The following is a 142652-nucleotide window of genomic DNA, read 5'->3' as shown; positions in this document are numbered from 1 at the left end:
TGTTTTATGGGGATTAAGCTTCATGTCCTACACCTACAGCCACCGCTGCAGAGTCGAGCTAATTTTCCAGCTGGTAGATGCCTGCTGTGGTGATGTGGTGCCTGTCCAGGTCTCCGAGGCCATTAAGGGGTCTTCTCCAGTGGGGGGGGGGGGGTCCTCAGGTTCCGCAGCGTGGTCGTGGGGCCCCTCCCACTTTTTCCTTGGGGTCTCTAACACTTCAGATGGGCAGCATTTTTGACACTTTTCAGACTTTTGGGTTAATGGACAGAACCTGTGTGGCAAATTATGTGCGATATTTTTGTAGTAAGGAAATACAGTACATTTTTAAAACAATGTAGAAAATTCTTTTAAATACATTTACCATGACACATTTTAACTATTATTCTGTATGACTTCATTCATATTTAACTTATTTTTTATATATCTATATATATTTCAGTGTTTTCCTTTTAGATTTCACGAGATGTTGGCAGTAGTTTGCTGATTTCTGAGAGTGGGAACAAAAATCCTTAAAGTTATAAAAAAGTTTAAGATGACATAAAACGTGGGTGCGTGTGTTAACACATTTGGAGGATAACTTACTGGCTGTCATAGCAATTTAAATTTACCTTTCAATCCAATTCCGTCCAATCATTTATAACCAGAATATAGCCATTTAATTTGATTTCTCAAAGCCACGTTAAAATGGAATCATGTGAAAGTGTTGACTTAAAGTATAGATGAAATGTCGTGTCAGCTATCTGAAGCACAGTTAATAATATTTCTGCATTGCTGTGAGACCACTGGCAGTTTCTGACCTGGGTATTTGTTTGCAATGATTTTTTCTTCATCGGATGAATCATAGCCTCAAATTGTTACAACTGTAAAATGTCGACCCCGTCGTCCTGTTTAATTGAGATTGGTATTAGTTTTAAATCTCCGCTGTCCAATGAAAAACGTGTATCTCCAAAAATCGATTGTTTCAGGTGTGCGCAAAAATGGATTTTCTCAAAAACTAGGCCTGCTTTACGAAATGAACCCAAAACGAGGTAATGAGTCGCTAGTGGTCCCCGAGACCTGTGGATGGTTTATTTGAAATGGACCTACGTGGAATGTTGTTAGCCAGGCAAATATGTCAGCGTCAGCAAGATACACACTGATCTTGCATTGCAGTCACGATTACCAATGATGTTACCTGTCTAATGATCAATGATGAGTTGATATAATTAGAATGCATGAAACTGACCATCACCAATACAATTGTTTACTAGTGCAAACATAAATACTACTTAAATAGATAGCTTTGTAAAACATCTTTTCATTGGTCAATTAGCTGTCAATCACTATCAATGGACGGAGGAAAATGGGCATATTCCATCTATATACTAAGTCACAATTGTACAAAGTATACATACTTGGTTTTCATTGGATGGGGACAATATGGATGTAATAAATGCAGATATTTGGGTTTGGTGCAGCAGACTGAGGAAGAGTGACGTTTTCTTGCTCCAAGGCTGTGGTTGTGTGTCGTATCGCTCGTCATCACCTCCGTTAGATGTCAGTGGAGTTCGTTTACCTATTTTTCCTCATGGATTAGTCGTCTATCCTCATGGGTTTGTGTTGTTACATCATTTTCTCTATTCTTATTTTTTGTCCTGACAGACTGACTGTGTTTCTTGCTGTAAGTGCGGTGTTTTCCTTCAAGTTCCATGGCCGCCTTGGAAAGCAAAGGTCACCACTGTAAAATTTGTGTTCGGTTTCTTTTTTTAATCAACGTTGCATGTAATGCAGCGTAACATCCTTAGAGTACAGCCAACACGCAGCTGTGGGATGCAGCCTTTCAGCTGCAAGTGGCATCAGGAGGTTGGATCGATACGTTAATTTACACTTCACGCTAATGTCTGTCAAAACACAAAGGCATGATTTTCTTATTAAGGGTGGGGGGAGGGGGGCACAATATTTGGAAAATCTTTGATCCTGATACTCAGGAATCGGGGAGTTTCCTTGACGAAGAAGAAACTTTGCACATTAAAATGTCCTGTAACACATTAGTGTGTTTAAGGGCCATCATGTAATTGGCTTAATTGGGAGGGCAGGCGATGCAGCGAATCAGCCTGTGGACGTGATGTCATAAGTGCCCTTGGTGACCACCAATAAGGAGACAGAGCTGGAAGATCACCGTCTCCCGGGTCGGTTTCTGGAAAGTTCCGTCACACGGCAAAAAAGCATCGCTGCCGATCACAGGTTCGCTGAGTAGCGTGTCTGACTTCCCAGAAATCCCCGCGAATGGTACAAGCGGTACTGTGCATCCTGGGTCGCAAAGTCACAAAATTTCTGCTTGGAACAGCGCTTTTGGCCGGCCCCGCTGCTCGGACCAGGGGCCATTTCAACGCATATCCATGGTTTCCTTGACAAAGTGTCCACTTTTATTGCATTTAGTAATTGCTTACAGCCATCCGTTATATTTTAAGTCGCTCGTGTATTCGGGTATCGATCGAGACGCGGTAAGGGCACCGTTAACGTGATGAATGCGTTTCAATAGGCGTAATGTTATTACCCAATGTTCATAAGCGTTGTGCCATGAGTCTGGAGGGGGGGGGGACAGCCCCGCAGAAGTGGTGGATAAACTGTTAATTTTTGACAGCCAGGAATAAGTCGGATCGCGGAGTCCTTCCGGCTTTCACTAAACGGGCTGGGCAGGGTGGTACCAGGCCGCCGCAGATGGCCGGCCTTTGTTATACGCAGCCTCTGTCCCCTCGCATCGCTGCCGGAGGATCCCTCTGCTTCCGCTGGGGGCTTATCTTCAAGCGCCTCCTCTTTTCGCTGACAAGGTGAGAAGGTTCGTCTTCGTGCTGCAGGATGCTGCTTGGTTTTAGTGCCTTTCGTGGCAGCCGTGCTCTTAGGCGAGGTGGGGGGGGGGGCATCCAGCACGCCCTGGCCCCCCTCCCCTGCATCTCTCACCTCAGGCCGATTACATTAGGTTTGTTTTTCTGTTTATTTTCTTTTTTTTTTTTTTTGCTGGGGAGGGACACTGCCCTGCGGGTGTTTTTCGCGAGAGAGATGCCCGGCTGCCCGCGGTGCCCGAGGAGCCCAACCCAAAGGCAGCCCCGCAGTTTCCCCCCATTCTCACTCACTGTTCCTTGCCCCGCCCCCTCCCGTGAGCACGCTCATTAATCAGCGACGCGGCCGGGGTCGTCACCTTGGCAGGCCGGCCCCCTTTTCCCGGTCTTGCCGACATCGTCTCCCCCCCCCACAACGGACATAAATAAACCCAAGTCTCCATATGCAGGGCCCCTGAGGTTAATGCTATATAATTTGCTGTCCCCTCTCCTTGGTCTGGCCCTTTTAAAGGTCGATTCCCTTTCCGTGCCGGATAAGAGGTGACAGTCGCTCACGGGGGGAGCCTGACGCGCGAGGGTGAGTCTGACAGCCCAATCCTGGAGACGGTTGTCATGGTGCCGATCCTGTAGTGGGAATGACCCAATACCGCTCTCTGTGCTTTGGCGAAGGAGGGGGGGCGGTCAGTGCAGTGCTAGCTTGGCCCCCCCCCCCCCCCAGCCGGCTGCTCTTTTTTAAGCCCCTGAGCAGAACAAGTGCCACGTGCAGGAACAGTAGCTGGACGGTCGCCATACTGGGATGGGGCCACATGCCTCCCAGCTGTTCCATGGGGGTGGGGCGTGCGGGGGTGCTGGGCCCCCGTTTATCGATCTCCTAGCGCTCTATGTGCGCTCCTGCCAGCAAAGAACCCCACCCCTGTTACAGCGGCTCTTAAGTAATATCAGCTGAGCAGCGTGCTTGAAATATTGAGGAAGCCGGGGCGGGGGGGGGGGGGGGGGGGTGGTGGATGGGGGGGGTCGCTCTGGATGTGGGTTTGCGGTTGTTAACGAGTCGGTGCGTCACGCCTTGCTAATTTAAACCCCGCTGTTCACTCGAGTCCTGGTGCCTGGGAAATGAATGTCGAGCTATTAGGGCCGGAAGCCCCCCACCCCCATGAAGCCATCAGCCAGCTGGGGGGGGGGGGTGAGTTCTAAACAGCCACCTTGACGTTAAATGTCACCGAGCATCAAGATCCTCTCGCTGGTGACGTCTGTATCACACTCATCACAGTCTGATCTGAAGCGTGTCTCCTGCACATGGAATTTAAAATACATTAAAATCAGACAATAAAGAGGGAAAAAAATAAAATTGTGTATTTTTATTTTATTTTACCCTGCATCCCATTTTTAAATGGCATAAACAAACTTGCCATCCATGGGATTATACCGCCCAGCGCGTGCTCCCGTCAGCGCAGCCGTTTCAGACGAATCCGTCGCTTGGCGGGAATGGATTATAGTACAGTAATCCGGGGGAGTGTGGAGGAGCCACACAATGCCCCCCCCCCAAAGGTCTGTGGATTACTCCGCCTAATTTGGCTGGGGGCGGGGGGACAGTGGCTGAGCTGTGATCTAAGTAGGTCCCGCATCTCATTCTGGAGGCCTTCACAGGCGCCAGGCCTGGGACCCGGCCAGCGATCCACCCCCCAGGGGTCACGTTTCTGCACCTTCCTCTCACTCCATCGTGTCTGTTTTTTTGCTGTTGTTGTTTTTTAATCATCCAAACATTTGCTAGAAGATGCGTACGGTTTGTAAAAAGAGAGACACGAAAGTGTGAGCAAGGTGGACGTTTTCAGGCCACGAGTCCCGCAGAGGGGGGCCCCGCGGCGGGAGAGCGGGGGTCCAGGCAGTGCAGCGCAGCTCTTTGGGGGAATGGGAAGTGAGGGGGACACAGCAGAGCCCCCCCCCCCCCCCAGAGCTGCCTGGTTATTTATGGCTGCTCTCCGTGCCTGACTTTGCTCTGGAGGCAGAGGCTCTGTGCTGTCTTTGTTTTCTAACCAATGACACAGGAGACGGTGGGGGGGGGGGGGGGGGGGAGTTGGGGGCGATGGAAAAACCCCGATGTAATGTGAGACACTTCCGGCCAGGCTTGGGTTCAAAGAGGCAAAAGGATAAGGACCTTTATATCTGTGACCAGGGAGTGACCTCTCTGTCCTGGCAGCGTCAGAGACAGGTGACCGTAGGAGGATATGCCCCCCCCCCAGCACGGAAGGTGTTCCTGCTCTGGCGGAAGGGAAGTGGAGCCGCCATCAGTGCCGGCCTGAAGTCGAGCGCCCTGCCGCTCTCCGCCGCTGAGATTTACCCGCGTCACGAGCTGCTGGCGAGAGGCCGCTCCTCCCCAAGGCTATGCCGGAGACCCCCCCCTCCCGCCAAGGCGTAAACCTAATATTTATAGCTTTAAGCGAGTAGCCAGGAGCGTCTTTCAGGAAGCGGCGCGTTCCCTGTGATATACCCCCCCCCCCCTCCCCCCAGTCTCCGAGCTGCTGCACACTGGCCAATCAGGATCCGGCTGTGACATCACCGACAGTGATGGAGGCTTGGGGACGGCTCCTTGATGGAAACGACAGACTCCTACGGCAGGAGATCCAGAGGGCTTCTCATTTCCCCCCCCCCGCGCCCCCCCCCGGCCCATCTACTAGATGACCTATAGCTGTATTAGAAGCCTTTTAAAAGGCACTGTGAATGGGCCCCCTCTTTCTCAGCACTGTCTTGTGGTGTTTTTAAGGTCTGCTGTTTTCATTCCCAGCACAGTGCCCACCTGCCCCGTTCGCCGAGCCACCCCCCCTCCCCCCCCCAACGCCCTGGGGATTGTTTTGTGTTTTTTTTGCCGTCTCAGGCCACAGGTTCTGTCCTCTGTGTACTATTCCTACATGGAGCGGCCGCAGAGGCACACTGCAGCCACGTACGGTTCTTGTTTTCTGATTAATGGTGTCCACTCCCACCCGCCCCCCCCCCCCCCCCCCCCAGGAGCGCTGGTGGCTTAGCCCGTTTTTTCCTCTCGATAAACAAATTTTTTCTATATTCCTCAGCCATGTCCTGTGTTGAAATCATTTACGTCCTGCACACTTCACTTGCTCTTGTTTAGATGTTTTTTTTAGACAGTTAAAAAAAGTCTTGATTCATTATTATTCAGTGCTTACTGAGGGTACCAGAAAATGTATTTAAATGCAACGGGTCTGATTATTAAACGGCATAAATATTTCCCTGGGGTTCTGGGGCCCAAACGCAAAACATCTTTACAATACACCGTTTCATGCCGTTTTATTCTTTTGCCCAGAGATGATTCCGGGTAGCCTTCATTTCCATATATCGCAAAAAAGATAAATGCATGCAATGATTTGGTTTTTGCTAATGAATATTAATCCCGATTCTGCGCCCCAAGCCCTGTAGGAATGTGTGCGCCAGGGGACAGGGGAAGGTGGGGGTGGGTCACGTCAATCCTGATGCCACATTTTGAATTTGCAAAGTTTGTAGAGTGATATTGTGTTGTTATTGCTACTGTTATCCTATTAAATATTATTATTTGCGTAGCTGCCGCTTTTACCCAAAGAGGCGTACATGAGCTTTTAATCAGTGCGGGTTAAACCACGTATTACGGCTCCGTATTTGCCGAAAGCATTTAGTCTGCGCTCTTTCTCTAGGGCGCAGCCCCCGGTTAATTCGGGGGATTTCTGTACTCCGTTTAAATCTGCTCTGAAAGTGAAAAGGCAAATTCAACAAAACGATCGCCTCAGATAAACCGGGATGGGGAGTGTTGTCGCGGTCCCTGGGATCATGTCGGGGGATTTCTGGTCCCTCTCTATTACGGCGGAGGGATGGCGGCTGCCGGGAAGCGCCGTAAACGGCCCCGCTGTCACACGCCTCTCCGCAAGGATAGGGGAGAGTAAGATGGCCGGAGCAGGCAGGAGGGAGGGAAGGAGGGAGGGAGGGAGCCTCTGGCTGTCGGCACGTTAGCCGGAGCGATGAATCGCAGGTATTTAGGTATCAGTTTCCCCAAAAGGATCCCGTGACGCGTCTTTGACAGATAAACTGTCATGCCTGCTTATTTGGGGGGGGGAGGGTGGGCTGCGGCACGGCAGGTATAGAGGATCTGGGGGATCGCACTTGTGCTCACGGTGTAAAAAATATGCAAGTTGTTTTTCTTTTTTTGTATGTAGCCTAGAAAACTTAATCTCTTGGGTAGGAGCCTTTGCTCCCATAAAAATGGTGTTTAGTAAGCTTAATAACATAAATGTCTTAACGGCGTTCAGTTCAACGTTTGCTTCATTCTTCTGCACATTGGAAATTAATATCACGTCCAAGGTTTATGATAAAGTTAATCCCAATGACAGCCTGACGTCACCATTATTATTATTACTGTCGTTAGTCCTTTGATGTTAATTGCCTGTTTATATGGGTATGGAATATGGATCGTGTACAGTTGAGTGCAACAACTACGAAATATTCCTTACTGTAGTTTTTCTGAAGAACGTATTGCTTGGATCAGGCATATTGAATGATGCGTTGAACCGCTAAATCGCTTGCGTTAGAAATTTCTAATCTAACACTAATCTCAACGGTTTGTTGTGTATCACGTCCCCGAAGATACAAACCCAGGTGTAAATGTTTAATGAAAATAAGAAGCCCAATGCCGCGAAGAGGCGTTTGGGGAGCGGGTATAACGCTCACACTCCCGGCTGCTGTTTCTCTACTCGGTTTGACCCATAAATGTCACGAACTGTCGTAAACTTACAGCTCCCTTTGTCTCTCTGTCAAACTACTAAAGAGATTATTTGACGGTAAGGCGCACCTTGCTGTTGTACGGCCGTGTGTACAAATTTTTTTCTTAAATTTAGATTGATTGATTGATTGTGGATATCCTGCGTAGGTGTCTGATCTGAGCTCGTTTTGCCAGGATGCCGGTTGGGATGTGCGTTTGGTATTTCGGATGATGCCGGCTTAATGCACGTGAGGAATTAATTCATCTTAATGAAGCTGAATTGAAATCTGAATATTAAACACTGAATGTTTTTCCAGGGTCCCTGAATAATTTAAATAACCCAAAGACTGATTTAATGTAATTGTTTAGCTGACACTTTAATCTGAAAAAACTAACAGTTTTTTTTTAACTATGTGATAATTTAACAAAGTATGTTGATGGGGTGTAATACCTCATCCTCAAACCTTTAAAATGATTCTAACCGCTACGCCCCCCTCCTGCCAGTTTAATATTATTTAAATTCAATACTAGATTTGAAAGGTTTGCCACTATATATTTTTTTTTTTTTCTAGTGGATTCTATGTATTAATCATATAGTTCTGATTATCTACAGATAACAGACATCAGAGCTGTGCAGTGAATGTGTTTACTTGTTTTAAGGGCCTATTCAAAGCTGGTTGGAACAAAAGGCTGTTTGTGAAGCAGGTCCACAGGCCTGGGAATGGAGTCTCTAACTGTTCCTCTGCGCTTTTGGTACTTTGGGGTCCGGTGGGGCACACAGAAGCAGCGAGGGGGAGCGTGTAGGATATCGCTGGCCGGAGCCCGGGCTACAGCCTTGCTCGGCCACTTCGTTTGGTCTGCCGAAGGCTCTGCTGTGTTCCAGTTTCACTGCATGCATGCATCAGTGAAAGGAGAGTATTTACGCGAAGTCACTGGAGGAGAAGTGATGTCACGGAGCAGTGAGTGTTTGCTCACCCCGGCCGCCTTTTAAGTGCCCTGTACTGCCCGCTTCCCTAAGTGCTGCCGTGGAGACATGCCGCTGTTTGAACAGCGAGAGCTCGTCCTGCCCCATGACTTAATGGTGGAACCGCGGTGGAAGGTAAGCTGCAGGTCCCTGGGAGGACGCCGGTGCGCCATTCCGGCCCGCAGCGCCGCCGAGTGACAGCAGTGACCTTTGTTTGCGTCTCACTGCACACGCGTGTCCTTCACGTTCCCGTTGATGGATGTTTTTTCGTGGCGTGTTTGGTTTTTTTTTTCCCCTGCGAGGACATTTTATCGTGGAGGCCGGCTCCATACAGGAAAAACAGGTTATATTTTGGAAATTAATGGTTCACCAGTTTCAAGAAGGCTAATTATCCTGTATGTTGTTTTTATATATATATATATATATATATATATTTTTTTTTTTTTAATTCTTTGAAGTAGACAAACATGGTGGTACTTGGCCGGGGGCTGGGTTGGAATATTTAGTTCCTCACGGATTCCTTTCCGAAGGATGCTGAAACGATCTTCCTGGTCCAACCTGCGAAATTGCCAGTGGGGAACGCTGGCACCAACCGCGTACAGCGTCTCGCAAGTATGCCGGGCACGCTTCTGCCACCCGCCAAACCGGCACGGATTCGGCAGGACCCACGTCACCATGTTTTTACTAACGGTCTGCCTCACACGAGGCATATAAAGCAGCCTAACGTTGAAGTTTGGGAGTGAATTGCGTAGTTATACCCTGGGGGAGTTATGCCCAGTTAGAATGCGACGTGGATGGACACGACGGCTGGCGCACGCTGTCTCAGTCGTGAATTTTTTTACTGCTGGAGTCTCTTGCGCCGTCGCTAACGACGACGGCAGCTCGGTCCGAGGCGGATCCCAGGGCATTAAGAAACGCGGCCGGCGTTGCACGGCGGCATGTCAGCGGGGCGCTGGAAATGAATTCAGTCCTGTTTCAGCCGCAGACGCGTCCCCCCATGACAAATCTACCTGTCTCGGGCTAATGATACTGTCTGTCCGTTACCTCTATACCGGTCCAGGGGAAAAGGAGGGCGGGGCTGGTCGCCATGGACGACGGCCAAGGGGCTGTGGCGAAAGTACCTTCCTTATGTTTGCTTGGGGGAAATGGCACATGGTGAAAATAAAAATGCTGCAGTTCCTGTTTTTGTTTTGCAACGAGCTCTGAAGTGGTAATGTAATCTCCGAGTTCATAAACGGCCTTTTTTTTTTTAAATAATAAAATGCTACTCTGACTTAGCGGCAGCCTTCTCCGCTGTTGTTTCTAGAATCGGCTTGATTATCCCTCACGGATGCCCCGTTACCGGCGAGCGGCGTGTCCTTGTGTGACGACTGCACAGTAACGGACGATGCCCATCATCCAAACCGGTGGCCTCTGCCCAAACAAACACGGCTGCCCTGCTTGTGGCCGGCCTGTTTACTCCGGGCTTTGTGGTTTTTTTTTTGTCTCTGAAATATGGGGAGCTGGTGTTGTCCTGCCATCGTCTAATGAAGGCAGGTGGCCTAAAGGTTAATGGAGTCGTAACCGAGAGGGACGTGGCCTGAAGAGGCTCGATTTCCCCCAGTGCACGGCCGTCGCGTTTAAACCGTCAGTGAATTTCTTCCCGTGCTGGAGTTCAAAGTAAAAAGGAAACAGTGAACAGACCAACAATCACAGTTACGAAACAAAGGGATTATTCTTTCATACGAAAAATGTGTCTCACATGATCAGAGAGAATATTCTAGAAATAAACAAATCTGGTTTGGTGCTGGGTTTAGCGTCCTCTTGCGGGATGATCGGTTTGTCCGTGTCACCTAAGTCAGGGATGGGTGTAAGGACAGGCCAGAATCGCTGTGAGTCCGGAGTCCGGCTCAGATCCTGCCTTTTGGGCATTTAGTGCACTGAGAAGCTGGTCTTCTACCCCTGCTTGATGCATTTTTCTCTCTCTCTCTTCTTCACCGTGATGGTGGCCTCGTGAGCGGCAGCTTCTGAAACGCCCTGTGTCAGTTTCCTGTTCCTCCGTTTTTAAATATTTATGTCCTCCTAGGGCTGACAGCAGGACTTCAAAGAGGTCACTCTCTGACCGGGGCTGAATTTTAACAGATTGCCGCAGCCCGTGTGATGCGGGTTAGCGGTAAATGCTAGAGTCCGCAGAAAAAGTGGGGAGCGGGGGAGGGGCGGTGCGTCCGTGCCTGATGAAAGGCTCCTGTCAAGACCCAATTATAAGGCTCCTCTTAATGGCTGACTGATTAGTATTCGTTTTGCATCTGTTTGAGTCGATAAAATGCTGCCTCAAAGGAAGAAATGTTTCCTACAGTGAAATCGGCAAAAAAAAGGAAGGATTGTTTGCAGTACCTGTCAATCTGTAAAGGCTGCAGGATTAATATTCTGGCTCTTTGATCAAAAAAATAATTTAGTACATATGATTTTATAAAATAATCAGGCAAAGTGTAACTGTCCTCACCGCTGACTTGCTGGCCCGCAGGGTGTTGGGGGGCGGTGCCTGTGTTTCAGTGCAGGTGCTGAGCTGCACCAAGGGATGCTGGGAGAGCTACAGTGTAGAGAGATTGTGGCGTGAGGGGTCAGTGCTTCGACACTCCTCTTCAGTGGAGGCACTGAGCCCGCAGTCCCCCCCCAGGGAATCTGGACAGGCCGTGGTGCACAGGTGAGGAATATACACAGGTATCTGCGGCCACGGATATCATGAGCCTATCATGAGACAGTGGTGGAGGGGTGTCACTGATCGCTCCGCACTGGCCGTCAGAGAGCCGGGTGTGGAGGCGGAGAGGAAAACGGATAATCTTACAGTGTTAATGGATGAGTTTATAGCCTCACACTCATCCCACCTCTACAACGGTACAGAGATGGTGCAGAGTGACAGGGAAACGGCCTCGTTCTGACCCGGTCTGTACCACAAATGTGTTCCGACCCCGAGTTCTAGAACGTTCCATATTAAATGGGAGAAGTGGCCTCTCTCCTGCGTATTCTCTGATCGCGGCTTGGGGCTGCTGTTGGCGAGTGACGGTGAGGACTGACTGTAGGGTCAGACCAGTCATCCTGCAGCAACCCCAACTGTTTGAGCTGTGACCCCAGTGTCACCTTTTGATGCGTACGTCAAGTGCCGGTGACCCTGGGGGGGGCGCGTGACAGCCAGGGATACAGCAGAGCGCATGGCAGGAGTGTTTGGTCCACAGAAAAGTCCTTATCTCAACCCCCCCATGATTGTGGAGCGCCATCGCTGCTGGAATGTTAAGGGAGGAGCGGGCTGCATAATTAAGTTTATTCCCAGAGGTTCCTAAGCGCAAGGGAATCGCGATCGGCGTCTTGCGGAGTGGCGGGGCTGGGCGGGGGCCATGCGTCCCTGCCGTCCTTCCCGCGAAGGGCCCCGGGATCAGGTGACAGAAAGAGAGTGTTCCGGTTGCTTGGGGATTATTTGACGATTTGTCATCAGATTGCCCCGCGGGACGCGCTTGAGCTGCAGTTTTACAGCTGGGTGAATGGAAACGGGGGGGCAGTGCACTACGCTCGGCAGCAGGTACAGCGGGGCGGCCAGGTGTACAGCTGAGCCGCGCCTCGCGCTGCCCCCCGCAGCCTTCGGGGAGTACTGCAGCTGGATCTCAGGTTCCGCTGAAGCACAGGGGAACAGGATGGGGGGGGGGACAGCCCTGACTTCAACCCCTTGCCCCCACCCAGATAAGATCGCTTTACCCCTTCTCTGTTTTCCCAGCACGTCGGCTGACCCGGACTCACCTGGTTTCATTTGGCTGCTGGGGGTGGCTGGAGAGGCGGGGCTAATTACCTCACTGGATCTTTGCATGGGGAGTGGCGGCCATGTGACTAGGCGCGCCGTGGGAGTGCTCCCGGGGTCACAGGGAGGTCGCTTGTGGGCTGCCACAAAAAAAGTTTAAGCCCAGTGAGGGGGCCATGTGCTCAGCGGAGGCTGCAGATTTAACCTGAACTGAACCCAAGTCCTCACAATCTGCCATTATTCATGCTGACCTTCTGTCCTAGTCTGTTTAAATAGGTATAGCATTAAAACAAGCTATGTGTGATGCAGTATGTGTAAACTAAAAGTAAGTTCTTGTTTAGACTTACAGCTTGTTCTGCGGACATGGCAGCGTGGTTTGGGGAGACCGCTGGGTTGGATACCAGCCGCGTGAGACGGCTGACATGTCCTTCCCTGTGTGTCGAACGTCAGCTACAGGGCCCGTCTCCATGCCAGTCTGAGCCCAATCAAGAGACAGGGTGAAAGGTCATGGGGTGGGGGGGGGCATCTGAGCACCGTGCCCCCGGAAGCGGCCACGAGGGGGGCCTGTAAGTGGCTCTCTGTGGTTTAGTGTGCAGATGGTCTGGAAAGGGGAGGGGGGGTGAATAGAATTTTCTTCAGGTGCCGTTCGTTTGGTCCAGATGCTCATGCTCCCCTCGACGCTGCAGAGGCTGGGGGGGGGTGGGGAGGCCTCTCCGCTACTCTCACCTGCCAGGGTCCATCACACACGTAGAGACACACACAGAGATCCTGGCTCTCATAAACTGCAGGCCCGACCCTCCTTCCTGATTAAAATGACATCTTCTGTTTTTCAACGTACTCCTCTACCATCTCCTTAATAAAGCTCACACCTCCCATCACTGTCTGCGACGTGGCGCACGTACGCAAACACACACACATACGCGCGTGGCCCACAGCGGGATCGTCGTGGCGGCCCCCCCCCCTGCAGCTTTCCCAGATGGGGAGTGGCCGGCCAGCCCGCGGCGCCTGGCGAAGACGCCGCTCCGGTCCCATCAGCGGTGCCGTGCGGCACGGAGGTGAGGCCAAGGTGAACGCCGCCTCGTGGAATGCCGGCACGCCATCGGCTCCGCGCCTCCATGGCAGATGGGCTCTCTGTCAGGGGGGGAGAGTCGCGTGCCCCCTCCCACCCCCGCCCCCTCCCGTGCTCCGTCAGCTTGTCTCGTGAGCGCTGATCCCCCCCTCCAGAAGGGCTCCCTGCCCCCGTTTCTATTGTTTATGAGGCATTTTGAGAAGCGTGACAGTGGCCTTGTTGGGGAGAGAGAGAGACGTGGCGGGGCAGGTGGAGCTGTAATGCCTAGGGTGGCCTGTGGAGGGCGGCAGAGAGGGGTGCTCTCGGCACTGCGCTCTGACCACTGTCTGCATCCTTCTGGAGGTTTTTTCTTTTATCCTTCAAGTGACTTGTGTCCTGTATTGTCCTGTTTGGACCTCTGTGGTCCTGTCCTCCGCTGTCTTCTGCCATTTCCTCAGCCACACCACGTGGTTGCTGGATCAGTACTCGTCACTCTGCTGCTCATCCAGTTTGCAAGTCGCCCACTTAAATTCCGCCGTCACTTCTGGAGCAAACGTGGGTGCTGTCGCACGTACACACCTTGCACAGGCCTCACTGTTCCAGCGCCACAGCCTGTGTGGGCGACGCATCCTGAGGGGGGGCCGGCATTCTGCCCCCCCGGGGTCCTGTGTGTTTGCGGAATGCTGGAAGAACCCAGGAGATTCCCGTGACTAATTTGCCTCCTTGTGGTGCCCCTCGTGTGAGCTTCTACCCCCCAAACCACACACCCGGGCGCCCTGAAACGTGACCATGATGGTCCCCGTCTGGCCATTAGTGAGTTGTCTTGCTGGCTTTTGTTGTATTTGCTCTGTGAGATAATTGGGATCTTTTTTAACTGCCCCCCTCCCCCCCCAGGTGCTGACCCCTACCCGTTATAGATTACCTTGGCTGGTTAAAATGCTCAGCCGTGGGTAAAGAAGATCCAGCAAATGTTTAACATTGGCTTGGACATGATTAAAAGCTGGCAGCCCACGGCCTCCTTCAGCAGCCGAGCCTGTGGGCCGCAGTCGCTTCCGGGCCGAACTGTCAGGGGGTCTGGGCCTGACGGCCAGGTTTCCAGCATCTGCACCGATGTAGACGACACCCCCCCCCCCCCCCCCCCCCAACTCCATGCTCAAATGGCCACAATGAAGCCAGAACTTGCAACTATTAATTGTAGGCTTAAAGCGATGAAATTCAAGGCGAGATAAAATACTGAAAGGTCAGGCTGCAGGGAGGGGTGGTGGGGGGGTGGACAAACGAGGCAGTGAGAATGAGAGGAAGGTGCCGGTTTAATATGTATGTATTTCAGGTCGCTCCTTGATTTCATTAGCGGCTCTCATTGTTATGCATCCACTGTCCTCCTGCAGCAAACCAAGTCCTCCCAGGGATGCCTGCATTCCGAGGCGCTGTGCCTGGGTTCCCGTCCTCGGGTCTCCACCGCGTGTGAACGTCTGTCCCCGTTCTCTGGGGGAGTTTGGCGACGTTCCTGTGCCCCCTTCCCTGGGCGTGGGAAACGCGGGCAGCGTGCTTCGCTGATATGGGGGGGGGGGGGATTATATTAATAGGTAACTCCGCCGACACTCAGCGCTAAGAATCCGATGCAGACATTTATTATCCTTCCACCAAGTGTGGGGTCACAGTGACCCGAGCCTGGAGCCCATTCCAGGAAGCAGCAGATGGGGGGGGCAGCCTGGATAGGATGCCACTGGTGTTTATTTGGTCTTTGTTACTCTCTGGGTGTGTTGGTAGTTTTACACGCTTCCTCTGTGAATATCGGCATTACATTAGACTGTCACCCCCCACCCCCCCCTCCCCAACTTCTGAAAGACCGACTCTCTGTGGGAAACTGAAGAAAGGGGGAGTTCGAGGAGGAGCTTTCTCCAAATGAGCGAGGGTGAACCCACTATTTGGCAGAAGGCGGTGGTCTGGGGTGCGAGATGGTGCTGTGATATTCTTTTGCTAAATATCGGTCAGAGGTTGGTGGGGTCTCCTTAGTGAAATCTGCCCCCCTTTGTATTCACAGTGAATCAGCTGATCAGACGAAAAGGGGGAATATTGGTTTGGGATGGAATTGCCCTCTAATATAAATACGTATCCATCCATCCATCCATATTCTAGCCGCTTATCCCAGTTAAGGTTGTGAGGGGCCTGGATCCCCTATTCTAAGGCACCATTCAACATAACTGCAGGAGAAATGTGGGTCTCCAGTGGAACTCCATGTGACTTGGAGAGAACATACATACTGCAGACAGACAGCAGGGGTGGGATTCGAACCAGCAATCCTGGAGGCATGAGGCCATACCCCGTGTACTGCAGATTTAATACCGTCTGTATGTCTGTCAGTGAGGTGCCCTCTCTCCCCTGGCTGTGTGTGAGCTTGCTGCCGGTAATCAGGGCTGCTTAAACACGCGCTTGGCAGATACCGTCGCGTGGATGCAAATGGAAAAATGCAGGGACGCGCGGTAGGGGCGGATCCCGAACATGCTACCTGTGGTCCACTGGCTGGCGCTACTGATTCTGCCTGCCTGCCATTACCGCTCTCCAGGGCTTCTCAGCTAGCTCCTCCTCCTACCCCCCACCCCCCCCATCATGTTTTGGCCTCCACCGACTCCCCCCACCGGCCCTGAGAGTCATCCTCTTAGTAGCTCAAAGTCTACAAGCATGCAGGCTCTTCCACACACATAGGAGCTCATGCACAGAGGCTGTGAGCGAAATGCCCACTTGTTCACTCTCTCACTATGCAGTGTTCGCTACACAGAACACGCCCCAGGGGATAAGGGCGGACAGCGGTTCATACATTTCGGAAGTAAAACAAAACTATATAACACAAATCTTTTCAGATGTAACTGCGTCAGGTGTTTCACTCTTTGGTCTTATAATGGTGTAATCCTGATGTCAAGGATGTCAGTTTTTGGTTGTAAGGTGGTATAACCTGGTACCAGTCTGATTTGGTATCAGAGTCTGTTGGTGCATAAATCAAAGGAAAGCCTTGCTTGTGGGACAGGACATATATAGGAGCTCCAGGAGCGGTCAGGGGTGTTTGGGCTACTTCACCCGACTCATTCGTGATTCAGACCTGCGCTTGCTTTGCACCAATGTGCTTTACGGGTTGTTAATAATTATACTTAAATTATTAAGTATAATCCTGCAGCTGGGACAGGCAGGCGTAGAAAATGGATGGATGGATGGATGGATATAAAGTGTTACTAGTTTTAAATAAACTATAAAATCTGTCCTGTATGTAGTTGCCCGGGTTCCCACTTAAGACACAAGTTTCCAGATTCTGTCATTACTGTTTTTAAAGGTCAAAAGCTTATTTTAATCATTTGCTAAAGATCACCCACTGTGTTTACATCAGAGTAGGAAGATGCGCTGTCTCCGTTCCAGACTCCCAAATGCTGTGAAAGGAAATGCTGTGACTGTGTGTGCATGTGTGTGTGTGTGTGCACGCGCGCTACTCAGTGCAGGGCCTTACAGTGAAGGCTTTACGCCGTAGTAACTGGGCATTAGCTAGCCTTGGCATGATATTTTGTTTGTCTTCCTGCTTGCCCTCCGCGTGTGTGTGTGTGTCCTGTCTGTCTGTCTGTTTCTAGCCGGTTTCATCCCACATTTATGTGTGTGTATGTCAGTCTCCATCTGTTTCTGAATCAGTGTCTTTGTGTTTACGCTGAATTTAGACACGTGTGTGTGTGTGTGTGGCTTCGACTGTGACTAACCCTAACCCCATTCCAGTCAAAGCTCCACTTCGTACTGTTTTGGGAAAGGGAGGCTCTGACTGAATATATCCATTGAGATGTATGTTATTTGAAACTGAATAACAGTTTGTATTGGCATGACAGATAATGTTGCAAAATGGTATGTATAAACAAATTTAAAAGGTGAAAATGCACATTTAAGAAGTATTTTGGGGGTGAAGTGAGGAGATGCGCTAACTAGGATGATGTGAGTATTAATTTGGCGACGAGAAGCTCTCCCGAAGATGTCTTGGAGGCAAGGAGAAAATGAGTTATTTTCTCCGCACATTCATCAAAATAAAAATAGTTCGGCGAAGAATCCGGGTGGCTGTGTGAAACGTGAAGGCACCGCGGCTGCGCTCTACGATCCGATCGCCCCCCTAATTAATTTCGGGGGTGTTTCGCGGACTCCCTGCAGCGTGGCACCCCCCGCCGGGCCGGCGCTCCCCTCCCCGGACGGATTGCATATGACGTCTCCGGCACGATCGCCGCTAAGTTGATTGACGGCCTTGTTTCTATTCTGGTGCTTTGCTCGCAGTCACTCAATTCCCCTTCTGTACAAAGGATCAGGGAATCGTTTAGCTTTTCCAGCGCTGGCAAATTGAACGTCTACGTTGCATGTTTCATGTTTGCCCCCCCCCTCAATTTCTCTTTATTTCTGGATATTCTTCTGTAGGGCATAAAGAGGATGAGATGAGCTTGTGCGCTTGGACTCCCTGACTCCCGTGCTGGAGAGAGGGGGATTGTGGGAAATACGAGCCGCCGTGACGTCATGGTGCGCCGATCTGGGGACCCTCGCGCTTCTCGCACCCGAGGCGCTTGGGGTTCATTTATCACCGCCCCGGTTTCATTGCGATGGGTTTGGGGTTTGATTACGGCGTCAGGAGGCTGAAACGAAGCTGGCATATTTACCAATTCTCGTTTTATTTCCATTGGAGAAGGGCACGGACCTTGAGGTGGGGGTGGCAGCTGGTGGGCGCTATATGGGGCGGGAATACGGCTGTGATGGCAGGAGAGCCACCGGGATGGTGTGTAAAAAAGAAATATCACACACTTCTGTTGCATGAATAAGAAGTGAAGAATTCCTCCAAGGTGTGAGCTGGGGCTGACATTCAGGGCGAGGATAGTAAGTGCAGGATTTGCGGGCGCTGCCGGGGGGGCGAGGGCGTCAGGGAACCGGCCGCGGTGTCGGATACCGGGGGGGTCGCCGGTGCCGAATCCCCGCAAAGTGCGCTTTGCATTTACATTCTCGCTCGGCTGTGACTTTGTTCCATCCTTTGCTGTCAGCCCCGCATTCTGTCCTCTGCGGGCTGATGCACCTTAAATGTTTTTTTTTTGGTAGTTCATTTTTCTGGCTCTATTTGAGAGGCGTTTAATGAGTTTTATAACTGTAATCAGCGCAGACGAAGGCTTCTGACTCAACCGCGGGGTACACGGCGAATAATGTGTGACATGACGGCGAGATGGGGGGCTGCGGGGCGGCGGCGAGCGGATGTGTAACGTGACGGCGGAGGGGTTTCGATGTGTCGGGGGGGGGGGGGGGGGGGGGTTAGTGGTGGGCGGTGGTAGGAACCCCCCCCCCCCCCAGCACAAAACCACGCACTCTGTTGTGTTGTTGACAGCACGTGTCAAGTGCAGCTGACTGCTCCATTCTCCTGTGTGTGTGTGGGGGGACTTTTCTGCGAGGTTAATTTCAGTTTAATTATGAAGTGTATAATTCTGGCACTTTAATGGAAAACGGCTGTGTGTGTGTGTGTGTGTGTGTGTGTGTGTGTGCATTAAATATATACTCCTATAATATAATTTTAGCTAAGATGGATCTATGCAGGACATCTGTCTTTGGCAGGTGAGGCCCAGGTGTGTGTGGGGGCCGAATCAGATCGGCAGTGATCCAGTCCCAGTGCGTTAGGCTGTGCTGTCGGGACCGGTCAGGACCGGTCGCTTCTGGGCAATAGTGTTCGTGTTGTTTGTTTCACTATTCTCCATCCATTGTTTTTGTCCAAAGTTATGCAGCTTCAGGTTTGGGTTCAGTTTGCGGGACTGTCAGTGTCAGTCACTCACAGGTCCAAACTGCTTCTCACTGGTTACCTTCTTGGCTCCCTAACTCTGTTATGAGGACTATAGTCTTTCATATATTCCTTCACCGATGTGAGAGAACAGCCCCGATCCAGGTCTTCAGCCACCTCCCTCCTGCGGTCTCCCGCTCAGGCACTGCCGGAGGTTCCGGAGAGGGAGGGGGCTCCCTATGCCTCTCCCTGTTCCCGCGTAAACCCATCTCCCAGCCGGCGGGGATTCGCGACCGCTGCTGGTGTCCGGGCCACGATTGGCTCATTAGCACCCGGAAGTGCAGTGGAGGGCAGCTGGCGGTTACTGCCGTTAACTGCTGTTTTTGCCACACGATCCGCAGTGAGTCAGCTTCTGTGGCGGCTCTACCAAAAATCAGAAGGTCAGCTTGTTCCTTTTTTGTCACGTCCTGTTCTGGTTTCTTTGAGTGCACGTATAGCTTAGGGTGTTAGACCATAGGCCTAAAAAAGCACGTTAAATATCGTATGTGTCTGCGGGTCTGTGTGTGTATACAGTATGTTTGCGTGTGCGGCTGTGTGTGTGTTTTTGTGTCTGTCTGTCTGTCTTTATGTGTCTAGCAGCTGCTGTCCCCTATCCCATGTAATGTTACTGCTATCGTCGTGGTAACGCAGGCTCCGCCTCGCCTCTCGCTGCCCCCCTCCCACGCTTCCCCGCCTGAAAGCCCGTTCTGCTGACGGAACAGCAGCGAGTCTGCCGGAACCCTAAACGGGGAGATTTAAATCCACATTTCCGCTCGGCCTCCGGGGCGGCCCGAGGCTGACCCAGGACCAGGAATTAAGAGGCTCGCTTACAAAAGCAGGAATGTGCCCAGGAGGGCGGTTGGCCGAGGCTGGTCCGGCCCGAACACAGATCGCCCCATTGTGTCACTTTGTGTCACAAACGTCACATTTCCATGTGCTGCTTTAATTAAATTTGACCCCCTGCCTTAAAAACGGAGTCAACGTGTCGTAGCACACGGATCTTTAGAGACGACTCCCTTACGTGTTTCCCTCATTATCACATAACAGTTTGCTGTTAGGGCGTGGATTTAATAGGTAAACACAAACACGTCTAATGATGACTGAGCAGAGTGTTGTGTGGGGGGTGTTATTGTGGACTAAGGACACTGCTGTTAGACAAACCCCGGCTCTGCTGTGATTCAGTGTTTATTTCTCTCCTCTGACTTAATGGGATGATAAGTGATTATGATCTTTTAAACCAGACGACGCTATGCATCTTTAGCTGGCTTCCACTCGCTTGGTCTTGTATCGGTTAAGTCTCGGTGTCGTTTGCGGGGAATCGCTACGACGGTGTGCGAACACACGCCAGCGTGAGAGGATCTTCCGAGGCCTCTCATTCCGGGATGAGCAGCGTCCTTCGCTCGCTTTGCATTCTCCATCTGTCAGCGTCTCAAAGTCAGAGCGGTCGATTCTTCCAGGCCTTCAGGTCTGGGCAGGGAGGGGGGGCTCTGCCGTAGGAGGGCTGCCCGTCCTCGTTGCGAACGCCACATCGCTATCATTTAATTAAATCCCCCTTCCTTTTGAGTATCTGACTTTGGGCAGGGGGAGGGGTCGCTGGCTGTGTTTGACGACATTGACGTTGTTTATTTTTCCTGCTCTCCGTTGTTTTTCAGGGAGGTCCAGGGGGTCTGCAGCGAGTGACGACTGCCAGGAGTGCTCTGTGTAACGGTCTTAGGGGGCACAAGCGAGCCGTATGACATCACATCCTGCAGCAGTGTGAAGAGGCAGCGCATTACGGTATGTTGTGCTGGTTTCAGCCTTGCTGTCTGGGTCTCTGTGAAACCATTTAAGGATCACTTAGTGGTTTTTAACTGTCAAAATGGCTGTTTATGCTCTCTAGCGTAACAGGAATCTGCTTTCAAGTCATCCAGCGTCAGGGTGTTATTTCCGTAAAGCTCTTTCCGTCGTATAAAGTTTATAATTTTTGGTTGTGAATCCCTGAAAAGTAATTACTGTAATTAATTAATATTATTTCTCAGACACTCTCTGCAGGAGCCCCTTGTCTCTGTGCAAATATTCAACTAGTGCGTTTCCTGAAATATGACACAAATGGCAAGATTTTCCTCAGGCTACACCAGCTGTGATCAAGCTCCGTGAATGTGTGTGTATGAGGGTGCCTGCATGTGTGTGTGCGTGTGTGTCTGTACGTGTGCGTGTGAACATGCATGTGTTTGTGTATGTGTGTGTGAATTAGTGTGTGTGTGTGTGAGTGTGTGTGTGTGTGTGTGTGTCTGTACGTGTGCGTGTGGACATGCATGTGTGTGTGTGTGCGTGTGGACATGCATGTGTGTGTGTATGTGTGTGTGAGTTAGTGTGCATGTGTGTGTGTGTCTTTGTGCCTGAACAGTGTGTGTAGCCCTGCTCGCTTAGTGACTGGCAGCTCTGAGGCATTACGCTACACGTCTGTCTGTCCTCCCCACCCCCCACTGAAGCTGCGGAAGGTTTCCTTTCATCTTTATCTGGCCTGGGCTTTGTGGCTTTCGTGCAGCCGGACAGGTCGCTCCTGCGGTGTGTCTGACCATACGGCTCTCTCCGGAGGAGGCTCGGCTCAATGCTTATGCAAACAGGATGGCTTAAATATCAGGGAGGCCGTGGAGCGGCAGCGAGTGGGCGGGCTGATGCCCCCCCCCCCCCATGCCGCACACGACCCCTAGACACGCTAGACTCCACTTAGCCAAGCTCTATAATTACTCACCTTTTCACTTCAGGTTTAACTGTTTACTCAATGTATCGCGTGACTTTCAATTTGTCCATAGACCTAAAACGGAATTTAATTATTCAGTTCTAATGATAAAGTATGTTCCAGCTTGTTTGTGTTTTTTTTGTAAAACATAAATAAACTGGCATTGGACTTAATTTAAATCAATCTGTCATTTACAGCCACCGTAATTGGCCAAGGGCTAAGTGCTATTATTAAGGATTGACTGAAAATAATGAGCATTGACTGCAGACTATTATTCATTCATGAAGCAGATTTTTTTTTTCTTCCAGAAACTCACTTCTGACACAGTGGGTGTAAAGTGAGCGATAAATTGTAAAGAGGTTAAAATGAAAATGGCACAGGGCGTTGGGTCTGATATTCAGTGTGGCTGCCTGTCCTTTCTTCCCTGGGGATTGTCTGGTGAAGTGCATTTGATTTTTGTAGGATTGGGATAAGAATCTGAAGAGTGAAGAGTGTCCCATTACGTGTCTAGGGCACAAGTGTGCAAACAAAACTGGAAGAGTGATTGTGGAAGATTGGGACACTTAAAACTCGGGCTCTTCATGACACTGGGTTAGGCTCTAGCTGGGAATCACATCAGATGCACTTTTACTCTTTTAAAGGTCAGCTCTGGGTTCCAAGAAGGCCACTCAGGGAATTTTAAATTTCATTTTAAGGTTGTTTTCAGTTTTTGTGAAATGAGAGGCGGTCGCTGCGATCGTGCACATAGACGGAACCTTGCCGAAACAGGCCCGTTGTTACGCTGGTTTTTCTGTGAGCTTCCCGTGATCATCTTAGTATATGGCATGATCGCTGATATATTAAGGTCTCACCCCCCATTTCATTATAAGTGAGATTTTTAGTTTCTTTTTTATTAGAGGTTTTTTTGGTTTTTTGATGGGTTGCACCCCTCTGTAAACATCGTGGGTAAAGCAAAGTGATTCCGAAGGCTCGGGGTAACGACGGCAATGGTCTTTGTTGCTGTGGGAACATCATCCCACCCATGATGTCATCTCCTGGATGAGGAGTGGCCTGTCGGGTCCAGTCTGTGATTGCTGTCCTGAGATGTGTGGTCATGTGGGCCAGCAGGGATGAGGAGAGACCGGTATGAGTGCCGTGCTGTGGAGCATCCTCTGGTACCAAGCTGAGCGTGGTTCTTAAGGCTAAAACATCCCCAATTTTCACCGTCGCTGTCTGAGCCACCCCACCTAATGCCTGTGACTGATAATCAGATCCTTCCGCTCTGTTGTGCATTGTACTGTGCTTTAGGAGTCGGCATGTTCTTCCCATGTGGATCTTCTCTTTGTAATCCAGTTTCCTCTCACGGTCCAAAGACATGAAGGCTAATTGGCATTTGATAGACGTGTGTGTGTGTGTGTGTGTGTGTGTGTGTGTGTGCGCTCCTGCCTGTTCCCTGCACGGGACTATCATCCCGTCTAGGGTGTACCCGAGCCATGTGTCCTGGTCTGCTTGGGATTGGCTCCAGGCCCTACCCTGACCAGAGGTTGGAGGATGGATGGATGGATGGAATTGTTACATCTCTCAAAGTTAGAAGAAAAGAGCTCCTTCTAGCATGCAGAAACTCTCAAGTGAGAATATACCCTGTGGACGTGAGAATTAAGGATTTTGTGAGGGACACTCATGATGCCATATATCGCAGACCTTCACAGACGATGCATGTGTGTTGAGAAATGCACGACAACATCACCAAAACCTGTTTGTTTGTTTCCTGTGGTTTGAGTCTCCACTTTCCTGTCGTAAACTGGGCACAGTGATGGCAAAGCAGCTCTGGGGGGGGGGGGGGGGGGGGGGGCAGACAAACAGGCAAGCAAATGAATCGCAAGTAAACACACGGAAAACACGGGGGTGTGATTCTCTAACGAGCTCTGGGCCGCCTCGTTGTCTTGCTGTGTTAGCGCGGATGCCCCGAATCAAGCCTGCATCTTCGGAATTGATCCAGACAAATACTGACGCGTTCTGAGGCTCGCCAGACTCGGCGTGATTGTTTACGTTGCACCCGTTGGTGGAGCAGATGTCCTGAGCTTTTTACGCGTTTAAGTGGCTCTCTGTTTCCTGAGGAATTCTGCTTGAGCATCCGTTGCGAAGATACAGAGATACAGACGGTCCTCTTCTCGACTTATTTGGGCTCCTGGTGATCCTGAATCGTGTGAAACCCCACAACTTTAGGTCTCGGTAAGGACAGAGGTATGGAATTAGAAGACAAGAGGTCTCTCGCTGTGGAGTCACAGGGAGCTGGAGCTTTGGTCCGAAGGATCTCGACTTGAAAGGGGAACTTGGCTCGTTGGCTAGGCGTCCCTGAGAGCCAATAACGAACAGGGCTTGACGGGTCCTCATCACCGTCACATAGACGCATATTAGGTGGCTGGGCCGCTGTGGAAAGGTTTGTGAAGACGCTCTATGCAGAAGATCAACTCTTTGATCAGGCGTGCTTGTTAGTCTCCTCACAGAACTGGAGAGGAGATCTGAAAGGTGCCGGGGGGTGCTTGTGTGACCTGAGGTATCTCGAGCCGCCCACCCCTCCTCTCTTAATCCTGTTTGGACGGACGGCTGCTCCTTTTATCTCGACTTTGTACTTAAAATGAAAACAGAAGTGAGTTTCTGCGGCAGCCTCCTATGGGAGACTCAGGACCTCCTTGTCTGCCCTCCTCCATCTTTCTGATTGAAAATTGATTTCGCCAGGATGAAGAGTTTACAGCTACACCCCCTACCCCCACCCCCCCAACCTGGTCAGCAGGTGCCTTAGTGGTTGATTAGCTGGTCTCATCTTAGTCTTGAGTTTAATCTTTATGTCAGGTCTAAAGGTTTCCTGGTGCAAGCCCCACCGGAAAAGGACACCTGGAAAGTGTCGAGGGCTCACGGCACCTTCTAGAATGCGGTTTATGTGTTTTGCCACGTTGCCGATTTTTATGTATCGAGGGCTTGGAAATTCATTAGTCGTCAAATGCTTGGTGCAGTAGTGCTTGTCTGTTGTCAGTCGCATTAATGATTTGATTGTTTAATTGTATCGGGTGACAAATAATTAATTACACGCGGCTCCGGCGCAAAATATTTGGCTAATTGCAGGTGATTGTGACCCAGAGGGGAGACCCGTTATCCGCTGTCAGTCATTCGTGGTATTTTTTTGTGGGCTAGGTAAAAAAAAAATTTTTCATAAAAAATTCAAATATTCTTGGTTTTAATGAGCAGCCTTTGACATTTTAATTAAGGGAGTGCAGTAGTATGGTGTGTGAAGCTGTTTTTCAAAGATATGTGTGATACACTACAAAGAAATATGGTCCGGGCTTGTGTTTAATTCTTTGGATGTTATTTGTCTTTTATTAGACCTTATTGCAGGGTTCTGTCGCCGATCGGCAGCGGATCTCTGCTCTCGTGAAGGTGAGGCTGCTGTTTATGCTCTTTAGTCAGACATGACATTTGTCACCGTGATCCATAGATGTAAGCACCTTCACACCATCGACATTGAGGCTCCGCGGCTCTCTGCGTGAGATGCCATTTCCTGTCTATGTCTGTAAACATGGCTGTGGGGGGGGTAGGCTATGAGGGAGGAAGGTGACCTTTAGCCTTTCTGACATTATCCAGCCAACCCATCCCACTGCAATGAGGAACAAGTGGGAGTACCTCTGCTCCGCCGTTAAGTTAATTACTCCGTCCTCCGAGTTTAATTGTTTTCATTTAATTGAGAAGGGAAAAGTGCATCAGGATGGTGTCAAAACGCAGCGGTGGCTTCAGATGGGCGGCTAAAGTGAAGGAAATATGAGACATGTGGTAACCCAGGATGTGAAGGAGAGGGAGTGTTTGCTTAAAGGTTGCTTTGAAAATTGGGAAGGCGGAAGGAAGAGAAGCCTTTGTTGTTTGTGACAGGAGTCTGGGCTTTTTTTTCTCTTACCCTGCTGGGATGGTGTTGTTTCACCGACGCGAGCGGAAGGGTGCTGGTCACCAGGCAACCGCAGAGGTGGTGGGGGGGGCGGCAGGTGGCGTGGAGGTCGAGCGCTCAAGTGGCGGGAGCCAGGGCTGCAAGGTGGTATGTCCCCCGCCCCAGAGGGCAGTATCGGTAAATCGGGGTGATTCACTCCGGTGAAAATGCGGATGGGAGCGTGCTCTGTCTGTGGCGGGTGGTGGAGGCTGGCTGGATGGCGCCGGCGTGCCGTTTGTCCATGTGCTTCTTCACGCTGCATCCTGGTTAAAAATAGCCGCCGCCGCCCTGCCGGGCATCACCAGCTGTCGTGGCGTGAAGCAGTGGGGCCGGTGAGAGGCTCTTGCGGCCGCGGTAATCAACACCGGGCCAAGGCTCCTCGCCGTCGCCCCCCCCACCCCCGCCTCCTGTCAGCTGCGGCGCTCGTGCGCCCGCACCCCGGGCCTCGCCGGCCGTGCCCGTCCGTCGCTAACGCCGGCCATCTGCTCCTGGTACCGGCGATGGTCTCCTCAAGGAGGCAGAGGAGGAAACTCGGCAGCGCCGTAAATCTGTAAATCATCCCTGGCGTGTTAATGTAGTGGACAGGTCGCAGGTTCAATGGCGGCACCCAAAAATGGTAGATTTCCCCCCCCCCCCACCTCCCGTGGATGTTAGAATCAGACGTTTGGCTGTTTATCACGAATCTCCCGTGACTCCATCCATTTTGCAGTTTTGGCGGCGGTTAGCCGTCAGACGGCAGTGCTCCGCGGTCTGAGCGCCCCGTGTCAGTCCGCGCGGCTTGGGCTGTGAGGAGCGTGACTCACAGCTTCACGGGGGTGTCTGCGAAGCGTGAATAATGGGGGAGGGGTAAGAAGGACAGCCTGCGGCAGGAGGTGTGCCGGAGATGGGCGGCTTGTCCCTCACTGCTGCCCCTGTCACCCCCGAAGGCTGTCATTCCATCCTTGCCGGGCAGGACCCCGGGGGGGTCGGGAAGCTGTTTTTGTCAAGCCGGACCTGAGACTGGACCTTGTTGGGGGCTGGAGAGGGGGGGTATGTCAGCGACTGTGAGATGCAATTAAAAATAATAGCGGTGAGACGATGGCAGTCAATCCTTTAGCGGATTAAATTTGGGTGACTAACGTTGTGTTTTACTGTGGCTGAATCTGCTCAGGCTGTCATTGGAAAAGAGCTGTTTTTCTCTCCTGGGGGGTGGGGGGTGGAGTTTAACAATGTGGTGATGAACCTGTTTTTGGCTGCCTGGGAGCTGCTGGCGTGAGTGGGCGGGCGGCTACCGCATCCTCCTGCTAGGAATAAAGGATAACAGTGACCCCCCTCACCCCACCGCTCATGTAGCAGTGCCAAAGACCTCAGCCTTTTTTAATGAAGGAGCAGTCATAGCCGATGCCATCCCCGGTCGGGCCAGGGGGGGGCGTGAGCATAACTGTCTCTGCTTCTCCGTGTCGATGTGAACATCTCTGTGCCCCCATCGTGTCTGACAGGAATGGAGTCTGCAGAGCGGCTGGCCCCTCCCTCGTCTGCCTCGCCATCCAGGCGTGCGGCCCCCACTGCCCCCGCAACCTCGGTGGCCCCCTCCTCCAAGAGCCTGGCCCCTGAACCCCCAGCCCTGGGGTCAGCACTCACCAGCTGTGGTAAGGGTGGGCTTTCACACACACACACACACACACACACATGTTTGTATTCAGATCTTTAGGGAGACTGTCCATTCATTTTTATAGGAAAAACCCTAATCCCAACAATGAGGACGTTAACCCCTACTCAGCTCTAACCTTAACCATAAGTAACAAAATACAAAGCCTTTTGGCGTTTTTAGTTTTTTCACTGCAGTCATGCATTTTTATAACATTGAAGTTTATATTGCACAGACTTGAAAAATGTCCCCATAAGCTAAAAAGTAACAGGTTGTATCACATTGTGATATTTGGGATACTTGGTTGACCTTTTTAGGAAAAGGGGGTGTTATTTAGCTTCAAGCAAAGGCCCCTCTGTTTGTTTGCTGTATGGGGGGGTTGCGGGGGTCACAGTAGCTGCTGCCTGCCGAGGGCCAGCTCCCCCGCATGTGGCGGACCGCCGCCAGCCCCAGTCAGCCTGGTGTGATTTGACATTTCAGCCCCCCCCGCCCCCCCCCCCCCAAAGCCCACCATCCTCTGTTCCCACTGAATGCTAATTGTGTTCAAAGCTGTTTGCAGGGCTGCCATGACAGGTTGCCTGTCACATGACCTGGACCAGAAAATAACATGCAAATTCCTAACTGTCATTTTTACTGTGAGGGAAAAAAAGGATTTCTGAGACCACGATAAACACAGTGCAGGTTTGGTCACATGCTTTTCTGGATAATTCTAGATAAATCTGAGTAACATTCAAAGTGTTGCCAGAGAGAGTAATTTTTTAATGGGGGGGGGGTTAATGCCACCCCTTCTGTGGGTATGAAATTAAACACGCTTCTCACATCCGCCCCGCTTTGACTCATTACCCGCTCTCGTTACCGTGACGCTTTTCTGCGTTACGCCCCTGTGATTTCCAGGGACTTGATAAGTAACTGGGTTTACCAGTTAAAAATGTTAGGGCCTTTTTATCGATGTCCTGTTGTGTTATGAAATGTTTTCATAAAGCACGTTGTCATCAACCTAGTCAAAGGCAGACCAGGTTACAAAGGTTTTTTATTGCAAACAATTATTTCTTTGTGTGTAATACTCCTAATGTATTATCCGTCATAAGCCGCCTCAAAGGAATAGCTGCACCGTTTAATTATTTTTTGCACGAAAATGCTGCTGGTATGAAACCAGAAAAGAGCTACAGGGTATGATGTCATGGAAACTAGTCACGTGACCTGTCCTCCACGTGGCAATTGTTTCGTTCACGGCGCCTAAAATAGTACCACTGCTTTCGGGATGTTTGGAGTTTGCGTTCTCTAAGCGGCTGAATCACAGGCCCTTCATCATCTCATCTGTCACTCCTCCTCCGTCTGCTGGTGACTTGGCCGCTCGTTTAGTGACTACGACGGCTTCGTTAACTCCCACCGAGATTAAAACTGCCCCGGGCTGCCCTAGCGCATCCCTATTCGACCCGCCCGGTTACCAAACGAGACATTGCTGCTGCTGACGGTGTTCTTCATCGCCGTTGAAGACGGATGTCCTCCTGTAATAGGAGAGCACGGCTGGGTTAATTTCTCAGGAGCAGATTCCCGGGCCGAGCAGAATCACGCATCAGGCTGGTGGGGCGGGAGATGTGCATTGTGGAGTGTAGCAGTATGCCAAGTGTGGTGGGGGCCGGTAGCAACCGGGGGCCAGTTCTTGGTTCCCCCACCCCCCATGCCTCCGGTGATGCTTTTTTTCAGATGTTACCACTTAGTCTTTAGCTATCCTGCAGCAACTAGCCCCCCCCCCCCTCCATCCTGCGAAATCCATCGCAGGGAAGACGGGGAATATTAATGCATGTCCTTTTGCGTGATGTGAAGTGGGGGGGGGCGTTGAGGCGAGGGTGAGAAAAATCATCCTTCCTGCTTGATTTGTGTCCCGGATGCTCTTGGAGAAAACGGCCAGCGCCTCGTCCCTGCTCCCCCCCCCCCCCCCCCCCACCCTTCGGTTGGCATGCTCCTCGCCTGCCCCGCTGATTGATTGTTGGAACGCCGCTCACCCGCTTTTGTTTCCCCCCTCGGCGCTGGAAATTGGATTTGCATGAAATATGTTCCTCTGGCAGGCAGGCAGGCGGGCGGGCGGGGGGGCGCGGGGACAGGGACACTCGCCCCGTCGGCAGCCGCCGCTCACGTGAGCGCGGCACCTCCAGATACGAGCCACAGCGACTCCGTCCTCCAGGAAACGGCCATCATGTTACCGCCACAAAGATCTTTCTCTCCTTCCCGTTCCAGCCAATTAGAAAGACATTTCTGGACACATCTGCCACAATTTCCGGTGACGGAGATTCCGGCGTGCGCCGGGTCTTGGGCTCCGATTCACGCCGGCACACAGTCCCGCACTCCCCGATCCAGCATTCGCGCCCTGTTTGCACAAGCATGTTTAAACAGACCTCGCTGAATCCGCAGGGGTCTCCGTTCGAACTGGCGTCTCGACTCATAAAGCATGAAAGGCTGTACGACAAGCTGGGGATGGTGAAGCGTGCAGAGCTGTCGTCACGCGAGGCTTTAACCCGCAGCAAAACGAATTGTCTACATGCGTCTACGGTTATCCTTGCACACTGTACCTTTAATTCTTTCTAGAATAATCCTTGATTCTCTGTCTGCAGGGCACCTGTTCGGGACAGCCCGGGAACACCCGTTTAACATGTCCTCCATCTCAAGTGCCTTCCCCATCGTGGGCCACCCGGCTTTTGGCATCTACACTACAAGTTCAGGGCGCCCTGAGTTTGGGGGTCTCGGGACCCTTGGGGTGACTCCAGCCCTGGCTGCCCACCCACAGCTGGGGGCTTTCCCAGGTAGGGTTGCCTCTCCATTCTGCCCGGGCAGCTAACTGCTATTCTGAATGGTGGTGGGTGATATGCGATCATACATCGGAGCATCGAAAAGGGAAACCTGTTTGATGTCTGTTACGCATATTACTGGGGCAGCGTTTTCTAATAAAATCCACTGCCTCTCTGACTTGGGATTTTATTGAATTGATTTCTTTTTTTTCCTTCTCTCTGCAATACTTTGCCATCCTGCTTTTAAATGAGGCCTGTTTTGAATTTGCGAAGGTCAGCTCTGCAACGGCCGTTTCCTTTGCAGTAAGCATTTGAGTAGCTTGGCGTTTCGCTGCTGGCCGCGTTAGAGAGTGTTACAAAGAGCGACTGAATTCTTCCTAATAGATAGGCTCAGTGCTGGAAGACAACTAAGGTGTGAACTATGTCCTGCTTGAAGCACATGGCTGATATCCCAGGAGGTGAAAAGTTGACATGTAGAAACTTTCGTTCAAAGGTCAGTGGTTTCGGAGTGAGAATGGGAATGTCATTCGACTTTGCCGAGTGATCTGTGACCACAGTAAATGATCACCACCAGCTGAACACACTCATGACTTTTCATACCTGGAGACGTTTAAAGGCCTCATTGGTTCAGGGGTCAACAGCTGCTGAGTAACTTGTAACTTCCGGAAGCATCTGGGATGTGTCGCTGGTCTTTTGAATTCATTCTGTTCTATCAGTTTCCTGAAGCATCAAGGAGTAATTCTGCCTGCTCTTGATCTCCCGGTCGTCCATTTCTCCTGAGATATAATTTAATCCCCTCGCTGGTATAAAGTAGTACAGTAGACTGAGGCGTTTCGGTTGGCTGACTGACAGAGGGCGCTCTGCTAACTCTTCACACTGCAGAGTGGTGGCGCAGTGCTGAGGCTCATGGGCGTGGCCCCGCCGCCTTCTTCCCCCCACTTCTCGGCCTCCCGCCCCTCTTCGGGGCCCCTGTTCAGACCCTCGAACCCAGCACCTCCGAGGCTCGGACCCCCAGCAGGAACGGGCGAGGTGTCCCTAAAGGTACTCTTTTCAGATTCCTAATCCTGTCCAAAAAAATCATCACATCATATTACCGGAAGAAGGAACATGAACAAAGCTGTAAATATTACGTAATTACTCCTAGATACTGTGCTGATCGCTCTCATTCCCAGTCCGGTCCTCTGGGACCCACGTACGGTCCATGCCCTCCCAACTCCCTGCCAGACCTGGACTCTCTGGGGCTCCCTGAGGACCGGATTAGGAAATACTGTTTTAAACAGCCTTTAGTCATTTTATCTGTTGATTTTTTTTTTGGAGCTCTTGGTCAAAACTAAGCTAGTAAAAAGCGTTTTTATGTTTAAATCTGTCTTGGCTGTTATCCTGATGTGTGGGTATCTCCTGGTGCCTCCCAGGGGTGAACGGCGTGATGAACGGCACCTCCCCTTCAGCAGCGTCCGTGGGCCGTGCATCTGGCGGGACCCCGCCCACACTGGGGGCGCCCGAGGCAGCGAGGACCAGCAGCTCCAGTGGGGGCGACCAAGAAGCGGTTAACCCCCCCCAGATCAAGAAGGAGAAGGTGGGAGCTCTTGTCACAGAAGCGTTCAGGGGGGATTGCAAAAGGCATAATGCCCTGCATGTCTTCTATTTAAACTACTTCATAGAAATTCACTGCATGTCCTGTCTCTGGGTACAACAGCCGATCCCTAGCGAGGCTGCACACTTCGGGGTCCAGTTCTGTTACCATGCTGGGGGTCAGATTCTGTTCCTGGCAAGAACGCTGCTCCCTGCTGTTAGCAGCTCTGCTATGTTCTCTGGGCTTCATCTGTCCAATTAATACTTAATCAAGTTCTACTTATACAGATGGGTTTCCTCTAAAACAAAGCGTGGAAAATAATTGTTCCCTGATTATGTAGCAAAATATCTTGAAATGCTCCCTATAATTTCTAGAGGAAATGTCAATATTTTGAAAGCTGTGAATTTATTTAATGAAGATTTAGTTGTGCAGATCAGACCTGAAGTGGCACAAAATGGAGCAGGAAAGGAGCTGGGTATGTTTGTGTCTGAGCAATGAAGCGATGCTTTCCGCATCGACTAGAGGGCCCTGCTCCCAGAAACCGAATCACCTTACTGGACAGGTGCCTTTTCATTGACAGCTGTGTTGCCCTGTTGCCTTCGACATCATCTTGAGGGTCCCGGCACCTGGAAATTGAGCCACCTGATAGGGCAGGTGCCTTTTGATTGAGAGCTTTGCCGCCATTTTGCAGAAGCAGCGCAAGAAAGCTCTGGAGACCTCCAGCAACAGCGACAGTGAACCGGGATCCGCTTCAGACACATCGAGCGAAGATGTAAGCAGTGGTGACTCCGAAGACCTGGAGGACGATGACGATGAAGATGAAGATATTCAGAGTATCGACAGCGAGGACTCTGACTCTGGGAGTGAATCCCGAGTGAGGAAGGAGGTGAAGGTGAAGTGTTAATGGTTTTAAGGCATTGATTGTTCAGTTTTGCAAATTATAGTGACAGGCAGGGTTAGTAGGAGTTGGGGCAGGGTTTGGAGGAGTTGGGCAGGGTTTGGCAGAGTTGGGGCGAGGTTAGGAGGAGTTGGGGCGAGGTTAGGAGGAGTTGGGGCGAGGTTAGGAGGAGTTGGGGCGGGGTTAGGAGGAGTTGGGGCGGGGTTAGGAGGAGTTGGGGCGGGGTTAGGAGGAGTTGGGGCAAGGTTAGGCAGAGTTGGGGCGGGGTTAGGCAGAGTTGGGGCGAGGTTAGGCAGAGTTGGGGCGGGGTTAGGAGGAGTTGGGGCGGGATTAGGAGGAGTTGGGGGGAGATTAGGAGGAGTTGGGGCAGGATTAGGAGGAGTTGGGGCAGGGTTAAGAGGAGTTGGGGCAGGATTAGGAGGAGTTGGGGCGGGGTTTGACAGAGTTGGGGCGGGGTTAGGCAGAGTTGGGGCGGGGTTAGGAGGAGTTGGGGCGGGGTTTGACAGAGTTGGGGCGGGGTTAGGCAGAGTTGGGGCGGGGTTAGGCAGAGTTGGGGCGGGGTTAGGCAGAGTTGGGGCGGGGTTAGGCAGAGTTGGGGCGGGGTTAGGCAGAGTTGGGGCGGGGTTAGGCAGAGTTGGGGCGGGGTTAGGCAGAGTTGGGGCGGGGTTAGGCAGAGTTGGGGCGGGGTTAGGCAGAGTTGGGGCGGGGTTAGGCGGAGTTGGGGCGGGGTTTGGCCATATTGAGGGAGAGTATACGCTCGGTGAGGGTGGGGAGAGTAGTGGTTAGGGTGTTTTTGGGAGTGACGGGGCCACAGCGTATTCAGTACTGATTGGTCACTCGACTGTGTGCTTCTCCAGACACTAACTCAGAGCACAAGCAAAGTGGACAGGAAGCAAGCTGCCAGCGACACGGAGCCCCGTGACAAAAATGGTAGCCAGGCACGGGGCTTCTCCACGGACCCCCCCGGCTTGCGCCTCCTTCCGTCCCGGCCCTCCCTACAGCATCAGACCCCCACCCCGTCTGGCCTGCCGCTCTTCCAGAGCCCCGCGGGCATATTGGAGTCACTCAAGCTGCACCGGAGCGTCATCCAGGCCACAGGCTTGGTGGGCAGCTCCGAGCCCCTGGCTCTGCTCACACAGCCCGGCCGGGAGGCCTCACCCAAGGCTAGAGCCCCGCCCTCCACCCCCAGTCCCCCCACTCTGTCCCCCAGCAGCGTGAAGTCGGGGAGCCGCAGTCTGTGTGATGAGCCTCTCTCGCAGATCCATGACTTCACCGTGAAAGCGGTGAGCAGCCTCTGCACGTTTGTGTGTCATAGCAACACATTTTTTTTTCCTGCCATTTCTGCATTACATGCTGTGATCATTTGTTTTTAAACACTGTATATTTAAAACTATCCTTGCATGCATTGTAAACATTGTAGTAGCTGCTTTCACTGGGAATTAGTCACAAAATATTAATGTGGGCATGAAAGCCAAAGACAAAACAAAGAATTAGGCCGTGTTAGTCACTAACTCCTACGGTGGATTAAAACAATCAAGGATATTTGTTTCATGTACTGTGTAATTTTCTTTCATTTTTGGGTCTAAATGTTCATTCTCAAAAGTGCTAACTTTGGCTCTGAGACCATATGTCCTGCTTGGTTAGTTACCGGCGGTTCGTAGCTCGCTCTCTATTGAGCCGGAAGGGTCCGGAAATGTGACGCTGCAGAAATTAGACGAAGCTGACAGGGTGAATAGATTCTGCTGGAGGCTAGTTAATATTAAATACCAGCCATTCTGCCTGTGTTTGTTTTATTCATGTAATTAAAACAAATCTGTTAACACTGTAAGAGTCAAAACAAAACATAATAAACAAAATAAATCTTTAACCATGCCATCTGGCGTACCAGAAAGTGCTTGCGTGTGAAATAACGTCTTTTTTCTTCGTTTTTCTCCCCGTTGACCTTTGACCTTTGCAGAAGCCGAGGACTCAGCAGGATGCACTGAAAGCTCACAGGAAGGTGGGCTCTCCGAACCGGCCCCCTCCCCACCTGTCCCCCGAGATTCCGGGCACCCACCGACTCGCCCTGCCCCCTGGTGGCCACGGCAACCTCTTCCTTGCCGACACCCTCTTAGGCCGTCACCGGAGCAACGGCGTCATCCAGAGCGCCCCCCAGGATGCCCCGCTGGCCCTGGTAGCCAAGCCGCGTGGCCAGGCCGAACCCCCCGACAAACCTCCCCTCCCAGCCCTCCTCCCAGTCAACCTCAGCACAACGGGGAAGAGCCCTTCAGCGGCCCCCCTGGCCCCGGCTGGGGTCTCGCCCTCCCCCAGGCCAGCGGCTCGCCCCAGGCAGGGGACCAGCAGGCTCCCCAGGGCAGCCCTGGCGATGAGTGGCCTGCTGCAGAACCATCTGGCACCCTCCCTGGTCAGCCTGTTCCGGGGGGCCGAGTTGGACAACCCTAGTGGCAAGGACTCGGATGAGTCTGTGGGAGAGGAGGACGAGGACGAGGACGAGGAGGACGAAGATGAGGAAGATGAGGACGAGGATTCCGACGGCAGTCTATCAGGTCGGCACCCCTCCGCGTGTTTGAGACGGAGCGGCGTGCGTCATCTCCTTAATCTGTGTTGATGATCTTACTTTGCCGTTGGTTTATAAACAGGCGACACTCTTTGTACAGAAATGACTCTGTGGTCTGATGACCCCCCCCCCCCCCACCCCCAGAATCTGAGACCAACTTCGGGAGTGACTCGGACCATGATGAGGGAGTGGGTGGCACGAGGACGGACAGCGAACTGGAGAAGACTCCGTTGAAGCTGACCAAAAGCCCTGCCCTGTCCAACACTCCCACAGACCGCGAAGGCAACTGCTCCCCCCTCAACCTCCGTGTCACGCGGACACCCAGCATGGCCGTCTCCGCCCCAGCCTCCTCCTCCTCTTCCTCATCCTCCTCCTCATCCTCACACGCTATTTGTAGACCTCCAGGTAATTTCGGGCGAGGTTGCCCATTGGCTGTTATGGCATCCTTGTGATGCAGGTCTCTGCTCTTAAAGCTATGGTGGGAAAATGCATTGTGGTACTGAACCCCAGGGCGAGAATGGTGCTAAATCAAGGCAATGATAATGGGCCAAGCTCTGGTCCTGACTCGAATTTTCTCTCTTGCAGGGTCCGGGAAGAGACAACGGGTGACAGATGGATGGGAGCTCCGGGGACCCCTTGATCTGGGGTATGTCACCTGCCTCTGGGTGGAGCTGGGCCCGGCTGCCCAGGACTGGTTGCAGAACAAGTAACAATCCCATGGTTGGCCGTGAAAGAGATGCTCGGTTTTAGTGAGAGTGCAGGGAATTAGCGTGTAGAGTCAACTGGAAGGTGGATTCGGTCCAGTTGTTGTACACACACAGAGACAGCCCGTCAGAGCCTGTAGGTACTGACAGACACACGGGGGGGGGCACAGGTGCGGGGTCTGGTGACCCCCAGGCGTGATGGACCAGGTGGCCCAGCCTCAGACACATTTAATAGCCTGACTCCTGACCTCCACTGTCTGCCGCGATGGCTTCACAGTCCTGGTAGCTAGGAGAAAATCCTGAATTTGGCCTTTGTGTCTCGCCCGCTGTGAGAGAAGCAGGACGGGGTCGCCCTAATGAGTCGGGCAGCAGTAACTAAAAATGGCCACCGCAGAGCGCCTGTGTGACTTCACACATTGTCAGGCTCTTGTGTGCAGCAGCTCATACTGACTGCGAAGCCACATTCCCTGCTTTGGTTTTCTGTGTGTGACCAGAGAGGGCCTACTCTCTATCGCCTCCAGGTGGCCGAGGGAAGCCCAGCTCGGGAACCTTAACGGGCGGCTGCCAGAAGACCTGGTACTCTACGGGCCAGCTGGGAAGAAGCTGCGGCAGTACCCGGACCTCGTCAAGGTATTTCCTCTCCTGGGGAGTGACAGGCAAGGGATAGGGGTGGGGTATCCTAAGAGAACAATTCATCTATCTGTCATAGATTCTGCTTATAACAGTGTTTCTCAACTTGGTCCCTGGGGACCCACAGACTGTCCATGTTTTTGCTCCCTCCCTGCTCCCTGCCAGACAGTCCATGTTTTTGCTCCCTCCCTGCTCCCTGCCAGACAGTCCATGTTTTTGCTCCCTCCCAGCTCCCTGCCAGACAGTCCATGTTTTTGCTCCCTCCCAGCTCCCTGCCAGACAGTCCATGTTTTTGCTCCTTCCCAGCTCCCTGCCAAACTGTCCATGTTTTTGCTGCCTCCCTTCTCCCTGCCAGACAGTCCATGTTTTTGCTCCCTCCCAGCTCCCTGCCAGACAGTCCATGTTTTTGCTCCCTCTCAGCTGGATGGGAACAAAAATGTGGATTGTCTGTGGGTCCTTGAGGACTGGATTGGGAAACACTGGCTTAGCGACAAGGGCACATCCAGCATGAGATGCCAGGACAGTGATGCTAAGCCATGCCTACTCCATCCATCCAACATGGAAGGTCTCTGCTTCTTCCAGGGAATGCAGTGGGGCTTGTTGGAGGATCGGGATGGAATTCCCCGTATCCTGAACATAGCAGGTCGCACTTTAAGGCCAAGTGATGATGCCCGCTCAAGGCGCAAGAGAGCCCGGTCCCACGATGATGGCGGCGAGCTTTCCGGTGCCACAGATGCCAAACTGCTCCGCAAGCTGGAAGCTCAGGGTGAATAGCGCCTCCCCGCTGGCCACCTGAGTGCGTACGTCGGCCTGCCCTGTTTTCGGTCAGGTCAGTAATTCTTCCTGATTACAGAAATTGCCCGTCAAGCAGCACAGATGAAGCTGATGAGGAAGCTGGAGAAGCAGGCGCTGGCGCAGGCGGCGAAGGAGGCCCGCAAGCAGCAGGGTATGTGGCCGCCATTGTGTCCGACCGCCGGCCGCTGTGCGTGGAGCCCCCCTCTGAGGCACCTTTCCCTCCCCCAGCGATCATGGCCGCCGAGGAGAAGCGGAAACAAAAGGAGCAGCTCAAGATTCTCAAACAGCAGGTGGGTGTGAAGCTGCAAATGTTGCATGTAAACAGTAGAGCTGCAACATTAGTCGGATTAAACCAGGGATAACATTCGGCGTCTTCTCTGACGTGGTTACATGTGGAAATACCAAAAAATACTTTTACAGTAAGATCTGTACTTGTAAAAACAGCATCAATGCATCCATCTTTTAGCCAGTTATTCAGTGTAGAATCACAGGGCAACAATGCATCCATCCATCCATCTATCATCCATCCATCCATCCATCCATCTTCTGATCTCTTATCCCGGTCAGGGTTATGGGCAGCACAGTGCAATTAAAAAAAATATTTTTCTTGCCTCTTGTAAGAATGTGACCCATCTTAAACAGCCGCACGTAAATCCCGGCCTGATGGTATTTATTCCAGGAGAAGATCAAGAGGATTCAGCAGATCCGGATGGAGAAGGAGCTCCGAGCGCAGCAGATCCTGGAGGTGTGTCTCCAAAGAGGTGGAATGCGCGAGAGACGGGCCGCTGTGCCGGCCTCCAGATTACATCATCACAGTTAGACTAATTCTGATTTATTGCTGTAAACTGCTATTGAATACTCAAGGTCCATGTCACCCTGGTTTCTGACCAGGGTTAAACTGTACATAAAAGTATATTTTCTTATCGCAAAATAGTGACTGTTTAATTTAGCCTATGTAAGTGGAAAAAGCGGTTTTCTATATGCATGCAATTATCGAAGGTTCTAAAATGTGTTTGTGGGCAAAAATCAAATTTTAGTCGACACGGATGGCAAGCTGTTCTTAACAGGATTTCTCATTGCTTGTAATTACACATTTAAATTTTGCATAATTTACTTCCTTGTTCGCTCTGTTGGGGTGGGGGGGGGGGTTACCCATGTTGTTTTCTAAGATGAAATAAAGGTGGTTTTAAATCACAAATCTATAACCCAACATCAGAGCGGATGTCTTACATCGCACAATATTTATATAACGAAGTTGCATTACCCATAGCTAGTCGCTGGTAATACATCAGTCTTACTACTAACCCTTTTCTCTGGTATTCTGGAATGGACTTGATTTACATCTAAAACAAACTATTACTTGCATTTTAATCGGTTAATTTTAAGGCAATTATAGAAATATCACATTTATGAACTTAATAAATTCTAGCTAATTGTAGCTAATGGGTGAAACTAATGGTGAAGAATGATAATTGTGGCGTTGTATGCAAATTAGTGGTACTGTGTGTGTGTGTGTGTGTGCTGTATATGAGTGTGTTTGACGCACTGTGCTCACCCAGGCCAAACGGAAGAAGAAGGAGGAAGCTGCAAACGCCAAAATTTTGGAGGCCGAGAAAAGGACAAAGGTTAGTTTGGACCTGCTACAGGAGCTTGAGGGGGACAGGGAGGGAGCAGAGGATTGTGGGTAAGGTGAGGGCAAATCCCAGTTACGTCACATGAGAAGTGCATCAGAATCTGCACAGCGAAAGGCACTTTAGTCGAATATGTCTGTCTGATGTCGTGTGATGTGCGGGTGCAAATGGACCAGCCATGGAGTGTGGAGTCGGCAAGCCACCATATCATCCTGTACCTGTGTCGTAGCATCAACTATGGGGCCAAGGTGAACTATTGGTCTTCAGCGGCGGGGGAGGAGTTTGTGTGCGAGGGCTGTGGTGTTGGGTCTACGTCAGGCAGTGTGTTTGGATCGATGACATTTATCTGTTTCTACAGGAGAAGGAGATACGCAGACAGCAGGCCGTCCTCATGAAGCACCAGGTAGGTGTGGACCTGCTCTTCTCTCTCTGTCCTACTAAACTGCTGTCCACTTCAGTTCAAACCTTTTGGACACTGGGAGGCACTTTTTAATAACTGCTTATGTAGTGCTCTGTAAAATCTGTCTTTTCGTTTTAATTTCTGTACTTTTTGGCATTAGCTGGGTGTTTTTCTGATTAAACTTGTTTTTTTTATGATCCTGTGATTTCTGTTGATAATGTTTTGCCAACTCTTTCTACCAGGAGTTGGAGAGGCATAGACTAGATATGGTATGGGTATGTTTATTTTGTTTTTTTTCCATCTAACACCGCATCGTGAACTGGTGAACTGGTTGTCATAGCAATGCATAAAGTGTAGCCCTGGCTGCTGTCATACTACATTATTCTGCATGGCTTCTTCAGCTCAAGTTCATTGTTCTGCGTCTGCTCTCTGTATGCATGGGAGTCACATGACTCCCATCCCTCTGCCCCCCACCCCCCCCCCCCCCCCCCCCCCGGAACCTGCCCAACTTCCTTTGGTCCTCCAATCAGATGGAAAGTTGTGGTACATTCTCATAGTGTCACAGGATGCTCGGCGTGCCAGTCATCCATTCCATCCGTTTTCCTTTTGTTTTGGAATGACTGTTCGATGCTCGATGTTGGGACCCTGCCTGCGTGCCGGGGTCCCTCTCAAGGGCTGTGCCTTCCCCTCCATGTAGCCCTCCAATGGTTAACTGCCCTGCCAGGATGCCCCCCTGCCCCCTTGCCCTCCCCCACTGCTCATACACACACACACATACACACACACAGACAGAGAGCGACAGACACACACCTGTGTGTTCCATCCACTTCTGTTCTCCTTTTGCACACACGTAAGTGAGCGCAATCCCACAATCCCGCACTGTCCATGTCCGGAGAAGATGCGTAGCCCAGACGGTGGCTGCTTCTTGTTCGCCCTGTGCACACAGCACTGCCCCCCCTGCACCCCCCCCCCCCCCCCCCCGCCCTCCTTTGCTATTTTTCGGTTCTCGTCATCTTCTACTCCTCTGACCACAGCCCAGGGCGGGGTCCTGCGTGTCTTGACTCTCGCATTCTCTTCGTTAAGCTGCTGTGCACTGTCGCCCCCCCCCCCCCCTCCCCCCCCAGGCCACGTGCCCCCCCCCCCCTCCCCGCCCCTCAGGGTGACTCCCCCCCCTTTTTGATGGTGCTCTTCTTTCACGCTTTACCAGGAACGGGAGAGGCGAAGGCACACATGATGCTCCTGAAAGCTGTGGAGGCTCGCAAGAAGGCCGAGGTACGGGCCGATCCCGCCCCCACCAGGCCCCCCACCCCCATCAGGCTCTCAGTTATTCACAGGGCGCCAGCCCCAGCTGAAAGCTGATTGGCTCTCGGGGTGCCCCCCTCCCCTGTCTCAATTCAAAACGTATCATTGGCCAGTGACAAGGTTACCCCCCTCTGTCTGAAGTATGGCCCTTTTTATGCCCCCCCCCCACCCTCCTAAAAAAATACTACAGCCAGCCCTGGCGGCTTGTAGGCGTTGAGAAGACTCCTCCTGCCAGACACCTGGGGGCGTGTGGGTGACTGTGTCCGTTAAACGAGCGTGATGCACAACCTTCATCTCTTTTTTTTCCACACAATATATGAGCTGTGAACTGCTGTAAAAATTCAGCGCCGCCATTTTCCCCTCAAGGAGGTGTAATTTATTAGCGAGCCGTTAATGCTGCGGTCGGTGACGCGGCGCTGCGCTAACCACCGTGACCCCCCCCCCCCCGACAGGAGCGGGAGCGCCTGAAGAAGGAAAAGCGGGACGAGAAGCGGCTGAACAAGGAGAGGAAGATGGAACTCCGCAGGCTGGAGCTGGAGATAGCGAGAGAGCTGAGCAAACCCAACGAGGACATGTGCCTGTCTGACCACAAGGTGACCGCGGCTGCCCGGACCGGGGACCGTACCGCTCAGCGTCCTGTTTACGCTCAGCGAGGTGCTTCACGGTTCACTATGCCTGCTGCTCCGTTATTGGACACAGGTTTCTCATTAGTGTCTTTTTAACCAAAGAATCCTAGTTCGGTTTTCGGACACAGTGGCCTCTTTCGAACCCTGACATGTGAGGCTGTGAGATGTCAGCGATCAGCCGCTGAACCAACTGACTCGTAAGGTTGAAGCTGCCTCCTTTGATTTAATTTCGGTAGGTAATGTGGGGAGAAAGCTGTCCACACTCGGACGGCGAGCTTGCAGAGATGCGGCCGGTTCACAGGGGATACAGACATCATATCTGGCTAATTAATTTATGAATTGAATTCCCCGGGGTGTCGAGGGGAGCAGGAACGGTAATGAACTTCAGCAGTCCCGGCCCGAACCCTCCAACAGATTGCAGGGCTCAGTTGTAGTTTATTTCAGGACTTGTCAGTTAAAGGCCCCCCTTCCCTTTTAAGCACCAGTGGTGCGTAATCACCACCCCGAGGAGGCTGATTGAGCGGATCACCGATTTACACGAATGAGGTCACGACAGAGTGTGACTAGGGTGTGAGCTTGCGGTTCTGGTTCTAAGCAGCTCTGTCCCCCCCAGCCCCTCCCTCAGCTGTCCCTGGTCCCGGCCTGGTTCTGCCTGGCGAGCCCTTCTCCGACTGCCTGATGGTGCTACAGTTCCTGCGGAGCTTTGGCAAAGTGCTGGGGCTGGATGTGAGCGAGGACGTGCCCAGCCTGGGCGTGCTGCAGGAGGGGCTTCTCAACGTGGGGGCCGGTGCGGGGCGCGTGCAGGACCTGCTGGTGCGCATGCTGTCGGCCGCCGTGAGCGACCCCGGCCTGCCGCCGGGACACAGGGTAAGGCCGCTCCACACGCACGCGCACACTCGCCATGCGCCAAACATGCCAGGCTGGCTCTGGGCTCCCCGGGGGGATGTTTATATCGCCCTTCACGCGGTGCACATTGGGGGGGGGGTGGTTTGTCACCGAGTGCTCTCTTCATGCTAATCCAGGGGGGTTAGTCACGGTTCCCTGTCAGCCTGGCCCGCATGGGAATTGGAGTCGCTGGCTCTTGGCAAACCGCCCTCTGTGGCATCAGCATAAAACTTCCTCTGCCTCCTATTTTCTCCACCCCTTCCTCTCCCTCCCATTCTCTTCCCCTCTCTCCTCTCTCTCTTCCTCTCCCTCCCATTCTCTTCCCCTCTCTCCTCTCTCTCTCTTCCTCCTCTCCTCCCATTCTCTTCCCCTCTCTCCTCTCTCTCTCTTCCTCTCCCTCCCATTCTCTTCCCCTCTCTCCCCTCTCTCTCTTCCTCTCCCTCCCATTCTCTTCCCCTCTCTCTCCTCTCTCTCTCTCCTCTCCCTCCCATTCTCTTCCCCTCTCTCCCCCTCTCCTCTCTCTTCTCTCCCTCCCATTCTCTTCCCCTCTCTCCTCTCTCTCTCTTCCTCTCCCTCCCATTCTCTTCCCCTCTCTCCCCTCTCTCTCTTCCTCTCCCTCCCATTCTCTTCCCCTCTCTCTTGCTTTCTTTCTTCCTCTCCATCCCATCCTCTTTCACTCTCTCTCTCCCCCTCTCTCCCTCATTCTCTTCCTCTCTGTCTCCCTCTCTTTCTCTTACGCTCCCTCCTATTGTCTTCCCCTCTCTTTCCTCCTCTTTCTCTATCTCTCTTTCCCTGTTTCTCCCTTTATTCTTCCTCTTCTTGTCCTTCCTGACTCTCTCCCTTTATCTCTCTGTCCTTTTCTTCCCCTCTGTCCGCCTCTCTCTCTCTCTCCCTCTGTCCCTCTCTCTTTCTCTCACTCCCTCTCTTTCCTCATCTCTCCCTTTTCCCTGTCTTCCTTCTCCCCCAATCCCCCCACCCCCCCGCAGACCAAGACGGCCCTAGGCGAGCACCTGACCAGCGTGGGCATAAACCGGGACAATGTCTCGGAGATCCTGCAGATGTACATGGCAGCGCACTGCGCCAGACGGAGCTGGCGGGCATCGTGGAGAGCCTCAAGACCAAGGCCTTCCAGGCCCACACGCCCACAGCAGAAGGCCTCCGTGCTGGCTTTCCTGGTCAACGAGCTGGCCTGCAGCAAGAGCGTGGTCAGGTAAGCCACGCACCCGGGGCCCAGGCTTCGGCCTGCACTCCAGTGAGCCATGATGACAAATTCCCAGCCTCCTCCCCAGCGCAGCGCACCTCCTCTGTGTGACACCTCTTTCATCAGCGTTCAGCAATCCTCAGCGCTACGGCAGGATGTCATCGCTCTTCGTCTTGTGACCTAGATTTCAGGAGCGGTGTTAAAATGTGACACTCCGAGAGGAAAAAAGCAAATGATGACAACATGTTTTCTTTTTCCTTTTAAGATTTTTTGCTTCCTTGAACATTTAGGGCAGGCTTAATGATCTGGTGCTCTTTTGTTCCGTGGGCACATTTCACACTGATTTAAATAATTAACGAGAGCCCCCAGTATTCGAATGAGAAGAAGCGCTGTGTTTATTTTCTTGTTATTTAATTTAACCGCAAGGAAAAACCCAATTTAACATCCTGTTGCTCCCTCGCAGCGAAATCGACAAGAACATCGACCACATGACCAATCTGAGGCGGGACAAGTGTGTGATTGAAGGCAAACTCCGCAAGTGAGTACAGGGGATAGTTATGGGGATGACAGGAAGGGGCAGCTTAAGTGGGGGGGGGGGGGGCATTAAAAGGGGGAAACATTTTAACAGTTTAACAAGTTTGTCTGAGGAAATAACTTTTACTGCAGCTACTAAGTAATATAAGTAGGACTTTTATTTTGTTATATTGGTGACACCTTTAATAGAGTTACCCTTTATGTGCAGAGTTGTACTTCAAGTTATCCACTGTGTGTGTGTGTGTGTGTGTGTGTGGTCCAAATATACCTTGTGGGGACCAAATGTCCCCACGACATGCAAGAATACCTGTTTTTTTTTTTTTACCTGATGGGGACCAGTTTCCTGGTTGCCATAAGGGAAAACTCAGTTTTCTAGAAATCGTGACTGGAATAAAAAAACTAAAAAAGCAATATTTCTTGTGTTTTGTTTGTTTACTTATGGTTATGGTCAGGGGCTGGGTGGGGGTTAAGGTTGTCATAGTTAGCATTAGCATTTTTCCCATAGAAATAAATGAGCGGTCCCCACAAAGATATGATTACAGGTCTGTGTGTGTGTGTGTGTGTGTGTGCCCTGTGAGGGACCACAACCTCACCTGGGCTTTTCCCTAAGTTGCCTGAGATAGCGCCTGGAGCCTATCTCGTCACTCTGAACTGGATAAGAGGCTAGAAGTTGGATGGATGGATCCCTGGTGGTTTGAAGGTCCAGCATCAGTATCCCGCTAGGATTCAAAGCCTTACTGTGACCCCACCGGTTCTGGACGTGATGCTCCTGCGGCATGTGCCTTCAGGCTGAGGAGCATCCATGCTAAGAAGACGGGGAAGCGGGAATCGACCGCGGGGGGGTGAGGAGGCCCGAGGCGCTGGGCACCCCCACGGCAGGCAGGAAGCGCAAGCGAAGGGAGGCGACAGCGACGAGGACGACGACGAAGAGGAGGATAGCGATGACCAGGGCGAGGATGACGAGGAGGAGGATGAGGATGGAAAGAAGACAAAGAAGGCAGAGGCCTGCGAGGAGGAGGCAAGTTTAAAAGCCCCCACTCCCTCACCTCAACCATTCGCTCATCTGGATGTCAGTCATTACTGGTGTGGTGAATTGACCAATCGGGGCCCCCCAGACAGGTAGGGACGGCAGAACCGTCCACTCAGATGACCCGTTGTTTTAAAGAAGGTGTAAACATTTAATCCCGTTAAGTGAGAGTGGGGAGTAATGTATCTGTGAAGAGTAGAGGTGTTCACACAGGACGAATTAACTGAGAGCAAACTTCTTAAATCCCATTTGAAATGGGGTCACGGAGCTGAAGTTTGGCAAACAGAGAGGGGGGTGGGGGGGCACTAGAGGAGTGTGAGGAGAGACGAGCAGCTACGGCCATGTGAGGGCACTCCGATGGGGGAGGGGGGATGCGTGGCCTTAGGATCAGGGCTGACAGCTGGAGACTAATTAAATAGTAGCAATTAAGGCCCAGACCTGGTAAAAATATGCAGCTGCACAGGGTTTTATTAAAATAATGTTATTATAAAAAGTGTATTATTAAGTAGAAAGGAGCCTGCCTGCCTCTTAGGCTTTGTGGGAAATTAATGTATATAAACCATGAGATCAGTGTTAATTAGTGATAACAACCTGGTTAAGGCTCTGGGTACTAACTGGGGCGTTTCTTACAGGATGAGGGAGCCCAGGTGGCCAGTGTGGAGGAGCTGGAGAAGCAGATAGACAAGTTGACCAAGGTAAGGAGCGACTGAGGCTGCGCTTTTGGGACTGCACTGGTGGGCCTGCGCTGGTGAGGCTGCAGTGGTGGATGCGCTGGTGGGGCTGCGCTGATGAAGCTCTGTTGATGGGTCTGCGCTGGTGAGGCTGTGCTGGTGAGGCTGCAGTGGTGGATGCGCTGGTGGGGCCTGTGCTGGTGGGGCTGCATTGGTGGGACTGCACTGGTGGGACTGCGTAAGTGAATGTATTCAGCTTGCTGATGCCACCCCCCCCTCCCTGCCCACAACAGCAGCAGAACCAGATCCGCCGCAAGTTGTTCGAGTCGTCCCACCTGCTGCGTTCCATGATGTATGGACAGGACCGATACCGACGCCGCTATTGGGTCCTGCCACAGTGTGGTGCTGTCTTTGTGGAGGGCCAGGGCGGCAAGGAAGGTCAGATATTAGACACTACATAACAGACAGAGGTACTATAAACACATGCAATGTATTGACAGATGCTGTGAGCGAACACATACACACACACATACACACACATGGACGCACACACACACACACACACACACACACACACACACATGGACGCACACACACATGGACGCACACATGGACGCACACACACACATACACACACACATGGACGCACACACACACACACACACACATGGACACACACATACACACACACACACACGGACGCACACACACATGGACGCACACACAACATACACACACACATGGACGCACACACACACACACACACACACACACACACACACATGGACACACACACACACATACACACACACACACGGACGCACACAAAAAACCTCTAATCCCAACAATGACACCTTACCTACACAGCCATAACTTTAACCGTAAGTAACAAAATACGAGACCTTTGGCATTTTTAGTTATTTGACTGCAGTCACAGATTTTTATACAATCCCAGGTCCCACTTTACAATAAGGCTCCCTTTTGCTACTTGTGAATGGTAGTAACTCATTAATGAAAAAAAACTGTGTTATAACTTGTTTAAAATTTACAAAAATAATTTACAAAGTGTTATAACCTAATTAATAACCAGATTTTAAGCCCTTCATAAGCCCTTTATATTTGGTAGCCTGATTGTCAGTTTCCCTGATTGTCAGTTTCCACCGAAAAATGGTTCCTGCAATTCCAAAATTTTTGTGACATTGTGACATTTTGGGGACGTTTGATCTCCACAATTTAATATATGACCTCCTTCCCCCCCCCCCCCCCCCACACACACACATATATACAGTGGAGTGGTTTTGTACTGGTCTTGATGGTTTTCACTTGTCGTCTCTTAGGTCCTGAGGAGCACGAGACAGAGAGTGAGTGGCTGGATGCAGCTGATGCTGCCCAGGTCAAAGTGGAGCCCCAGAAGGAGAAGCCCTCCGAGGCCAGTAAGGAGGCGGACGGTGGCCCGGCGCCCCCTACAGAAACGCTGGAGAAGGACCCCCCCAACCTGTTCCTTCAGAATCCTGTCTGCTTCGCTAAGCTCCTACAGACGGTTAAGATGCTGCCTGAAGCTGGGCACCAGGTGCAGAATGATGTCACGGAGTCGGTCCCCCTGGTGACGGTTCCCACGGTGACATCCGCACCTGCGCAGGCGTCTATGCCTAGCAGCCCTCCTTCAGCAGCAGTAGCAGGGGCTCTGCCATGCCCCCCCGGCCCCACCGCTGCCGCGTCTGGCCACACCCCCAGGCCCAGCGAACAGCTCTTCCGCACCCTGACGGAGAAAAGCGGCTGCTGGTTTCGCCTACTGCCCCGCACCCCGTGTGACGACACCTCCCTCACCACGGGCCCGCAGACCTTCACCGCCACCTCCTTGCCCATCCGCCCGGACATCTCTGCCGCCTTTGCTCCCCGGGATCACACCAGCATCACCGCTCTGGTCCTGCCAGCACTGCAGGTCTGCTCTCTATATAAATGCACGTTTGAGTATGCTTAATACTGTGACAAATGGACACAAGTTTCTGTTGAAAGTCTGTTTGAATAGCTGCGAGGCCTTCAGTGTGTGATATGACTCTACCCCCTTCTGTTTGCAACACCATGACCACCACTCTCTGTCAAAATGTCATGACTCCGCCCATTCTATCTAGAACACCATGGCTCCACCCATGACTCTACCCCCATCCCCTCGTGCCTATTACTCTATGATCCCAGCCCCTTCTGTATACAATGCAGGGATCCCACCCCTTTTTGTATACAATATCACAACTCCATCCCTCTGTATACAACATGACTCCACCCCTTTCTATATATGACATAATGACTCCACCCCTTCTGTCTACAATAATTTGACCCTATCCCCTTCTGTATACAATATAATTACCCCATTTCTTTTCGTATAAAATGTCACAACTCCACCCCCTTTTATATACCATTCAATGCCTCCACCCCCTTCTATATACAACACATTGACTCCACCCCCTTTCTATATATGACATGACTCCACCGCCTTCTGTCTACATTAATTTGACCCTATCGCCTTCTGAATACAATGTAATCACCCCATCTCTTTTTGTATACAATGTCAAAACTCCATCTTCTATATACAACACATTGACTCCACCCCCTTCTATATACAACATAACTCCACACCCTTCTATATACAGTACAATGGCTCCACCCCCTTCTATATACAACACATTGACTCCACCCCCTTCTATATACAACATAACTCCACCCCGTTCTATATAAAGTACAATGGCTCCACCCCCTTCTATATACAACACATTGACTCCACCCCCCTTCTGTATACAGCAGCATGACTTCGCCCCCTCTCTATAGTGACTTGCATGTGTTCTTCGCCTACAGGCAAAAGCTAATTTCCACCTCCTGGGCCCCCTGTTTGGTGCTTGGCCCAGCAGCATGTTGGGTCCAAGCCTCTCCTTACCCAGCAGCCCTGCACTCCCCATTCTGGGGGCAGGGTGTCCTGCACTGGAACGCAGCACCAGCCCCTGCGGCCTTGGCAAGAGTGAGTCCCCGCCCCCCGCCAGAGAGAAGCCACCCTCTCTCCCCTCCCCAGCAGTAGAAGTGGCCAAGCCCCAGGACTTTCCTACCCCCCAGCCCATCCCAGAAGGTGAGTCTGCCTCTGGATCTTCATGTGGCCAGTCGTGTGTGGGACCTGCAAAGCGACCTTGTAATACGTTCTAGCAGGCATCCTAGCTGGGGGCTACGTCGCTGTTTTAATTCCTTATCCTTAAAGGAGATCTGATTGGTGCAAGGGTCTGCAACTCTGAAAGGTTAAGGATGAATAAAATGTTCACCTCCTGGGGGCATTATGGATCAGTGGGTTAGGATGCTGTGCCCCTTGATTGGTCGCTGGTTCAAATGCCACACTCAGCAGAGTGATGTCACCATTGAGCTCCTGAGAATGGCCCTTAAGCACTGTTACTCCCGGGACTGTCTGACTCTGCTTTCTGGAAAATGTATGTTGCTTTGGATAAAAATGTATAACTTATATAGTAAATTCACTGAAAAATGATGCAGTGGCTAACTTAATGGTGGAAATATTAGGGCTACCCCATGATACTCCTAACTGCGCTGTGTGTTATATGACAGGGATGCTTAGGGGCTGGTGGAAGGTGGAGAGCATGGATGAGCTGCGGACGCTGGCCAACGCCCTGCACTGCCGGGGCGTGCGAGAGAGGGCGCTTCAGAAGCAGATCCAGAAGCACATGGAGTTTATTGGCCAAGCCTTCACCAGAAATGGAGACAGTGAGTCCTGTGGGGCCGTCACGGCTGCTGGTGCCCCGCCTCTAGAATCGGATTGGCTGCCAGAATCAGTGTCTCCCATTTCAATTGGCTATGACTGATGTCAGTCGCAGTTTTCCCAAACACATATGTGATGCGATAATTCTATAGCATCTATAATTGTAGTAGTTCCCAGAATTGCATGCAGCCATAATTACGGTGTGAGTTAAGAAAGCAAGGTGCTGATTTTGTGCGCTTAGGAGAAAGACGTTTGTGATCTTTCAAGAGGCATATCGAATGTCGACTTGGCGGTGCAATATGGGAGGGGTTTATAACAAGGGGCCTGTCGTCATCTGATACAATAACCCCACCCCACATGATAAACCCCTCCTACTCAACATCGCTCCTTCTACTCAAAACTCTGCTACAGCGATATATATACTTGGAATTTTCTGCTTTGGATAGACCCTCCCCCCATTTTACTGTCACCCCTCCCCTGAGAATAATGTGGAGCTGCCTGTGGACTGGAGATCTCCCTGCGCTGCTCCGCTCGTACCGTCTGCGGGATTCGCTCTCTGCCGAGCCTCCAGAGTTTAATGCTCAGCAGTGGCTTAAAGACTGCAGCCGACACCTGTGGTAAAGAATGAGTGGAGGATGATGAAGATGCCTGATTTCACCCCGGGGGCCCCAGCTGGCAGCCCCAAGCCCCCTGACGGTGTGAATCATTTGGGGCTGATCTAGGCAAAGTGCTCAGAACAGTCAGGCTCCTGCTGCGGATAGAAAATGATCATATGAAAACGGCATAAAACGATAACATAAGTACATTATTATAATTAGCATCCATAAATCTGGGCTCCGGAATGTTCCTGTCTGATGGAAGTTACTGGATGCTATTAAATGCCCAAATGTGTAGCTTGCTGTTTGACATTAACACGCTGCCCCCCCCCCCCAGACATAGATCAGTGTCAGGTTACGTTCCGTTTGCTGCCGATATCAGAGCTCATGGCCCTAATATGATACCAAACTGCACTGGTACTGCTTTCTAGCCGTCGCCATCGACATCACAGAGCTGGAGGAGAGCCAGGTGACCGAGGAGATGCTGGAGAATTGGTGCGTGGAGGAGCAGGCCATGGAGGTGGACATCGGCGTCCTGCAGCAGGTGGAAGAGCTGGAGCGGAAGGTCACCTCAGCCAGCCTGCAGCTCAAGGTAGGTAGCCGCCACTCGGGGGTTGGGAGGGAATCTTTCAATTTAAAGTTACCAGTAGGTGGCGCAGTGACCAAGGAACCTGGAATGCAAGTTAAAAACCCAAGACTTACCGTGGTTTGTCTTGGAGGATAGGCACACAGATCAGCTGCAGCAGGAGTAAGTGTGTGCAGCAGATTGGACTAACCCATAATGCCGTTCTGCAGGGCTGGATTCACCCCGAGCCCCAGTCAGAGAGAGAGGACCTGGTCTATCGCGAACACAAGGCGTCCACGGGGCCGTCCCCAGCGGGCGATGCGGCGCAGGAGGGCGGCATCTCGCGGCACCCCGACAACCCCCTAGATATAGCCGTAGCCAGACTGGCTGAGCTGGAAAAGAACTTAGAGAGAAGGTACCTGAAGAGCCCGCTAAGCAGCACTGTCCAGATCAGACTGGACAGTGTGGGTACAGTCACTGCGCCTGCAGCATCCGCTAGTGCTGACGGTGACGGGTATGTCGTCCATGTTCGGTCTCGTTCCTCCTACCCCCTCCCTCCCCCAACCCCTGCCCACTGCCTCTCTGCTGGCTGGAGCTTATCTGGTCGCTGTCTTTGCCAGCTCCCCCTCCACCGCCTTCCCTGCCCTCGCCACATGCCACGTGCAGCTGTGTGCCATCCTGTAGCCACCGAGGAAGGTCTCGGTTGTGTTTTTTGGAGCCATTGTTGTGTTTTTTGTTTTTGGTCTCCTGCATGGTGCGTAATGTCAGTCTCTTGCTCCCCCTGCTGGTTAGCACTGGCACTGCATATTCTGCTAAGAGACAAGTGGGCTCCCTCTCCTCTGGGGCTTTGGCCCAGGCTGCTTCGGCCCCCTGCCGCCCCCCCCCGCTCCCCCCCCCTCCCCATCCCCAGTCCTTGCACTCCTGTGGCTGTCAGAAGCGCTGATGGTGTCGCTGCTGGAATGGATAGCTGACGGTTCCACTTGCTAGCCCTGACACTCTGCCCCCTTCCCACATCCCCCCAGGGAGGAGGAGGACATCGCCCCGGGGCTGAAGGTGTGGCGGAAGGCCGTGAGCGAGGTCCGCAGCGCCGCTCAGCTGTCGCTTTGCATTCAGCACTTGCAGAAGTCAGTTGCTTGGGAGAGGTCCATCATGAAGGTGGTGAGTGAGCGCACCCACTTCCCAGGCTCGCCTCTCGCCCTTCCCTGTGCTCAGAGTGTCTCCTCCTCTCTGTCCCAGTACTGTCAGATGTGCCGAAGGGGTGACAACGAGGACCTGCTCCTGCTCTGTGACGGCTGTGACAAAGGATGGCATACTTACTGTCACCGACCCAAAATCACCAGCATCCCGGAAGGCGACTGGTTCTGTCCAACCTGCATATCCAAGGTACCCCACGCCCAGCCCCCACGGACCAATGGGTGATCGGGAATCATGCCCCCCCTTGCTGTGCTGATGCATGTATACAATGTCATGACCCCTCCGCCCTTCCCCGCAGGCCAGCGATCAGTCACCCAAAAACAAAAAACTGCTGAGCAAAAGTGGTGCAAGTGGAGGGGGCAGCAAGAAAACCCCCGAGGTGAAGCGGGTCAAGAAGGCGTCCGCCGGGGGGGAGGCCTCCGAGGACGGGGTGGGCAGCGCGGGCGGCACGCCAAAGAAAGCCCCCAAAGATCCGAAAAAAAAGAAAGTGGAGGAGGCGCCCCCTGCTGGCCCAACCAAGCCAGACAGTCCCACCTGCGCAAAGATGCCAAAGCCTTCCCAGGACAATGACAGGGACCTGACCTTCTGCAGGTAGCACCGGAACCATCTGTGACTGGCACAGCTGGGCCGTGTCTTACTGGGCCCTCACAGGACACACCTTCATGAGTCCGCCTCCTTCATGACAAGTACACAGCATTCCGGCCCCCCGGGTCTTCAGTAGAGTCTCTGTCGCTGTTCCTCCCATGAGTATCTCGAGTACCTCGTCAGTCTAGTCTAGCAGCACTTGTGCCTAAGCTTGTGATGTATCACCTGCCTGAGCTGATTGCAGAGTTGGAAAGTTCAGGTCCAGAATGTATATATCCGGACCAGAATTTTGTTCCAGCCAACCAGTTGAGTACCCTGTGATTTGTGACTTTTTATACCCAACTGTTTGGTTGAAACAAAATCTTGGTCTGGAATTGTACTTTCTGGACTCTTGACCTCTGCGGTTGTATGCCAGTTTTGTCTGCCAAATGAATAAATGTATTATTATTGAGGTAGTTTGGACAAGAATGTAGCAATCACACATCACAGACCCCCCCCCCCACTTCCTTGCCATATCAGTGTTTTGTACCCATGAAGTTCTTCCAGATCCCCCAACATGCTTGTTGTGTTAGTGTAGTTTTTGGTCCACCTGTCAGAAGGTTGAGTCTTGTACAGTGAAGTCACAAGTAGGCACCCCCATGACTAGGTCATACGTCCCCCCCGTCCCTCACAGAATCCTCCTGGCAGAGTTAGAGGACCACCACGATGCCTGGCCCTTCCTCAACCCCGTCAACATGAAGACTGTACCCGGGTACCGGAAGGTGATCAAGAAGCCAATGGACTTCTCCACCATCCGTGAGAAGCTCTGCAGCTGCCAGTGCGTAATCTCCCATCCCCTAGTGCAGTGCGTAATCTCCCATCCCCTAGTGCAGTCCCGTCTCGCACTTCCCAGTTGGGGAACCCAGCTTCAGTGTTTTTGGGAGTTTTAATAATTATTGTTTTAGTTCAGCTTACGGAGACTCTGTTTGGTAGTTCCTGAAACTCAGAAAGGTGTCGTCCCCCCCCCCATTCCAGGTACCAGAACCTCGAGATGTTCATCATTGACGTCAACTTGGTTTTCGATAACTGTGAAAAGTTTAACGAAGACAACTCCGAGATCGGACGGGCCGGACACAACATGAGGAAGTTCTTTGAGAGACGCTGGACAGAACTTCTGAAGAGTAACTAGTCTGGTCCTAAGCGTTGTCCTCGGTCCCCTCAGACAGCTACCTGTCCACCTCATGTACAGCCCGGTGTGCCCATAAGCGTTGTGCTAAGCAGACAGATTCCCCCGACGCTCGAGGCTGATGGCCCCTTCAGCACCCGGTGGGGGGGGGAGGTGGGGGCAACAGAAGCCTATGAATAATGGCACAAAAATGCACCCAAGGAGTCTCAGATGGGTCAGTCTTTGTGCAATACAAGATACCAGAAACCGCACTGAATTTACATCCCTCAGAGCCATCTGGGAAGTGACTCTCCACTACCTTCACATAGTTTATTTTTCCTTTGTTTAATCTATACCATGAATATTATAGTGAATGTATTTAATTTTATTTATGAGTAAAAAAAAAAGTCCAGTCTTCATTTTCTGTGAAAAGGAAGAAATGACAGAAATTGCTTTAAAATCTTAAGGAATGTTTTTTCGTATATAAAACAAAGCCAAGAAAACTGAATACTGTTTACACGCTTCAGTGTCTCCAGGAGGCTGGTCACGGTAATACTGTAGAGCTGCATTTATATATGAATAGGGGTTTTGCATCACATGGTTGTGAGAGAGAATCACGTGACTTGCGTGCGTGCGTGCGTGTGTATGTGTACTGCATTCATTAATGTTCAGTCTTGTTTGGAATATGTATGATGTGTACATAGTGATTCAGACATGAAATATTGTTTATGCCTTAGGAAGACTGTAGCCTTTTACTTTAGTCTTAAAGTGATTATGCATATAGAGTCTGTACAGCACTGTTCTGCTTACACTGTGGTCTCCTTAATCTTGGTAGTGCCTGCCTTTCCAATGAAACATAGGGGTATTTGTATTTCCTAATTTCGCTTTTATTTATTGTTATTTTTAACCCTTACTGTATCTCAGTTCGTGTTACCATTGGGGTTAATGTTTGTATTTACCGCAGTACAAAATCTTTTTCACGAACATTCTTGCCCGTGTCGAGACACACACACGTAACAGCCCTCTGTCACCAACCCATGGTCAATTGAAATAATAATGACAATAATAATAATAATAAATTGTTTGAACCTTGCTGTGTGTTGTGGCCCACTAGAGGCAGCTAGACCAGATTGGTTTTGTAACCCATGTCAGAGTACTTGAAGTTATTTTATTTAAATATATTGTGGGGGAAAAAAATGTAGCATTTTTTGTAGAATCATTATTTTTAACTTTGTGTATGCGTGTATGTGTGTGTTTGTATGTGTGTATGGGGGGGGGCACAAAGCTAAGAATAAAAGGATGTTTTACAACCCAAAATCGTTTATTGCTCGCGGATTACTCTCTGTCCTTATGGGAATAATTAACATAAAGGTCCAAGCTTTTAAGGGAAATTATTCATCACCCTGAATCTGCAGCTAGCCTCGGTACTTCTCTGGCAAAAGCGATTTCTCGCACTTAATCCAAGGACGTTCGCAAATAAGTAAATGTGTCCGCGGCAAATGAGGGAGGCTTATCAGCGATCCCCAGCGGCAGTAAATAAGATTACATTACAGCCTTATCGGTCACACGGCCGATCCCGGACCAGGAACTTGCCGATTACAAGTTGGGAGACGTGCGACAAGTTTAGTTCTTGCATTTTACCCCAAAATTCACCTTTAATTGAATATTTCTTTCGGCGTTGGGTAAGAGTTACCCAGTTGTATAGTTGCTATAAAACTACCTGTAATAGTCATAAATAACCTAAGCTCAAGATGTTTGTACTTTCTAAAACGTATTTACGTATGTAATTACCGAGATTTTTTCGTTTATTATTTTGGATTATATTTTAGCTGTGAAACTTTCGTTTCCGTTTATTCATTAGCATCCTTTTATCTTCTTTGAAGTTCACCGGCGATGCCGATCTGTCGCAGTCACGGTAATTAAGGTAATTAATAGCGCGCGAGTCCAGACGCGCGTCTTATGGCGGAGACGCTTCGCTGTGTGTCATTTTGACAGGATCTTCCCAAGGGCTGCCGAGGAGATGGTGTCCCTTCTGCGCTCCATCCAGGACCACGCGGATGATGCGAACTGGTGCGGCTTCGCCTCCGCCTACCTGGCGACGTGCTCCGTGGATAAAAGCCTCCGCATCTATTCCTCCACCGGCCGGGGGTACGGGGTGAACTGGTGCTGCTTCTCCTCCTGCGGCCGGTACCTGGCCTCCTGTTCCACCGACGCCACCACGGTGGTCTGGAGCATGAGCAGCGGCGGGAAAGTGGCCGTCTTTGAGCAGCTGGGTCTCGCCTGGATCCGCCCGCCTTGTCTCCGGGGCGTCTGACGGAAGCATCGCTTTGTGGGACCTCCAGAGGAGAAGGCTGCGCAGGTAAGCGGGATATAAAGACCATGTACATTAACGGGGCTGCCAGCTCTCACCCATCTGGCGTGACACTCACGCTTTCAGACTCTCACGCTCCCGCAAGCAATCTTAGGGCAAATCTGTATTATTCCATTCTAATCTACATCAAAAGCATTAGGGGTAGTTTGCAAACCCTACTGACTACTTACAGGTAATAAAACTATGACGTACATGAAAGTGCGGGTTCGGACTTGTCTGAAATAGAAAATCTCACTCCAGCCAGCTGACCAAAGTTTGCAACCCTACATTAAACTAAAAACGTGTAGGTAGTCTGGTGGGTTCTGAACCCTCCTAATGTGATGGTGCTTTTCAACTGCAGTGGTGATCTCAATGATATCATCTCCTCGATTTGAAATACGCTTACGGAGTAGGAGTCAGTAAATGGCTGTATAGTAATTATAGGTGACCGTGAAGGTAATGTGTCTGCAGGGTGACTCTTGTCATGTATGGTGCGTGTCAGTGTGTCTGCCTGGTCCCTGAGTGGCGGCCCCTCCCACAGGACGGCTCTGTAGTGACCTGCTCCTTCACGCCGTGTGGCCAGATGATTCACAGTCACCACCTATGGGGACATGCAAGTGTGGGACCTGGAAGCCAACCAGCTCCATGCTGCCAAGGAAGCCCATGACCTAGGAGTGACTCGCTGCCATTTCGCACCCCAGATCCACAGCGGTGAGCCACGCTTCTGCTCTCCATCTGTCTCCCCGTTCTCCTCCTCCTCACTGTCCGTCTCTCTCACTCTTTCTCTCTCTCTCCACTCCTTTGCTCTGGTCACCCGGCAACGGATCTGCTTCACCGCCCATCTGTTTCCCAGGTTCTGTCTGCAGAAGTTTAGTACTTTCAGCAAACACGACGCTCTTCATGCTATAAGTGGGCCCATTAAGGCCTGTTTCAGGCAGATCTTGAGTTAGCCGCCGGTCTCTACTGGTCGTTGTGTTTACATGTCACATCACACAAACCTTTAGATGGGTCAGATATCTGCATACATAAGTAATGTTCTTTCTAACCATTAAAATTCCTGTAAGATTCATCCCAACGGCATTGAAGCAGTAGTTTGGTGTCTGTTTGGTTTTATATAACCTGCTGAGTTTGGTGTGACAGTGCTGTGTAGGACATGACCAGGCCTACCTTCCCAGAAGCACCCATTACACAATGCAGCTATTTTGTAAAACACTAACCAGCCTTGTTCTGTCGCAGGGTCTTGTTGAGTCACTGTGGCAAAGCTAGCTGTTTGTGTAACTAATACAAATGGTATTCATCATAAGATAATAGCAGCCAGCCATTTGTACCACAAGCTCTCAGTAACATACAGGTGACACACAGGCTATTTAAGGCTCAGATGTTACAGTCAATGAGCAGGTCTTTGTGTGTGTCCTTCTGTCCGTTAACCTGACCAGACTTTCCACATTAAACTATTTAGTCAGTCATCTTTATCTGTACTCTGAAATGCAGTCAGTCCCCACAAAGATATGAGTACAGGTGTGTGTGTGTGTGTGTTTGTGCACATGTTTGACTAACAGTTCTTTATATTAAACTTTTCAAAATATAAACTTGGTTATGAAACAAGCTGGCTGATTTACTAAAATAGCCAATTACACTTTAATATTCTTTTTCTTTAATGTAGCATTACGTTTCACGTGGAGGTGCATTCTGGGACGGCAGCCCTTACGGCTGGAAGTAACGTTCAGAGCATGTGGGTGACTTGCCCCCTTTGTGCGATAGATGACCATTCTGTGCGGTTTCGATTGGGCTCCTGCGGGCAGGACAGCCTGCTGACGATATGGACCTCCCAGCATGCCGCAGGTGCTGTACACTGCCACAGGTCGCCTTGGTGACAGTCCCAGGAAACTCTCTCCATTGGGACGACAAAACATTTTTTAACATTAATATTAAATCCTGGTGCTTTATGCATAAGGGCATGTGTATAGATTCATTAGTCATTGAGTCATGCTGGTCATGATGGTAATGTACTGGACCAGTTGAGATGAATTGGACTGGTGGTGTTGGTGGTATAAAGCAGGAAGCCGCCATTGGTTATTGATTATGCATCGGCAGGCTGCCGGATGGAGCTGCTTCACACGCTGACAAGCCAGTCCGCCCTGGTGCTGTCGTGTCTGTGTAACCTACCCCTTTCCCGGGCACACAAACACTCTTAGAAATGTAGGAACAAGCAGGAAGTTACCGATAACAATGGAGTTTTGTTCGCTCATTGAGACACGCTTCCAGAAATTATATATGAATGATAAACACGTTCAAAGTTCCTTTTTAAGTCACATATACATTAGTAACTTATTACTGTATAACAGTAACTTGAGAAGTTTGTTTGTTTCGTTACATTTACTTACTGTAGCTGCGAGTGAAGCAAACGGCACGTTACAAACGTTCAGCTGTCGAGGAGTCGACTAGGTACAAGTGCGGCTAGTCTGAGCTTCCAGTGAATGCAGGGAGAATTTTCCTGTCATACTGTCACCCGCTTGTTGATTCTGTAGTGCAGAATCATTTTAGTCATGAACAGCTTTGAATGAATTCTTTAGAATCGGCACCTTGGACCGAAACTGCTGAGCGAGTTACCATTCCTCGTTATTGTGATGTTCCGGGGAAGATTGCATGTATAATAAGATCTCTGTCCTCGTTGCAGCTTTGTGGATAAATCCGTCACTGTATACGAAACCGTGATTATTATTGCGTTTTATTACGCCAGCAGTGGTTATGGATGTTTTGAACAAAATTTTCTTGTGAAATAATCTAGTTAGACACGCAGATGTGCACAGGCAGTTCCCGCGTTAAGAACGTTCGGCATATAGACAACTCGTACTTACAAACAAACTGCCATAAAGCCTGTTATATTAAATAAACTCAGTTACAAACAATGGTTTGTATTAACTAACGCTGGGACTACTTTGTTAGGCTCATGAAGACGTCACACAGCTCCTGCGATTGGTCAGCTCGAGGTACAGTACAGTACCATATGGAGTTACTTTAATTACTGTGTAATTATTATTATTGTTCCGACACACCTACAGATTTGATTTAAAGACCGACTTAGGGACCAGACCTGTATATAGCTGAATATGTTGTGTTTTCGGTTTCGTTATTAGGTCCACAGATATGTGAGTCTGGTGTTAAAATGGCTTTGGGATACGACACCAACACATCTCTTCACCTTTCAGAACTCAGCTTCCCTACTCTATTCCCTGCATCAGCATCAAAGGTCAGCGAGTGTGCCATTCATGCTCAGATGGACACCGCTGCCCCCTGCTGGCCATGAACCCTCACCACTAAAGGTATGTAACAGCATGTGCCTTCTCACCAAAGATGCCCCTGCTCGCCACGGGCTCCGTGGACCAATCGGCGATCGTCTGGAGAGTGGAGGACGGCTCTGGTGGAAAGGGTTAACTTCGTGGCACAGATGTTTCTACTCTCTGACATTCCACATCACTGTCCAGCTCCTGCCTCTCTTAGCTGACTCTCTAGCGCCCCCACGTGAGCAGTAACTCACCAGTCTGTCCCGCAGTGCCTGACTAAGACTGTTGACTTAAGGGATCGAATGTGAAACGTAGCCAGGCAGGAACTGCGGTACTTTCCCTTTTGCGGCTGTAAAGCTTGGTTTTTCACAGCTTCTCCTTATCATCGTGTAGTTCTACTTTGTGTTGTAATGCCATGTTCTCTGTTCTCTTGCAGATTCATCTCAGGAGTTGCCAGAGACTGCTGTGGTGGGTCAGTATGGTCTCTGTTGTGTGTTGCGGGTCTGTGCTTTGGGGGTGATGTACAGTACCATTTAAAAATCTGGACACACCTACTAAAGACTTTTGTTTTTCAAAAAGAAAATGACCTTTAGCATGCTTCAAGGTTGTGTAAGTGCTGTAATATCCTGAGAATAAGCAAAGAGACGGAGTGCTGTGACAGATGACCCGACCCCCACAATCCCCCGACCTAAACCCAATAGAGCTGCTTTGGGATGAGTTGGATGGAAGAGTAAGAGCAAGGTAGCCAACCTGTGGCCAGAAGTTGTGAAAACTCCTTCAGGACTGTTGGAGAAGCTTTCCAGGAGGCTCCATCTGGAGGCTGGTTGAAAGAGTTTGCAGTGCTATTATCGAAGTGAAAGGGAGGAAATTTGAGGAGTCTAAAATTTGAGAAGCTTTGGAGATGTTCACTCTTGGTCAATATTTGGCATGAATGACTTCATTGCCTCGAGGTTTTTTACTCCAAGGTAAGTAACAGATAAAACAGAGACAAACATATTAAAGGCAGGTGTGTCCTGACTTTTGACTGGTACTGTTTGTATGTGAGTAATGGAGAGATGTCATACATACTGACGGCATGTTTGGGTTACCTTGAATGTGAAGGTGTGCAGGGTGGCTTTCCGCCATGCCTCCCAACAGCAGGGTCACTGTGATGTCCGTCCGTCATGTCGCCTGCTGACGATGCTGCTCTTCTCCAGTGTCCTCGGTCTTATGCCCAGAATCGGGCAGCTTCACTCCGGTCATTTGTGCTTCGAAGGGACAGTTTTCGGCTTAATTTAATCAAGTGAATTTGCTGATTATCTGTTTCCCTTGTGGTCTGTCGTTTTCCTAAAAGCACAATGGTGCCTGTATATCTGTGACCTTTCCTGTACTGTTCTTCTTTGTCCACCATAAGTATTTTAAGATATACAGCGGTACCTTGGAACACAAACTTAATTTGTTCCAGAAGGCTGGTCGGGTTGCAAATTGGTTGAGGTCCAAGTCAAATTTCTCCATAAGAAATAATGTAAATGAATTCAATCCATTCCAGACCCCCAAATGTTTTCATGTTTATGCTTATCTACCTACCTGATGATAAAAAGCATTAACAATCAATGTAAAATTCATGCACACATGAAAAAGCAACAAATATGAAATAAATGACAATATCATACTCCGAAGTGAGAGCAGACACACGTGCACCACCGTCAAGTCTCCCTATAATTTCCTCTTTAAGTTCTGCAGTTACTCTCACTACTTTCCTCTTTGGTTTGCTGCTATCACTGCTCACTTTCTTAGGGGGCATGATTACTGTGTCACTAAATGTACTGTAGATAAAGCACAAAAAAATCACACCGAACACAGTTTTCAGGTGTCGAACTCAGTGAAGAGGCACCGCGATTCTGAGAGCGATGCGTAGGCATAAGCATCCCAGTAGGTTCGTCTGCCTTTGTTTCAGCCCACATCTCGGTCTGTACAGGTTTTAGCAGGTCTGCTTTGTTTTTTCATGTTCCACGTTTCCGGTCTACATGCCGCTAGGTGTTTCTCGACCAACCTGTTCGATGTCTGAATTGGTGAAGTTGAATGTGTCTCGACCCATAAAAGTTTTAGCCGGAACAGTGGAGTTCCAGGATTTAGGTCGAGGTACGAGTCAAGCCGGTCGAGTTGAGAGGTGTTCGAGTTCCAAGGTTCTACTAAAATTATAAATATATGCACAATATATTTACAGTTAGTTTTATTGATCATTTCCATATTTTCTATACATCACTATGAGGAAAGGAGGAGAAATGTGTATCTGGGGAATTATGGGCTGTCTATGTAATATGCTCATTAATTTTACATGTTATGAGTAGGATAATGAGTTAAAACTTTTTTGTGTTTAAAATATAGGTTTATGTGGTATGGAGGTAGGAGGGGCCATTTTAGTGGCATCATCTAGCCAAAGGTCATAATTTGGAAGTAAATTTAGAAATATAGCCTTCTGTTCTCTGATCCTGACACAGAATGTTATCGCCTTGCTAATAACAGATGAGTGTGACGTTTTTAATGTGACTGATAATCAGAGGTAGAGATTTCAGGTCCAGAGAGTACAAATCCAGACCAAGATTTTGTTTCAGCCAAGCAGTTGAGTATAAAGAGTCACAGTCACAGAGGACTCAACTGGTTGCTTGAAACAAAATCTTGGTCTGGATTTGTACTCTCTGAACCTGAAATTTCCACCTTTGCTGATAATGTGCTGGAAAGTATATGGGATCCTGGCAGTATTCCAGACAACAGACCAGCAAGGGCTCATGGGACATGGAGTTCTCTGTTGTCTGTGCGTTCCATACTTTCAGGAAGGTGTGCAGTGGGTCGCTCCAGCCTGCCGGCGAGTAGCTGGTCTGAGGAAGACGTGCTGGCTTGGCTGTGTGAGGAAGGCCTGGCAGCACAGGAGAGCTCCTTCAGAGCCAACGACATTGACGGAGCCGAGCTACTCTGCCCGAACAAGGAGACGCTGACCTCTGACTTCCGCATCGGTGACGTCATGCTCCTGATCTTGCCCTCTCCTTCACCTTCCATGTATTTTGCTGATCTACTGCGTACATGCCGATGTGTCATTATGCAGGACCAGAACCCCCAGAAGCTTCATCCCTACAGCTCAGGCTGTCCAATGATCAGCTGCCTTCAAGCTATGAGTAGGGAACAGAAATGGGGCCAGAGGGCTTGGGTGTTGGAAAGATCTGTTCTCAGATCAGTCACGGTGTGCCTTGTCTCTCTCCTTTGCTGGAGAGTGTCTGCTTGAGGTTTTTTCCTGCTTCACTGGTGAAGGGCCTCTATTACTACATACCCCAAAATCCCAACCCAGGGGATTCTGCACCAGTGGGCTCCAGTATGTCAAGCTGACGATTTGATCCCTTCGCTGGGTCAATCCGCATATCGCACATATGGATATAAATAGATTTTCTAGTTTTCTCCCACCGTGAAATTTTCATGCCCCCCCCACACTGTTTCAGTGATGGGGGGCTGTAACACTAGCCTCAGTGCACCTCAGGGGGGCGAGGTGGGGGGGGTGTCGACAGCCTGCCCTGTTGCCTGGAGGCCCTGTGATGTCCCAGACCTCGTCATAGCAATCAGTGCTTAAGTGGATTAATCTGCCTGACCTTTCGTGTTTCATTTTCTGTTAAATTGACCGTAACGAGTCTGAAAGGTTTCAGACTGAAGAAAGTCAAAAGCAGGAGGCCACCCCGAGTGTGTGTGTGTGTGTGCATGTATTGGGGGGGGGGTCTAATCATTTGAGACAATTTGCCCACAATCATTGGGGTTGTTTCAACACATATGGGCCTACTAACTTATTTTTGCACATTTCTAGACAGACCTTGAAATTACAATTGTTTTATTCAAGGCCTTCGCTTGTAAACATAATCCATCTGCCTGGTGAGATTTCCGTAATTGTGCTCACATTTCTTTGAGGATTAATATCCTGCATTATAAAGCTCAGCGTATTGATATTATTGACGTCTAGTGCTCCATTTTGGCCTAAAGCCCCCGGGAATGCGAAAGCCCGAAGGGGAAGCCCAGTGGTTTGCTCTGATAGCCCCCCCCATGTGAAAGGCGAGGGAGACTGCGATCTGTACACCTGCAGGATTTGTTCAGCTGTGCTTATGTGCCTGGTAGGTTGCACTTTTTTGGTTACAGGGTGTATATTGGAAAACTGGGACAATTTTTGGAAATTTATGTTCTCATTTTAAAAAAAAAATATGATCCTAATTATAAATATTAAAGCATAAAAGTATTAATCAAAGCTGAGGTTAATAGACCACAGAGGCGTAATATAGAGTAACAATTATGTGTCCCAGTTTACCCTTCGTCTCACTTAACCAATATTCTCCCCATTTGTCCCTCCCTCCCTTCTACATCCCTCCTTCCTTCCTTCGGACAGCAGAAGTAACATTCGGCTTTACCTGACGTACACATCTGTGTCTTCCAACGTTCCACCCAGCTGTTTCTGTATCTATCTGAGTCGATATGATTGTGCTTGTCACTGTATCCCCCACATATACCACTTCCTCGTGGTATGATTTTGTGGTTAAACCCCTCATCTGTGCATTTCAGAGTCCGCTGGCCTGCGCAATAAAGTCCTTTGGAAGATTGAGGAGATGAAAACTACCTCTGATGACTCCCACGTCCCTGCCGAATGTCTGTGCCCCGTCACTAGGGAGGTGCTGAGCGACCCTGTCATTGCGGTTGGTCGGTGTGAATTCGGCCCCCGGCCACTCTCCCGCTGTATGTGCTGCATGAAGAAATACTGCTTTATAAGGGGGGGGGGGCTGTCAGCATCAGTATGTGTGTGTCACAGAGAGAGTGAGAGAGAGCTTCATACCGTGTGCCAATAGGCTAGTTAGTGTCCCAAAATTGCTCGTGGAGTGTGATTGGCACAATGCCATTTGCACTCTTCTTCCTGGTATATGCTCACTATGATCTAGTACTGGAAAAGCAGTTATGGATGGATGGATGGATGGAAATTCACGTGGAATTCTGCATGGTTTACATTTTCCACAGACGGCTATTCGTACGAGAGGGAAGCCATCGAAAGCTGGATTCTAAACCACAATCGCTCAAGCCCCATGAGGACCCCACCGCTGCTGACGATGGCCCTGACTCTCAACCACACCTTGAAGATGGCCGTCAGCCGCTGGAAAGCTGCCCAATGAAACGGAGACACTCTGCTTCTGGAGCTCGATGTGGCGTTATATTTATGCAAGAGTTCTTTTTTAAATATTAGAACTTTATTGTATTTGTATTTGTATAGTATAGTATTTGGTTATTTGTAAAATATAGGTAAATATTACATGCTAAATATAGGTGCTGTAGTATTAAACCTATGAGCCGTTTCCCAGTATATAATGAAGTAAGATCAATAGTTTGCCACTAGATGGCAGTGCGTGCCGCGTAATGAGGCATCATCGTGAGCGCAGCTGTTTTGCGTTGAAGGTCACGATTTGCTTCCGTATACGTCTCGTCGCTTTTACTAGGTGCATTTATTAGTCCGTCTGCCTTGCTGTTGATTAAATTCGAACAGCCCCCGAATTACAAGGTTTACCAAAAAAAAAAAGTGTTTTCGAGGGGCTGCATTAGAACAGCAGGGACTTTGCAGTATAATTTTAACTGTCAAAATGGTTGTATTACGGATCTAACATTAATGTGCCGTGACAGTGGGGGTGTGTTATCCACCTGTTACAAAGCGACTGAATGTTTCACACGTGAGGAGAGCATCTGGCAATAGTCTATAAAACTGACATTTATTTTTCTGTAACTCGTCATGTTTTTATTTATTAATTTTTTTTTTGTTTCCCCTCTGGACGAATCACCATAATTCACCGTAAATCTCAGTAGAATAAATGCCACTCAAAGAGATTCACTACAGCCCAGAGAATGACGCCGGCTGTCTGGCTGTGAAATCCACGAGTAGAACACCAGCAGCCCCCCCCCCATTCAGCTATCGGTGAGTCAGTTTGGGTGAGGGGCAAAAGGGAGGTTTTGTAGTCCATCATCTAACACTCACAAAAAACTACAATTCCCAAGGCCAGTCTCAGCAGTAGGACTTTAATTTCTCCATTGTTAGAATGGCAGCATGTGTGTGTGTATATATAGTTTTTCCATTTGACAGTTTGTGAGAACAGAAAATACAGCTTCACAATACTGAACACATCAAGAGTATAGCAGAGCTGCTGCAGCTGGCCCCAAACCTTATTTTATTCATTCATATATAATTCTTTTATTACAAACTGTACCCCTGCAATATGCACTGTCCTCATCGACGCTCTTTTCTGATAATGTCTCCACAGTGCAAAAATAAAACTATAGAGTATAAGTATTGCTTTTACAATCGACCAAGCTGTTAAATAAATAAACGTAGGTGGCGATAAGCGGGAAAGATTCCGGTAAACCTTGTGTCAGTTTTAATACAGACTCTTGACCTCTGAATGCGGAAATAAAAAGCAGCTTAGGTATATATACATGTATATCAAGTTAGTCAGCGGCAGCGGTGACCTTCATGTAAACAAAGGTCATATGTACATAAGAAAGTTCTAGTGTGTCATTTCCCCAGCCTAGGGACCAAACTGTGCCCTCCCCAGCACCTCTCCCTAGTTAGGGGTGGCTTTATGCAGACGACACGGGGTGGGGCCTGTGTTATTGCGGCGAGAACGACCGGCGTGAGTGGCTGAAAGGTCAGCGTTGAGCGGTTAGCAGCACTGTCTCCGCATGGCCTGCAGGGGGCCCCGTAGAGCAGCACCTCAATGCCTTTGACAGTGGCAGATGGTGAAACAGTGTACACTTGGCATCTTCTCTCAGGAAAAACGGGAGCGCCATCTCGTAAAGGTGCAGTTTCACACGTTGGATTCGATGAACGGTCGCTTTGGTTTGATGGATGCGGAGTGCAGGGTAGGGCTGTCCTGGGTCAGCGCCTGCTTGGCCTTGGCATCCGCGGCGGCCCGGTGCCCTGGCTCGGCGTAGGAGAAGCGCTCAGCAAATTCCCGGACGTGCGTTCCATTGTGCAGGCTGGCGTAGGTGCCGTCCAGGTGCCCGCGGTGGGAGCCCGTCATGTTCGTGTGCGCCCACTCACAGTTCGACGGGGCGGCATGTCCTGCCAGCCCCTCTACTGAGTGGCTCTGCCGGCCACGGCCCTCGAGAGCGCCGCCCGGGAGCTGTAGCTGCTGAAAACGTGCCGTCTTATCCGTGACACCCATGAAGGGGCGGGGCTTATGCTCACCAGGCCTGCTCTTCTCACTCGATGAAGCCCTGCAACGTGGGTCGGGACCCTGCAACCTACCACCATCTGAGAGACTGCCGCTGGATCCAAGGCTGCTGGAAGAGCCGGATACTCTGATGCCCCCGGGTTGGGACCCCAGCTCCTTCCTGGCCTCGTGGTGCACATCCAGCGCCTGTCTCTCTCTCATGCTGCTGGAGGACTGGAGGGAAGGACGCGCATCCGGATCGGAGCGGTATCCGGGCCCTGAGTCGTCTGCGCTGGATGGCAGTGGGCTGATGTCTATGCCAGGCCCTGGCCTCAGTGCGCTGGACATGTGGCGGCCCGGCAGCGGGCTGGACGGGGCATACTGGCCCTGTGTCTTTCCCCCAGACCTGGAGCCGCTTTGTAGAGAGTTCATGTGCTGGCTGGTCTTCACAATCTGTGCCTGTCTGCTGGGCTGCAAGACCAAGCCCTGGTGGGAGACGGCCTCGGGGGCCGGTTTGTGGGGCCGCCTGCTGGGCGGGGAACCTGCTCTGGCGTTGTGGCGGGACGGGCCCAACGAGTCCGGGAGCGTCCTGTTCAGCGAGTAGATGCTCTGCGACCAGCCCGCAGAGAGCGGCTCGTCCTCCTCGTCGTCGGCGGCAGTGGCGGTATCCTCGGGCCCATCGCCTTCGTCCGCCCCATCCATGCTCTGCTCCAGCACGTCGGCCTCCTCTTCCTCGTGATCTGAGTCGTGGCCCTGCAGAGCGCCGCCCTGCTGCTTCTGCTGCGCCCGCTGCAGCTGCTGACACTCCTCCTCCACCCGCGCCAGCAGCCGCCGGATCTCGCGGTTATTGGGACAGAGCTTGGCAGCCTCATGCAGGTCGGCCATCGCTGCGGCAAACTGCCTGTGGGGTGTGAAATGGAGAGATGACAGAGAGAGAGAGAAAGTGAGAAGGGAAAAGATGGAAAAAAGAAATATGAGAAAGAGAAAGATGATGACAAAAAAGAAATGAGAAAAGACGACAAAAGGACGGGGCAGAGAGTGAGCCAGGGGGGTTTGTGGCCCCCACTCTTAGGGAGGTTGGTTTGTGACCCCCACTCTTGGGGAGGTTGGTTTGTGGCCCCCACTCTTGGGGAGTTTGGTTTGTGACCTCCACTCTTAGGGAGGTTAGTTTGTGACCCCCACACTTAGGGAGGTTGGTTTGTGACCCCCACTCTTGGGGAGGTTGGTTTGTGACCCCCACCCTTAGGGAAGTTGGTTTGTGTCCCCCATTCTTGGGGAGGTTGGTTTGTGACCCCCACCCTTAGGGAGGTTGGTTTGTGACCCCCACCCTTAGGGAGGTTGGTTTGTGACCCCCACTCTTGGGGAGGTTGGTTTGTGGCCCCCACACTTAGGGAGGTTGGTTTGTGACCCCCACTCTTGGGGAGGTTGGTTTGTGACCCCCACTCTTGGGGAGGTTGGTTTGTGACCCCCACACTTAGGGAGGTTGGTTTGTGACCCCCACTCTTGGGGAGGTTGGTTTGTGACCCCCACCCTTAGGGAAGTTGTTTTGTGCCCCCCATTCTTGGGGAGGTTGGTTTGTGACCCCCACCCTTAGGGAGGTTGATTTGTGACCCCCACTCTTGGGGAGGTTGGTTTGTGGCCCCCACTCTTGGGGAGATTGGTTTGTGACCCCCACCCTTAGGGAGGTTGGTTTGTGGCTCCCACTCTTGGGGAGGCGGGTCCTACCTGCTGCTCCTCTTTGCCCTGGCTCTCGCATAGTACGCCTCGTAGCATTTTGGCTTCAGCTCCAGCGCCTTGGTAGCGAAGTCCTCAGCCATGCCGAAGTCCTGGGGGGGGGAGGCAGAGTCCTAGATCAACTTGGGCCGGGGCAAGGCAGAGGGTGGCAGATTTCTATGCAATGCACAGGGGGGCACCGCTTCGGAATGCTTTTCCCAATCGGATAGTTTAAAGGATCGATTATTATTATTAATTGCAAACTATGCCAGAACGACCCAGGATGGGGTGCCAACCCATCGCAGGGCACACTCACACTATTTATGGACACATGCACATCTTACTGGGGTGGGGGTGGTGAGTGGCTCAGTGGGGAAGGTTTCTGTGTTGTGATCAGAAGGTTGCCAGTTCAAGCCCCAGCCTTGACCAAGGGATGCTATATGGATGACCCTGTGCTGTAACCCCTGAGCTAGGAAGAGCAAGATGGGGTTGGCAAAGCGATGGATTTCTACACACCCGTACTTATACCTGTGCAATGGCGTATAATAATAAATAAATCCTTTTGCACTGTGGGTGAAGAACCAGAGGACAACACAGGGAGACTTTACAAACTCCACACACACACACACACACACACACACACCCTGGCAGAGATTTAAACCTAGGCCCCAGAGCTGAGAGGCAACTAATATTAATAATCAACAAGCATTATTATTTATTATTACTAATACTATTAACTACTGTTAACTATTAATATTCAGAGTGACAATGACCATACTTGGCACACCCATGGGCAGTTTGGTAACTGCAGTTCACCTCAGCATGGGTTTTGACTTTGGGGGGAGTCTGGAGGAAACCACAGAATGACACGGGGAGAACATGGCGGAGAAACGCTGGTCCCTGAGGTCTGAGGCAACAGTGCCAGTTAAATCTAGACTGTACCACTGTACCCAAGTCTGAAGTTCCCATCCCGGGGTAGTTTGTGCCCCCGTCTGGTGATAATGGGGTTTCTAATCTGCTGATACGAGTCCCGTCTGTTTGCCGTCTGTGTCCATTAGCCTCTTATTCCTCCCAAAGCTTGTTTGGACATCGTCCTGCTGTTAGTGGCCTTGCTTCTGTTAATACAACTCGCATGGATCGTCCCGCCCGGCTCTCTCCGCTAATGTATGTTGGGGTGGAAATCTCTCACATTAAATCTTCTTTTTTGGCCCCAGTAGACCTTTTTTGTGGCAGGATTTTAGCCTTTCATATTGCACCATGTAATTTATATCATGAGGCAGGACACAAATCATGATGCTTTAGCGCCACCCTACAGGGAACTGGCTGAATGACAGGTATAGTCTGAACAGAAGCTCACTCACGTTGGTTTTTCTGCGGCAGCGGGACAGGTTGAGGTAGAGCGACACGCGCAGCTCTTTGAAGGTCCTCAGATCCTCCCCGAAGCCCTCCCTGGGGAACTTCCTCAGGGCGTACTGGTATCGCTGTGCAGCCTCCTTCATCTTTCCCTTCTGAGGGAGGAAGAGGGGGGGCAGGGGTCATCGCAAACTCCTGCAAGGACCAACTGCGGCGACAGCCCTGTGTTGCCCCTGCCTCCACATCCCATCAAAACAAGATCAATTTCGGGTAACACCTGCGGTAATCATTTTCCTGCTCTGTGGATCGAGGAGCGCAGCCATTTTATGCGTCAAGAAGCTGACCTTGCCTCGGGAGCTATGTGTGCTTAAGACACTCTTTCTGAACTTCGTTCCCATTTTTCTGGGCTAGAATCCTGGCTAAACTACATTATTCAAAGAGAAAAACAACAAAAGTGGATCATTTTCCTGGGGAGAGCAATAGTGATGGACTTCATGAACCATTTGCTGTATTTTTTGACCCCACTAGATGGCGCTCTCAAAAAGGGCACAAAGCATGCATCAAAGCAAAGCTAGAGTGGCATCTAGTGGGGTCCAAAAATACAGCAAATGATTCCATCACTATCTAACCTGTGATTGGCTGGCTCAGCTAATCATGCCGAAGGTCATTGCAAGGACATCTCCATCTGTTAAGGGTCAGGAGCCTCATAAACCTCTCAAAGTCCCACTGGAGAATGTCCTCTTACTCACCTTGTAGAGCAGGTTGCCTTCCTCCATGAGCTTCTGAAGGAGAATGATGAGGATGTCAGGCTTGGAGGTCGCCATAGCCCAGGCCGCATTGCCTGTGGAGCGAGAGCGGGCCCGAGTTCAGCTTGCTGTTCCTCCCACACCCTCAGGGGGGCAGCGAGGACAGTAGCAATGGTACGAGGTAAGGTTACCTAAAGATTGTACCTGATCGATCATAAGGAGATGTTCTGTAGCCTAGGCAAGGCATTATGGGAAGCGGTTAGGAGAAAGGAAAGGTTCAGACATTACAGACAGACAAGAAGCCAGAAACAAAGTGAAAGGCAAATGCTGTAACTTAATTAACGTATAATTAAAAAGCAAATAATTATATTTATCATGCATTGTGCAATACAATCACAAAGAAACATGCTTTAAAATACTGAATGAATAGCCAGATACCATCTATGGCAGTGGGTGTAGTTATTACTCCCAAAACAAAAACAAATGTGAATTACACACCAAAACGTTACCGTGCACCACAAAGGCCGCGGGTGTATCCGAGCCAATCAATACAACAGTCATTAGGGACGGCTCCGGGAAAATTAAAAGGAGATAAGATCTAAATGAGCAGATTACAGGGCTACGAGCCCCGAATGCTCACTGAATGTCACCGGTGATGATGACAGCGTCTAATGACAGGGAAGGTGACAGGGCCGGCGGTCTGCACACCTCACAGAGAGCGATAGAGCAGGGCGTTGATGGTCAAAGGCTGCTAGACCGTAACTCTTATCCCCCCCACACCCTGCACTGGCCCACACCGGCTCACCCAGCTTGGCCCCTTTCTTCAGCAGGGTCACCACCACTGAGGTGTTCCGGCAGCCAATGGCCCGGTCCAGTGGCCTCATTCCGCTGCAGTCCACGTGCTCGATCACTGCGCCCTTCTCCACCAGGAAGTGTACCTGCACGCCGAAGGTGGACACTGGTGAATTTAGCTAATGAGACCAGTTTAAACGTTTAGTCTAAAGGTTTGGGGGGGGGGGGGGGGGGCGGAATTGGGAGGGTGCAGGGGCAATGAGCTTCTTTTGGCTCTGTGAGCTGTTTGTTGGTCTGGAACAAAAGAAATCAAGTGGGGACACTTTTGGGGACACAGGACACAGTGCTGAGGACACAAGATAGCGCTGTGGGTTGGGGACATTGTGCTGGGGACATTGTGCTGGGGACACTACTGCGGACATGGGATACTGTACTGGGAACACTGTAGTGGGGACAGAGGAGACTGTGCTGGGAACGCTGTACTGGGGGCAGAGGACACTGTGTTGGGAATGCTGTAGTGGGGGCAGAGGACACTGTGTTGGGAATGCTGTACTGGGGGCAGAGGACACTGTGTTGGGAATGCTGTAGTGGGGGCAGAGGACACTGTGTTGGGAATGCTGTACTGGGGGCAGAGGACATTGTGCAGGGAACGCTGTACTGGGGGCAGAGGATACTGTGGTATTGGACAGGGGACATGGCACAAGGGCTCAGTACACCTGGTGACCCCAGCAACAGTCTGCATGTATTTACATGCATATATTTACAACCTCAGGCACTGTTGGGGGGTGCAGGGTCTGTGAACTTTCTGTGGCTCTGTAAGCTTTCTTTTGAACCCCCTGTATGTTACAGCAGTGACTGCAGGATGCACCCAACCCCAGGTGACTGTCAGAGTAGCGTCTTGTCACTCACGATGTCGGCGTCGCCGTAGAAGGCCGCCAGGTCCAGCGGCGTGCGGCCGTTCTTGTCGGCGTGGTCCACCACGGCGCCGTTTGCCGCCAGACAGCGCACCACCTCCCTGTGTCCCTTCAGACAGGCCCAGCTGAGAGGCGTCAGGCCCTCCTTATCCACCGCCGCCACGGAGGCTCCTGGCGGCACACAGGAGGCACACGCCCACTGGTCAAGGCCACCATCATTACGACGGTCATGGCCTTCATCCATGCCTGAGCAGGGTCCTGTCTGGACTTCGGTTCTACAAACCTTTAATGAGTTGGTTAACATTCAAGATACAAATTTTCTTAAGAAGTACTTCAACAGCCACCCAATAGAAATGCAGACCAGTTACCAATAGAAAACAATGTACAGTTTTTAGTTTAAAATCATGAATTTGGTGGTGACCGAATTTCATCTTCACGTTGACTGACTTTCTACCATTCCACATGCGATGGGATTTGTTTTCATTTTCTTTTTTTCAGTTCAGGAAAATCCTCTCACTCTGCGTGTTGAGTGAAACCCGACGGGCCATGAGGCAGTGGTAAGGGCTGACCTTTGACCTGACACTCACCCTTGGACAGCAGGAACTCCACTGTGCTCAGGTGGCCCTCGCAGGCTCCCACCATCAGCAGGGTGCGTCCCTGCTTGTCGGTGACGTTGACGTCCACTTCCTGCTCCAGGAGGAGCTCGGCAACCTGAAGCAAAGGTAAGGGAGCAATTACAGCTGGCTGCCCCCAGGTTATCAGATATTGTCCTTTCTGAGAGTCCTTCTAAGTGCAAAATGCATCAGTCTGAATGTTACGTCCGGATTTGGCTCTTCAGAGTTTTTTCTGGTCTCAGCTCTGACATATGTGACAGGGTGGCTTGATTAATGTCCTGCCAGCCACCTCCCACCAGCCAGTGACCCCCACCTTACCTGCCAGTGGCCCTGCCTCACAGCACAGAAGAGGGAGGAGGACCCACGGCGGTTGGCCTGCTGCACCACAGCCCCCTGCTCCAGCAGCAGCTTGCAGACCTCCATCTTGCCTCGGCTCGATGCGGCTGTCAGGGCTGCGGAGAGGACAGGGGACACTGTGCTGGGGATATGGTGCTAGGGACACAGTGCTGGAGACAGAAGACATGACACTGGGGGGACACAGTGCTGGGGACAGAGGACATGACACTGGGGGGACACAGTGCTAGGGACAGAGGACATGACACTGGGGGGACACAGTGCTGGGGACAGAGGACATGACACTGGGGGTACACAGTGCTGGAGACAGAAGACATGACACTGGGGGTACACAGTGCTGGGAACAGAAGACATGACACTGGGGGGACACAGTGCTAGGGACAGAGGACATGACACTGGGGGGACACAGTGCTAGGGACAGAGGACATGACACTGGGGGGACACAGTGCTGGGGACAGAGGACATGACACTGGGGGTACACAGTGCTGGAGACAGAAGACATGACACTGGGGGGACACAGTGCTGGGGACAGAAGACATGACACTGGGGGGACACAGTGCTGGGGACAGAGGACATGACACTGGGGGGACACAGTGCTGGAGACAGAAGACATGACACTGGGGCTCAGTACACCTGGTGACCCCAGCATACTGCACATGGATATATTTACTCCCTCAACACTGTGAAGAGATGTACTGGATATGCGCAGAAATGCAGAAAAGGAAATGAACAGGCCATCTCATTTCCATCCCAAACCTCATGCTTATTGTCCAGGTGGGATATGGCCTGGACACGTGTTGGGCTGACAGGAAACATCCATCGCGCTGCTAAAAAGCCGGCTGGCTGCCTGCTCCGAGGAAGCGGGAGGTACACCTGACCTGCCGCACTGCTCTCCTAACAGCCTCCAGATGGCTCGGCCATGAGGCCCGGCTCTAATCCCTTACGTAACATCCCATCGCTCGGCAAAAACAGTCTGCTAGGATCCGCGTTTAAAAACGGCCTGAGTGCTCTCGGGGTGGAGCGTGGAGTATTATTTCGATAAAGAACCCAGGAAACTCAAGGGGTCTTTCAGGGCTTAACCTTTCATCAACCATGCACTGAAACCCTCTGAACAAATTACCCATAAGACACCACTGTGCCCAGGAACCAGTGATCCCTGTGACCTGTGGTTTAGGGCCAATGGTATGCGAGCAACCGTGAGATGGGGCGACATCTTTGTTCCCATGTGAGCGACAAGCGCAGGGATTAACAACTGCTGCCTTAATCATCATTAAACATGCACCATCGGTAAAAACCACTCCCACGTATGACCTTCAGGAAGGGGGGTCGAGGGTGTGCTGGAAATCAAAGCCAGAGCACAGCTTGACGAATGTGTCTGTCAATGGCTGCCTGTCCATCCATCTCACCCAGGAGTGCCTTCAGCGGCTGAGGTGGGAAGGGCTGTTTATTGGGCCACTTAAGGGCAAGGCTGCCATTCTCCCACCAGAGTTCCCCCAGGACTTCAGCCTAAATGGGGCTGCAGATGGGAGGATTCTGTTACCCTATTATGCCACCCCACTGGTCGTCTTGTATTGTGCTTGTATTACCCCTCTGCAAGACCACGAGACCAACTGTTGGCTCGGTTTACACACTGGAGGCAGTGTATTGATATACCTCTTAATATTCTTCAGAGGTGGAAAGTTCAGGTCCAGAAAGTATAAATCCAGACCAAGGTTTCATTTCAACCAACCTGTTCAGTATTATGAGTCACAGTCACAGGGGACTCAACTGGTTGGTTGAAACAAAACCTTGGTCTGGATTTATACTTTCTGGCTCTGAACTTTCCACCTCTGATATTACTCATATAATACCAGAAGGTTTAAATCAGCTCTTTACCCTACATCTATATGATCAATACATCTTTATTAAATTCACATCAGCTATTCAGGCTACATTTATATAACTGCATTTCCTTATTAAATTCATATCAGCTACATTATACGGCAACATGTCCTGATTAAGTCAGGCACCTTATGTAAAGAAAAATCTGGAATCCGTATTTTATTTGCATTTGTTAGACAGCTGCAGTTCACCGTAAGCCTATAACCCGGCGAAAAGTAGGCTGTAAGGTTTGAAAATGAGCTTAACACTCGTGTAATTACACGGGACCTTGTTGTGTTGGTGCTTTTCTGAGGCAGGATCATCTACACGCGGAGCTCTTCGGAGGAGATGACGTTCCAGAGCCTTCCTAATGCGGCTGCATGAGATTGCGAGGCCAGCACCCAGCAAGGTCGCAGCACTGCAGCCGCAATATTGACTTCTGATCATAATCACTGGCCGAAAGGCGCTGCAGGTGACCTCTGTGCCTTCAGATGTCTAGGGATGTTAGAATCCAGCCCTGCTCTTGCAGTGCCATGATTTTTGCTGACATCTTCCTCTCTGAGAAACACATTAAAAACACGTCCTACTGCAAAGCTTCATACGAGTCCCCGGGGGGCAGTCCAGCGCACTGGGGAACGGACACGCTTGCAGAAACGATCCAACCGTCCACTTCCAGATGGGGGCTTAACGGCACGAAACAAATTGTGCTGGTTCATCTCCTCACAGGGGGTGTCTGGGCAGGCGGGAGGTTCACCCATCCCACGACGGTGCCAGATGCATGCGATTAGGCTTCGATATACACTCATTATGTGACCATTAGGGGCATGGGGGCCCCCGGTCTCTGCTACAGGTCACCCGCCGTGCATGAAGGATGCCGTTGGAAGTGCCCCCCTGTCAGGGCAGAGCTGTCGACGGCATGCTGACACCCACAGGTGTGGCAATGTGACTTTGAGCAGGCACACTGTCGACTGTGACGACCTTCTGGAAGCGAAACAGCTTGGACACAATGAAGACACTGAAAAATATTAAGTATAGCCCAGCAAAACGTGCACAGTTTGGTATGGATTACCAGCAGCAGCATCTGACACAGACTAATCACAGTAAAGGAATGTTGCGTGAAGAAAAACGTTCATCCATGTTCCACCAGTGCAAGCGTTAGTTGAGATACATAAAACGGGTTAGCAAAGTGTCTACTAGCACACGGGTCTCCCCCCAGGGATAGACTCCAGGCCTGTGCTAGTCAAATGAATGGGAATCCAATTAACAAACCCCTGCTACAGTCTAGTGCCTCATATAGCAGGAAAACATAATTAAGGACCAGCCTTTGTTTCTCAGACCGAGAAGCAGACCAGGCCGAATCCACCAGGTTCTGCCTACGGTCATGTTTCATGTTCCCTGTCACATTAAGGCTCAGGAGGGGTGTGTAAACCAGGGTGGGGGCCATTTCAGAATCCATAAATCAATTCCAATGCAAATCAGGAAATGATCTGGATTGGAATTGGACTGGAATTGGTGAATGCATTGTGGAACGGCTCCAACCCTGCCGTAAACACTGTCTTCATCCTCATTTAGCGGCTGGTGGCAGCGACAGACCAGGAGCAGAATGAGCCGCTCAAGGTCACACAGGATAGTTCATGTCTTTACATTGATGTTTAGCATTTTAGCGATGCTGCAGACAACAAGCTAAGCCTGAGGAACTGCAAAGCGCAATAAATTAAGTGCGAGTACAGCGAGCGTTGCCAAAACAATCCTAACAGTTTTAATTAATTCACAGCTCTTTATCACAGTCTTGCTTTTGTTGAAGGTGGCAAAACAAAGTGTAGGGAGAAGGAACCAATCAAAGCTTTATGAAATGACACTGACCCAATGCCATGTCTCTGTGGAACAAGTTACATGACAGGTCTCTGGGTCACATGACGTCAGGCCATCCATAGAGGTAAATGCTGAGAAGGCCTTTTCGGATGGACACAAGCCCGAGAACATTTCTCTGTTTATCTCCATTTATGTAATTCTCTGGAAAAAAACACGCTTCACAGCTAAATGTTCCCAGTGATTTTAACTCTTTTCAATTTTTTTTTTTAATTCCGCATCAATATTTCAAAAGAAAACAGCACTCCCCACGTGTAAATCCTCATAAAAGACCTCTGTGATGCACGTTTGTGCAGCACCCAGTGTACCGCCAGCTAATCAGCCGCGATTCTTCTGCCTTCCTACTCCCCGCTCTATTACCATGTTGTTGTCGTGATCAGTTGTTAGCGGCGACCGTGTCCAATGGCAACCGTGTCCAGCGGCTACCTGCCTGCCCGCTTCACAAACGCCGTCTAATCTGATCATATGGCCTCGGAGAGAGGCACCTTCTTCAACGTGACGCCTGCAGTTTTACTACTTCAGACAGAAATGTTTCTACTAAAGCCTTTCTAGGGCAGACACAACCAGTGCAAACTGGCAGGTGATGCTGAAATTCTCCTAGAGACGGATTCCACCCCCCGCTGGGCCATTATGGAGCTTTAAGCTGTGATGAAGATACACGGGCCAAGTTCTCTGCTATCCCATTTCACCATTTCAGTGGCGCTTAAAAGACCTAAGCAGAGCGTGTCCGCGTTACGGCTCAGTACCCAGACTGATGAATCCAGCATCTCAACGTCACTATGTGTTTTTTTAAAGGGGGGTGGGGGGTTAGGAGGGTAGAGCACTCCTTCGAGACTAGTGTAGGCCGGTAACACTCTGGTAACAATCTGGTAAAACTCCCATCAGGATAACACACTTGATGGGCGCAGTCTAGGGTCCGTTTTCAGGAGTGGCAGTAGGAAGGGGGTGGAGCCGATGGCGTTTATAAAACGGAAGCGCATTGGAGGGCTGCTCTGTTTACAGGTGAATGGGATTAATGTGAGACAGCTGTGAAGAGCCACAACCATCTGGACGATGCACGATTAGCACAACAGGTGGTGTCTCGAGGTGAGAGCTTTAAGCTCACAAGGAGGCTACAGCATTCAGGTCTAAAACGTAAGCTTCTGGAAGCTTCTTTGGATAATACATACTGCACCCCCCCGACATGTCCAGAGAGAGAGAGCTGGCTATGCTCTGCGCCCAACGTGTGCTAATGATGACCCGATGGGAGACACACAGAATGAAGAGCTGTAGGTGACGGTACCTGTCTCTCCCCAGAGTGTGTCATGCCCATCAATCTGCACACTGTGTTCATTACTCAGTGCCAGCAGACTCCGCACCACCTGTCAAAAGGAAGGCAACGTGATTAATGGCACAAACTCACATCCTTGGGTAGGAACTAAATATTCAAATAATTGTGCTTTGTGCTGAATAAACAGATTTTTAAAGCGTGACCATGAAATTACTTAGGATGATCAATGCACATTGGCCTGAACCAATCACATGTCAAACACCTGATATGCAAGTAAATCTCTGACTGACTGACGAATGAGAGACACCCAGGAAATAATGAGGGCATGGCTAGCCCAATCCCAACAGCTCAGGGGGTCATTCTTCCCGAGTCAATTAATGTCCTTAACATCCACTGAAGGTGCATAAAACGGACAACAGTGTGACAGCTTCTGCTCAGAGTATAACTACACGACCCATGCTTGGCCCTGAAACTGGTTTTTGACCCCACCAAGAATGGGGACAAAGATGGCTATGAGTTAATGGCCCTTTCAGTAATTTTTTTTCTGCCCGTTCTCCGGTCGTGCCCTGGGAGCCCACTCACCTGTGTGTGGCCCATGCTGCAAGCGGCGGTAAGGGCCTGCTGGGTGGCCCTACTTTTCAGGCTGGAGTCCCCCTGCCCACCCCCGGGGCTCCACTCCATGGCCAGGAGAAACTGCATGACATCCAGGTGGCCCCGTAGAGCCGTATGGACCAGGGCACATTGACCACTCTTGTCCACATGGTCGACCTGCACACAGGTACTAAACGTGAGCATCTGTAGCGGAATCAGGGTAGCCAGAGACCAGCATGGTCAACAAAAATCAGCACCACCAGGAAGGGTTCAGGCGACTATCACTGAAGAGAAACTTTAACATATACCGACTCATGAAGTGATAGCTAACAGCTAGTGACGTGTTAGCGGTATTAACTCATCCTGACCTTGACTCCACGCTTGCAGAGCAGTGTGACAAGACCCAGGTGGCCAGCGGCCGCTGCGAAGCACAGGGCACTCATCCCGTTCTCGGAGGTACCCTCCACAGTGGCGCCGAACTCCAGCAGCAGGCTCACTAGCTCCTGGTGGCCCAGGTGGCACTGCACGCACAGCACGGGTGCATTGCCCAGCACCTCCGTGCGGTAGTTCACGTTGGCCCCAGCCAGCATCAGGAGACGGCTCACCTGGGAGGCGGGGTTTGGGTTGGGAAATGACAAGATTTATGTGGGTTGGAAAATGAAACTTAAACACTCGGCTTTAGACCACAATAGTTTTATTGATATGCTGTAGGTCTAACATCATTAGTTTGTTTTGGGGACGGCAGATACGAGTCCTGCACAATGGCCAGAAAGATTCTGAGCAGTTCCTCTTGCAAATATAGTGGCCAATTTACTGCAAGATCCTGGTGGAGGAAAACCACCGCTCCTCTAAAACACCCCAAAGTGGCTCAATAATACTCAGATCCTGTGACTGTGGAGGCCAAGGGAAACTTCAATTTCATGCTCATCAAACCACTCTGGCACCGGTCTGGCGGTGTGTATTACTGCATTATCATCCTGATACAATGTTTGAACCAATGGGTGAACCTGGTCCACCAGAATGGCTTGGTGGTCTTTGGCAGTGTCGCGCCCATCTAGAACAAGCAGTGGACCTGGGGAATGCCATGATATTGCAGCCCAAATAGTGACTGATCCATCCCGTGCTGCACTCTGGGTACGTAGCGGTCTGGGTGGTAAGTCTCTTCGGGGCTTATGCATGTGAGTACGGTGGAATCATCAGGGAACAATATATGATTCACATTGTCTAGATCCCAGGATTTGCCTGCTGGCACCATTGAAACCGATGTTTGGCATGAGTGACCAAAGGTTTGGCTATAGCAGCCCGACCATGAATTCTGGCCCTGGAGCTCCTGACCAACAGTTTTATCGGAAACAGGAGAGATGAGAAACACTTTTAATTCTGCAGTGAGCTGGGCTGCTGTAGGTTCATGTTTTTTTTTGGATACAATACTGGTTTGTACCTGGACGTCCCTGTCAGACAGCTTCCTCTTACATCCACAGTTACTCCTGTTGGATGTGCTCCATCGTTCATGGTGGTATGCCGACATTACCCTGGATACCGCGGCTCTTGATACATCACTAAGACTTACTGTCCTGGTCACAGATGCGGCAGCCAAATACCATACCATCCATTTGTCCTCTTTTGAACTCTGACATGTCGTGACATGTCGTCCTGTTATGTCGTGTGTATTACAATGTTTTATGCACAGCTGTGCTATTGTTTTGCAGATTCAAACCTTCACACTCTGCTCATACTGATGGAATGTGCAGTCACTGAAGATTGGCCATCAGGCCACCCATATATATGCATGAAACCTCAAACACCAGTTTGGTCAGTGTTTCGGTTTCATTGTCCAACCCCCTACATATCCTAAGTTGCTGATAGGTGGACAGACAGACGCATAACAGTCCAGCCTATGATATAATCTCATCTATCCATTTTTCTTAACCGCGTATCCAGTACAGATCTTGGGGGCCAATCCTGGGCAGCACAGAACAAGAGGCAGGGAATACCCTGGATGGGATGCCCATCCACCACAGGGCACACATTATAGGCCATTCAGAGACACCAGGTCACCTACTAGCTTTGAGGGTTTTTGGCCAGGGAGGAACTGGCGTATCTGGAAGGAGTCCGCAAAATGGGGAGGACATGCAAACTCCACACATACTTAGAATGCAGGCAGGACCCCCAGCCTTGGGGGGTAATAACTCACATGCCAATATCGACCTGCTAGGAAAACAACCAGCGCCTGTGGTCTGGGAGGGGGCGAGTTGCTGCTGAGGGGGGATGAATTGTTACGATGGGTGTTTTCATCTGCAGATCCCACGCGGCGACTGCGAGAGATATGCTGGGCTGGCGCACCACAAATCTCCCAGGTGCGGAGCAACGCGAGCGGAGGCATCAACCCCACCTAGGGCTACGGCGAGATTCAGGCCATTTACAGTGTTGGCTGTGAGTGATGAGCCCCACCGGAGGAAGGAGAAGCTACTCCAGGCATCAATCTTCATGTGCTGCTACCTGTGGCTTCTCATCCATCTCCAGCTCTCCAGCAGTATGGGAATTCTGCCGATCCATCACCCGCTTGGCGGGACAGGAGTCCGGATGCAGCTAACTCAACAATAACTGATTAAATGCAGAGCTATCCGGTCTTCTAACTCAGTGTTTCCCAACCTAGTCCCTGGGGACTCACAGGTGGTCCACCTCTCTGCTCCCACCCAACTCCCTGTCAGACAGTCCACATTTTTGCGAGAACGTGGACTGTCTGCGAGTCCCTGAAGACCAGATCGGGACACACGGTTCTATCTGATCACCAACTCCAATAAAAGATCTGCTGTTCGGTCTTTTCTGCCTATGGATCTTCATCACAGCTGAGGCAGTTGAGCTTCCTCACACAGCAGGCGTGTGTGATCTACAGCACACTGAAGCTGACTAACTGTAAAGTTTGAAAGTACTTCAGCACCACCTACAAGGTCACTTATGTATTTCCGCAAGAAGCTCTATTATGTTAGCCCTGAATGGCTTCAGGTGATAAATTATAAATCTGAATGACTCTCAGTTAATGCGACAGTTTCCTAACTAACCAAACAGAAATGTGACTGACCAAACAGTGCCTCAGTTGAAGGAACCGCGACTCATCTATCCAAACAGCTTCTTGGCTAACAAACAACATGTTAGCTTGGCTAAATATCCAATACAGGAAGCTCATAGGTGACTCGGCCAAAGGTGACTCAGGCATTTAGTTGCTAATTCTTTGATTTCTCCACGAAAATGATGTTTCATTTTAGCTGTTTGGGGAAGTCAGACAGAAGCTGGCTCCATCATGCAGAGAGACTGCAATTCCCAAATTGATTAAACGCTAGAGCATGCCTCGTGCCGCCCCCTTGCAGGATGATCAAACCACGTCATTTCTGGGAGGAATTTGAATAAAAGACGCCTGATCAAACAGCAGAGAAATGCAAAGGACTGAACTGGTTTTATTTACTTCCCTGTCAACGGAATAAATTAGTGGCTCGAAGCAAAACCTTTCAGCGCAAAAACGACCTTGAATCGTTTGGAACGAGTTTGGAGGAGAAGGTCATTGTTTGAGAACAAAAAGCAAAGTGTGAGGTATTAAAAAAATATCTCTGTCTGTATTTTCCCTGTGGTGCAAGAATTCACCATACGTAGTGGGGAGAAATATTTAAAGCATACTTTTCAGAAAAGACTTGACAAGGTCACACAGTGATGCAGTGGCATCCAGTGCAGTGTGTCCCTGGGTTTGCAGGATTGTCTCCTGGCTGAACACCACCCAGCGTTGGATAAATGGTTGGATAAATGGTTAAGGAAAATGGAGGATCCCCCTGACAAGGTCAATTTTCTAGTAGGTTAGAAGGCATCAGCCAAGCTTTGCTGGTGGGTAACATGTACATGTGATACGTCCGAGCTGCTGCTAACTAACATAAACCAGTTTGGCTGTTTCGTTGTAAAATCATTTTCTTCTCTATTGCTCCCGACCGAGGTCATGTTTGTTCCAGACCCGTCCACCACGGCACCTACCTTGACGTTGGGCGTGTAGAGGTTCCTCAGGGAGGCCAGGGCAGCGGACAGACCGTCAGTGCTGTAGCTGATCCACAGGGCCTGAAGCACGCTGGAGGACACGCCCGTCTTCTTGCTCAGACCCTGAAGAGACAAGGCGTGAGACACCAGCAGTGGAAAATGTCATGCTAGGCCCACAGAACCTTCCGGAATATCTTGCCCAAGGACACATGAACTAACCCTCGATTCTGGAGGTGCCACCCCTTATTGCTATTCATTGTCATTGAATTATTTAAAAATATTCAAATGAATATTATCAAATGAACAAATGAGGAAGAGATGCCCCCCCATCTCAGATATAAACATTTTGGTAAGAAAGCAATAAAGAACAGCATCCTCTGCTAGTGGTGACCCCTGGGATCTATCCCCCCCCCAGACCCCACTGCACCTCCTCTGCCGGGAACGAGTCTCATTACCTTAAAGATGTGGGCCTTCAGGATGTGATGACCCAGCTCCATGGTCTGCTGCCGGTTCAGTTTCCCCTCCTGGCGCGACAACATAAAGGCCACGAGGGCGTGGCCACTCCTGCGGGCAGACAAGCAGCCATTACAGGGGGGGGAGAGCCTCGTCAAGTCACTGCATCCCACAATGCACTGCGGCCCCAGCCTGCGCTTAGCCAGCCGCTGACATAGCATCCACCCATCCATCCATCCATCCAGCTTTTCCTGGTCAGGCCGTGGGGCGTGGCAGACATACACCACATACATAAATCAAATGGCAGCAGTTACAGGTGCAACTGTGATGCTTAACAGCAAGAATTAGTGCAGCTGTCATGTCGCTCGATCAGGTGAGCGCTGTGCCTCCCTGGGAAGCTGTCAGACTCAGCAAGACGAAGGGTGACTCAGCTCCAGCCAGAGGGCCACTGCTGGGCCACTTCTCGCTTGAAACTATCTCCTTCAAACGTGTCCGCTTTCAAATTCGCACATTTAAACGCGGATCACGGATGTGCCTGCTCCCCTCGCTCCTAAGTTCACCAATGGACGCGTTCATCAGGACCCTCCGTGTGATTAAATGGTGCTAAAGAGCATTGGTCCTCCTCCGAGCATATGAGCTGGTGGGCATGTGCTCTCTCCTCGTCTGTCCTGCTGTTTGTTAATTGGGAACTTCATTAAAAGGCCACACACAACCACTTTCGCCTTTGATCTCCATGATCGATGCTGCCCTAACTAACACGCTTCCAGGGCCGGGGGGTGGGGAGGCGTATGGGGGCTGCATGCTTCCTTCTGTCCCAGTCCCTGATCTTGCCTTATTTCTCAGGGCCTTAATGGCAGCCTGGTGGATAACACACCATGCCAGTTGCTGCAGTGGGCAGGGACAGGCGACACACCTTCCTGCAATTATCAGGCACATACAGTCACATTTAAGGTTGCTTCGGCAACAACGTCATGGGAGTCCACACCACTGCTAAGCAGGAGCCCTGAGGACACAAGAATTAGTCGCCTTTTGCCGCTCAGTGCCCTTCTGTCAAATCTGTCGGAAGAGCAGATTACAAGCAAATACCTCATAGCAGCTGCATACATATTTAACGGCTAACAGTGCATCTCCGTTAAACCACATCCAGCTTGTCCATTTCATTCGCTGTCTTCTGCACTGCTCTCCAGCCTGAATCCAGTGCATGTGTCTTTGACCTGGACTAACTGCAAGCCACATTTTAAATACAAGCTGGTAAAAGTTACAGCCAAGCACAAGGGTGACAAACGCGACAGAACGTACAGAACCACCGGGGCCTGTGCTGTGACAGCTGCGGTTTGCCGTGTACCACCCATGAGCGATTGACGGCTAACTGACAGCACGCTCATGGTGACAGGGTGTCCCAGAGGCAGGAACTCCAAAAATTAAGGAATAAAGAAGTTTGTGGTCTCAGTGCAGACAAACTTTCCCGGTTTTCATCTCTGCAGTGGGTGTTCAGGCACACGGGAGACCCAGTGAAGCTGACAGCTGACAGCTATCAAGCTGTGGTTAAATGTTTGCAGAAACAGCCTCGTCTGAATACTCAGGGAAACGTGGGTGTCAGTTTGCTCCGTTTATGAAGATTCAGGGAACGGACGGGTCCTCGAGGATTTCGGGACAGCGTGTCAGACCAGTGGCAGGAGAAACCATTGCACGGGACGCAGAAACTGCTCCTGCAAGAAGATCCTCCCTTTATTCCACACAGGCTTCGCACGTGATTCTATCTGCGGTTCCCAGGACCCAACGTAGCCCTGGCTTTCAGAAATTACCAGGAAGCAAGATCAGTGAAGATAAATCATTTTACACAATAGGTTGTTTTGTTTATATTAAACAGGCTTAAAATGCTTGCGAGATGGTCCATTTGGGACAGTGGAGGGACTGACTGATCTATGTGCCTGACAAAATAAATGCATCAGGGAATTTATCTTTATTTTCTTGGAAATGACAGAGCACCTTTGTCAGTTTAATGCTTTTTAAACTCCAAATAAACAGGCTATTTGTTTTCTGCTATTTTCTTGGATTCCGCATCATAACCTTTCCTTCTAAACAGATGAAAGTACATGACCCTTTATTGACCAGGGAACGCTAATTACTCTCCTCACCTGCCCACATTTCAAAATAAGCTTCCCGTGTGTTAATCCAATCTCGACTGCCCCCTATTCGAGTCTGCATCTATGTGGAATGCTGCTTTGAGATTTATTGCCATGGCCTCACGCTGAGTTGAGTACCCCGCCTGTGGCTGAACACAGACAGTGATATCACCTCTCTAAGTGTGAGGACAAGGGATGCATCCAATCACAGCTACAGTACGCTGCACCATGAGTCCAGATGTCCTGTCACCTCTAAGCAAGATGTCAGAGTGTTCCAACCTTGAGGAACACGCTCATTCAGTTTCTAGTGACAACACAATCAATCGTTGATGTGGGACCTGGAACTGACTCCTGTTGAGTCTTACGGGTTTTGGTTGGTAGAGTGGGTACGTTGCTCACCTGGGCTCGCACAGGAAGTCCGTGCTCTCGCCATCGGCCCTCCACACAAGCCATTCACGGAAGGAAGGATGGCAGAACATGCGAGTTTTGTCCCTCCTGCGCACCAGGAAGCAGGATAAGGCCTCCACCCTCTGCCGAAAGTCTTCCCACTCTAGCTCGCCAGCTACAGCTCCGGCATTGACGGCTCGGAAGAGCTGCTCATCGGTAAGCGGGTGCAACGAGGCCAGTGCCACATTGAGGACGGGCCGGGCGCGCTCGAAGGCGGGCCCGCTGGTGAAGCGCATGTTGCACTGCAGCAGGTAGAGCTCAGCCAGTGAGACGGGCACCACCTTGTAGCTGGCGCTCTTGATGACCAGGTGGCCACGTTCAAACATGTCCAGTGTCAGCTTCAGGTACAGATAGGAGCCTTGGCTGAGGGAGACCAGGTGGCTGCTCAACTTGCCCACCATGGCTGGGTCGGCCTTGCCGTTCAGAGAGATGTTGTTCAGGATCTCCTTGCTGATGCTGATGCGATGCTGGATGTAGGCATACAGGTCATCCTGAACATCCTGGTTGTCCGGAAAATGGTCCAGGGTGATCTTGGTGAAGGGCATCAGGCTAGTGATGTCCTGTCAAGAACAGATGACATGGAGATAAAAAACCTACCCCTAAGCATTGATTGTGCATGCTGGCAGGCTTCCAAGGAGAAGCCTTCGTATGATGAACACGACGGCATTACACCAAAGTCAATTAAATCAATGTTTCTCAACCGATTCCTTGGGGACCCCCAGACAACACCAGGTATTCCGCATTCTTGGTTGCTCGATTAGTACAAGCTGGGAGCTAGGAGGGAGCAAAAATGTAGGCTGAGAAACACGGAGTTAAATAAATCCTAATTTACACCATTTTCATTGCATTGGCTATTATAAACTAATAAACAGTAACAAAAGGAATGCCTTGTCAAGTAGCCCGAGGGATTGCCTCCTACTTCATTGTGCCCCTTCCAGGTTGACCACAAATTCATCACCAAGTGACAGACCAGAAGGTGGAGACATAGAGGCTAAGAGGGGCTGTGTCTTTGGGGCCAACATTGCCAAACACACACCGCACTAAGGAGCACACTCAGAGGCCGTGTCTTTGGGGCAATACCGCCAATCACACACCGCACTAAGGAGCACACTCAGAGGCCGTGTCTTTGGGGCAATACCGCCAATCACACACCGCACTAAGGAGCACACTCAGAGGCCGTGTCTTTGGGGCAATACCGCCAAACACACCGCACTAAGGAGCACACAGAGGCCGTGTCTTTGGGGCAATACCGCCAATCACATAACGCACTAAGGAGCACACAGAGGCCGTGTCTTTGGGGCAATACCGCCAATCACACACCGCACTAAGGAGCACACTCAGAGGCCGTGTCTTTGGGGCAATACCGCCAATCACACACCGCACTAAGGAGCACACTCAGAGGCCGTGTCTTTGGGGCAATACCGCCAATCACACACCGCACTAAGGAGCACACTCAGAGGCCATGTCTTTATTCCCATGGGCCACTGATGAATCTACACCCCACCAAAAACCCAACAGAGACTTGACTGCCGAGAGATGAACCTCCCCCGTATGTCTTATCACGATACAGAGCAGCAGGGGCACGAAAACACTGAATAATACAGGAGACAAGGTGTTGGCAACACGTCTGTGCGAAATGCTGGACTGGGGCGAGAGGATTAGTCAGGAGATGCGGGCATTGCTATGAGAAACATGCTGCTTCCCCAGGCTGGATGGACCCAGGAGACTTCCTGCTCTCATGTGGTCTCGAGGGGTGGAGGAGGTCAAAGCGCCCCCCCCAGTCATATAGTTTCCCTGAGGACAACGTGAACACCCATCTATCAGCCTCAGCAGATCCTTTTATTCCTGTCACCACCGAGCTGAGGCACATAGGCGGAAAGTGGCTCCATTTCCAGGATGCTCTCCAAGTCAACATGACGTAACCGCTTTGCTCCAGAGCCGGCCCACATCTACACTTGTTTTTTGGGCACTGTGCATATTTACAAGTTATGGACCTGTGCTGGATTTAGGTAAAGCCACTAGGCCTACCTGGTCAAGTCTGGTCAATTTGGAGGATTGAGAGGTGCCAAACCTCTTCGGTAAAATTTGTTATTGGCCATAGAGGAGAACAGGAGTTAGATATTGTGATTTGTGAGGGGGGGGGAACAGACACCCTGAAGGTCTGTCCACCAGAAAGCTGGGAGGCCCTCCACACTGTCCAAGGAAAAACAAGAGAGCTGATCGGAAGCCCTGTTCTGTTTCCGTACCTCCATGAAGGCCAGGTCAACATACAGAAACTGCACTCTAGTAGGATCTGTGAGAACGGCACCAAACACAGCATCGATTCCAGAGACTGAACTTACCAGCAGATTGACCCGGACTGTGACTATGAGCTTCAGCCAGGCGGGGAACCTCGGTATGATTCTGGTGAGAAATGAGGCGACGGTGTCCCCATAGTCCGGTTTGTGGAACTCCGCCTCGTTCAGCCCGTCGATCAGGATCACATGATCCTCCTCCGGCGTCTTCCTTTCTGGAATTGCAGACATGCGGGGACCTTTCAAGCTTCATTCCAGCAAAATATAAATGTTTGGACAGCAGTGGTGACCCTGTAACTCTGAGAAGATTATTCTCCATTCTGGCATGAGCAGACTCTCCCCATCAGTAAAGAGCAGAGGATCTGGCTGTTTACATTTGCTATCATTGAGTCTCCCTAGTCAACCTGTTCACGTTTTTCTTATTTCACGCTTCTTAATTTCTCACATTTTGTTATCGCCAAGCCTGGTATGGAAGTTAGCCATTACCAGCCAACTCTGCTGGCTCTGCTCACAGTTTCCACCTGGCTGCAAATGGCTCCGTCACTGATATTCAAAGGATAAAGAAATATGCTATCGGATTAGCAAGAATGAACACGCAATAAAAACCATGACAAAAATGTGGTAATTAAGCAGTAATTGGCATTTCCAGGTTCACAGTAAACATCTAAATTTCACCATGCCTGGGTCTCCATGCTGCACCCATGTCAGCGAAACCCAGAAGACTCTGAGTTGGACCCTTTGCAGGAACACTCTTTTCCTCCAGGCTCCTCAGCCAGAAAACAAACTTCCTTGAACCTGTGGCAGCCAGCAAGCCTTGTTGCTTATTGCTGGTTGCCCTACCGGCCAATGGCGAACCTCCCTGTTGGTTCCAAATCCAATCAGTGCTCTACGCTGAGCCTCGCCTTCAACCACTGATTATCTCAACACAGGGGGCTTTACCATCAGTTTCCATTGCGAAGGTTCCCACAAAACCATATATATATAAGCAGAGCACAGAACTAATGAAACTTCCAGAACAAGCATTGCATTGGATTCTACTGGGCTGCAGTGATTCTAAAAGATCCAAAAGCTACTTCAGTCACATTCAGCGATCTGTAATCACAGCACTATTCAAAATAATAATCCTTCTTATTCCTTGATGTCCATTTAGACATTTAACCTACATTTATAAAGAGACACCAAATTGCCTTGTCTTTAATAGGCAGAGTAAATGAAAATTTACATGCGATCATGGCTGGTTTCCAGAAGAATATATGGTTTGTGAACAACCGTAAGAGGCGTGGCTAAAGACGGACAGATTGAACAGCCAATGAGAGCGAGGCGGAGGCTCACCCTCGCGAAGGCTGACCAGGGGCTCCAGCACGCCCCGGCGGAAGGCCGCTGAGGGGTCCTGCACGCAGGAGCGGAGGCTTAGCATGCTCTGCAGGTGCGGTTCCTTCAGCAGTAGCTCCCTGTACGCGCTGAGCTGGGGCGCCCGGCACAGCAGGGCGGCGATACTGTGCACGAATTCCGGCACCAGGCAGGTGTAGGTGTTGTCCGCCTGGCAGTAGTGGTACGCCACCACCTGGTGAGAAGGGTCATTTTTTTTGTAGGAGATTAACTCTTCCCCAGATACACAGCAAAGCTTTAATCAACCCAAATGCAAAAAGGAAACTCAAAGAGTGAAAACGGAGTTTATTTTTAGAGAGTCTGGACTCTCGTGGTGCAGATGGCAAGCGCTTTGCTCGTAGACGTTGCTTCTTCGGACAAATGTGCCAAAGCGGACGTGCTGTTAAACCTACAGGCTGCGTGGTCTGTTTGAGAACCACGCTCCTGGGATTTGAACCCTTCACCAAAGCGGACGTGCTGTTAAACCTACAGGCTGCGTGGTCTGTTTGGGAACCACGCTCCTGGGATTTGAACCCTTCACCAAAGCGGACGTGCTGTTAAACCTACAGGCTGCGTGGTCTGTTTGGGAACCACGCTCCTGGGATTTGAACCCTTCACCAAAGCGGACGTGCTGTTAAACCTACAGGCTGCGTGGTCTGTTTGGGAACCACGCTCCTGGGATTTGAACCCTTCACCAAAGCGGACGTGCTGTTAAACCTACAGGCTGCGTGGTCTGTTTGGGAACCACGCTCCTGGGATTTGAACCCTTCACCAAAGCGGACGTGCTGTTAAACCTACAGGCTGCGTGGTCTGTTTGGGAACCACGCTCCTGGGATTTGAACCCTTCACCAAAGCGGACGTGCTGTTAAACCTACAGGCTGCGTGGTCTGTTTGAGAACCACGCTCCTGGGATTTGAACCCTTCACCAAAGCGGACGTGCTGTTAAACCTACAGGCTGCGTGGTCTGTTTGAGAACCACGCTCCTGGGATTTGAACCCTTCACCAAAGCGGACGTGCTGTTAAACCTACAGGCTGCGTGGTCTGTTTGAGAACCACGCTCCTGGGATTTGAACCCTTCACCAAAGCGGACGTGCTGTTAAACCTACAGGCTGCGTGGTCTGTTTGAGAACCACGCTCCTGGGATTTGAACCCTTCACCAAAGCGGACGTGCTGTTAAACCTACAGGCTGCGTGGTCTGTTTGAGAACCACGCTCCTGGGATTTGAACCCTTCACCAAAGCGGACGTGCTGTTAAACCTACAGGCTGCGTGGTCTGTTTGAGAACCACGCTCCTGGGATTTGAACCCTTCAGCCCGCGGGACCCCCCCCCCCCCCTTCGCCACACAGATCTGATGCCTGTAACACTGGGGGCATTTTCCTTCATGGGAAGGCCCACAGACTGGTGGAAAAAACTCAAGTAACTCAAAGGCAGGTGACTCACCACAGGCAGGATCTGGAACTTTCTACACACTGTTAACTAGTATATAACTAGTATATAACCAGAGGAAGGAAGATCGCAAGGGTGAGACTAGAGCAAGAAGGCAGAAAGACAGGAATGGAGCAAAATAAAGGGATGGGGGGATGGGAATGGAGGGAGAAGTCAGATCCATATCTGGGGACGATGACGCTAGAGAAGTACAAGGAGGAACTTAATTACCTCCAATGGGAGAAATGGTACTTTAAAATTCCAGTGGATTTTTGCAGGATCTCAGTGGCTGATTAGTTAATCCCAATGTACAGTTGTCACTTCATTGGGTCCCACTGGGCGACACCCTGCAGTGACTGACAGCACACAGTAATCCTGTCTGCTTTGGCTTTCAAAAGCTCCTCAGCAGTAATTAATCCCAAACCACAAGTACAGGTCGGTGTACAAAGAAGACAAGCCGGCCATGGCGCCCTGAAACGGCTCAGAGACGTTCTACGTCCTTCTTGGACACCAACCTCTAAACAAAAACCGCAGGGCAAAGGCGGAAACAGAAGAGAGCAGAAATGTGGCCCCTGCCAAAGCTACAGGCTGCAGGAAACTGACTCGGGACAATCTCACGCCGAGGTCACAATTCCCCAATTCAGCGACCACCAAAAAGCTGGCTGTGGGATACTTGAAGATCAAGTCTCATGCTCTGGAGAAATTTTAAGTATATCTGAAAAGTGTTAAACGTTCAGTTAATGCGCAAGCAGATCCTCAGGTGTGGAAAAGCATAGTGACGAATCCTGCAGCCAAGAGAAAAGTGCCAGTCGTGTAAACCAGTTTTTCCCAATCCAGTCCTCAGGTATCAACAACCGGTCCACATTTTTGCTCCCTACTAGGAGCTGGGAGGAAGCAAAAACATGGATTGTCAGTGGGTCCTCAAGGAGCAGACTGGGAAACACTGGTCTAAACCATCAGCTAACCAGAGGCTACCCAGTACCAGTAGCACGCAGGGTCACGCAGGACAGAGTGCAGGACGAGTGTCTAGTTTTAGAAAACAAACCACGGGCAGTGGGATCTTAATAGTGAGGGAAGCTCACTTAATTGAAAGGTTGCTGGTTCGAATCCCCAACCAGCAAGGCACCACTGAGGTACTATGAGCAAGGTACCGTCCCCAAACACTGCTCCCCGGGCGCTGAATTCGCTGCCCCCTGCTATGCCATGATGTCACATTTCATTGCTTTGCACTGTGTGCTGTGGTGTGTCAACAATGATCACTGATCACCAAATTATAATTGAAAATACTTCTGTGGCCTGGAGGACTTATTAAAACCAGAGTCTTGGCCGAGTGCTAAAGAACGGTTCCCTGAGTCATTAGGCAAAAGGGCGGCACATTGGGTGATTGACAGCTAAATCCAAGGGGATTCTGGGACATATTGCTTAAAAGAATGATCAGTGATAAAAGAGAATAATGAAACATAAATGTTACATAAAACTCTGGTATATACTTGCATCCGCGACCCCCTTCGTAGTCTGATGGAGAGTCAGAGGTGATGCTACACGTTTGAGATTCTTTCATGGCTTTGACTGAGAGCATTTTAAACTCTTGCCTCGCCAAGGCTTACATAACAAACCCGGTGATTCACTTGACAGTGGGGAATAGAAAACAATGAAATAATTAACCATCTGTCTTTTAGCAACTTAAGTAGGTGTGAGACGAAAACTCAGTGAGATCGAACAATCAGGACAGCAGAGACGGGATTCAAGCGGACAGGGATGCCCTGTCTGCATATCCACGGGGAAGAGCTTCCACGAGTTCAGCGAACATAAACCTACGAGGATTATTAAGTGCTATTTGAAGCGCTACTTTACCAAAAATGCAGAGCTACTATTAACCGATGTGTGTGGGTTTGACCCTGTGATTTTCATAAATGTTTAAACTATATACTAGTGCTGTTTAGTATGAAGAATTAGTAAACTGCAAAGACCTGGGCAGCAGACAAAAAGTTCCAGAGGAGTGTCTAAGCAGTCGGAAGGTGATGACATCAATAACAAGTCACCTAATAATATTTGGTACAATTTGTGCACCATTATCTGGTTAATTCTTAATGAATATACAAATGCCACCCCCACAGTACCTTCCTAATGTGGGGGTGAGCTACAACATGCAAAAGGCCAATACCCTGACTAGGGTAAGTGATTTGAAGATGGATGGATGGATGGTGGATCATAAAATAGGTACGCAGGTTCATGACCGTGTGCTGTATGTTATGTTAAAAATAAAAATAAAAATATTACATTTCATTACCCCACTCGCTATTTCCTCTTAGAGGTGCCCTGGGTTAAGCAGTCATTACAGTCCTTGTAGAACATGCTGAAATGGATTTGGGGACCCTGTGCTGTTTATTTTCAGGTTTTTTATAGACTGCTTCTCATATTGTTTTTGTTGTACACGGACACACACACACGCACGTACACATACATGCACACGCACGTACACATACACACACATGCACACGCACGCACACATACACACACATGCACACGCACGCACACATACACATGCATGCGCACAAACACACACACACACACACACGTGCACGCGGGCACACATGCACGCACACACAGACGCACACACACACATGCATGCATGCATGCACACACACACATACACGCATGCATGCACGCACACACATACACGCATGCACGCACACACACACACATGCACGCACACACACACACAGACGCACACGCACACACACACATGCACGCACATACGGACACATGCATGCACACACACACATACACGCATGCATGCACACACACACATACACGCATGCATGCACACACACACACACACACACACACATGCACGCACACACAGACACAGACGCACACGCACACACACACATGCACGCACATACGAACACAGACACACACACACACACACACAAACACACATGCACGCACACACAGACACAGACGCACACACACACACACACACACACATGCGCACACACACACACGCACGCACACAGACACACACACCCAGACCTGTACTAATATCGTAGTGGGGAAAACCCTAATCTCAACAATGACAACCTTATCCCCTACCCAGCTCTAACCTTAAGCATAACTAACCCAAAAAAACCAAGACTTTTAGCATTTTTAGTTTTTTTTTATTGCAGTCACAGATTTTTATATAAAGTCCCCATAAGGTGAAAATAATTGACTTATATCACATTGTACCAGCATTTGGTCCCCACAGTGTAATAAATGCATAACACACACACACACACATACACAAACACACACGCACACACAAAGCAAAAAGTATGTATTCATCCATATTCAATAGAGGAATTGCCCAATTAAACTACACCCATTGCTGACACAGGCGTATAATTAAACACACTGTCATACAATATCATGTAACAAACAGTACCACCAGAATGGGTGGTTGTTGTGTAGAAGAGGTTGGTGAGTTTTCACTGAGCATCTTCAAAGTACATTTAGCCACAAGCTTCCCTGCTGAAGCTGCCCAGGTCAAGTGATTGTGAAAATCAAACCATCAAGAAGATAGTTCAGGTGCAGAGTGGTCAACCACGGAATCTCACAGAAAGGCAACTGACTACTCAACATCAGTGATGTAGCCATGCGGTTAGGTTGTGGTTAAAAATCATTGTCTGCACTTTGCTTATGTCATTTACTAAAAAGCTCAAACACACCAAAAATAGAATTTCATTACAATCAAAAGCGCCCTGTAATCTGGGTATCACATGCTGAAGGAGGATTACAGCCTTAAATACGAGCCCCCAGACAACGGATTTTTGAATGCAGCTGGGGGGTTGGAGGGGTTCAGTATTATGGGCTCCAGTTTTGCACTGTTTACTCGAGGTCACCCAAACCTTCCAGCTGGGTGGTCTCCTTGGCAACGGGGGTCGCATATCAATTGGGCAGATTATCCGATAAATCTTCCTAACTTTGCAGAATCACACCAAACCGGCCAAGCTCTCGGGCCAAGAAAATCGCCCTTCCATTTGGGACCTGCTGAGTAACGGAAGCTGCCTGATATTCCTTTGAACAAATGTCAGAATGTTCAATAGAAGCAGGAACTATGCTGGAAGGTCTCACACTTTCTGTTTTGGCCGTGGAAATAATTAGGGGAGCCCTGAAGTCATTTGGATTTCACAAGCGAGTCCTTAAAGGACCGTAGGCGCTAAGCAGTACCTAATGAACAAGGCCTGAGGCACCATGGTACAGTAAGCGGGAGGCGTGCCCATTCAGCACACACGGTGCTCCGGCAGGCTGGTGGAAATGCGATTTTGGAGATTGGGGGGACTGGTGTTAGTAGAGAAACCCTGCGGGTCACGCCATTGGCTGGGAGAGCCTCAAAAGATCTGACTCATAGAAAAAGATGAATCTCCGGCAACCTATAAATCCAACCCCACTAGTGTGAGCAGTGGATGGATGAGAGTGAAAGGAGAGAAGGTAAGCAACGGGTCACAGCACAGACAACCATAGAATGCTTCATTCTGCATCTGGGGGGGCTCACCAAAGCCATGTGGTTGTCAATAAGCATCCTCTCTTCCGGAAAACACTTTAATGTCTCTTTATAAGCCGAGAAAACATGACCCTGCAGCTGGAGAAGACCAGACCCGGCTACTCCAATAAATATCAGTCACAGACTGACCTTAACACAACAGACAGGTAACTCATAACACATTTTCTTCCATTGCAAAATATTTGTTTCATACTTGGTTTGTGTTTCGCTGAATCGCAGTCAGACTGAAAATATGAGCTTCCCTTTGCACCGAGTTGCTCACATGGCCAGCTGCGATCCAGGCAATGCAACAGGTGATGGCTTCAGCCAATCAGCGGAATGAAGGTGCTGCCTATCTGAGAGGAGGAGTGGCCTACCTTAGAGGCCAGCCGTTTGACGGTCTCCTCCCTGGGTCTCTGGAACTCGGGAGTCCCAGGGCAGCTGCCATCCTGCAGGGTACCAGGAGTGCTTGAGGGAGAGGCGGCCTGGCTGAGCGGTAATTCTGAACTGCTGTCGCCACCTGTAGGGCAAGAACAGGTATGAAGACCAATGAGTTCACGCTGTCATTGTTGACCAAGCACCCTGACTGACCAACCAAGACCTGGCAAGCTCACTAATTGATTTTTTTCTGTATTTCCAAGATGCACATTATTTTACTCATGAAGAACTTAGTCGACAGACGAGTCATGTCCTGCCCTTACCTCTAGGGGGAGCTCCTGGGCTGCTTGAGGCAATTTGACGCATGCGCCCTCCATGGCAGCTGAGGGCCACGAGACGGGAGACTATGGCAGTCTTGCCGGCCCCAGCCCCAGCCACCAGCACGGCTCCGCGGCCCTCGCCTGAGGCCTGGCTCCCAAGGGCCTGTTCTAGCTGCTGGAAGACCCAGTCGCGGCCCACAAAGACAGAGTCCGAGGTGATGCTGGGCACCTCGAATAGCAGCGGCTTCAGCATGATGTCCGCTGGCTTATAGGGCAGGAACCGACCTAGGAAATGCAGAACCGGTATCACTGGCATGGTACCTGCGCTGTCATCTATCCCAAAGTCTTCCACATGAAGTAAAATGTGACAGGACCGTGAGCGCAGGCCTACCCTTGGAGTCCTGCAGGGTCTTTCCTCCCGGGCCAGAGCACGGTAGACGCATGGAGGCTCGTAGAGGCGTCTTACGATGCTCATCAAGGTAGCTGAGGTCTTCCAGCTTGGTGGAACTAGTGGCTGTGGCCAGGGAGAGACACGGGTGAGGGGGGAAGGGAGGGGTCTCTTTAAAGACGGCAGGTGGTGCCTGGAGAATACCCAACTCACCGAGTCCACGCACTGTCCCTCTTCAGCATAACGGACAGCCATCTTGGACTACCTACCCAGCACAACTTGTGAGTAGGGTGTCACGTGCAAAAACCAGAGAGCGATACACGGATGCAGCTTTATGAAAGAAGCCGGCAGAGACATTCCGAGTCCTCAGACAAGCCGGCGGAGCGGTAAGGCACAATCCACCACTGCCAACACTGCCCGGTACCAAGCGATTCACTCTGACAGCATGAAAGCTGCTGAAAGTTGCCAGTCAAAGCACTCTCATAGACACTCACACACGCTTTCACACACATTTATGCACACTCACACACGCACAGTTGCACACACGTACTGACACACACACACACACGCTCACATGCGCACACACACACACACACACACACACACTCTCTCTCACACACACACATACACACGTGCGCTTACATGCTCACAGAGTGGACTGGGGGAAGTGGGGCGGTTTTAAGGGGGCAGCGAGGGGGCTAAACACTCCAACATGCACAGACACACTCGCACATGGAAGCCCTGGTGAAGAGAGACAAGTACAAATGAACACAGCTACACACTGAAACACGCGAACGGTTACGACCTCAAAGGAACATAAAGAAGGGAACTGGGCAACCAACTGGGACGGGAACCTGTTCTTTATCTACGCAGAAATACACAGATGCAGAGAGAGACACAGAGAGACAAAGGTGACACACACAGACAGAGACGTCCTCCAAAACTCGCCTCACATCAGTAAATTTGGTGTCAAGATCCCTCCCCAGCTCCACTTTGCCAAAATCCAGCAGAAATGGGAGGGGCCACTCACATCCTCAGGCGTCCTGAAGTTGGGCGTTTGCCTCAGTTTGCGTGCTCCGTCCGTGCAGATCGAAGCCGTCCTCGTCCACAGAACTTGAAAGGCGTTTTAAAAAATGCAGCCCATCCTCCAGAAAGGGAGCCTGCGGTCTGTTCTCATGCTCCATTCACACCGCGAGACTGTGGCGTGCCCCCGCGCTCTCGGCAGCCCGGGGAACGAGGCAACCTGTAAGCACACGGCGCCTCCCAGGAGCGAGTCGCGAAACAGCCAGACAGCGCTGACGCCCCGCGAGGGACCCCGAGAGCGGAGGTCGCCGCGGAAACTAAGGGAAGCTTCCGTGTACCCACCTCCGTCCACAAAAGCCGCCAACTACCTGCTTGCTGTCGGCCGCCGGCGTCACTGCTGCACAGAGCTAATGCTCAACCAGTGAGGGGAAAACGCCGCCTCGGGGGGAGGGGGGGGTGCACGGCAAGGGGGGCGCCACATGGTGGACGGAGCAGAGATGCATAAAAGCCGGTGAGCATGCTGACGTGAGCTGTATGTGAGAGCCGAGTAGAGGGAGGAATCAATGAAAGGGGGGAGAGTAGGGTGAGAGAGGAAGGAATATCGGGAGAGAGGGAAAAAGAGGGAGAATGAGAGAGGGAGGGAAGGGGTACAGTATGAGGCAGAGGGGTGAGAGAGGGAGGGAATGAGAAAGGGGGATGAGAAAGAGGGGTGAAAGAGAGGGGGATGAGACTTGGATGAGAGAGAGAGAGGGGGATGAGACAGAGGGGTGAGAGGGAGGGAAAGGTAGAGGGGTAATGAGACAGATGGGTGAGGTGGGGAGGAAGAGACTGGGGAGACAAGGGTGAGAAAGGGGGAGGGAGAAAAAGGGATGAGAAAGGGAGGGAGAGAGATAAGGATGAGACAAAGGGAGGAGAGGGGGATGAAAGAGGAGTGAGAGGCAAGGAGGGGGATGAGAGAGGTGTGAGAGGGGTGAGACAGGGAGGGAGAGAGGGATAAGACAGAGGGAAGAGAGGGGGATGAAATAGGAGTGAGAGGCAAGGAGGGGGATGAGAGAGGTGTGAGAGGGGGAGAGAAGAAGAGTGAGGAGAGAGGGGTGAGACAGGGAGGGAGAGAGAAAGGGATAAGACAGAGGGAAGAGAGGGGGATGAAAGGGGTGAGAGGCAAGGAGGGGGGATGAGACAAAGGGGTGATAGAGGGAGGGAGAGAGGAGGAATGAGAGAGGGAGGAAGGGAGAGATGTGTCTGCTGATTTAAGAAATGATGGAGAGAGAAAGGAGCTGGTTTCTCGTTCAGTCCTGTGGTCGTGATATTTCCATAAAAAAAGAAGTGGAGAACAACACAGATTTCTTGTTTTTCTCCAAAATCTTTCTAAGCCCATTTTTTTGGATCATGCCCACCCTGCCCCCTCCCTCTGCAGTCTTTGAAGCGTAACAGTGTTTGTGTGTGTGCATGTGTGTGTGATATACACACAGGATATAAAACACAGAGCGATACACACAGAGGATATCAAACACTGAGAGATACACACAGAGGATATGAAACACAGAGAGATACACACAGAGGATATCAGACACTGAGAGATACACACAGAGGATATGAAACACAGAGAGATACACACAGAGGATATCAGACACAGAGAGATACACACAGAGGATATCAAACACAGAGAGATACACACAGAGGATATCAAACACAGAGAGATACACACAGAGGATATCTGACGATGAGAGATACACACAGAGGATATCAAACAGAGAGAGATACACACAGATGATATCAGACACTGAGAGATACACACAGAGGATATCAAACACAGAGAGATACACACAGATGATATCAGACACTGAGAGATACACACAGAGGATATCAGACACTGAGAGATACACACAGAGGATATCAGACACAGAGATACACACAGAGGATATCAGACACAGAGATACACACAGAGGATATCAGACACAGAGATACACACAGAGGATATCAAACACACATAATAAAACCGCACAGACTCTGCATATTAGATAGTCTGCATGTCAGAGATGCACAGAGAGCAAACGACAGCATGTACCATACAAGGAGAAAGACACCCAGACACACTGCAAACTCACACACACCCAGACACGTGTGCACACACACTCACATACACCCACACACGTGTGCACACACACACACATAAACCCACACACGTGTGCACACACACAGACACACACACACAGACACACACACACACACACACACACACACACACACACACACACACACACACACATATTGCACCCATGCACGGGATGGTGTATGGCAGCAGCGGGGGAGGTTGCACCCTGCACCGGTCCTGCGGGGAGGGGGCTTTAGCGTTTGTTGTTCTCCTGACACAGTATATCAGCCTGGGCTGAAGATGTCCATAGAAAATTAAGCCGAAGAACAGTGTCCTTCCACGAGGCTGATGGCCCTGATACTGCAATGGTGAGCCCAGATAAGAGACACACAGAAAGTGCGATTAAAACACACACAGCTGGCAGACAGCGTAACCACGGAGACCGAGACCCACGCTATCTGCTTATGACCTTGTGCGGATACATGCAGCTGCGTGGTAAAGGCACAAGTAGGAGGACCGTGTGTAAGATCCCAGTACAAACACTGACGGTCACAGGGGGAGGTCTGCTTCAAACCCGAGAAAATATCAAATACAAATGACTGTATGAAGAACCTGAAAGGCACAGGCCTTCCTGTAGCAACTGTGGGTGATGTCAAACGCAAACCACAAACCAGATGCATGAAAAACATGGGGCACCATGGCCAGGGTGGTGCTGATGAGCCAGAGGATAGGGGAAGCTAAATGAACTGAGCGATGGTCCCGCTAGGCTTACAGTTTGTCAGTAGGGGGCGACAAGCCTGAGAACTACAAAGAATCTACTTGTTATCCGCAAGGTTAGTGATGTGTGGTTAGCTGTGTTTTCCTTCTGGGTTGTGTTATTGATACAGTGCGGTCAGCATTTGACATGCGCTGGTCATAGATCAGTGCTCCTGAAGACAGGCCCTCCTGCCCCCCACACACACACACACACACACACACACACACACACACACACACACACACACACACACACACACAAACACACACACACACACACAAGCCCATTTCCCACACCTAGCTACAGTCCTTAGTAAGACTTTAATGATTTTGCCTCCTAATCTGATGTATGCTGAGGCTTTGACAGGTGCAGGGACTCCCTGTTACCACTGGGGGGCAACAGCAGGCACCAGGATTCTTCACTGTATGGACCACAAACCCCATGCAGCGGCCAAGGGTAGCAATCTGGACAGAGTGGAAGATGACACCAAAAAATGGAAAGGCTACAGGACTACTTATCTCCATATAGGCCACAACCGTATCTGATGAGTGGAGCAGAACATGGAGCCCTGTGTAATATATTTACCGGATAAAGCCACCTGACTGTGAGGTTCCTGCCCGTAATGGGGAGAGCAGCCCCTCAGTCTTGGGGTCACAGCTAATCGCAGGTTCTCCAGGTTTTCCAGAAGAACCTGCACACCTCATGTTCACCTCCACAGGCACCCTGCTCCTGTCTTCAGCTGATCTAGGGTCCATTCAGCTCAGTGGCTAAATACTAACCCGGGGGGTGGAGTTTGTTGAGTGGCCATACATCCCACTGCCTACTCCGACTGCATAGGAATGCTAACCCCTACACCAAACTCCCCCCCCCCGATAGAGAGAGGACCACCAGCTGGGTCCCAAGAATGTTAACCCTAATCCACCCACCCCCCCGACAGAGAGAGGACCACCAGCTGGGTGCCGGGGAATGCCCGCCTGCCCTCCTGTGGACTCGACCCCCAGACCTGCCTGACCTCGGCCAGCTGTGGCAGGGGTGTGCCCCTGCTCTGGGGGGTGGGCATCGGCACTACCCATGCACGAGATCTCTACCCCTTTCTAATACAAACTTAAAAAAAATAAGTGGGATTATCATTATGACAAAATAAATATTTGTGTTGTCAGAGTATCTATCCATGGCTCAAATAAAAAGTAGAATTACAAATAATTTAAAAAACAGCAACAAAAAGCTTCCTTTTCTCTGTGACATTTCAAAATGTCAGCCTGTCGATCGTTCTCTCTCTCTCCCTCTCTCTCCCTCTCTCTCTCCCTCTCTCTCTCCCTACCTCTCTCTCTCTCTCTCTCCCTCTCTCTCTCTCCTCCTCTGGCCGCTGTAAAAGAGGCATAACCCTCTGCTTATACAGGGCACATGTATGTCTCCCCATCACACCTCACACCTCCACGGTGCCGCCTGCGCATTTAATTTCACTTTCATCTCGCATTTTTTGTGTTGAACTGATCCCCGGCTTTCAGGGAGGTGGCGGCATCCACCAGGATGTGACGACACAAGAGTGTTGCATTACTCTGTTGCTAGGTTGCATGGGTGTATTGGGGGTGAAGTTTACAGAGATGGGGGGGAGGCCTGGAACTCTAGGGGAGAGCCACACTCAGGTGCTGGGGAGGGGTGAGGACGCAGCGGTGGACATACAAGGAGGGACACTCACCTGCCACAGAGTTGGGCCGCTGCATTGCCAGCGACGAGGAGGTGGTGTGCAGAGGTCGAGGCGGTGGGAGTGGCCTCCCCATGAGCAGGGGGGCGGGGCCTGGGCCGGCTGGCTCCTCCTCCGCCACAGGCGAGCAGGCATCGGCTCGTGCTGCCCGCATGGGTCCGTGTCGCCGGCTGTCCCTTAGGCCGCCCTCCTTCCTCCACTCCAGGCTAGAACCTCCACGCTCCTCATTCTCCGAGGAGCTGGTCACGGTGGCTGCGGAGGCAGGGAGACGGGAGCCCATCACAGCAGCGGCCCCACACTCACTCACAGCACGGGGACGACGTGCGGCGACTGTCTGAGGGGCGTGTAACAGGTGTGGCCCCACAGGTGTCTGTAACCACGGCGTCTTTACTTAACCGGCACTTTAATCTAAAGCCACATACAATTATCCAATGAATGCAGCTGGGTAATTAACTGAAGCGGATTGAGCTGGGTAACGCTCAGGGACAAGCGGCAGCATCTCTGTGGGGCCGGCTGAAAAGGGTGCGATACCGCTGTCAATCAGAGGCCATTTTTATAAGCAGGAATGCAGTCAGGTGTGAATGTGAGGAAGATGAGGGGAGAAGGACGAACGGGCATCTTCTTCCCCTGTGGTTTTGGACAGGGGTCTCTTCCGATGGGAGAAAATCCATTAACTTTCCAGAACTTTTAAAAAAAAGACACTAAAATATCAAAACCTTGAGGGAGAAACTGAGCTCAGTGGCAACCGACCAGTAATAGGAGGCATTCATCCAATCAGGAGGCATCCATCCAATCAGAGGAGGCATCCATCCAATCAGAAGAGGCATCCATCCAATCAGAGGAGGCATCCACTAGTCAGTAAACCAAGCTTAACAGGCAATACGAATTTCATCTGACTGGACTGAATATAGGAAACGTGACTCAGGACATCTACAGAAATAAAGACATGAGAATAAAACATCCCATTTTTGTTTAGCTGTTGATTCCCCCCCCCCCAACATTTTCAGAAAATCACGTTTTCTCCATTCACAGCATAAAGCACTTTTTATAACATACATCAATCAGCAGCAGGTTATTATAACCTGCCCACAGATATAAAACACCCAGCACTCCAAGCAATATGCTGTTTTTAAAATGGTCACCGCTTGATGTAAATAATTCCAGTCCATTCTTGATAGGCCCTCAGTATGGGGGTCTTTTAAAGACATAGGAAGTGTCACATCTCTGATTCTATGACAGACTAATGGATTGCCCCCCCCCCTTGATCTTATCCAGTAAACTGAGACCCTCTTAACCTGGGTGGCTTATGTTGAGAAACAGTTAAAAACACCTTACATAACGCGATGGCGAACACAGCTTCAAAGCCGACATTAATTATTCAGCTGTTATGATACCGAACCGGGTGTCAGAGACATGACTCAGACCCGAGCAGGTCCACTGCAGCTCGCCGCCGCCACGCAGGACTGCTGCTGCCGGGACCACAGTGAGCCAAGGTGAAGTCTCTTCCTGTTTACTGTCACTGGAAAGGATGCTTCTGCACACCAGCCAATAACCTAAGCATTCCTGCTAAGGTGCCCGGCTGCCAATATGATGGACACATGTCCCAGCCAATGAAAAGGGCTGTCGTTAACTGCCATGTTAACTTCGTTGTTATATCTTTGCTTAGTACTAGAATGAACTGAATTCAATGGAAGAGATTCACTAGAGGAAATGACATAATCCTTGGCATACAATCAGAACACTGGATCTAGGAGTTAAAGACTGAAGAGCATAAAAGCCGGGAACAGACTGGAGAACATAGCGAATAATGTTCCAGTTTTAGCGAGGGACTTTTATTGTGATAGCTAGTGGTCCTCCATTATACTGTAGTAGGGGGCCACTGACATTCCTGAGCAGCAGGGGATTCTGGGATGTATATGTTGACGGAAAGCCAGAGGTGTCAGTGGTTGGAAATAGCAGTCCCTAGTTTTTGGTTTTGGTCTGTACTCACCGATGATGCCGCTGTCCTTGCTCTCCAGGGTGGAGCTGGGGCTGGGGACGGCCCCGCAGGGGGGCGGTCGGCTGGCACGGCTGCTGAGGGTGGAGCAGGGGCTGTCCGTGCTGGGGGAGGTCGTGCTGCTGGTCAGGGTGGAGCAGGGACTCACTCCTTGGCTAGGCGCAGTACACTAGTGTGCGGGCGGGGGGAGTGGGCATCATAAGCATGACATCACCACCATGACACCATCATTATGATGCAACCAGCATGACATCATCATTATGACAGAACCAACATGACATCATCAGCATGACATTTTCCCTATGATATCATCACTATGACATCATGAGAGACTCAGCTCTGCTTCCCATTCAGGGCAGCTCAAGCACACACAGAGTACTGTCTGTGAACCAGCTACGAAGGGAACAGTGTGACCTCTAATTTGTTCCTAATGTACATGTGGCAGCACTGAATATTTGCAGTCATGTTAGTACCAGCTTTCCGTACAAATGAAACCAAGTACCTTGAACTCCCCAGGGGGTCCCACTCAGGACTTGGGCCTAAGGTTTTGCGACCGCGTTTCCCCATGCGCTGCGGCACAGACCGCATGATAAGGGCCTGACCTGACCCACTAACATCCTCTCAGGCCGCGCCATGCAGACGAAATACTCACTCTTATCTCTAATGCACCTGGATGCTACCAGAGCAAGTCCCAGCAGACAGCCGGCCTGCAGAGTCCTGAGACAAATTAATGCGAGGTCTCCCCCATAAAGAAACACTGACTCTCAGCAAACATCATCTGGGCCGGGCTAACTTAATATTCTTTTCAGTCTTGAAACACATTTTCTCTAATCCAGTCCAAGATGGAATTTAAATAACTCAGTCCAGCCAGTACAAACACAAAAAAACACACACACAATGTTCCTCAAACCAGAACAGAAACATTAGCAGCATTCTTTGGCAACTAACACTGTGTTTTATTTTTTTAGATGTACAAGGTCGAGGGAGCGGCTGTCAGCAGGTGACTGCAGGCATGAGGACAGACACCCTCGTCAATCTGGCTTTGCCATGATTCTCCACTCTGTAGGCTCACAGACAACAAGCACATCAGACAAACTGAGAATCGGCGTAAGCTTGATCTGAGATCAGCCACCTGCCACCTGCAAACAGGCAGCACACGTCCGACCCATTAAAATGTACCTAGGAGACTCTTATCCAAAGATTATTAAACAACTAATCTACCCTTCGATGCCTTAATCATTCATCTAGCTGGATAATTTTACAACAGTGCAACTCCCTCCTGTGGGATAAAGCCGAGTCCGGTTACAAATCCAGGCCTTGAAAGCTACTTGTTCCGGGAGGGGGTTAGGTGCTGACAGCAGGCGTCCATCTGGGACTAAACCCCACAGCATTTCAGACAACTTCAACCATTCACATCCGATCTGGATGGGAATGGAACAAGGCTGTGAGCTTTAGCCGCCCCAACACAGGCCTATATGCACACGGAGAACTACGGAAATCTACTGAAAACGGCTCATTGAGCGCAACCCTCTGCCAAGGCTCTCTGCTGATATCAAGGCCAGGTCTCCTTAATAAAGGAGTCTCCCGGTTCTCAGCACCAATCAGCAGAACCGAACACAAAGACGACATAGCTGCCCCCGCACCAAGGCGAACCGGCGTGCACTCGGCTACGACGGAACGTCCAGCCTACACAGAACCGCACGTACCCCTGGGAGCTGCAGAAGCCAGCTTGAGACACAACATGCGACCTGGCGCAAGAACACAGACTGGAGAGTGAACCCAAAACAGTGAAACAAAGTGCTACCTATCAGTGCAGAAATTACTGCCGCTTCAAACACGACGGCTATCATGCTGTTACATGGACAAAGAAGCCAGTAAATCCAGTTGCAATACATGACTTTCCCATAATCGATGTCCCTTCTCTCTCTCTCTCTCTCTCTCTCTCGTGCTTGATTCTGCAGCAGCAACATCTGGGGGTCGGCTAGGGGCGCACGTCCAAAATACCTTTTTCTCATTCCTGTCCTCCATGGGTATGCCAGCAGCGGCCGGGATGCCCTCTCCCAATAGGAATCCCAGCCGGGTCATCAGCTCCTGAGTGGCAGGCGAGGAGGCGGAGCTCAGCTCCCGCTGGGGGCGTGGCTCTGCAAGACAAATGGGCGGGGTTAGAGACGGTGAAAGCCCCGATGACCACACCTGTGAGCACAGCCATCTCACCCACGCGGCAGGTCAGGGCTGTGCATCTGCACACCAGCTACACCGTCTCTCAGCCATGGTCCCTTCATTTTTTTTCTTGAATGGCAGTTAGATCCCATGAGAGGCAAAGAGAGCGGAGGTGTTCATTTTCCTGTGTGGCAGGCTGGGGACAGGCCGGCTGGCAGGGAGGCAGGAAAGATGGCACCCAGGAAATTATTCACTTTGCTGACTTTTCTCTAATCTCTTCTTGGTGGATTTAATGTGATCCTTCTGGGTCCTGGAAGGTGCAGCCCGGGCTGTGCATTCAGCACACACGGAAGGCGTCCTCCAATGACCACGGTTCATTCATGAGAGATGCCCGCCCTCCTATGCATGCCGGCCAATCGCAGGGCTTTGGGGGGGGGGGGTGAGGCATCTGCCCTCTCAGATGGCCCATGGCCACTTCTGCATCCAACTGATGACAGCAGCAAACCGTATGTGAGCAGGGAGCCAGGGCCCAGCACAGGCCAGTGCATTACTGCTTTCCATTCGAACTCTGAAGTCTCAGTCAGAAATTTCATCTCTAATCCTAAAGTTGGGATTCCGAATCAGAAAGTTGGAGGATCCTCTGCAACCCCGACCTCAGAATTCAAGATGGCTGCGCCCTTCATCAACAGGAGTGAGAGCTTTAGTCATATACTGTTAATTACCACTCATGTTTTACTCGTGGCTCGTTAAATCAGTCGTACACTCAGTCCTGTGCAGCTGCTATCTGTGGACATGTTGCTATGGTGTTTTTACGCACAAAGTACCATTTAAACTGGGGTACCTTAAATCAGAGATGTTGTGCTGGTTTGGTACTGGTGTAGCACCGCTACTGCACATGAAGCTGGTCGATCAGCACCAAAACACAACATACGCTGGTATAACCAACGTGCATTATACTGGATATGCTGGTAAGCAGCTACGCTGCTCTACGCTGATTTTTCAGCAGGCGTCTAGGTGAGCAACAAATCCTGCTTTTGGAAATACTTCCTACAGACCTACACTGCTTCTTGTCTCTTATCTCAGACTACTCCAGACGGGCCTGGCAGTCAGGAAGACGTGAATCTGGCCCGGGAGCCAAAAGTTCTGAACTAACTTTCGGAGCCTGCAATACGTTTGTGAAAAGAAGTGACACAATAAAATTCAGTTTTCGGTGGTCTAATCCAGTCCACACTTATATAGGACACGGGCTGTGCGCTGTTCCAAGTGTCCTTATTACATTTACATAAAATATCTGGTGGAAAAAACTAATTTTATGTACTTTTGGCGCACGCTGCTGCACTCAGGGTAAATCCAGTTACCCATGACACTACAAAACTCATACCATAAAATACCCTGAGGTTCGATGGGGGCCTTGTCTTTGAATCAGGGTTCAACAGGTTAACCCAGCCACCGACAGCCCGGCAGCAGCCTTCACCCAATTGGAAATCAGTTCAAATATGTTACTCGGTACTCGTGATTCACCGTGCACCAGTGCAGCCAACCTAGCAGTGCTAGCTGGTGGAGCCGATCTGCTAAAACTCCAGAACGACTGTCATACAGTGCCGACCTAAAGCAATCCTGGGAGCTCAGTTAAACCAGACTACAAATCCACAAAGATAAGTCACACGTCGACCTTAACCATCGCCATACTTCCCCCAGAGAGTCATCGATCCTCCCCCAGACACCAGGCTGCGTAAACACAGCAGTTTTCACTGATCATATAAACACATCGTTCGGCTGCTGGGGACACTCAAACCCGGATTAAATCGATGACAGCGGCCGCTTAGCCTAACTGGAATAGCAAAAAATAGAAAAGGAAACTAAACAGCACACTGAGGGTACAGACCCACGTTGCTTCCAAACAGGCTTGGAAGTTACTGTAGTAATTAATGCTCTATTTACGATGCAAGATCGAGGTCACCACGACAAATAATGGTAATGGCCTCATACTTACTAATTCCCTCCTTGAGTCAGTGGTAGGAGTAGACACCTGAGCCCCACCTCGTGCCTCGTGCAAATGGATCAGTCTCAGTGATTCACGCTGTGCTAAACCTACCATCATCCCAACACCACCTCTCAGTACCACCTGCTGCCCTTACTGCCAGTGTGTACTGTCATAAAAGGCCGCAGTTGCCAGTGAGTACTGTCATAAAAGGCCGCAGTTGCCAGTGTGTAATGTCATAAAAGGCCGCAGTTGCCAGTGTGTACTGTCATAAAAGGCCACAGTTGCCAATGTGTACTGTCATAAAAGGCCGCAGTTGCCAGTGTGTACTGTCATAAAAGGCCGCAGTTGCCAGTGTGTAATGTCATAAAAGGCCGCAGTTGCCAGTGTGTACTGTCATAAAAGGCCGCAGTTGCCAGTGTGTACTGTCATAAAAGGCCACAGTTGCCAGTGTGTAATGTCATAAAAGGCCGCAGTTGCCAGTGTGTAATGTCATAAAAGGCTGCAGTTGCCAGTGTGTAATGTCATAAAAGGCCGCAGTTGCCAGTGTGTACCGTCATAAAAGGCCGCAGTTACCAGTGTGAATATCACGGCTCCAAACCAAAGCACATTATTGTTTATTCCGCTTGTATTTCATTTAGTTTTGCTCCACCCAGTGTTACTTCTGTAAGGTCAAGGCTGTGCCCCCCCCCTCCCCCGCTCATCCCAGGTGGCACATTTTACATTCAGAAACAAAACCTTTAGTCTCATTCCACAGCTTCTAAAGGTCACATCTTGGGATTTGTCGTTTCCGGTGGGCAGTAAAATCGTTTCCCCATCCCGACAGCCCGGCTTTGTTCCTCTCCCTGTATTTCTGACCTCCCCCCCCGGGGCAGAACAAACAGACCACAAGTACACAAAGTCAACATTTGCAAAGTCAGATAAAGGGTTAGTGACTGCGTGAAAGACCAGTCCCCCCCACTCCCCAACTTTGAACCCCATTTGTGGATAAATACAGACTCTTTGTGTTAAGAGGGAGGGGGTGGTTCTCAAAACATCCCCATGGGGGGCACGTTTGCACCTGGGGGATTAGTACAGCTGGCCACTTAAGAGCACAGTGGCGAATAAAACACATTGACGTTTCTGTGGTCGATGGACCCTGAAGAATGTGCGTCGAATGACACGATCTGAGGCTGCAGACGAGACAGACCAAAGCCCAGGGGCTTCAGCATTCACACCAGCGCTGGGACCAAGGTCTCTTTCCTCCGCGAAGGGAACCAATTTTCTCCAGGTGGCTGATGTTATGAGGAACCTTTATTGTTTCTGTGACTGACAAAAAAAAATGGCAGACTCTAGGGTAATCTGTATGGGGAAAAGTGGCTGTTCTTTGTGGACGGGACCAAGCTTGAGAGTCTCATTGAATTAATTAGTGAACAGAATTAAGCTCTGGAATGCAACATCGTATAATGTAATATAATGGAATGCAACAAGGGGGAACCCACGCTCATCACCATGTAAACCACAATCCAGCTAGAGTGCATTACAGACAGGCCATGCCGTCCTCACAGTGCAGGGCGTGGCCTGAATGTTTCAGATCTACCAGCGAAAATGTTTGTCTAGACAAATAAAATGCTAGGCTAGGCTTCAAGCGAAACGGTCTATGCTTTGAGAATTTCAATTAATAATGGTTCAGGTCCTAAGTCAGTAAGTTGTTTTTGCTCTCTAAAAATGAGCTAAACTGGGAAGCTGTTTGCTTCCAAGACCCTATATGAACATTGTTTTTTTTTGCCGAACAAATTCTTTGGAAATTTGTTCAGTGGACGTAATTGTGAACATATGTATTATAATTAATCAGTTCCAGTTCAAGTCATAAAAGCGGAATCTTACTTATGGGATACCTTTGAAATGAAGCAATTCTTGTAGCGACGAGCAATTACCAGCAATTATGGTAAAGTCACGGTTTAAACAGAGGACACACAGGCAGCGCAGCAAATGAGTGACCACAAGAGACGACACATAAAGGATGTTGAGTTCAGAGACCTTCAAGACAGGCAGCTAACCCTTAAAAATCAGCCCTGAGTCCGGGGAAAAACATCCACAAACACACATGCACTGCAAGATTCCCTCGACAAAAAAAAAAAAGGATAAGTACCATTTTCTAACAAAAGGGGGTGTGGTTGCTAGCTAATCAGACTCAGTCACCTATGGTTCAGTATGCAGTGGTGACCAGAACATAGACTGAACAGTAGCTGAACAGCTGTAGAATATGGGGCGAGGGGGGTGCAGAGCGAGAATCAGAGCTGCCGACAAAAATTCGCTGACCAAGAGTGTTAAAGGCCCTCAGACCCATTTATCATGGCCTCTACAATTAGGCAGTGAAATACAAACCAGTGCGGCGGAGAGCTGGGTGAGATGAAGCAAGGCTAATATTTACACGGGACGGGACAGAAATCAGGCTGTGGTGTGGAGGCGCTCGAGTCTGGCAGATAATTACAGTAATGAGTGTGTTTACCGGCATATAATTAAAGGCGGGTGTGTCCGCGGGGCCGCAGCAGCTATCTGCACCGCCACTGAGCACCCCCCCCCCCCCCCCCCCCCCCGCTCCCAAGGCCTCCAGCACAAGCACAACTGTCGGTATACAAGGTCAGGCGAAGGGTGAAATCCCCACCTCCCCGCAGAACACAATTAGCGTTTATGACGCCGTCTGAGAGGGATGGAAATGAACAAGCTGCAAGAAGCCTGCTGGAAAATTGAATGGAGGGACAAGCATAAGCGCCTTCTAGAAAAGAGGCTGGTGGCCACACCTCTGAACCGCAGAGCCCCGTCTTCACACTGCCATCGCTCGGACCTCCTGGCCACACCCACCACCTCCAAAATCCAACAGCCAAACAAAACTTCTGGTCTAACTCCTCAAACGCCAGGTTACCAGCTGCCCAATTACTGCTGACCTTTGACCTCATTTATGCAAGAGAGGCACAGAACATGCGGCAACAGAAGCAATTCGATACACAGACATCGCTAATGATAGTGTGCGCCTCTGGTTATCTCCTTAAATCCCTCATCAAGGTTGGTGGTTTCACATGTAATTTCAATTTCGCAAAGTTTTCGGAGGGATTAATTGCAGCCCTCTGCAGAGACTGCTAACAAGGCCGCGCAGAGGCCAGAAGTTTCTCTTAATTAAAAGGATGCTCCTCAGCGAAGTTGAGGGATTCCGACGTTAATGGTGAAATTTGCGTTAATTACAGCCCCCATCTCTGAGCCGTCACGAAGACCTTATTTTCTACAGAAAAACAAAGTTAAACACGCCGACCTCTGGCCCACAAGAGGCTCTTAGCCATCGTTGCCGAGCTGCATATCCACAAAGGCCCTGGGAGTGTCAAAGCACGAGCTGCCCCTCAATGCAAGGCCTTCTGTCACTTTTCCTGTGAATCACAACACTTACGTCAAGACGGCAACGCAGGTGATAGATATAAGCGGATATTTAAACTTTTTATTTATACATCCAAAAGTGCTAAATTATAGCCGCTGCCACTTCTAGCAGAGCCGTTACGGCTGCTGCTTTTTCTTTCTATAACCAGAGTCATTCTTTGCTGGCAACACTGCCCTCATTACCGTAACTCCTCAAATACGCCACACCCTCATCATTACTGTGCCTGTAGAACTTCCTGAGAAGCCACGTGTGGGACCCACTCATCTGCTGCCCTGTGAGGTGACTCTTATCGCAGCAATCAGCATTCAGTAGAGGTCAAACTCTCCAGGAGCAGGTCATCAGAAATGGGCCCCAGCTGTCTGGAAGTCCTGCGAAGAGTAACAGCAGGGTGGGGTTTGGACTCCCTAGAAGGCTGAACTGTTCCTATAAGCATCACCAGGCTAACTGCCCCCCCCCCCCCACAGGCTGGTGTGCATGCAGGTCTTCCATGTGACCACGCAGCTGGCGAATCCTGGAAACGCTAGCCTGTTTTAAAGGCAAAGCACTGGGGGGGTGGCGCTTCATTCCATCCACGACCCCAGGGCTCACAGGCCTCCAACACCCTCCCCCAAAACACCAAATATGCCGACGGTGACAGATGGCCACTAACGCCATTAGAACCATACAGAACAATTAATCCTGTGGTTAACGGAAGATTAAGTGCATGTTCAAACCCATGTTTGTGACCAGGTCAGCATGGACTTGTGTAGGGAGCATGCATACACAGGGAGCGGCCGGATCAGCGTGCAGAGCGTGCGTAAACAGGGAGCGGCCGGATCAGCGTGCGGAGCGTGCGTAAACAGGGAGCGGCTGGATCAGCGGCCGGATCAGCGTGCGGAGCGTGCGTAAACAGGGAGCGGCCGGATCAGCGTGCGGAGCGTGCGTAAACAGGGAGCGACTGGATCAGTGTGCGGAGCGTGCGTTCACAGGGAGCGGCCGGATCAACGTGCGGAGCGTGCGTAAACAGGGAGCGGCCGGATCAGCGTGCGGAGCGTGCGTAAACAGGGAGCGGCCGGATCAGCGTGCGGAGCGTGCGTAAACAGGGAGCGGCCGGATCAGCGTGCGGAGCGTGCGTTAACAGGGAGCGGCCGGATCAGCGTGCGGAGCGTGCGTAAACAGGGAGCGGCTGGATCAGCGGCCGGATCAGCGTGCGGAGCGTGCGTAAACAGGGAGCGACTGGATCAGCGTGCGGAGCGTGCGTAAACAGGGAGTGGCCGGATCAGCGTGCGGAGCGTGTGTAAACAGGGAGCGGCCGGATCAGCGTGCGGAACGTGCGTAAACAGGGAGCGGCTGGATCAGCGTGCGTTCACAGGGAGCAGCCGGATCAACGTGCGGAGCGTGCGTAAACAGGGAGCGGCCAGATCAGCGTGCGGAGCGTGCGTAAACAGGGAGCGGCCGGATCAGCGTGCGGAGCGTGCGTAAACAGGGAGCGGCCGGATCAGCGTGCGGAGCGTGCGTAAACAGGGAGCGGCCGGATCAGCGGCCGGATCAGCGTGCGGAGCGTGCGTAAACAGGGAGCGGCCGGATCAGCGTGCAGAGCGTGCGTAAACAGGGAGCGGCCGGATCAGCGTGTGGAGCGTGCGTAAACAGGGAGCAGCCGGATCAGCGTGCGGAGCGTGCGTAAACAGGGAGCGGCCAGATCAGCGTGTGGAGCATGCGTACACAGGGAGTGGCAGGATCAGCGTGCGGAACGTGCGTAAACAGGGAGTGGCTGGTTCAAAGCTGAGCCGTACTTCAGCATTATAAAGGCATCATGCTCCTTGTTGGGGTGACAGTTTGGACAGGAAGGTCACAGGGTCCTGTTTCCGGGCTTTTTGTAGAAAACTCCTCCCAGATTCCCCTTCCTCAGCCTGGACACATCCTGGGGTGACTATCGGCTCGACCATCACTCACTCTCTTAGACGTCTGGGCATTATGCATCCTTGACATCAGCCGTTCTCTCCAGGCATGGCGGCCAACTTCCCGCAATGTCTGGTGACCCAATAAGAGGACTGGGAGATGGGGATGTGTACCTGTTACTTTGTGAACCTACGACCTTCTCCTGCCACGCAGACAAAAGAAAGCAAGAGGCTACTGCAGTGGTGCCCTCTGCTGCCTGGTTTTACCTTATGATACTTGGCGCACGCAAAACTCTTAGTATCTCCCCGAGGATGTCATGGATCTTGGACAGGTGACCAAACATCTCTGCATCATCATTCAATGGTCTTCAGCTGCAATATGGCTCAGCACTTCCAAGTTAAGGGTTAGCTGTAGAAAAAGGCTGGTGCAATGCACCTCTGCAGTGCACTATATGTGCATCACTCAGGATTTTCAGGATCTCTCTGTAGTTTAAGTCCTGCTACCATCCACAGTAGCCAAGATCAGAGTTGCAACATTCCATGCTTCAGATCCAATGCAGTGTAGCAAAATGCTACTTTTGCCCTGAACCAAAAAGATTATGTGGGCTGGTACCTTGTCGAATATGTGTGACTGGCTGGGACCATTCAGCCTCAAACGCCACAAGGCAAAGAATTACAGAAGTGTGACACATTGCAAAATCCATCAACCACGTTAGTCGTTCCTTAACTCTACTTGAATGACTTCTGAAAAAAGCACTCGACATCAGTATCCTAAAACTCTGACTGTGAGAGAAGTTTGGGGGGGGCAGAATAGTGTGATTTAAGAGGTGGGAAGCTGGGGGAAAGTTTGCTAGCTTATTGCCGCTTGTTGAGGTCTCAGCCATAGTATAACTAATACTGCGTTCCATTTAAACTCACAAGCCGGAATTCCGACTCGGAACGTCTGAGGCACCTCTGCAACCCTGACCTCAGAATTCAAGATGGCTGCGCCCTTCATCAACAGAAGTGAGAGCTTTAGTTATATACTGTTTATTAGCACTTATATCTTTTTTTGTGTTTCATTACATCGATCGTACACACAGTACTGTCCGACTGCTATCTGTGGACATGTTGCTATGGTGTTTTTAGGCACAAAACACTGCATAATGCGCTATCAACTGCTAACAATCAATCTGGCTAGAGCTGAGGCTTGTTTCCAAAAGCAGGTTTTTTTTTGCTCAGCCAGACAACTTGTCAGATTTAAGGTAGTCTGTGCTAAATGTAAGTGAATGAAGATAAAGGCCATTTATACCTGGGGACCCTAAATCTGACAAGTTCACCAGCTAAGGTAGAAATCCTGTTTGTGAAACAGGTCCGTTGGTATTGCTAAATGGCTTTACAACTTGCTGCACTGGACACGGTTCACTCAGGTGTGACATCATTCCCAGCTTTGACCTCTCCAAGTTAAATGGGACGCAGAGGAACTGTCAGTGGAGTCAGGACCGTCCTGCTCGGATCCCACAGAATGACACCATTGGCTGTCTTACATCAAAGCCCCGATTGTTCCAGCCAATACTAATCTTTCACCACCTCACGTCGCGGGAGTCTGAAATGATGGCCTACAGTCACTACAGCGACATGGTTGGCCTGGTACTAAGCTACTGCTGGTACTCAACCTGGCAGAAGGGTAGCCCCACGGTCATGCCCACCTTGTCGTGGCCAAACAGCAACCACACCGGGAACTCGGAGCTGGTCCACCTCCAAAGTGATCCACGCAAGCCGGGTGATGGGGAACCACATTTCACTAATGAGGGACGTGCACATGGCTCAGCCCTGGTGTGCAAATCGCACTAACACCACACACTTACACGCCGACACCAAACTTCTGGACTATCTGTTCATACCCAATGGATCCTTTGCTTGTTCCTATAGTTCCCTCATGTACACAGACACAGCAAAACAGCAAAAATGAAACATCAAAAACCAGAGACTACATCTCAACATCTACATCATGAGAAGCTCTCAGCGCGCGCGCGCACACACACACACACCCACACACGCGCAGTCGGCAATAAACATCTAGCAATAAACAATCAGTGACCAGCGGCATCCCACCATCAGAGACTGGAAATACAGACAATCTCAGACGACACGGACACTAACAACGAAAATCGGAACATAAACATAGAAAGCTCATCCCCAGCTCACGACTGCATAACTGAGCAGAGACACAAACTGTGTACACACACACACACACACACACACACACACACACACACACACACACACACACACCTGAATCAGCTGGGGTCCTTCTCTCCGCTGAACTTTTCAGAGGATGAAAATCAGGTTCACGCCACTTCTCCATGACAGCTTGACCCCATCACTGGGCTATGCTGCTCTTTACACACACAAACACACACACACTCACCATTGTGGGCAGTCTCTGTGTGCTGGGCCACCTTCCTCAGCGCAGAGACGATGGTATCTCCGGGTATGCAAGGGCTCTCCACGTACTTGGGCTTCCTGATTGGACCTGTGGGTAAGCCGAGTGAGCGAGCAAGCGAGAGAGAGGGAGAGTGGGAGAGAGAGAGAGAGAGAGAGAGAGGGGAAGAGAGAGTGAGAGAGGAAGAAAGGGAGAGCAAGATCGTTGAAGAGGGAGAGAATAAATAGGGAAAAAAGAGTGAAAGAGAGAGAGATTAAGTGAGTGGAAGCGAAAAGGAACAGAGAGAATGAGCAAGTGAGAGAGGAAGAGAGAGAATCTATACTGGATTAAATGCTTCCAGATGGGTGCGGTGAGGAGTCTGACTGCCAGTGGGGCTGGCCCGGCCCAGCCTGGCCCGGTCCGGCTGTCCTGTCCCTGTGGTTGTGCGAGTATGCTGCAGGGAGTCCTGCTATAAGACTGCAGGCTACAGAACGGCGAACAGCAGCAGGAAGCCACGGCAACTGATCACTGGGGAATGTCGTGACGTGCGTTTGTTTGCACCGGATCAGCGGTGGACCTGCGTGCTTGTGTGTGTGTGTGTGTGTGTGTGTGTGTGTGTGTGTGTGTGTGTGTGTGTGAGAGACCCATGTTCATGCCTTCAGGGACACTCTGTGGCTCTAATTCCCAGGTGGGTTTCACCATTCAGGCTAACGGCCAATCAGAACCGCCGCTCGCAGTCGCCACTCAGAACCATCATTCAGGTTTCCATTCTGCCTGATAGGTGAAGCATCGCTGCGCTACAGACTGCCCCCGCACCCCCGCACCCTCGTACCCGTGACCATGATGACCCCCCCCATCACCCATTCCCTGTCAAGCTGGCACCAGGAACCAGAGCGCGTCCTTCGGCGCCGCAGATGGGCTCACCGTGAGCGCGAGGCTCCGCCACCAGTACCGACCCGTTAAATTATTTGCCGCGAAGCCGGATGACGCACGACACGATTGGCTATGGGCAGCTGGTAGCCAGGCCGCTCCCCCCCCAAGGCCCCCTGTGTGGAACTCAGCACGTCCTACCTCCCCCTAATGCAGTAAATCAGCCCCCCCCCCCCCCCCCCGAAATGGGACGGCCTAGTTCCACAGCACAGGAAAATGGACACGCTTTGAGCCCCCATGAGGTCTGCAGTTAAAAAAACAATACTGAAGTCACAGAATTAAGGAGCCCCCCCCCCCCCCCCCACACACACACACACATATAAACATGCCATCTGACTCACTGTGGGTCCAGACCACATCACATGGTTAACCCAATAGTAACATGGGGCGTGGTGAAGCGATGAGCTGGCATCCCTGTCCCGTTCCGACCAGTACCTCCCAGTTTGGACTGTATGGGTTCATGTCCCCATTCCTAAAAGAGGGACACTGGATCCGGGCCTCACTGGCCCAATAACAACTTGATTTATGCTGCCACCTATGGACACATACGGTGAAGTGCAGGCTACAGGCTGCTGACCTGACTGGGGGCCTGCTGAGGCTAAAAAGGTAGTGTGAGGTAACAGAGGTGAGTGTAGAAGGGATTAGTACAAACGATACATGAAGAGAGGATCATGGGAAACAGTGGGGAGGAGTCTGTCTGGGGAAAATGCTGCATAGGCAGACATGCAAATTCAGCTAATATGCTAAGCAGCTGCCGCCATAACCGACCGCGACGAAACCTGCATGGTTCCGCTCAAGGAGGACCGACAAGCTGCTGACTCAGCATGCATACGTTACCGAGGGCTGCAGCAGCCTCCACTGCAGTCTGGGCCAGAGGCAGCGCACAGCCTCTGTGGCCAGTGAGCAGACTGCGGCCCGATTTCATCAAGGACGACGGTTAAGGCAGTATGGAAAGGAGGCTTGATTAGGAACAGAACACAAAAAACGAAGCTTCTGAATGAATTTCTTCTCTCCTACATAATTAACCCTTTGGGGGCCCAAACGGAGCCGGGGAAAGTGGTCCAGTTCTAAATATAGGTCAACTCCGTAGATGGAGATGCTCCTCCACAACTTAATATATGCTGCTTTAATGACTGGGGGGCACAGAAATCAGAGCTAGGCTAACACTGGGCCCCGCTATCCTGCCCGGGCTTATTAATGGCTGACACCGTCACCCCTCCATGGGGAGGTGGGTACGTGACGAGGGAGGGAGCCGGCCCCAAGCGTCACGCCTCCTTCTCCTGCTCTACATGAGAGCCCCAGACAGTCAGGAACGCGCTAATGTGCTAAGCTACGAGGAGCTAGCACCCACGTTGCCAAAGGCGTGGACCTCAGATCCGAACTCTGCAGGTAAAATACTTACTTGCCAATTTCCTTTACCTTTCATTTTCATGACTGATGGGTTTAATTCAATAGGACTTACGGTTTGCCTGCTTACACACCTGAAAATCTGACTGGGTTTTATGCTGACAGTCTGGCTCAAGGGTACAACAGCAGGGACGTTAATGACTTTAACCGCTTTCAGTTGCCTTAATTGCCATCCCATGCTAGCATTAAACATGTCAGAATGCAGAGGGCTTAACGATGTTTGAGTGATGGATTCAGATGGATGCCATGAAGACGGAGCATGTCTCTACCCCCCTCCAGCCCTCACCACCCCCACCAAACTGGATAATCCAGCACCACCAATTATCACCCGTATGGGTCTGGGGTCTCATTATGCAGATACGTAAATCAAAAGGAACGGCAAGGGGGCTCCAGTTACTGCTGGGGGGGAAACAAATAGGTGTTTTATCTCCCCCTGCAGTCATATGACTCATGAGGCTTCAGAGGTCTCTCATTAGTCACCGAAGCCAAATAAATTAGGACTCATGAGGATATGAACTCCACACCCGCTCCTGTCATCCTGGGTTAGACTCAGCAGTATCTCTGTAAGCTGGGGGGGGGAGAGACAGCTGATCTGCAGCGCTTTGGGGTCCCGGTATTACCCAGCGAGCCCCCCGTGGTACGGGGTCCCGGTATTACCCAGCGAGCCCCCCGTGGTACGGGGTCCCGGTATTACCCAGCGAGCCCCCTGTGGTACGGGGTCCCGGTATTACCCAGCGAGCCCCCCGTGGTACGGGGTCCCGGTATTACCCAGCGAGCCCCCCGTGGTACGGGGTCCCGGTATTACCCAGCGAGCCCCACATGGTACGGGGTCCCGGTATTACCCAGCGAGCCCCACATGGTACGGGGTCCCGGTATTACCCAGCGAGCCCCCCGTGGTACGGGGTCCCGGTATTACCCAGCGAGCCCCCCGTGGTACGGGGTCCCGGTATTACCCAGCGAGCCCCCTGTGGTACGGGGTCCCGGTATTACCCAGCGAGCCCCCTGTGGTACGGGGTCCCGGTATTACCCAGCGAGCCCCCTGTGGTACGGGGTCCCGGTATTACCCAGCGAGCCCCCCGTGGTACGGGGTCCCGGTATTACCCAGCGAGCCCCACATGGTACGGGGTCCCGGTATTACCCAGCGAGCCCCACATGGTACGGGGTCCCGGTATTACCCAGCGAGCCCCCCGTGGTACGGGGTCCCGGTATTACCCAGCGAGCCCCACATGGTACAGGGTCCCGGTATTACCCAGCGAGCCCCACATGGTACGGGGTCCCGGTATTACCCAGCGAGCCCCCCGTGGTACGGGGTCCCGGTATTACCCAGCGAGCCCCACATGGTACGGGGTCCCGGTATTACCCAGCGAGCCCCACATGGTACGGGGTCCCGGTATTACCCAGCGAGCCCCCCGTGGTACGGGGTCCCGGTATTACCCAGCGAGCCCCCTGTGGTACGGGGTCCCGGTATTACCCAGCGAGCCCCACGTGCTACGGGGTCCCGGTATTACCCAGCGAGCCCCCCGTGGTACGGGGTCCCGGTATTACCCAGTGAGCCCCCCGTGGTACGGGGTCCCGGTATTACCCAGCGAGCCCCCCGTGGTATGGGGTCCCGGTATTACCCAGTGAGCCCCCCGTGGTACGGGGTCCCGGTATTACCCAGTGAGCCCCCCGTGGTACGGGGTCCCGGTATTACCCAGCGAGCCCCACGTGCTACGGGGTCCCGGTATTACCCAGCGAGCCCCCCGTGGTACGGGGTCCCGGTATTACCCAGTGAGCCCCCCGTGGTACGGGGTCCCGGTATTACCCAGCGAGCCCCCTGTGGTACGGGGTCCCGGTATTACCCAGCGAGCCCCCCGTGGTATGGGGTCCCGGTATTACCCAGCGAGCCCCCCGTGGTATGGGGTCCCGGTATTACCCAGCGAGCCCCACGTGCTACGGGGTCCCGGTATTACCCAGCGAGCCCCCCCGTGGTACGGGGTCCCGGTATTACCCAGCGAGCCCCCCGTGGTACGGGGTCCCGGTATTACCCAGCGAGCCCCCCGTGGTATGGGGTCCCGGTATTACCCAGCGAGCCCCACGTGCTACGGGGTCCCGGTATTACCCAGCGAGCCCCACGTGCTACGGGGTCCCGGTATTACCCAGCGAGCCCCCCGTGGTACGGGGTCCCGGTATTACCCAGCGAGCCCCACGTGGTACGGGGTCCCGGTATTACCCAGCGAGCCCCCCGTGGTACGGGGTCCCGGTATCACTCAGCGAGCCCCACGTGGTACGGGGTCCCGGTATTACCCAGCGAGCCGCACGTGGTACGGGGTCCCGGTATTACCCAGTGAGCCCCCCGTGGTACGGGGTCCCGGTATTACCCAGCGAGCCCCACGTGCTACGGGGTCCCGGTATTACCCAGCGAGCCCCCCGTGGTACGGGGTCCCGGTATCACTCAGCGAGCCCCACGTGGTACAGGGTCCCGGTATTACCCAGTGAGCCCCCCGTGGTACGGGGTCCCGGTATTACCCAGCGAGCCCCACGTGCTACGGGGTCCCGGTATTACCCAGCGAGCCCCACGTGCTACGGGGTCCCGGTATTACCCAGCGAGCCCCACGTGGTACGGGGTCCCGGTATTACCCAGCGAGCCGCACGTGGTACGGGGTCCCGGTATTACCCAGTGAGCCCTACAGGAATTGCATCAGCTCGCAATGTGACCTGAGCTGCGATAGCCCCGTATGGCCAGCAGGGGTCTATTGCTGGTGTGATCCGGCAGGGCCCCCCTGCCGCCGAGATCTGTGAAGTCATGGCTGTAAAGAGAAGCACGTGTCCGGCACAGTGGCAGTAAGCCGGCTGATCAAAGGCTGAATGGTCACACTAGGGACACACTAGTCATAAGCGCGTTTCTCCTGTGACCCGTGAGATGGGGGCTACCAAGACAGGGCTCTATGTTTAGGACCCGTCAGACTAAACAGGGGTGCAATGTGAAGGGAGGAAACACAGATTCCCATTAAAGGCCACTAATGACTCGCCTCCTGCTGAGCCCAAGGCTGCAAGAGGAAGAGGGGCTCAGTCTGGGGGGCACAGAGAATAGCCACGCCCCAAGAGGCTCCTGATTGGTCATTATGGGCTTCCAAACATTCCACAGACGCCCTGGTGACTCAGCCTGACTGGAAACCGTCGAAATCGCCACAAAAAAAAGGTCAAGCAATTTTGCAGTGTGTCACACTACTTCCTGGTCAAAAGCCTGCAGATGTTCAACTGGATAAGTGATTTGGGGTCAGGAGTCCCACACAAAGGGATCCGGATTCGTAACCTTTGCCTTTGAACAGCGATGGAATGAAAAGTAAAAGCACATTAATAACAATACCAAGCAAGAAGGACATGTCATGGAGATGTGTGTCGATTTACTGTCCAGAGTTCTGTGCTCAAATTCTCCTTCATTCTGTGAAATAGGAGGTTCCCCTGAGCGACATGACTCCACGCCTACCCACCATTTTCGTTGACCTGACAAAGGGTTACTGCAGCGTTTTTCTAACTTGAGGCTTCCAATCTGAAACCATCTTTACCTTGTACTGCCAGCAAAGTCATTCCACGCAGGAAAAAAAAAATATTTGTCTCTGTTCTTGGTTAATAGGAGTCATGCTGAAGCCTGACTCAAGCTCACGGACCAAAAAGACACAAAGAGCAGAACTGGAGTCCATTGTGGTTAAGATCTGCACATTTTCATGGGGAATTTAACCAGAGCATGTGAGAGGAAATCAGATGAAAATGGCCGATTGAAAGCAATGTCTCAGGGTTTGTCTGTTTTGAATAGAAGGTGCCTTTCGACTTTGAATGAAAAACACCCAATCGAAAGATCACAAGGCAAAACGAAACAGAGTAATTAGGACGGCCTTTTCTTACCCAAGTTACAGGCTGACGAAAGAGCCGGCGTCGTAAGAACAAAGACGACTGGGGTCTGATTTTCTGGAGCAGACACCCACAGCCTCGTAAATGTAGACGAAAGGCCTCCATACATTGGAAACCATTCAGCCACTGGAATCCTGCTGAATCTGAACCAAATGTCTCTAATCACTGCAATACATGCTTGACCATACGAAAAAAAATCGACGGACCATAAGCAGGTCAGAACAGGCACCAAAGATGCTGAACAGACAAAGCTGGAGAACTGACTGCAATTGCACTATATAGCCAAAGGTATGTACATCCCTATAAACCAGAGGAATCGCTGGCAGAGATGTATCACTAAGCAGTCTCACAATCTCCTGCAACAAACATTATCGGCAGAATCGGTGGTTGTACAGAAGAGGTTAGTGACTCTCCACTTGGCACCATCACCGGACGCCATCTTTCCAACACATCGGTCAGATTTCCTCAAGTGAAATGATTGTGAAGATCAAAATCAGCGAGCCAGTTCAACTGCTGAGTCAGCCACACAATCTCACAGGAAGGGACATGATCACCCATCATCAATATCCCCCCAGATGTTGCACCATCTAATGGAAAGCCTCCCCAGGAGAGTAACAGAGGGTTGACCAACTTCAAATCAATACCCTTGATTTTGGAATGATATGTTGGACAAGCTGGTGTCTACAATACTTTTTAATGTATGCGATTGGTCGGCCATGTTCTTAGCACCTAATGCTGGAGCGGGTGAGCGAGAAGATGAAAGGGTGGGAGAGACAGAGGTTTCGGGGCTGGGGGCGGAGCCGTACCTGGGGACTTCCTGGTGGAGCGTGTGGCCGTCATGTAGGACTGTCGGGGAAGCAGGGGCGAGGACGGGAGGGACATGGACGTCCCTTTGGCCAGGCTCAGGCGGACCAGGTCCTCGGGGACGAGGGAGCGGGAGCCGCCTGGGTCTTGGTGATGAGCCGCCCCACCCAGCGGAAATCTGCGGGGGGCGCTGTGGCCATAAAACTCGCAGGCTGCAGAGGAAGGAGAGGAACAGCGCAGTGATCATGCCAAGGGCCGCTGGATCGGAATGGCAGTTCGTTTAAATCCTTCCTAGGGAAGATTTTCCATCTTTCGAGCCTTCCTTAATATCTGCTGACCCTGCGCAGCTTCAGACAGCCAATCAGATCTGCTCACCGACTGTGCCGGCTGCGCAGACACCAGCCAGCCATCTGGAACTGCAGGCAATTAAAAATCACAAGGAGCAGAAACATTTAAAAAAATGACCACATTTGTCACTGACTTACACCTCCCGGCACGCTTTACAATTTCTCAAAATTCAACCAATGAAAATACAGTGGAACTCCTTCGTATGCTTGTGAGTGGCTTTACAATGCCGATCTCAATCTCTTAATCTAATGACACGGGGAAAAAAACTAACAGAATGACCATGGCAGGTGCTAATTACAGGTGTCTTAGGTCATGTTTATTTACCACTCTGTGAAAACTGAATCCATAATTAAGCACAAATAAGCCTGATCATCTCTCTCGTGCTCAAAGCGTCCTGTTGAAGCACCATCCGGATTCACAGAGGTCTGTGTCCCAATACTCCCAAACATTCATATGAAAGGGGGATGCTCAGATTAAATCTTATTTAAGGTGGCACATGGCCGCAGCGGTCGAACCATGAGATGCTTGCATATCTGTAGGTGGGGGGGGGGGTGGTGAGAAGCTGTCAGACAACAAGGCCACCAGTCATGGGCGTCCTGACAGTAATGTGGCAAGAGAGGGGAGGATGTGGCCAAACAGCACCTCCCGGTCCTAAAGCCCGCCAGACGCCGGCAGGACATCGAGGCAGTTTGGCCAGCGCTGTCCACGGGGAAATCGCCCGCCTCGCAATTCCACGGCGTGGGTGTCCAGGGAGGGGGGGCTCTCTGCGGGCTGGAGCTCCGCACCAAAGGCCTGTGTTTACAGTGACAGATGGCTATTGGGAGCTCAGCACTGGTGCTTTTCATAAAACAAGGACCTTCTCTGGGCGCGGCGGTGTGAACACAGGCGTCTGAGGAGAAGCAGGTGTGACGGAGAGTGTTTTTAGGGTTTGGGTTACCGTTAAGAAGTGCTGACCCCTGACATGACCCCCCCTCCATGTGCTAAAACTGTTTTTCATTCACATCCATTGAAAATTCACTGAATGTTGGAAACGGTGATGAGTTGTGTCAGTATTGAGATGTCAGCTGAGCCCCCCCCTTCCCAAAGACTCTCACACATGCACACACACACACACACACACACACACACACACACACACACACACACACACACACACACACACACACACACACACACACACACACACACACACACACACACACACACACGGTTGTATTCATATCTTTACCGGGACTCTCATTTAATTCAGTGTAAAAAAAACCCTAATCCCAACAATGTTAACCCTAACCCTACCCAGCGTTAACTTTAACCATAAGTAACCAAACAACATACTTTGGCTTTTTTAGTTTTTTGATTGCAGTCGCAGATTTTTATAAAATTGAGTTTCCCTCTTGGAAAAATCATCCACACAATACCAAAATGTATACATACCCACACACACTCAGGACCAGCTGACTTCACATGCACTAGCCCGCCCCAAACTTCCCCTTTCGTGGCTGCCAACCCCCCCCCCCCACCCCAGTCCACCCACAGCTTAAAATCTTCTGCTCATGCAGTTCTGAGTAAAGAGCAGGAAAGGAGCTGGATTGCCTGCCCCCTCACGGCAGCCCCCAGGTTCCCAATTTGGGGATGGGAGCTGCTTCTGGCCTGACCCACGGGCCAGCAGCGGTGTGGAGAGAGGCCAGCAATTGCCCGCTCCAGTGCATGCTGGAAATCTGTGCTGGTGGCCAGAAATAAAAGGGAGGGAAGGAAGGAGGGAGGGAGAGAGCGAGAGAGAGGTAGACAGACAGACAGTGAGAGAGGGAAGGAGAAGAAGACAGAGAGAGAGATGAAGCAACATGTATGACACGCCCAGGGCTACCGTGGCCTGGCCTGCAGGTTACAGAAGATGTCTTTAGACGTTATGAGGTACAAGACGATTAAAAAACATAAAAATGCCCATTTTCACTGCAGGCCGCTGAATGTCCAGAAACGATGGGCCTGTTTAAGAAAGTGCTGGAAACTCACTCCGGGAAAGCGAGAGAGAGAACACCACAGCGCAAACTCCCAGAATGCCCTGCAGTACATCCCAGGCGCCAAGCAGGACATCGGTACATCAGAACCAAAGCTCCAAGTTAATCCCCCCACATTTGATTAACATTTGTTTAACTTAATATTCAGCACAAAGTTTGATCTTTGGTAATTCTGAAACAAATGGGGAGGCAACGAGTCCTGCAGAAACAGTGAACTTAGGAATTCTTAACATGAAGGCGTTTCCATTGGCAACTGGGCTGAATGCTGGATGGCATGGATGTGAGCATGATGGTAGAGGGAGAGCTCCGGCGCTCGCAGTCACTGAAGCAGCACCAGCCACCAGAAGCTAAGCTCCGCCTCGTTGGATTAGCTTTGATAGGTGGTCAAAAGAAGTTTCTATTGGCTGGGAGTTCATGCACACTAGCCAATCAGAAGCAAAACATGTACCCAGAAATTTCTGTAATGCTGTGGTATAAGGCTCCATAATCAGGACCTCCTGTTGTTATGGACCATGTAGGAAGATGCACTCAATCATGCTGAGACCACATGACTTCGGTGTATCTGGCTTGCAGAGATAACACCCCCAGACGCGTGTGACCCATAAACCTGTCCCGTCTGGCTGGACGGCCCCATTTATTGTTTTGGTTTTCGTGACACCATTTGTCTGTCGAAAGTTCTAGAGTTTGAACTGCAGCTGGAGACGCAGAAGCATCCGATGAGCACTCTGAGGGACGTTCTTCAGAGAGGGGCCGTGCTGTGCGCATTAGTTGTTCTTTCCTGCACCAACACAGTCCACCCCCCCATCCTGACACACAAACCCCAGAGGCCTGGAGCTGGAGTGTATGGCCACGGATGCCTTCTGCTGGAATTATGAGTCTGTCGGAGACCTCCTTGGACACGGCTCCTCCTCACCGTAAATTAATGTTAGAAAACCAGGCACGAGAAGAGTCCAATCAGAGAACAGCAAGCAGGCCGCATGCTCCCATTTTGTTTGGCTGATAGTGTGCATAACCCCATCACAGCCTCAGATGTCTGAGAGTGGGCGGGGTCTCCGTTCAACCCACCCAAGGATACAAAATTCCTTAAAGAGACAGTGATGTGTTTTCTTGATTTCTTATCTGCTAACAGTAGAACCACGTGTGCTTTCGTGATTTCACTCAGTCGCCCTGAATTGTGTAGAACTTTGATGGTAACACATGCAGGTTTTCCTCATGTTCCCAACCAGCTCCCTTTTATTCAACCAACCACAACACAGCTGGGGAAAAAAAGCACGTTATGGCAAAATGTAAGCACTTATCCATGAAAGCTCGCCGAAAAACGGGCAGGGGGAACAAACCTCTGGGCCAAGATGAATATTCAACAGCACCGATGATTGGGGGGTTGATGGCCATTAAAAACGGGAGGAACCACATTAAAAAGCCAGAGAGAAAGCAGGGCAGGACCGGCTGTCAGCCGGTGGTCAGCTGCTGAGGTTCTGCTGGGAGGGAGTCCAGCTCCCCAACCCGCTACAGTTATTTCGGCGACTCTCCGAGCTCCGACCCGGGACAGGCCTACAATTTGAGCCCTGGTGTGGACAGGAAGTGTCCTCCTTGTAATTATACCGCACCAAGCCAAGAAGGATAGAAAACAGACTCCATTCCATGACAAATCCTTCCCATCTTCAAATGGCCAAGCTGCCAAGCTCTCGATGAAACCTTATCGTAGCATTTAAAGTCACACCTCCAACTGAAATCGATTATCTGGGAGACGCCCCCCCCCCCACCCCCACACAGCAAAGCTAAGCTGACTCTGCTCTACAAATTCTCTTTTTAACTCAGTAATAGGTCTCTGGAGAAGGAACTATTAATTTTACCCACTGCTTCATTTGAAGGGAATGATTTTACCCAAGACTTTTATAAGCAGGAAACTCCTTTCAAGCTTCAGGAAAAACAGGAGCCAGCAAATGACTACACCTTCTGTGTTTAAATATGGTGCTAAGGGGCGTGTCCAAATATGACCCCGCCCACCGAGGTGGGACATTATATAAAAAGCATGTTAACTTACAGACATTACAAATGATCAGGCAGATATACATAGTATCACATTTCAAAGCCCTTCCCAGCCATTTGGGCTGGATTTTGATCTAGAGTAGATCTTCTTGTAACTGTGTTTTCTCACTTTGACGGAGGTGATGAGGAGGTGGAGACGTCCTTACAGATACATAAAAATCTGGCTCTCTGGATCCTGTGGTGGTTCTTCATGAAGCAGGAGAATCACGACTTGACAGCATGTGTAAGAGACAGCCAGAGCTAACCACTTCCCCGCAGACACGCTACAGATCTGCTAAACGTTAGACGAGCACACTGAACGTCAATAACGTTATAGCATAATATGACGCCCTTTCTATAAATGCCAGATAGACGGGGGGGGGAACGTTAGTTAGTCGAACATGATCGTGAGGCCTGACGTGTTGAAGTGAGACTGACGGAGAATTCCCCACATCGACAGGTAGACCGGTGTGCGCGTCAGATAGCGCGTCTCGGAAAGCTCCGGATGGATCATAACCATTCTTTCTTGGGCAAGGCCTTCTTACCATATGATCACTGCAACCAAGACCTGTCTGACAGGCTGCTGTAGAGCCCCCCGGCGATAACTGACATCGCCGCCCCCCCCCAACCCCTCCCCTGCTGTTTAAAAAAAAAATAAAGAAAAACCCCCTTTTCTCCCTTAACACTCCATAACAGCCACCCGCATGTAGCCAAACTCCACATCCCCGAAAGGACAGACTCTACCCAGACCTCACAATTACTTCTGTTGGCTAGGTGTTGTTATAGCAACAGCCACAATACACAACTGATTATGTAATCCCTGGGTGACTGACATAAAAAAGGGATCAAAAACCTCTGCCAACAAGGACAGGTAGCAAAGAGTGAGATGAGGAGGAATAACAAAACAAAACAACACATGAAAAGCGTGTGTGTGTGTGTGTGTGTGTGTGTGTGTGTGTGTGTGTGTTCAATGTGGGGGCTGGCTGCAGACATGTCCTCGGTATAAACGGTCTTATGCCATAGCGCAGAAACCTCAGTGAAAGTTCAGAGACAGGCATCCTTGCATTATTTAAACCTGCTTGCAATGAGCTCTTTGCAATATCAAGGACTGCGACTGACACCAGCCTGCGTTCACAAACATTAGTAACGCATTAGCGAAACTGTTGCTGATGGAGCCACTGCTCATCTGTGTTAAGACCCTTAACAGGCCCCCGATGGTGAAAATCCGCCCCCCCACCCCCCTGCCCACCCCACATTGAGGCTTCACTGTCAGTCAGTGCTGACCAGGAACAAAAACACTTTCCGTGAGCTTTTGAGGGGCTTGGACCATATGGACACCAGTACAGAGTCACGGGGGGGGGTGAAGATTGGGGGGGCCAGAGCAGTCAATCGGGAATATTAATTGGACACTCGTCTCTGTGTGTGAAGGCATGCATATTAACAAGGCTGCAGTGGGGGGTGCATTTCCCAAAAAGTAGGGTGCAAATGTGTGTAGTACTGATGTGGGGAGCGGCTGATATAACCTGCCAGGATCAGGGGAGGGGCTGGGAGGGGAGGGGAGGGGACAGTTTGTCAGCCAAGGCCATGCCAAAGGTGAAATGTAGACGAGCACCTTGGAATCTGCTGCAGGTTTCCCAGAGGCCTCTGGAACACAAACCTGGGCAAAGGCAAGACCACTATCATCATCATTATCATCATCATCATCGTCGTCGAAGACGACGGTGGCAGCAGCAATGTAAACTTAAACCAGCATGGTGGCATCTTCAGAGGGATCACCAGCCTGTGCCCATGCAGTGGAGGGCTCCTGTTCACCCCCAAGCCCCGCCCACGCAGTGGAGGGCTCCTGTTCACCCTCAAGTCCCGCCCACGCAGTGGAGGGCTCCTGTTCACCCCCAAGCCCCGCCCACGCAGTGGAGGGCTCCTGTTCACCCTCAAGTCCCGCCCACACAGTAGAGGGCTCCTGTTCACCCCCAAGCCCCGCCCATGCAGTGGAGGGCTCCTGTTCACCCTCAAGTCCCGCCCACGCAGTGGAGGGCTCCTGTTCACCCCCAAGCCCCGCCCACACAGTGGAGGGCTCCTGTTCACCCCCAAGCCCCGCCCACGCAGTGGAGGGCTCCTGTTCACCCCCAAGCCCCGCCCACACAGTGGAGGGCTCCTGTTCACCCCCAAGCCCCACTGCCTTCTCTCCTGACCTCAGAGATCTAAGGTCACGCTGCACGTTTGCACCATGCTGCTGTTTTGACACCTGCTTGACGGGTCTCCTCACACCTTCGCGAGAGCCCCCTAGAAGCTCCCCCCGTTTGTCCGCCAGGCTCTAACACCACCGGTACACGACTTTCGCGGCTGGACATGTGTGGGCCACCGGGCAGACTGCACTGCAGAAGAGGGGACGGGGTGCCGACTGTGGTCCCACCCCCATTTTAATAAACAAATAAATAAATAAAATCATGGTTCGCTCAGCCGTAAAACAACCCCCCAAGGAACAAAAAAAAAACCACGAGAAGAACAAGGCAACTGAAGGACCCTTTCATGCTCTGCTTTGCAGCAGCGCCCTAGAAGTTCATCTGTGATTGATGACTTCCTACCGCGACACCTTTTCTAAGCAGCCCCCGATTTCATTAAGGCTGGTCCGCCACTCTGCGGGGTCCTCAGCAGGAGGCACTGAAGTTCAGAGGTGAAGGACTGGCTTTCAGAGACAGTAACCTGAGCCACCAAGTCTGAAGACGGCAGTGCCCCCCCCCGCAAGGAACGATCTGCTCCATGTGCTGTGTTCCCACAAGAGGGATTCAGGTCCATAAAGCTTCTATACAGCTGCTGCCCCAATCATCTGTTTATGCAGATAAATATTTACATTGGAGTTTTGCGGCGATGTGAATCTCAACCTGACAGGTCCAGGCCCGTAAGCTGACTATAAACCTGTAGACTCACTGCAACCCAGCACTGGAGAAGCGATTTGAGAAGATACAACACACAGGCAAAAGTATGCGGCCACCAGCTTGTGCTACATCTCATTCTGAGACCAAAGGGATTAACATGAAGCCCTTTGTTACTGTAATCGCCTCTGCTCTCCAAAATGGGTGTGGCTTAACTGGGCAATTCCTATAATTAATAAGAGTGTCCTCATACTTTTGGCCATTCAGCGTAGACAAAAGAGCCTCCAACTGATGACGTCACTTCCGGTTCCTAGGGACTCATTTTTCTGCCGGACCATCTGGGCCAAGGAAGGAACGGAAAGCCTGCCCCGTTTGGTCGGTGCCCTCTCACCTTCCAGGCGTCACGGTGCCATAAAACGCAGGTTCATTCTGTGCTCAGAGGTAGGTGCTGTCGCTCCGTCACTCCTCTTGGCACCACCACGCTGGACTGGCCATCCTCTACCTTTTCTCGGCACCTCCCATGACGTGTGGCTGTTCTCAACAGTGACGGCCCATTTCCTCCACAGGAGAGAAACCCTCCGCAGAAAAGCAACACGGCTCGCTGTGGCCTCACTCTCCTCGCCGAGCTCTGGGCTTCCTGCGGACCCCCATCGACTAGGGTTCGACTGTCCACAGCTCCCTGACCATCCCACCAACCGTCCCGCAGTGGTCTGGCCGGGGGGGCTCCATCCGTACAGCTCACACTCACGGAGGAATGGGACACAGATGGATACTGCAAAGGCCACTCATCAGCAAGAGGGTGGCACTCAGATTCACCTCCTCGCCCTTGGGGACCCACAACAAAAACATAGAGGTATATACAGGTATGGATACCTTCACCTTAAATGCTTTTATTTTGACGGGAAACTACAGCCTTCTGGGTAAGCAGCCGAGCTGATAGCAAAGCATACAAATGGCCCAGGAAACTGGGGTGACAATCCCAGCAGTGAACTTTTATGAGCTTAGTGGGTAAGACAGCACAATGTTCATGCACAATGGCATTTTACACCAAACTAGGTCTTTCTCCCAAACCTTTCCACCTGCTACTTATCCCCTACTAACTCAATAGGAGACCTTAAAAGTTTATTGTTATTGACGTCATCTAGGATTCGGAGTGTGCCAAAATAATTCCGCAAATTTCTGGGAAAAAAAAATGCACTCAGACAATAAATAATAATAAATCTAGATTTAATAAACCGATATATTATATGGTTTGTCCTTAGACGCAAGGCTAATAAATATTCACACCCCTACAAATCAGCACTATGGTATCTTCCAAGCTCCTCTCGTTAAAATAGAGCATCTGAAAAATCTGCACTCATCACCAACAAGAGGTATTTTCATTAGCTTGATTTTAGCTGGTTTTGTATTATACACTGTTAAATGTCGGAAAGCTTCAATTCCTGGGTTATTGAACCATCCCTTTTTCCATAGTTTTAAATCAACATGGGTCTTTATATAGGTATTACGGACAAATGTATTCTCTCTCATCAGACTTTCTTCAGGTTTTCATAGGGTCATTAATAAAAGATAAAACAAGTGAAAAATGTCACGTTCTGCTCCAGACCTTTGGGGAAATGAGTGTCTTGACTTAATGCTTTGGATTATGCTTTAATGTGGGATGCTCTATGTGTGTGTGTGTGTGTGTGTGTGTGTGTGTGTGTGTGTGTGTGTGACGTACATATTATATTAGGGGGCCAAATGTCCCCACAGTGTGATAACCTGTTATTTTCAGCTTGTGGGGACATTTTCTTCGGTCCCCACAAGGGAAAATCAATTTTATAAAAATCTGCGACTGCAATCAAAAAAACTAAAATGCCAAAAGTTTTGAATTGTGTTTGGATGCTTATGGTTAAGGTTGGGGCTGGGGGGGGGGGTCATTGGTGGGATCAGGGGTATATGCTCGTAGAAATGAATGGATGGTGCCCACAGAGATGTGTGTGTGTGTGTGTGTGTGTGTGAGTGAGTGAGAGAGAGAGATATGAGAAGTCACCACCTTAGAGGGGACAGTTACCTCGCAGTGTTGAGCCAAAACATTTCGAAACATCACAGCAGTGACATGTCTCAGGGTTTTCGGTATCAACACTCTGAGGACATCACGGACCGGCCACGCCTCCCACCATTGTGTGAGTCCCGCACCATGCCAGCACCTTTATGTGTACATATCGCACAAGACGACCGGTGAAACTGAGAAAGAGGGATCTGCTGAGCCTGGTTCAGCCGGGGTCAAGGAAACAAGAGAAAAACTACACTCAGAGTCGGAGGCCTGGACGCCACCCAGAGGCCATTGTGTCCGTATTCCACATGATACCAGGGATTGGGCGCCGTGCAGCCTGACATCAAGCTCTGAGCTGCAGATAAAATCAGCTACAAGCACCTCAGCAGCTAACTCAGTAACCGGCAGCTTAAGAATGGTTGTATAATTCCGATGAAAATCCGCATTGTTTTAGCAATACGACGTATGAGCTGTGAGTGGGAAGCCAACCATTTACACGACAGTTACGGTTACATGCTAACGAAACACCCGCATTCCACAGCAAACACCACACAGTTACGACACAGTTTACTATTAACAGAAATACACAAATACACATATTAATTAGCAATATTTAAAAGTCATCTCCTTTATTAAAATGACTCATGCATTCGCCACAATGTATCTGACTGCCCTCTGTGTGTGTGGCTGCTGCATGGAAAACAATGTGTGTCATCTGGGTTGTGGTGTGACATTAAACAAACAAGGCGGAGACACATAAATAAGCAACGGATTGTTCTAGAGAGAGTTCTTTTTCGACATTGTTTAAAGTATATGGCCACCTTAAGCCCCTTGAAGGCTCCTTCTGCTTCGGACTTTGCTGAAGTACCAACCTAGAACCGTACAAAGGATAAAAAAAGATCAAAATATTCCAAAACAAAAGGAGCCAAATAATTACCTTTGCCAAGCAGCCAAGCGATGCGGCATAAACAAACATCTAAAAAGGTATGGAGGAGCCATCCCGCCCGTGGGGGGCGTGGCCTTCTGGGCGGGCATCCAGCTAGTGCCATATTTACAGCTGGCAGATGTGCTGCGGAGACCTTCCCAGCAACGTCTCCAATACGCCGTCACCGACAATCGTGAGCAGCAAGCCCTGGGGGCCCCAGGACCGCAGCAGCCCACACCCCGGGGAACGGCCTCATTGTCCCAGCTCCTACTCCCTGAACCGGGAGCATCAAAACAAATGAGTGTTTAGGAAGAGGGCCGGCCCCCCCAGAGTGAAGAAGTTACAAGGACGGGGGGGATTTCACTGAGGAAAGAAGGGGAGAACGAACGGGTGTTTACTAACCACAGAACATTTCACTGTTCCTGGGGAAACATCCCCTATTGACAGAAACCGTCATCGAATAAGGTGTGTGGCCGATTACTAGCACCAGTTTACCACCCACGGTTTAATTACCATCCCCTAACCATCAGCTACTAACCACCACCTAGTCAGCTCTAACCCATTCTGTGTGCAATTCCTGCATCAGCCCAGAGGAGAAGTTATTTCACCCCGTGGATGAAATGAGGCATCTGTGGGAAGCAGAACGTTTTCGTGGCGATGGAGATGTTTCCAACCGTGCGTAAACCTCCCTCAGATTCATTGAATGCTCTACCAGAACAGCGACAGGAAACGGTCAGGAGGAAGGCTGGAAGGCTCCCGGGCCAGCTGACACCAAAATACCACCTCACCTCCGAATTACTCACAATCCCCTCTGACAGCTGTGACTCTCCTCTTGTCACTATCTAACATTAATTCTGTTAGCAGAAGCTACATCTTTTGGACTTGAAGGAAAAGGCCTTTTTCTGAAAGAAAAGAAAAACAGCAGGTTTCCTGTAAAATTGTCCGTAAGTAAAAATGTCATTTTCTTCCATTTGAGTATTGTAAAAGGCACTCAACCTTTCTTTGACTGCATACCCACTATGTCTCTCGTGCTGGAGGGGCGGTAAAAAGGCAGGATAAAGTCTAAATATGCTGCTGGCTGGGCTCTAAATGGTGTGTAAACATTAAAGCAGCGGGGGACGGGCAGCCCGCTTTTAGGCTGCGACGGTTTTCTCCTTCTGCGCTGAACCCCCTCCTTCTGCGGTCTCGTTAAGGGCCGCGTCAACATGCCCATATCCTATAAGCGATTCACAGAGGCCATGCCGGGACTCTCACAGCGGACGGCACCGGTAAATAAAAACGACCACCACGTCAGTCTGCCTTCTGCCCTTTTCCACACCTGCAGGACGGGAGCGGCGACGAGGAGAGTTACAGCGCCCCATGGGAGTCACGTGACCTCACTGCTGCCTGCTCACTGCTGCTGATGGCCATTTGTCCTCAAGGTGTGTAAAAGAGTCATTAATGGGAGCACCAATAACCCTCTGCTACCCCCAAAGGGTGAGGAGCTGGACCCGGTATCAGGACAGCACAGCCCAAAGTCTGTTTATTATAGAAATATGCATATTGTATCTAAAACACATTAAACATATTATATGTGCTCAGACATTAAGCAACAGATGAAAGGCATCGAAAAGTTTCACCAGATGGATCTAAGCCAGATAATTCTGAACAGACGGTTACAAAAAAAAAAAGGAAAAGAACTGGATTGTTTAATTGGACACGCCTGAGGGGGCTGTGGATTGGGGGGCAGGCAGAACCGGCTCCGTCAGGAAGTGGAGGCGCCATGCTAACAGCGGCTCTTAATTAGTCAGAATCAATTCATACGGAGAAGCTGAGGCACTGCGACCAGCTCAGCGACCACCCTGAGAACGACGACCGTGCCGAGAACAGCGACCACCCTGAGAATGGTGACCACCCCGAGAACAACGACCGCGCAGAGAGCAGCGATCGCCCTGAGAACAACGATCGCGCAGAGAGCAGCGATCGCCCTGAGAACAACGATCGCGCAGAGAGCAGTGACCGCCTTTGCTAAAACAGCCCCCCATCCCAGTCATGTTTAAAGACACAATAGGCCCAAAGCCATCGTAAAGACGTTAGAGACGTCGACTCGGGACACGCACATTACTTACAGTACCAGTCAAAAGTTGACACGCCTACCCATAAAGAGGCTGTACTATTCATTACATTTTAGAATAATTATAAAGACATCAAAACTGAAAAATAACATATTTGGTTTATTTAGTGACCAAAACAGTAATAAACAAAACAAATAATTTGTTGGGGGGGGGGGGGGGGTGCAGCTCCCTGGGTTGCCGGTTGAAATCCCTGGATCAGCAGAGTGATCCCACCCCATCATTGGGCCCTTGAACAAGGCCCTTAACCCCACTGTCTCCTCTATGCCAGTTTCATGCAGTGATCTCCGGAGATGCTTTTCCAGCTGTCCTGAAGGACTTCCGGCGTATGCTGCGCTCTCACTGCTCACTGGCCACTTCTCTGTCACACTCTGGACAAACTCCTCCAAAATCATTTGTACTGGGTTTAGGTCAGGTGGCCTGTACTACGAAGCGGGGTTACTGGCTTATCGGGGTAACTTGTCGGATTTAAGGTACCACCGTTTAAATGGGCTTCCTATTCATTCAGTTACATTTCACCCAGACTACCTTAAATCCGACAAGTTACCCCGATAAGCCAGTAACCCAGTTACCCCGCTTCATAGTACAGACCCCAGGTCATATGACAATATCACTCTCCTTTGTAGGTGGTGTGTGCAAACTTTTGACTGGTTCTGTATATCACCAGCACATGCACTGGTGGGCTCCAAGTATCCAAGTAACCCTTGTTAACCCAACTAATGATCGCAGTGTCTGCTGCGGGGGGCAGATTTCCTTGATTTTATGGGCTTTTCCCTGCGGGCGGAGCTGTCAGACAGTGAGGAGCCCCCCCCCACCCACCCCCTCACCTGAGCTGTGACTTAATTACGGACCAGCCTGTGTTCCCTCATCCACACTTTCCGTCGTGCGGCGCCATGCCCTGCATCGCAATTCACCACCTCCTGTGCATGTCAACGGCACAAGCAGCATGGCTCTCAGTCAACTGGCGGACGGCTAATCAAGAAGCGAAACGAGTTTTCCAAAGTTGGCATGGTTTCCTGCGCTTGTTGGGGTCTCGCCTCCACTCCCTGTCTGCCCTGCGCTTCCACCTGAACCTGCATTACTGTTATCACAATACAAAAAAATCAAATTTCAATACAAGAGCAGGAAAAATATTGAAATTCGATACCATTTTCAACATAATTTAATGTGATGAAAAAATTTCAAATGCAATTTTGTTCGCAGTAAAAACTTTACATCCTTGTAAACTGATGTCACTATATTTAAAAAAAAAAAAACCTTTCTAAATGTGCTCTGGTTTACGGTCTTCATTTAGCACAAAGCATCTCTAGACGCCACTCCAGCTAAACTCTTTGTTGATTATGCACAATGGAGAAAGTCCTGCCACTTCAGAGCTAATCATCTCCGTAACACCCCGTAAGTGAGACTGCAGGTCTAGGCGTACGCATTGGGAGCCTGCGGGCAGTTATCAGAGCAAACAGGAGGTGTGGGCTGTAGACTCAACACCATGATGGTATCGAAACAGTTTTATACAACAGAATCCATTCTATCGGTACTTTCGACATTTTTGACAACACTAACCTGGACCCGGTCAATCTGACTCTCCCCCGCGTGATCTGAAACAGCAATCTTGTGGGGCCCGAAAACCTGATCTCAGGACTTCCATCCTAATTTATCTCACCGCTGCTGCAGACCCAGAACACGTAACAGATTTAGGACTAAACTAGTTTCTACAGAAAAAAATAAAAGACGACAGCAGCTGACCAGTAAGACCCAGAAGTGACTGTGCATGAAGAAGTGTGCCACACTATTAAACACTAACACCCACCCAATCCATTTTTGATTTGATATAAATAATAAACCAAATCTAACCAAGGCAGCATCCACACACGCCCCATCCAACAGAAGATGCGGTGAATATTTCATATGCAATAAGTCCCAACGGAGGAACATGGCCTCATATTTTGTAAGTGAACACAATCTGATTAACTCAGCTTTCCCTGGGGTGGAGTGGGGGGCCCGTATTACTAACCTCATTTGCGGTACAGGCCACAGACATTACACTTCTGTCCAGCCACAGTAGCCCCACCCAGGGGTGAAAGACCCTGCTGAGTGCAGCAGTCTCCCGGACTTGGCACAGAGGTGACCGGAAGCTGGAGCCGACATGCTCGGGAAAGCACACGGCATTCCGGGAACGCCGAGTGCGTTTCACGAGTCGAGGCACTCGTCAGACTTGCTCGGAGAAACGCCTGACACATTTCCTTATAATTGTGCAGACTGAGAACAAGGAACGTGAACCCTTTATAAACGAGGCTAATTAAGTTTCTCCCATGTTTCCAGGCTTGGAAAGGATGAAATTAAAATTTCTATATACTGAACCGAAATCACAGGGCTCAGCCTGTACTTTCGAAACGCTTCGCGAACTTCATCTGCTGTAACATTAAGATGAACACGGTCATCAGTAAAAGAGAATCAGTTCATCTTGCAAGCTGTGAAGTTGCATTCTGCGACTATTCCTCTGCCATAATCTTCATTTTTGGGAACACCTGTTCAAATCAGCACGACCCCCATTGACAACTCAACTGGGAAATGAAAGGAAAATTATTTGCTTGCTGATCTAACTGTCGGCCAATGATGGCTTGTATCCGACGATGATGGTAAACCATGTGATCACCAAGTCAACCAGACAGCTCATCTGTGTCATGATGTTTGCAACCAATGAGCAGCTGGGAGGCGGGGCCTCCTGCCATTCTCACGGTTACCATGAGGTAAGGGTGTGACACAGCCGGTGGCAGGCAAGTCCTTACTGGATAAGGAAACAGCAATCCACCAATCATTCTGGCTTAGCAGGACTCCTGTGCTGGGGCATATTTACAGAGGGGTTGTGGGGGGTTGAACTCAGATAAGTTTTAATTGTGCCTTTTCCCACCCAAAGACATCTACAAAAAATATTTCAATATAAAATCCTTATGAAATGATTTTGCCAGGCAGGAAAATCACAGTGATAAATCGATGCACTATTATAAATCTTTAATTCTAACTAACAATATTTAAAATTCAAGACCTACAACATTTTGGGGTAACACCTGGCTCATGGTTTTAGCAGTGGACAGTTTTCGAATTGGCAACAGTGGCTATGGGCATGTCTAAGCTAAATGTTTCGTCGTTGGCTCCACTGTGCGTTGGGTGGTTCTTTGCCTCCGCAGCTGTGCGTTTAAAGACATGTAACACACAGCTTGTCATGTATTAACCTTTATGTGATGATTCTGTTAAAGTTATTAAGTGGATAAAGATTTCAACAGCAAGATACCAACTGGGACTTGACTGGAAACCTCCCTTAAATAGCCACTTTATCCCAATATCAAGATAATAGTGCAGAAAAAGCTAATTGTTTAATTAGTGGATGGAGGAGGGTCCTCTCACTTTGTTCAGTCACGAAAACTGGCCGTCCAATGGAGGGCAGAGCACACTGACAGCCTGGCTGCTTATTGGTTAGTGAAGCAGAGGCCGACAGCAAGGACAAGTCCCAACCAAACCGGTGCTGGAAGCCAGCAGAACGAGTAGGAGTGACAAGACTGTCAAACTCCCCCACTGAAGGCGTGCCAGTTAGCCCCCCCCCCCACCAACCCCACCGCACCGCTGAAGCGTTTTCTCACGGGTGTGCAGTTACGTGTCAGCGAGCGATTTACGACTGACGACGGCATGCTGGAATGCGGCGAGCCCATGACAAAATGGAAAACATGGAAGGAGTCCTGTCTCTTTCCACCCCACTCGCCCCCCCCCCCCCCCCCCCCCCCCGTACTCACCGCTGTACCACAGAGAGGCGGATGTCAGGAGCAGATTATCTTTTGTAGGACAAAGGTGTAGCCACTGCAGAAGGAGACACACACAGCTACACCCTCAGACACACCTGACAGAGCTCAACTGTATCCTGCTGAAAATTTTATGAGATTCCGCTGAATATCTTTCGGAGGCAAGACTTGTTTCGCAGCTTAATTTAGACCCTCGGAGGATTCAGCACTGCCCACCTTCAGCTCAGGCGGCTCAGCAGCTCGGGAGACTAACTGAACCCTCTGGTTTGGCTGTCACTTGACTAGTGTCGGAAATGTACGCCTGGAAACTGACACAGAACGTGCCGGATTCTGACAAGTGAAACACGAAACGGCAACAAGTTCATGTTTACGTTGGTTACCGGAATATAGTGTGGACTCGGTACGCAAACGCCCCATTTGAGGGTGAGACGTTAAGAGTGCATGAAAGACAACAGGGTCTCCCAACACCAAGGGAACATAGAGAGACAAGTACAGTGATGGCCAATGAGGCCGATCCAGACAGCCGGGCTGACGAATAGTAACGTCGTCTCCTTGGTGGACGGGGATCCCTCGCCGCTCTCTCAGGTTAAGGTCTGGCCCCAGAGGTCTTTAAAGGAGAGGAAGACCCCCCCCCCACATACCTGGCTCCCCCCTGCTCCCCTTTCCACTCTCTCTGTTCTTCTTCAGCACGGCTTTGAACATGGTGCGTTTCCTGGGTGTCTATGTCGCCAACTGTGGGGACAAAGCCAAGATAGTCTCAGTCACAGTCAGCATAGCTAGTGGTCGTAACCCCATCCCACCCTCCAATTTGACCCCAGTACCCCCCTCCCATTCCAGCTAAGAATGAAGCAGCATGTGACCAGGAAGAACATAGTATCTTATCTCCCAAGATGTGGACATTCGCCAGTTACCACAACGTGCAGAGAGCTGACCATGCTCAGTTTTAGCAGGAGAAATAGTAATTTTTTTTTTAAAGTTCCGGTGAATATGTTCTTCATGGAATAATTTTAAAGGATGACGGCAGGTGGTGATGAGCTGCTACAAAATCTGAGGGATTGCAACACGAAGGCAGAGCCGCCTACCCATCAGAGGGGTTAGGGCCTCGTCACCTTGGCTCTTTGGGGGCCAGATGGTTCCTAAGTTCCACAGACTGCCTGGGGTGATGTAAAACTCAAACAGAAACTCGGCTAACGTCATGCTACTCACTGCTAAGCGGCAGATTACAGTCTCAGATTATTTTGTTCTTTCCGAGCAGAAGAGGTCTGAGAACGCGAGTCTTAAGAATGCAAGAACACAACCCCAATAGCTGCACCCTGTGCGAGCGGCCAGGGGACAGCAACCCCCCCCCCCCCCCGGCGGACCTTTTCGTGACCCTGGAGCATGTGCTTCCAGGTCCGCCACTGGCCGATTCATATGGGGGGCTTTCCTCCTGACTGAGGGATCCACTGGATCCCAGTGCCACACCTGAGATAAGTGGCTGGAGTCTGTGATATGGAGATCGCAGCCTCGGCACAACGCTGGGGGGGCAGCACCCCCTGAGCAAAGCCGGCCGTTGGCACCGAAGCGCAAGCCGACTGCTTGTCAGGCATTTTGGTCAGCAGGCAATCGAGGTCTAGATGACTCACCCTAAATTATACGGCCCCAAATTTTACATGAATAATATATATATATATATATATATATATATATATATATATATATATATATATAAATGCTCTTTCTGCAGCTCTCCTCTGAATGCCTTTCAAAGGAACAGAGAAAGTACCAGCCAGAACAGTGGAACATCTAGCATTTTTGGCATTGTTTTAAAAATTACTAGACTAATATTGCCGGTATGTTTCAACAACCAAAGAATGTTACAAATATCAGACATTGGACAATTAAATAAGTAACTAGAGCAACAGTTGAATAAAGCTCTGCAGTCTCTAAATATCTGAAGCATTTCCACAATTTTGTGTATATTGGTCCTCAAAATAGTGGGAAACAAAAGCCTCTGTGTTTAGCTGCCAGCTGTCACGCACCTCCCCGTCACCGCTGAGGAGAAAACACCGAAGCAGAAATGCCGTAAGCTGCTAAGCGGAGCTGCTGTGATCTGTGAGCGAAGGGGCGGGGAAGCACATCTGACCGTGTCGGACCTGTGAGCGAAGGGGCGGGGAAGCACACCTGACCGTGTCGGACCTGTGAGCGAAGGGGCGGGGAAGCACACCTGACCGTGTCGGACCTGTGAGCGAAGGGGCGGGGAAGCACACCTGACCGTGTCGGACCTGTGAGCGAAGGGGCGGGGAAGCACACCTGACCGTGTCGGACCTGTGAGCGAAGGGGCGGGGAAGCACACCTGACCGTGTCGGACCTGTGAGCGAAGAGGCAGGGAAGCACACCTGACCGTGTCGGACCTGTGAGCGAAGGGGCGGGGAAGCACACCTGACCGTGTCGGACCTGTGAGCGAAGGGGCGGGGAAGCACACCTGACCGTGTCGGACCTGTGAGCGAAGGGGCGGGGAAGCACACCTGACCGTGTCGGACCTGTGAGCGAAGGGGCGGGGAAGCACACCTGACCGTGTCGGACCTGTGAGCGAAGGGGCGGGGAAGCACACCTGACCGTGTCGGACCTGTGAGCGAAGGGGCGGGGAAGCACACCTGACCGTGTCGAATCTGTGAGCGAAGGGGCGGGGAAGCACACCTGACCGTGTCGGACCTGTGAGCGAAGGGGCAGGGAAGCACACCTGACCGTGTCGGACCTGTGAGCGAAGAGGCAGGGAAGCACACCTGACCGTGTCGGACCTGTGAGCGAAGAGGCAGGGAAGCACACCTGACCGTGTCGGACCTGTGAGCGAAGAGGCAGGGAAGCACACCTGACCGTGTCGGACCTGTGAGCGAAGGGGCAGGGAAGCACACCTGACTGTGTCGGACCTGTGAGCGAAGGGGCGGGGAAGCACACCTGACCGTGTCGGACCTGTGAGCGAAGGGGCGGGGAAGCACACCTGACCGTGTCGGACCTGTGAGCGAAGGGGCGGGGAAGCACACCTGACCGTGTCGGACCTGTGAGCGAAGGGGCAGGGAAGCACATCTGACCGTGTCGGACCTGTGAGCGAAGGGGCAGGGAAGCACACCTGACCGTGTCGGACCTGTGAGCGAAGGGGCGGGGAAGCACACCTGACCGTGTCGGATCTGTGAGCGAAGGGGCGGGGAAGCACACCTGACCGTGTCGGACCTGTGAGCGAAGGGGCGGGGAAGCACACCTGACTGTGTCGGACCTGTGAGCGAAGGGGCGGGGAAGCACACCTGACCGTGTCGAATCTGTGAGCGAAGGGGCGGGGAAGCACACCTGACTGTGTCGGATCTCTGTGGGGGGTCCATTGTTCTGCCCACCAGCATTCCTTCATCTGCCATCAGCAGAGTTTTGTATTTTATTTGGTTACTTATGGTTAAAGTTAGGGCTGGGTGGGGGTTAAGGTTTTTCCCATAGAAATAAATCCACGGTCCCCATAAAGATACAAATTCAAACGTGTGTGTGCGTGTGTTTACTTCCAGTCATCACCTTAGGAGTGGGTGGCTGACATGACTGCGACTCGCCTTGGTTTACGGCAGACTGACTCATGTGAGGAGTCACTAAACCTCATGGCCCCCGTGGCCATTTCCGCACTCCCTAAAATTCATCATTGGTTGCACATGTCATGACAGCAGCTGGAGGAAACCAGGCACGTTCAGGTTCATATCTGAAGGAGGAGGAAGCCGTAACGTCGCCCCTTAGCTGACTCGCGTTTCCCTAAGCAGACGCCTTGACACTTACACTCCACCCGCAGTTGGATGATTCACTATTCAGGATAAGAATCTCACTCAAGGCACCGACCCTTTCGTCCCAAGCAGAGGAGCCTCACAGCGATGGTGCCCATCGCCCAGTGGCTCCTCCTTCCCTTTAGCTTGCAGCCAGAAGAATGAAGTTCATACACTGTTCACCGCTGCAA

The 142652-nt window shown here is 50.9% G+C and overlaps 4 protein-coding genes and 1 long non-coding RNA gene across 7 annotated transcripts; 3 read left to right on the top strand and 2 right to left on the bottom strand.

Moving 5' to 3' along the window:
* Positions 1-25246: 25246 nt before the first annotated feature.
* LOC125709658 (bromodomain adjacent to zinc finger domain protein 2B-like) lies at positions 25247-54799 on the top strand. The gene is given in 41 exon segments (XM_048978316.1): positions 25247-25265; positions 27282-27431; positions 30043-30231; positions 31099-31257; positions 31629-31792; positions 32481-32681; positions 33545-33970; positions 34645-35233; positions 35389-35649; positions 35830-35890; positions 36470-36578; positions 37161-37344; positions 37432-37524; positions 37602-37663; positions 38053-38118; positions 38933-38998; positions 39363-39407; positions 39647-39673; positions 40612-40627; positions 40630-40676; positions 41159-41299; positions 41946-41964; positions 41967-42199; positions 43204-43294; positions 43297-43364; positions 43366-43427; positions 43882-43956; positions 44741-44791; positions 44793-44970; positions 45612-45674; positions 45944-46088; positions 46988-47592; positions 48501-48765; positions 49248-49403; positions 50426-50586; positions 50790-51073; positions 51582-51717; positions 51796-51942; positions 52052-52344; positions 53012-53155; positions 53353-54799. Coding segments are annotated over 40 exon segments (6384 nt in total). The 5' UTR covers positions 25247-25265; positions 27282-27283; the 3' UTR covers positions 53507-54799.
* Positions 54800-55343: 544 nt separating this feature from the next.
* Positions 55344-65938, top strand: LOC125709409 (WD repeat, SAM and U-box domain-containing protein 1-like). Its single transcript, XM_048977780.1, is given in 10 exon segments — positions 55344-55756; positions 55758-55841; positions 56304-56323; positions 56427-56543; positions 57594-57674; positions 59553-59584; positions 61081-61237; positions 61930-62109; positions 63686-63856; positions 64133-65938. Coding segments are annotated over 10 exon segments (1248 nt in total). The 5' UTR covers positions 55344-55502; the 3' UTR covers positions 64285-65938.
* LOC125710282 (uncharacterized) lies at positions 56140-60498 on the top strand. The gene is made up of 3 exons (XR_007382950.1): positions 56140-56543; positions 59042-59155; positions 59553-60498. It is a non-coding gene; the product is annotated as an uncharacterized LOC125710282 (long non-coding RNA).
* LOC125710281 (protein TANC1-like) lies at positions 65161-139464 on the bottom strand. 3 transcript variants are annotated; one of them, XM_048979848.1, is made up of 25 exons: positions 139330-139464; positions 122568-122777; positions 115540-115644; positions 105707-105843; positions 103697-103871; positions 101701-101958; positions 96130-96252; positions 95742-96023; positions 95418-95560; positions 89055-89286; positions 87771-87937; positions 85381-85988; positions 82858-82966; positions 82403-82525; positions 78754-78990; positions 78377-78562; positions 77807-77885; positions 72760-72893; positions 72415-72538; positions 71823-71998; positions 70927-71059; positions 70125-70216; positions 69384-69530; positions 68035-68135; positions 65161-67210 (listed from the first exon to the last, which is right to left on the bottom strand). In XM_048979848.1, exons 1-25 carry the CDS (start codon positions 139388-139390, stop codon positions 65962-65964), a joined length of 5391 nt encoding a protein of 1796 aa, XP_048835805.1. In that variant the 5' UTR covers positions 139391-139464; the 3' UTR covers positions 65161-65961. The 3 variants fall into 3 exon arrangements, 2 of the variants coding, with proteins under 2 accessions (XP_048835805.1, XP_048835807.1); XR_007382949.1 differs by lacking the exon at positions 65161-67210 and adding an exon at positions 67564-67675 and having other exon boundaries at positions 67937-68135; XM_048979850.1 differs by lacking the exon at positions 115540-115644.
* Positions 139465-140760: 1296 nt separating this feature from the next.
* On the bottom strand, positions 140761-142322 carry LOC125709408 (uncharacterized). The gene is made up of 5 exons (XM_048977779.1): positions 142261-142322; positions 141813-142064; positions 141110-141769; positions 140981-140995; positions 140761-140866 (listed from the first exon to the last, which is right to left on the bottom strand). Exons 1-5 carry the CDS (start codon positions 142320-142322, stop codon positions 140761-140763), a joined length of 1095 nt encoding a protein of 364 aa, XP_048833736.1.
* Between the last annotated feature and the right edge of the window lie 330 nt (positions 142323-142652).

This window comes from Brienomyrus brachyistius, chromosome 16 (genome assembly GCF_023856365.1).
Source record: "Brienomyrus brachyistius isolate T26 chromosome 16, BBRACH_0.4, whole genome shotgun sequence".
In the NCBI taxonomy this organism is placed as follows: Eukaryota; Metazoa; Chordata; class Actinopteri; order Osteoglossiformes; family Mormyridae; genus Brienomyrus; species Brienomyrus brachyistius.
Note: the sequence above shows the minus strand (reverse complement) of the source record. Positions and strands in the feature narration are given on the sequence as shown.

Coding starts and splice junctions, on each gene's coding strand:
- LOC125710281 (XM_048979848.1), bottom strand. CDS start 139,390: ATGTTCAAAGCCGTGCTGAAGAAGAACAGAGAGAGTGGAAAGGGGAGC. Junction 122,778..139,329: donor GGGGAGCAGGGGGGAGCCAG/GTATGTGGGGGG, acceptor CTTCCTCTGCAG/CCTGCGAGTTTTATGGCCAC. Junction 115,645..122,567: donor CTCCACCAGGAAGTCCCCAG/GTACGGCTCCGC, acceptor GCTTACCCACAG/GTCCAATCAGGAAGCCCAAG.
- LOC125709408 (XM_048977779.1), bottom strand. CDS start 142,322: ATGGCCACGGGGGCCATGAGGTTTAGTGACTCCTCACATGAGTCAGTC. Junction 142,065..142,260: donor TCAGTCTGCCGTAAACCAAG/GCGAGTCGCAGT, acceptor TGGCAGATGAAG/GAATGCTGGTGGGCAGAACA. Junction 141,770..141,812: donor CCCCGCCCCTTCGCTCACAG/GTCCGACACGGT, acceptor CTTCGCTCACAG/GTCCGACACGGTCAGATGTG.